At 38.6% G+C, this 128,374-nt stretch overlaps 1 protein-coding gene across 2 annotated transcripts; it reads left to right on the top strand.

Annotated features, from left to right (window-relative positions):
- Nucleotides 1–38,184: 38,184 nt before the first annotated feature.
- gna14.L (guanine nucleotide binding protein (G protein), alpha 14 L homeolog) lies at nt 38,185–109,876 on the top strand. Of its 2 annotated transcripts, XM_041575552.1 has the most exons (8): nt 38,185–38,788; nt 39,012–39,052; nt 79,675–79,859; nt 101,331–101,485; nt 101,732–101,860; nt 103,550–103,679; nt 104,782–104,935; nt 108,222–109,876. In XM_041575552.1, the coding sequence occupies exons 3-8, from the start codon at nt 79,713–79,715 to the stop codon at nt 108,410–108,412; spliced, it is 906 nt and encodes a 301-aa protein (XP_041431486.1). In that variant the 5' UTR covers nt 38,185–38,788; nt 39,012–39,052; nt 79,675–79,712; the 3' UTR covers nt 108,413–109,876.
- Nucleotides 109,877–128,374: the final 18,498 nt, after the last annotated feature.

The following is a 128,374-nucleotide window of genomic DNA, read 5'->3' as shown; positions in this document are numbered from 1 at the left end:
TGGTTTACTTAACTTATTGCATGATCCTGTGCCTGCTGCCATTCACTACTTAGACTGGGCTGGCAGTGCTCCCTTTTAAATGTAATGTGCTAGACCTTCAATCACAAGGGAGAGAAATAAATAAGAATCGTATGCAAATCAGGCTTAAAGAATAAGTAAAGCTTAACTAATGAAGTAGCTAGAATTGTTGCACATTATGTTTTGGGGTTCTGTACCAGCCCAAGGCAACCACAACACTTTAGCAGTGAAGATCTGTCTCCAAAGATGCACCAGTAGTTCCCCATTTTCTTTTCTGCTGATTCACTGCACATGCTCTGTGCTACTGTCACTTAGCTAAGGGACTCACAATATACAGTACACATAGAATATATATATCACAATATCAGGCTGATTAGCAATTAATACAGATAATTATTACATGGCAGCACAGAAACCAGTGCAACTAGCATCAGAATTTAATAATCAGCCCTGTAGCATCAGTTTATATTACAGACCAACCTGATTTTCTGCTTGATAATTTGTTACAATCCCTAAGTTTAGCTTAACAGCTGACCCCTTTGACAAGTTTGAAGTCCTGGATCATTGCTGCTATTGATAAGCTGAAACTTTAGGCTGGTACTATAAATTTAGTAAATAAAATATGGCATTTTTAAAATTTAGTTTTCCTTTAATTGTCCACTATTATTCAGTGCTACACTTTAACCAGCAGAGCATCAATTAAAGGGGTGGTTCACCTTCAAACAACTAGTTGTTTTCAGATAGATCACAAGAAATAATGACTTTTTCCAATGACTTTCTATTTTCTATGTGTGACCCTGGGAGGGGGGGTCGCCGACCCTGCAAACTGTTCTAAATTGATACATTTAGTTGATACATTTCTTATCTTTGTCCCTGCTGAGCAGAATCTCTGGGTTTCATTACAGGCAGCTGTTAGAATTGATACAATAGTTGCTAATACTCAAGAGATGCTGCTGAGAAATGCATCAACTGAATGCTGCAAAATTGTAACAGTTTAGAGTCTGCACCGGAATTACTGAGCTGCCAGACTCAAATACCAGAGACACGAACATTCAACTTTAAACTTTGATTTGGAGAAACTGTGAAAAATAAATTATGGAAAGTAATTGAAAAAAGTCTTTATTTCTGGGGAACAATTTAAAAACAACTGAATTGAAAAATGTGTTTGGAAGGTGAACAACCCCTTTAATGTCTGCTAATGATATGCAATTTTAGCTAAACATATGGACTGATGTGACAAATAATATGGCAGTATAGAATACTGTATCTAAAATGTCAATTTCAATGTTAGAAAAGCTGAATATTCCTAGATATAGAGACTTTAATATGACTAGGCCAAGTGGGGCATCTCATACAAAAAAGATAAATAGCATTGCCTGTAAAGAAGTGCATTAGACTGCTACCATATCCCCAGGCCCAGATTTGGTTTGAGGCCACAAAGGCCCGGGCCTAGGGTGGCAGATTATTAGGGGCTGCAAGCCGCCCAGTCACTCTGTGGGGAGCACTGGGGACACGCAGCTCCCCAGTGCTCCATCGGTTTTGTGCACCCATAAGGGGTTGTGCGGGCTAGCGTTTGGACCGTGGAGCTGGGCGCTAGCACCTCGTGGCCTAGGGGCGCCCACCCAGTATATCCGGCGCTGCATATCCTAACAACTTCCTGGTAAATATACCCATTTCCAGAAAGCTCTGAATTATGGGAAGGCCATCTGCCACAGAGTCTATATGAAGCAAATAATTCACTTTTTTTCATTATTTTCTTGCTCCCTGAAATAATAAAACAGTACCTTGATGGTAACCACTGCATAAATTAATATTGGTGGCAAAACAGTCCTATTGGGTTTCTTTAATATTTAAATGCTTTATGGTTGCCTTAAGGTATGGTGATCCAAATTATCCAGAAACCCCTGAGTCCCAAGAACTCTGGATAACAGATAACATACCTATACTATATATGAATGCATTAGAAGATACAGAATTAAAATATTTTAAAGCTTTGTACTACATACAGTAACATTTTACATGCACCAAAACCTTAAAAAGTCTTATTTACATTTTTAACCATAAACCTCTGAAATACTTTACATTGTTCAACTTTTTTTGTATATATGTTCTTTAAACAATGACCAAAGTATGGGGATTTAAATGCGTTCTGTCCTCTTCTCATCCTATAACTAAGTAAATGTTTCTGTCACTGTAATGTCTTTTAAAGAGTGTTATATTCTTCAACATGACAAAACAGAAACCAGAACTTAAAACTAGCTGATAGGCGCAGGTATAGTATTAGCTAAATGTATTTACTTTGGAAAGATGGGGTTGAATAAAACTGAGAATACCTTAGTATTGCAATCAAAGATGACAACATTTTCTTTTTGCTTTGAATACTTATCTAATATTTACAAGCAGCAGCAGTAGTCCATGGACAAAAATTTAATTTCCCATGTATGCATTGATTTATTTAGTATACAAAGCACTGTTCATTTTCCCACACACACATAATAATCTAAAGTAGGAGAGGAGGGCAAGGAAAAAAATATTGCATATAATTATGAAGAGGTTGGAGATAAGAAAATGTGGGTTATTGTGAAAGTATTGGTGTGGATTACCAATAGTGATGAGTGAATTTATTTGGCAACCATGGATTCGCTGCGAAATTCCTAATTTTGCAATATGTGCGATTTTTTTTCGCAAAACTGAAAATTTTCCGTGAAAAAACGCCCATAAGAAAATATGCCCATTGACTTTAATACATTTAGAGAAAAAAATCGCCATAAGAAAAAATGCTTATTGACTTTAAAGCATTAGGAAAAGAAATGTATTAGGACTTTAATTCATTAGGACAAAAAAAAAATCACCATAAGAAAAAACGCCCTTGACTTTAAAGCATTAGGCATTGCGTGTGTAAAAATTTGTCCTGTGTAAAAACGCCCATTGACTTCAATGCGTTTTACAAATTTGTTTCGAATTTTTGCGCAGTTTTGTGAATTTTCTGGCGAAATGGGATAGATTCGCTCATCACTAATTACAGAATTTGTCCAACTCCAAAATAACATTTTAAACATCCTCTATTACATTAGTCAATGATTATATGAAGAATAATATTTAGCATTTAAGAATCTGGAAGAACATTGTATATTTGAGTTTTAGAGCGGAAAGGAACAAGTTCATCTCTTGGAACTACTTGGAGTCACCACCTTATTCTATTCAAATTAGGTTGTCCTGGTAGCTGAGTAACAACGAGCCACTCTAAGACACAGGTAGATCAAAGGCGAAGATCCCATTGGTGGTTCCCTGCCATGTGGTGCCTGTGTACCTCATAGGTTAACGGCCTGCTCTGCAGTAATATTAAAGGAATATTGCAATCCTTTTTAATTAGGGGCAGAAAGATATGGTTGCCATTTTTCTTTTTGGAACAGTAATACCAAAAACGAAGTGTATCAAAGTTATTAAAATATAATGTGCTGTTGCTATAAAACTGGTGTGTTTGCTTCAGAAAGACTAGAAAAAAAGGAGAACAGGTTACATAGCAGAAAACAGATAAAACACCACTGTATTGGACAGAGCTTATCTGTTACCTGCTGTGTATCCTGTGCCTTTTCTTCTTTTTCCCAGCATGAATGGCTGCTCCCATGGCTACACAGCAGCATGTTTATATAAGCTATACTAGTCTTTCCGAAGCAAACACACAGCTTTTATCAGTGCATGCTTACAGTATATTAATGGGGGTTATTTATGAAAGGTCAAGTTTGTGAAGTTTTTTTATACCATAAATGAATTAACAATATTATGAAAACTCAACTGAAAAAACCTGAATACTCTAATTTATCAAGTTTTCATAAAAAAAAAAACTTGAATCACTCAGGTTTTCGAGTGAAACCCACTGAAAAAAATTTGAACATCATGAAGGCTTTTAACATCTTCAAATGGTTCAAGGGACCTCTGCCACTGACTTCTAAATGACCTTGACAGGTTTTAGCTGAAGTATTTTTGGATTCAAGCCATTTCCAGCTTTGGGGTATAATAAATCTTGAAAAATTTGTGTTTTAAAAATAAAAGAAAATTTTGACTGAAAAAATACCCTTGAAAATGCGATTTTTTTGTTAGAAAACAACTCAACCTTTAATAAATAACTCCCTAAATGTTAATTACTTTGTGTTACTGTTCTTTTAAAGACAGGGACCAGGCAGGTGACATCAGGGACGATGCAGATGATGTCAGGTGTTGGAATCATGATACCACGACTTGCTGAGTACCGTGTCATTCAGATCAGAGTGCTGTCTGGATTTCGACAGACAGAATTTACAGACAGGCAGTTTTGAACTGGACAGCTGTGAAAAAAACAGACAGGTGAAGGGAAATTATCACAAACTTGACACAAACACATTTGCACTGGACCACAGACAAAAAGAAAATCTATGCTAAAAATGACAGCTTCAACAAAAAAAAAAAATAGCATTACTCTATTTAACTATATGTTTCTGTTTTTGTAATATTTTCATATATCTATCTATCTATCTATCTATCTATCTATCTATCTATCTATCTATCTATCTATCTATCTATCTATCTATCTATCTATATATCTATATATATATATATATATATATCTATATATATATATATATATATCTATATATATATATATATATATATATCTATATATATATATATATCTATATATATATATCTATATATATACACAAATACAAAGTCCTCTGCACTCAACCCATTATCAATATATTTAAGACAGCGACATTTTGTGCATACTGCTACTAAAAAATGCCTTACCCTTTTAACAAAACAGGGATTGTTTGTCCATATATTTCAATATATTTAAGCTGGAGCTGGTCACTGCTGGTCACCCCCGCCTAATGGTTTTAAAAATTAGTGGTGAGCACAACTTTCCCTTGTTTGTTATAGTTATACAGGAGCAGTGACCAGCTCCATGTTGTAGCTCCCACCCCTCCCAGCTATAGTCAGGTGATCCCACTGGTGTCTAATAAAAGGGCAGCCAAGTATGGAGGTTTACTTTGAAAGCAGCTAGTAAGTTGCAGGTAAAACTTAGTCCCTTTGTAAAATGTATAATGAAGCAATAGAATTCTTAATGAATCAGATAAAATTGAGCATAGGACTGGCCAGATATGGGATGACTTTGACGTAGTTGGCCAGCTTAAATATATTGCAATATATGGACAAACAATCCCTGTTTTGTTTAAAGGGTAAGGCATTTTTCATTAGCAGTATGCACAAAATGTCTCTGTCTTAAATATATTGGGAGTGCAGAGGACTCTTGTATTTGTCTATATGTATTTTGTGGTCACAGCCTCATTGCACCCCCGCCTAATGGTTTTAAAAAATAATGGTGAGCACAACATTCCCTTGTTTGTTATAAATATATATATATATATATATATATATATATATATATATATATATATATATATATATGTATATATATATATGCATGCACATTGGTAACTGAACATTTAAATCATCCCAATTATACTGGCCCACCTTTGTGAAACTCAGCAGGCTGCTTTACCATATATCTCAACACAAGATCTGTCATAACCAGGCCAGAAATTAAACTCATTCCATTTTCACTTAAATTTCTTCCATGCCAATCACCCTAAAAGAACATTTAGTGGCGCTTGGTCACCTCCATCTCAGTAATGCTCTTTCCACTACTGTTTGGATATTGTCGGATAAGCATGCCCAATCTGAATGATACAAGCCAGCTCCACCTCCTTCAAGGTCAACATGTCTATAACTTAAAATATTTACAGACTTTGAGAACCTGAGCTTGTTTTTTTTGCATTTTTCCAAGTATATCATGCCCCAGTTGGCTGTCCATATCCACCTGGAGACTACTTTGGACCAGATGAACACGACCTCCGGCCACATTACATGTAAGTAAGATAGATCCTCCTAATCATTTTAATAATATCAATTGAAGTACTTGTTCCAATGTCATTACCCCCAAGATGCAAGACAATATTTGGACTACCTCATTCCCAATGCATTTAAGCTATAACTTCCATCACCTTAACCCAAACCATGCCTTGAACTCCCTTTCAGATAATTCTGAAAGAGTCCTCCTCTAAATTGAGTCTATATGGTCTCTCACTTGCTTTCTTCTCTTCTCGAAAGCTAGAAAAGTCTCCTATCTCCTATAATCCAAATGGTCTTCAACTCAGGATCTGTGTGGAAAGAAACTGATTAGACTAATTACTGATTGAAGGTCTGAAATTATGATCGAAATTGGTGAGATTGCCAGCGGGCAAGTTTCTGTATACGGAATTTGAGCTCTAATTACTATCCTGAATTCCTAAAAGGCTAACACATATTGCAAATACACTATTGAACTGAACTCAAGTGACTGGAGTTCAGTTTTGGTGCATGAAAATCTGTGATCCAAGTTCGGGACTTATTTCCATAAAGCTGAGATAATTGCGGACTGGACATAGAAAGGTGTTTTGAATCGGGCCCAACCAGATAATATTACCTCTACCCAGGTTTCGGAACCTCTGTTTGAAAAGGGAAACATCTATATTGTATATATGGCCATTATCCACTGTCTTGTTAGAAGAAACAATCTTGCTGATCCGGAGTGCTCCGAGATATGTAATGGTAAATAGGCATCTGAACAATCTCACTTCAAAATCGCCAAATGCAAACAATTAATCAACTTTTTAAGCAAATTAAGAGTTATGGGTTTTCTTTGATCGACTGTTTGAGTCTTTGTTGCCATACCTTTGAACATCTGTCTTATAAAAATGTGCTTTTTAATATCATCTAGGGCTGGCCCTTTAACTTCAGAAAATGAATGCAGTACCCATAAGTTTTTTTCTTATTAGTGGCTACAGTTTATTTTGCCCTAAATGATTCCCACTACATGTTACCAAGACTTCCACTGACTGTATACCAGCGAAATGCCTAGCATGAAAATCATCCAATTCCCTCCATACGGCACAATAAGACTTTGTTTTAGCAGATACAGAGTCCAAAACCAAATCCATCACATCATTCTTATGATGTCCCAGATGTGTTTAGGACAGGGAGTAGTCAAAGGCTCTGCTTGTGTCTATAACTCCTGGAATAATCTCATCTGGAATCGGGAAAGAGCTGACAGGTAGAGAGAAAAACTCTCCCTGCTGGGATGACATTAGTTTCACAATTTAAGTGGTCAATTAATTCGATCGATTGGAGCTGCCTCAGTTTGAACAAGCGTCTTGAGGTTTTTGAGTTTTTCCTCAGGAAGTCTGGACTCTATTTTTAATGAATTGATTTCAATGACTTAATTATGTTAAAGGAGAAGGAAAGGTTAAAACTAAGTAAGCCTTATCAGAAAGGTCCATCTAAATATACCAGTAAACCCCCAAAGTAGTGCTGCTCTGAGTCCCCTGTCAAAAGAAACACTGCATTTCTTTCCTTCTATTGTGTACTCATGGGCTTCTGTATCAGACTTCCTGCCTTCAGCTTAAACCTCATTGCCCTGGGCAAGAGTATGCTCAGTTTGCTCCTCTCCCCCCACCCCTCCCTTCTCTACTGTAATCTGAGCCCAGAGCAGGGAGAGACTCAGGCAGGAAGTGATGTCACACCACATTAATACTGCAGCTCCTATTCTAAACAAACAGAGAGCTTCTAGAGCTTTTTACTCAGGTATGGTAAAACATTCTATAGAATAAATATAGCATTCTAGCTTGCACTATTGCAGCTAATCTATTGGCAATAAAATGCCTCCGTAGCTTTCCTTCTCCTATAAAGGGAAACTGTTTTCTCTTCTGCTAATGGTATACCGAATTTATTACATACCCAAGTGAAATGTTCTAAATTTGATGCACATACTCTGAAATTGGCTTGGCCAACAAATAAAAAATCATCTAAATAAGGAAGTATCAACCTAGAACCAGATTCTACCATGACCACCCATTCTAAAAATGTTTAGAAAAGTTCAAAATAAAAACAGAAAAGGGAACAGCCCATAGGAAGGCATATTAATAATATTGGCCATCAAAATGAAATCCCAATAGCTTGAAGCAGTTGGGGTGAATAGGTAGTAGTCTAAACACTGGCTGAATGTTGCTTTTTGTTAACAGCGACATGCTAATGACCGGTCAAAAGATGCGTATTTGCACAACATAATTCTAGGTCAATTGCATCATTTATAGACTCTCCTTAGGGTTAGGAAAGGTGATGGATGAGTCTAAATGTACCTTTTTCTTTTTTATGGACTAAACCCAATGGCGACAATTCCTTCTAAAGGAATATTTTGAAATGGGCCTTCTATTCTCAGTAACTGAAGTTTTTTCAGTATTTTAGCTCTCACAGTGCTGGAATAAGAATTGACAGACAAACAGAGCACCTGCAGTAACCCGCAGCTCAGCTCTTGTATGTATCATTTATTTTAATAAAGAAATGACACCCCTGTGTAGCCACCCCCACACTGGGCTCCTGTACTTTATTCATATGCATAATAATGAGCTCCATATATTTCCGGAGATGAGAAGAGACTGGCACATATCTTCTTCCAGGCAGCGCACACAGCAGGCAGCAGGGACACAGTTTCAGAACTATACTTTTTCTGTATTGGAAATCTTACATTAGGTAGGTTAAATGGTTAATCAGTTAATTCATTCATTATATAAATAACAATAATGCTGCTGTACTGTCTATTGGGTAATGTGAACTAAATAGATTTTATGCTGCTGCCAAGATTTTCAAAAGGGGCTTAAAAAGGTGACGCTACCACTGGAGCACAAGGGCAGGCAAACTTGTTGATTATCAAAACAAGGAACTCTTTACATCCATATTAAAGAGGTGTTGCTGAACTTGAACCATACATATACAATTCAATGATTCGTAAATGAATTTGCTATAAAGACATTAACATATGTGGTCTGTGGCTGGTGGATGTAATTTTGTAATGAGCTGTTAGTATTGTGGGACAAACCCTGGGTGTTGATTGGGAGGGTGGCACTTTATGCTGGTTGGCTCTATAAGCCACACTGTTCAGGTATTCAGGAAGGACACGGTGGTTAAGGACATTCAGTTCACTGAAGGAGACTTGTGCATGTACCCTCTTTAGAGATATTTGGGGAAATACATATACACAATAACATAGTAAGTTAGGTTGATAAAAGACACACATCAATCAAGTTCAACCTTTTAACTCTATTTTAACCTGCCTAACTGCTAGTTGAGCCAGAGGAAGGCAAAAAACCCATCTGAAGCCTCTCCAATTTGCCTCAGAGGGGGAGAAAATTCTTTCCTGACTCCAAAATCAGACTAGTCCCTGGATCAACTTGTACTACAAGCTATCTTCCATAACCCTGTATTCCCTCACTTGCCAAAAAGCCATCCAACCCCTACTTAAATCTATTTCTTTCACATCTACCCTTCAAGCTAATTTACAGGTATATGTTATTGTTACCTGTATTTATTGGTATATACATTGGTTATATTTAAAACTGTTGTTTATGTTTTAATACACAATTATTTCCAGTTTATTGTCTGTGTTCTTTTATTGCATAATTGTCTTGATTGGATAAAGATTCACTTACAAAAAATTCAGTGTGGAGGGGGAGGGTGGCACAGTAGCTGGTCTAGGGGGCAAGAAGGGTAAATCCAGCCCTGCAAACACTTTACTTTCTAGTACTGGAGTTCTGTTTTTGGAAAAGGTGGTGCTTTTTTTTGCTGATTCAATGTTTTGTTTGTATTTTTGAGCAAGGCATAGAAAACAACTGCTACTTTCATCTCAATATTTACTTTCTGCAATGTGCCAAAAATATTACACATCTTGCTGTAGGGAGTGACAGAAAGGAAATGCTTCCTTCCTCTACATATACTGAACCTAGAATGTATACTGAAAAATGCAGGATGAAATGTGGGCGATGCAGGAAGTTTTATGAAGCTATTGCCTAAATCTAAACATACACGTACTTATTTGAGCCTAAGCAAACATATATAAAGCTGCTGGAAGCCGTCACAACATGTCAATAGTAAAGGTACCTGGGTGCAAAAAGCAAACAAATAGATAACAGTCCGAAAGATGGCCATGCACTCACAGGTCTTATTGAAGAAAAAAGGTGTTTATTCAGCAAAAAAGTGACTGATGCGCACTTTGAGAAAGGCTAGAAAGGCTAGATAGCTAGTCAGTCACTTTTTTGCTGAATAAACACCATTTTTTCTTCAATAAGACCTGTGAGTGCATGGCCATCTTTTGAACTATATATATATATATATATATATATATATATATATATATATATATATATATATATATATATAATAACAAAAAACCAGCACCAAGGGTCTTCAAGTGATGAAAATGTTGTATTGTTACATAGTATGCAAAACCGACGTTTCGGTCCCCATCAGGACCTTTATCAAGGACCTTGAAGACCCTTGGTGCTGGTTTTTTGTTCTTTTATCTGCATATAATATACCACCGTGCACAGGGGCAGCTACAAGGTAGCCGTATATACTCGAGTATAAGCCGAGTTTTTCAGCACCCAAAATCTGCTGAAAAAGTCTACCTCGGCTTATACTCGAGTCAGTATAAAAGTTACCTAGCTAGGTACATGGGCGTCCGCATGAGGAGGCCGTGCCGCTTCCCCCTTTCCCGGCCGGATCTTCCACTAGCTGCCCCGTCCTCCCAGTGCGCCACTACCTGGTCCTGGACTGTCAGATATTTCGCGTGTGCGCACTAGCGGTGCGCTTCACACTGAAGCGCATGCAGGGGAAACAGAATGCCAGAGCCCTCCCTTTCCAACTAGCTAGTTCCGGTCTTCTGCCTCCATGGCTCGGTTGCTCCCCGTTCTCCTCACACTGCTTCTTTGCGACTACGTGCGGCCCATCTCTTTTTCGCTGCTGCCCAACAGCCGCAGCAGCCAAGTGCGGCTAAAGGTAAGACAGTAGAGGAAACAGATGGGGCGGGGACGTAATTTGTTTGTCCACAGAACGAGCCGCGAGCCTGTATAGGAAGGAGGCTGCTGATGTAAGTAGCGATGTGAGTGACAGCATGGAAGGTTGCCCACATATGGCCTGGTGTGGCTACTCGTTGAATGGCGTGAGCCTCTGCCAAAGGAGAGACAATGCCCATTATTGCCCTGTGAGTGGTACCCGGGGAAATGGAAGATTTCTTTTTGAGGAACATTGCAAGGGGGTGGATAAATGTCATTGCTGCGTGTGGATGCTGTGACATCGCATTGAACACATTGTTTGTTGTTATAATGTATAAAGGCAGTGTGTTCTCAGAACTGCACTGTTTTTGGATCTGGTTAAAATAAAAACGTCCGACCTAGTTATTTGTCGCTTCATCTGCACAGTTTTATATAGCAAGTATATAGTATAGGTATGCAATGGAACAGGTTGATCTGGCATTTTTCACCCTCGGCTTATACTCGAGTCAATACGTTTTCCCAGTTTTTGTAGGTAAAATTAGGTACCTCGGCTTATACACGGGTCGGCTTATACACGAGTATATACGGTAATTAGGAAAGCTGGTGCTGTCCACAGACCCGTTTGTGTGTGTATATATATATATATATATATATATATATATATATATATGTATATATATATATATATATATATATATCCCTCTTCTGCTACTGCATGAGATCTAGCACGCATTTAGTTGCGTGTGGCGATGCATGCTAGATCTCAGCAGTGCCTCCAAATATAGCCCTCTTCTGCTTCTGCTACTGCATGAGATCTAACACGCATTTAGTTGCGTGTGGCGCTACAGGAGTCCTGTGCCTCCGCTATATGGGAGAGCAGGTTCACTTTAATATGGCGTGCCTCCACCCAAGGTCAGGAAAGGCTGAACTGTAATACCCCTCCATGGGAACTTCTCACATACATAGTGGAACGGTTGATGTGTTTATTTGGCAGGACACTATACCTTTAAATTGCAGTGATTCAGGTAGCCTGCCAATCAGGAGCAACTTCACTCAAATAACACAGCTATTGATCTCTGGACTGCTGAAGGGAATCCCCACTTATGTGTCAGTTGCTTCAAAGTCCTGAGAAGGACTCCCTTTGGCTTTCCATGCCCTGAGAAGAGCACGCTTTGTTCTTCAGAGCCCTGACAACTGACCCCCTTTCCTTCTGCACCCTAAAGAGAGCGCGCTTTTCTGCCACTGGGGTTCCCTATTAAGTTTCACACACAAACTCTGGGAGTATGTACACTGTACTTGTAGTCCCATGAGATTGATTCAGTTACATTAAGTAGGAGAAATAACAGCCTGCCAGAAAGTAGTTTCATCCTAAAGTGCAGGCACAAGTCACACGACTGGGGCAGCTGGGAAACTGATAATATTTCTAGCCCCATGTCAGATTTCAAAATTAAATATAACAAAATCTGTTTGCTCTTTTGAGAAGTGGATTTCAGTGCAGAATTCTGCTGGAGCAGCATTATTAACTGATGCGTTTTGAAAAAAACATGTTTTCCCATGACAGTATCCCTTTAATGTTAGAGTTTGTTTCCGAGGGTTTTGAGTGATTCGAGTTTTTTCCTGCCGAAAACACAACACAGTTTCTGGTAGTTAACCGCAAACTCGTTAATTTGAGGTATAAAAGACTCTAAAATTCGACCTTCGATGAAAAAAACCCTATAATAATCTTTCTATTCAGGCCCTCTCTTATTTATATTCCAGTCTCTAATTGATATCAATGCATTGTTGCTAGGGTTATTTGGGCTGCTGAATAAAAAGCTAAATAATTCAAAAACCACAAATAATAAAAAATGTAAACCAATTGCAAATCATCGTACTAGAAGTTAATTTAAAGGTGAACAACCCCTTTAACTAAATATAATACTTTCTAAATCTTCTCATACAGGTATGGGATCTGTTATCCAGAATGCTCGGGACCTGGGTTATTCCGGATAATAGATCTTTTTGTAATTTGGATCTTCATACCTTAATTCTAAAAATAAGATTTAAACCCGGTAGGATTGTTTTGCAGTCAATAAGGATTAATTAAATCTTAGTTTGGATCAAGTACAAGGCACTATTTTTTAATTACAGAGAAAAAGGAAATACGTTTTAAAAATTTGGATTATTTTGATAAAATGGAGTCTGTGGGAGATGGCCTTTCTGTAATTCAGAGCTTTCTGGATAACTGGTTTCTAGATACTGGATCCCATACCAGCATTTATAAATAATCCACAACAAAAGTTAGTGCCCCTGTCTAATTATAATGGAATATATGTTTTGTGTTTTTGCACAAAGGTTACAAAATTGTGAATGCCCAATTTACAGCCCAAACTGATTTGACCCCTAGTTTCTGTGTACTAGTGTAAATCAGTCTGTTTGATGTGCAGAGCATGGGAGCATGCACAGCTGTTATTGTTTCCCAGCCTTCTTGCCAAAGCATTTCAGTCACCTATGGCCCAGAAAGAAGCTGGCAAGTAATCATCACCAGACTGCTAAAAGTGCTAGACCCTTGATTGAAAAGATATTATACAAAGTATATATTTAGCATAAGTAAAAAATCCCCCTTACATGACTTGATGTATCTTTATTATCCTGGCAATGTATCGGGGTATAAATTTCATTGCTTCATAAAATCCAGTGTGATCTTTGCTGCAGTTGTATTGTGTCTGGCACTCTGGTTAAAGGATTTCTACGTATTTATAATGTATTTGATTTATATTCTGTCTCTATTCACTCAGGCCCGGATTTGTGGCGAGGCCACATAGGCCCGGGCCTAGGGTGGCAAAAAATAGGGACAGCATGCCGCCCATCTGCATTATGGGGACGTGTGCGTCCCCATTCAATTACACCAGCAGCGCTGGCGCTTTTTCGCCAGCACGCTGGGAAGGGGAAGTGTAGGCGGGCGCTAAGATTTCGCGGCCGCCTGGTCGGACCGTGCGGCCTAGGGGGGCCGGCAAACAAATCCGGCGCTGTATTCACTATGCAGTGTCTGTGCACAGATACACAGTCAATATTAAATACATTTGGGGTATTTCTTTTAAATTAATCTGTAAACACAAGCAAATCAATTACCCAAATGCAGCATTTTCAGATAGTGTTAAATGTGTCAGGGTTTCAATTTGCTGTGAAAATCCAGGACTAGAGTGAACTTTATGTTATATTGTTTTTTATATTCCACTGTATTTCAAGTGACTTTTTATATTCCGTTATTAGTTAGGCTAAGGCCACACTAGGCTACTAATCAGTTGCACATAACGCTGACCCTCAAGTCCACGAGCAAATACTGAGTGACAGTGTCAGCTGTGACTCCTAGGGGGTTATTTACTAAACTCTGAATGCCAAAAACCCAAAACATTCTTACTTTTTAGTATCAAATCTGAATTTTTAGTGGAAAAAAAACACAAATTGAAAATGTCCGAATCCGAAGAGCCGTCATCTCAGACCTGCCGAGGTTGCATATAATCAATGGGAGAGGTTCCAAAGATTTTTTGATCTGCGCTGGGTTTTATGCAAGTTTTCAGGTGGAAAATCCGACAAATTCATGTTTTTTCCAGAAAATCAAAGTTTCGGAAAAGTGTATTAATAAACAAGGCCAAGAAAACCTGTGCTGATTTGGTTGGAATTTTTTCAGAAAAAATTGAGATAAGTTCGGACTTTGATAAATACAGTAACCCCCCTACAAGTCCACAAGAGAGTGATATCAACAGCCCATTCTCACAAATATTAGACATATGCCAATTGGTATTGATGATATATAGGCTTGTGTGGGCTAATGGAATTTTAGACTGGAGCCCACTAAGGCCTGGATCCGCCACAAGAAGCACAGATGCATATTCAAAATTAGAGGCTGATTTATCAAAGGTCGAATGTTAGAGTCTTTTTTACCTCGAATGAACTCAAATGACCTCAAAACTTGAATGGTATTTTTAAGAAAAAACTTGAATGGGAAAAACCCGATTCAGTCCTGCAACCAAAAACATAAATTGATCGAGTTTGCAGCAGAAAAAAACTAGAATCAATCGAAATTAGAATTTTTTTACTTTGAATTTTTTCTTCAACTCTTGATTAATCTGCCCCTTAGAGTTTTATCATACCCCTAAGATGCTAAAAATCCAAAAATACGCCATCTCAAACCTGACAAGGTCATGTAGAATACAATGCAGACGTCCCTGAAGTTGTTTCTCAACATCGTGGTTCTGGACCTTTATTTATCTTTATATGTTATAGTCTCTTTTGAATTTCCCCTTGTGTGAATCATGGTAAAATAAATATTGTTATCTATATGTCACCATTATTTGACTTGGGTAAAATCATGGCTGATTGTCAGCTGTCCTATATACTCTATGAAAAGTGCATAGCTATATTCTTCTACTTTGTAGTATTTTGACTCACTTTACTTGTTAAAAAAAAACTTTCATGTTTTTAGAAAAAATGATGAAAAAAAAATAGTGCATAGCCTTGGCTACATGCTGCTAATAGATTACTACCTGAGCATTGACCCTGAGCATTGCATAGAGTTTCTGTTCCCCTTTATTTTACCAAAGATTAACAACATCTTTCAAACAACCCAGAATGACTGTTGAACAAATGTATCTACAGTATCTGGGCATTTCCTTCTGCAGAACTCGGTCAGTGAAATGGTCAGGCAATTTTAGGTCTATTTGATTTTGTTTCCAGCAGAGCGGCATGGGTGGGACTGGATGTTACACAAAGGCTGACTGTCTACAGAAAATTGCGAAAAGCTGAATAAGTCTCCTGCTTTAATTAATTACAGATTTACGACAGAAGGAATTCCTGGACAAGTCCTCCTGTTAAACAAATCAACAGTTACTTCTTCCAAAATCTGTATTTCACCTTAGTCAGTGTTTTATCATTAGAGAAGTAAAATATTTCATGCTAAACTGACTCATCGCTTATGGACAAACTAAGGCTGCCAAATAACAAACTGTTTCAGCTGACTTGGCTTTTTATTTGAAGAAAATTTTCCATTGTCAGTGCCAGAAAGAATGATGCAAAGGTACAGTACATGGGCTACATGATAATATCTGCTCACAGCCATTGATATAACCAGTCCTTCTCTGATAGTACTGCATTAAGCACCATAGTTTTATGTCTATGAAGATTTTCATTCATCCTGGTCATGATTACAGTATCTAGCAGTATCTTAATTATTTGGATTTGAAAATGCTTTATCACCTATCTGAATTTCTTTTTTTTCAGTTCCCGCTGCCTGATAGGGATTCTCCCCAACATTATAAACCATTAGGGCCAGGGCACACACTGCTATTTCAGGAGATTAGTCGCCCAGCAACAAATTGCTTCTTCTTCGGGTGACTAATCTCCCCGAAATGTCTTCCCGCCGGCTAGAAAATCCGAGTAAATGGCCGGTGGGATTGGATTATGCTAATTGTATTTCACTTAAGGGCAGTGACACATGGTAAAATTCAGGGAGATTAGCCGCCCAGCGACAAATCTCCTCTTCTTCGGGTGACTAATCTCCCCGAACTGCCTTCCCGCCGGCTAGAATGTAAAATGCTGCAGGGAAGGCACTCTTATCAATTCGGCTTTCCGATGTCGCCCGAAGTTTCCTCGTAAGGCAACTTCGGGCAACTTCAGAAAACGAAGAGCTCCAAGTGCCATCCCGGCAGCAATTTACATTCTAGCCGGCGGGAAGGCAGTTTGGGGAGATTAGTCGCCCGAAGAAGAGGACATTTTTTTCGCTGGGCAGCTAATCTCCCTGAATGTTAGCATGTGTCACTGCCCTTAAGCAAAGTACAATTAGCATAATCCAATCCCACTGGTTCCATTAAACACATTTTACCTTTTTTACCTGCAGGTTTACCATCCTCTTTGTGCTCCTTTGTAGCTCTATGCCTGCTCACACCACTGCTCAATGGATTTCAGACATGGAAAGTTGCAGTGAGAAGCTGATGGTAAATCGACATCTTAGAATTTACAAAATCACCATGAGTATATTTGCCAGGGGGAGACCTTTATGTGAAACTAATTTAGGTATGAATGTTAATAGTAATAACATGTTTCAGTGTTATTACAATGGTACCTTTGTAATTGGATTATGATTATTGTACTTCCCATAAGGGTTTAAAATGCTGGGGAATTCCCTAATAGTGTTGACCGAAGAACTAGGTCAGCTGAGTGGTAAATTGATTTTAAGATTACAGCAAACTGTGTATTTTTATATATTTTGCTGGAAGGATACTGTTACATAAGACCCTTACAAAGTAAAAAGTCTTCACGGAATAGGGTCTATGCTGATATGCTGCTTCCTATATGCACCTAAATACATAGGTATGGAGTTAGGTATGGGAAACCCATAATCCAGAAAACTCTGAATTACTGGATAGCCATCTCCAATAGACTCCACTTTAATCTATCTATCTATCTATCTATCTATCTATCTATCTATCTATCTATCTATCCATCCATCCCAAACAAATGGGTTATAGAGTTAACATCATGACAAACTTCAAATTACTGTAATTATCGTGTTGCCTAGACACCCTTCAAATCTACAAGACAGACATTCACCTTAATGTGGAATGTGTGATTTTTTTGACAATTTTTACATTTTGCTGTTGATCCAACTAATTTGAGTGAAATGCTTACAATGCAGACTTTTGGTCTGGTCTCCGCAGCAGAAGTGGTCCTGCTGTCAAAATTTTAAACAAATGAAGAAAGATATTTTTGGGATTGTCTGGTAACAGGTGGACCTGGGGTATACCCTTAAACTTAAAGGGGAACTGCGGCTTCCAACCAAAATTTGATAAAGAGGCCCACATAACACAGAAACCCCTAATATATCCATCACAGTTACCTGTTTCTTTAAAAAGTATTCAGTTAATAAATGCCATTTTCTATGCTGCAATCCAGCTGGTTAACAGTTCTTCTCTTTCTGCATGAATTGAAATCCTGGCAGGGAAGGAGGGACTAAAACACTGATGTTACAAGTTGTAGCAACTTCTCCACAGCTTACAGACAGCATGCAGGAACTACATAACCCACAATGCATTGCACTATGATGTTCCGTTCCTTATTGAAATCACATGTGCAGGGAATTGTGGGTTTTGAAGAACGCAGTCTAAGGACAGTTGGCTGTTGATACAAAGTAACAGTAGTCAGCCAGCTCAGCAAAGTAGTCAGACAGATCAGCAGGAGAGCAGGGGGCTAGGCTTAGGGAACTGTTCCAAACCATTAAAAATCATGAAAAGTCTGCATATTTTTAAATTTATGTATATTGCAAAGTTGCTTGAAATTATGTTTACTTTTCAAAAAAGCTCAAATTAGGTTTTGTGGTATTCCCCTTTAATTAACCTGCTTCGTTATGATCTTTGCAACAGAATCTTCACAAGCATTTTTTAACAGAGGTCTGGCATAATAATTAAATAATTTCATAAGGTTAGGGTGATTGCTGTGTTAGATAATACCTTTTCAGAGTCTGACATTTAGTCACATTACAGGTCCCATACCTATATCTGATGGTAATTTGTGTTTAGGTATGAATACTGATCTATGTTTTATGTTAAAGACAGATTAGAAGGAACCTGTATGATGTGGTGTTTCCCAAGAGTCACATAAATACTTAATTCACAAGGACCCTGTCATACCTCCAGTGCATTCCATAGTAGCAGGGATAAGCTTTATTCTGCCTTATGGTGTCCTTGCTTTAAAGGATCCTATTACGCTCTGAAACTGCAGAGAGGTATTCGGGTGGTAATAAGTAAGGTGGGAAGCCTGGGGTATACCCGTAGATGGCAGGACAAACTCTTGAAGCCATTAGGAAACAAAGTTTAATAGAGATCAAACTTACTAAACAGATGCAAACAAAAGTACAGGCAGTGGTGAGAAAATGGCAAGCAGGAATCATAGTTAGAAGCAGGCCATGGTCAGAACCGGGGAATCTGCAGCAGTAGGAATCAAGAATTTGGAACAAGGAACAGGACTCAGGAACTCAGGTCTCGAAAGGATGGCAAGTCATGCAGGGAAGCAAGCAATGGCCAAGCCCTGAGCAAAGGTCAGGGATGGGCTTATAAAGGGTCATAATGACAAGATGGGTAAAACATGATACAAATACAGGCATAATCAGAGAACACATAGGTGAACAGATCAGGACCAGTCCTAAGAACCTCCAGTGGCTTATGAGGTAGATGCAAAAGTCTTGAAACCGTTCCTTGCTCCATTAATGCAGCGATGTATGTCAAATATCTGGGATAGTAACTATTTTTGGAAAAACCATATACATGGCAAGTAAGAAAATGGGATGATCTAGCATTAGGGTCAATAGACTTGTCTATAAGAGGCTATAATAAATGCATGTGGTCATCTCCTAATGAACTATGGAATCTATAAACCTGAACAAGTTTATTGGTTGATTTAAAAATTTTTGTGAAAATTTTTTTTTCTGTTTAAGGATATATATTATTAATGTACTAGTTACCATGATGGGGTCCAATGTTCCACCTTCATATGCAAACTCCCTTATAATCAATAATTCTTTGCACTATATTGAAAATTACTGTACTAAACACCAGAAGTCAGCACCACATTGGATCCCTTTTATGTATGGCGGACTGAGAATTAAAATAGGCCCTGGCATTTCAGGTACACAGAGGCCCAATTAGCCCCCCACCAGCCCACTAAATACTGACTTTCTATGGCACCTTATAGCAGCCCCTCTGGCATTTGCCAGAACTCACAGATTTCCAGTCCGGGCCTGTACAGTATGGGTGCACTTCGCCACTCAGAAACAGAACACACCGGCACAACATGGGTACTACTAGCAGGTATAACCTTGCTTGTTTATTGCGGATGCAACGTTTCGGGGCGTGACCCCTTTCTCAAGCATACCGGATATTAGTGCACATAGAATTTAAAAGCATAGCAATTAAGTTAATTAGTGAAAGAAGTGTTACATTCAATTAATGAAAAAAGGTACAAGTGCATAAATAAAGGCCAATAGAAAAATGAATAGTCCAAACTATAAAAATTCTTGGAAAAAATCCTTAAAAAGTCCTTGAAAAGAATTTTTTGGAAATGTGACAAAAAAATTACAGTGTCTGTTTTGTAAAATTGCATAAAAACGAATAAAAATTTATATCAGTCCATTTTTGCGCTACTTGCGTTTATATTGGTAAAAAACTGTGTCCAACAATAATTAATAACCACAAGTATAAAGTGTCCAGTGCAGTAAAGGTAACAACAGTCAGTACAAAATGTATCAATATAAAGTATCAATATAGTGTTTAACAGGTGTCACAAATTTTTAAAAAATACTTTGTTTCAAATCTGCTACATGCTCATAAGGAAAAACATTTTTTTAAAAGATCCTAAGACAAATTAGACATATTTAATTTAATTTTATTTAATTTTAGTGTAATTTTATTTTATTTTACTTTACTTTAATTTAACCTCTATTAATTAGATTTTATTTTATCTTACCCTAGCAGGAATTTTTGTATGTAATCTTTCCCTGAGGCATATGACCGCAAACTGCTTATCTAAAAGAGAAGAAAAAGTTATAGATTAATACAAGATAAAAGTATTATAAAAAGCAGCTCAAGTTAAATTCTTCATTCAACCCTTTTGGGTGGCGAGATTGCAAACGCCATATCCAAAAACATTCTCTCTGCACTTCGCCACTTACCCCAAAACTGAATTTGTGAACAGCACTCAAAGCAGATTTCTTCATATAATCAAAGTGCCTTTTTATAACATGATTGGCAAAGACACCAGCAGCCATGTTTCAGGTCCACACTGACAAAGGGTTAATGTTTTCTCCAGGGTATAGACCAGTTAATGTGTAGGCCTTATTTTTCCAATAGTTGGTCTGTCACCATCTCCAAACAAAGTTTACAATAAGTTCTTGCTTAACATATACAACTGATGGAAAAAAACATGTCAGTAATCATTACTCTAGAATCTTAAGTATTTTCAAAAATGCCATAGAAGATGAGGCTAGTTAATCCTGTGAAAAAAAAAAATCCCATTGTGACTCCAAAACGAGTCACCAAACAAATCCTTTGTAGTAATTAATTTCAGTAACCCTGTATTTTCTCCTTTGCTAAAAAGACATCCAACCTTTTATTGAGATTATCTAGATAATTTGTTGTTCTATATTCTATATTTGTTGTTCTATATTTTGAACATTATGTATGTATATATATATATATATATATATATATATATATATATATATATATATATATATAGCATAATGTTCATAAGAACCAGCACTCCCCTATATATAATATATCCTTATTTATTTCTGTTGCATCAATGTCCAACATTTCGGTCCTTACTAGGACCTTTCTCCTAGTAAGGACCGAAACGTTGGACATTGATGCAACAGAAATAAATGAGAATATTTTATATATGGGAGTGCTGGTTCTTTTGAACATTATGTTATATATATCCTAACTGTGCACCCCGGCTAGACAAGCCACAACAGTGTGCCTTGGAGTGCGGATACTCACTGAACTGTGATATAGATATGTCTTTTATTAAAAACCCCAAAATACAATGACAAATATTGTGGTTACTCATGGGTAACTTTAAGTGTTTGAACTACTTTTGAAGAGATCATCGTCTTTTTCTGTTCCTTGAGCAAGTAAAGTGTTAATGGACTGGGCACCCATTGACATCAGCGCCAGACACTTCCAATAAAGTCAATATCAGTGTAGGGAAATTTACTGTGCAAGTGCAAAGCAGAATCAATTGATAAAGACTGTTAAAAATTTATGTAAACAACTTCCAAAAGACAAAGAGAAGTTCATCCATGTTATAGAAATATTTTTTATTACATATTTGCATGTGAAGGAAATGGTTCTACTTGTTTTTTATTTTTAGGGCATGTGGTGTATTTGATCAAGCTCCTCCTTAGTATTAAAATTGATGGAGATCACAGTTAATCACCACTCTGAACGAGAACAGGGTCAAGAAATGTGTGCCTAACAAGCTGTCATTCTGAATTTGTCCATTTTCACTCAACAAATTGTTTCTAAAATTAAGCTTACAGGAGATAAAGCAGCACAGGTATCGTATATGCCCAAGTCTTACATTTGTTTGAAATTTGCTTTGGTATATTTATTAGTCAAGCTGTAGAGGCAAATGTCATGAGCTGGTGCTAGAAATAGAAATAACAGAGAAGCAGAGTAATACTAAGACCATTCTTTCTTTTACCATGAGAAACTGGATCACACAGCATTCAATCAACAGAAAATCTTCTGCTTGGCAGACTTTCTTTGGCGTTCTGAAGAACAGTATGAGGAGGATGGAAGAGATGGATCATCCCGGTCATTATAGAGCACAGTGGTCACTATCCAGAGCTGCTGAATATTAAGACTCTAGTAGAATTGACTTGTCTATTGTTAGAAAGCATCAAATTTGTTGTTATAAGGTGCTACACCTGGACCAAACGGCACCTGTTGTTACGAAAAGCCTAATCTAAATGACAGAATGCTTGAAAATGGTTCTTGATGACATTGGCTGCCCACCAATATCCTTCACTGATGTTTACGGAAAACTCATTCTGTGGTGTTTGCTTTACTTTGCATTGATAAACAAAGGACAGAAGTATACACTTTCATTCAAAAATGGCCCTGTTATATACCATATTTCCCTTTAGCTTCCATGGCAGTTTCCAATGGAGCAATAATCTCTACTCAGGAAATCGACATAGTGGGTATGCTGCTGTGCTTTTGTTCTTGGGGAACTTAATGGGCTATAAACTCACAAAATAAATGCAGTCACCTTTGTGTATTAAGTATGCCAGGAAACTAGGAGATTAGAAGAGTCACAAATGCACCTTTGATGGCATTCATTAAAGGGATCCTGTCATCGGAAACCATGTTTTTTTTCAAAACGCATCAGTTAATAGTGCTACTCCAGCAGAATTCTGCACTGAAATCCATTTCTCAAAAGAGCAAACAGCTTTTTTTATATTCAATTTTGAAATCTGACATGGGGCTAGACATTTTGTCAATTTCCCAGCTGCTCCTGGTCATGTGACTTGTGCCTGCACTTTAGGAGAGAAATGCTTTCTGGCAGGCTGCTGTTTTTCCTTCTCAATGCAACTGAAGGTGTCTCAGTGAGACATGGGATTTTACTATTGAGTGCTGTTCTTAGATCTACCAGACAGCTGTTATCTTGTGTTAGGGCGCTGTTATCTGGTTACCTTCCCATTGTTCTTTTGTTTTGCTGCTGGGGAGGAAAAGGGAGGGGGGGTGATATCACTCCAACTTGCAGTACAGCAGTAAAGAGTGATTGAAGTTTATCAGAGCACAAGTCACATGATTCATGCATTCCTATATATATATATATATATATATATATATATATATATATAGATATATACAAAAGGTTAGTAACAGCACTCACGCTTAAGTGAATATGGATGTAGTACTCGTCCTTTGGGATACTCCGGTTAGCTTCCCATAATATGTACAGACGAAAGGATGGACAGCACTCACTATTAATGCTTAAATTCTGTATTGAAAGATAAAAACTTCACATCACCATATATGTGCACATATCATTCGGCGACGTTTCGAGCCATCTTGGCCCTTTCTCAAGCCATGTGTATCAATGGTATAAAGATATAGTCCGTATTCATAATGGAATTTAAAGTCCAGAGAAGGAAGTGACATACAATGTATTTTTCACACATAGTGCAGGGCTTCCACCCCACCCCATAACCTGAATGGAATCAAATATAATTAATACATATTTAATATAATAGCAGCGATTTTCACACATACACATAATTTACAAAAAATATAACAAATTAACTATAAGAATAAATACAAATCATAATCTTTATTAAGACCGTGAGGGTGAAGTGTGTTTAATTTATTGATCCACCACACCTCCTGCTGTTTCAATCTTAGCTCTCGATCCCCCCCTCTTTTCAGTGGAGGTACCACTCAGCACCATGAATCGTAGCTGGTCACTTGTGTGTCCATGCTCCCGAAAATGCCTAGATAGTGGCAATGCTAGATTACCTGATTTGATTGTTGATTTATGTTGGGAAATCCGTGACTTTACTTTCTGCACAATTTCCCCAACATACAATTTATTACACGGGCATATGATCACGTAGACCACATACTGTGACAAACAAGTATGGTAGCTCCTAATTTGAATTGTCTCACCAGTATCAGGATGTACAAAGTCGCCCAATTGTTTCGGGTATTAATTCTATATTTTGCCCGTTGGCGATTTTTTTGGACAGGATCCTTGGACCCTTGGTTACCACTACACAATCCTATGTCCAGACCGAAACGTTGACAAATAAACTTCACTTTGCTTGATCTCATTATGAAGTCCTGGAGTGCGTCATTCCTTGGAACACGACTATCTACACTATATATGACAGCACGCAGGCAGTAAAACTCTGCTGGATTGGAGTGCACCACAGCCTGAACTGTATATATATATATATATATATATATATATATATATATATATATATATATATATATATATATATATATATATATATATATATATATAAGGATGGATAGAATATCCATGGATTCTACTTTATCGAGGACTGCACCCGGGTATTGGTGACCTCAGTATCGTGAGTGCTGGTTTTTCGTACTACTATATATATGTGTATATATATATATATACAGTATATATATATATATATATATATATATATAAATATATATATATATATATATATATATATATATATATATATATATATATATATATATATATAAAGGCCAAAAATCGCACAGATATTTTATCTGTCACAAACTTCTAGATAAAATCCCTGCCATTTTTCAGACAGATGTGCTAATATTTGAAAACAGTAGTGACAGATCTCTGAAATACACACAAATTCACAAGCTCCCTTCTATGTGGAAACATCTACAATAAAAGCATCTTGTTTTTGATATTCATCCCTAGGAATACTCAGGAGACTTGTCTAATTAGCCACATGTGCTGCACTGATGGGGACAAACCCTCTTTTCTTTACCAACAATCACCTCTGAATACAGGGCATCTCCTAATTTCCTGAATAAGACACACACTTCCCGTTTAGCTGGAGGCTACACCTTGTTTTCAGTGATTTGTTTGGCTTGTCCCAAATGAACACATTACAATGCGACCTATATATATGTGTATATGTGTGTATAAATATATAAAATCATATAACTGTACTCACAGGTCTTGTAAAGTGAAAAAAGTTGTAATTTATTTAACCAATGTTTCAGTCTTACAGACCTATCTCACGGTATATATATATACATATATATATATATATATATATATATATATATATATATATATATATATATATATATATATATACACCAAATAAAAAGGAATGAGCTGCATTTTAGTGTGTTTTTTTATTAATTTTGGGGAGATGGCTCTCTCCTCAATGCTTACTCTCCCAACCCCCGCCTAATGATGTCTTTGGAAGAGATCATGCCAAATAAAGAGAAAAGCAGGTTTGGTCTCCCACCCCTCCAAAGATAACATTCTCTTTTTTCACTTAGTTAGGATTGATGCATGGACACTGCCTTGATGGGGCGCGTCAGCTTATGCATCCTTTCTACAAACATTACTAAATGTTACCTTTAAGTTGTGCAAAAATAAGTTTTCCCTGGTGGCTATATATTGGAGTGCTGGGGTTAAGTTGTGCAGTATGTATATATACACTGTTTTTTACCGTGCACCCGGGTAATTGATGAGAAACAGTGTGCCACCCAGATGAACATGTGCCACTCAGTGAAAAAACAGCGTTCAATGGACATTGATTACAGGTAATGCTAAAATGCACATAAAATATAAAACAAGTTAGGGACCGCCATTCGGGGTTTACCTTGACGTGGTATGGTGGCTTATCAATTTTATGATCATAACTTTGTAACAAAATAACCCCTGTTTTGGGTACATATGCAATAGCATTTATTATACTTATATACTTTAAAGCCTTTAGAGTGCTCCCACAACCCCCCTGTTTTGATATTATATATATATATGGATATATATATATATATATATATATATATATAATGAATAGAAGATCAGCACACTCTGTGATATTTTGGTGAAAACAAGTGTTGATTTATTCACACATCTTATCCGACGTTTCCGTCCCACATGGGGACCTTTCTCATCCTATCATCCTTGATGAGATCACCTCTTCTTCGGACGACTAATCTCCCTACAATGCCTTCCCGCCGGCTACAATCTAAATCATCGGCGGGATGGCACTCGGAGCATTTCATTTTCTGAAGTCGTCCAAAGTTTCCTCATGAGGCCACTTCGGGCGACTTCGGAGAACGAATCCCTCCAAGTGCCATCCCACAGTTCGGGTAGATTAGTTGCCCGAAGAAGAGGCGATTTGTCACCGGGTGACTAATCTCCCTGAGTCTCCACGTTTTTCTCTGCCCTAACTGTAAAGTTTTGGAGCAGTGATTGTAGAGATGCTAGGGCAATAAGAAAAATATGGGAAATATGTCTTCTCCTATAGTACTAATGACATCCAAGATAGTAAGTTCTTACCTTTACAATTGACCCTGTCTATCAGGATGGGCACCTCTAGGTATTTTAAGACCCATTGCCATAACAGTGCTGTACACCCTATCCTCAGGCCCTGTAGGCTCACTTTGCATGATTGTTTCAGGTTTCTTTGTGGCTTCGGTATGGCTGGAGCCTTAGGTGAGCAGACAGGTAGGGTAAGTATTATACTGCTGTAAAAAGTAACATCAAAACCATTCCTTCAACTCTCTACACTTATAAGATATAAATTGATGTCTCCAACCCAGCGACTCAAGCCTGAATGAGTCTTCAGAACTTGGTGGGTACATTTTACAGCACTGCTATGCTTCATGCAGGCAGGCCCGGATTTGCGGCAAGGCCGCATAGGCCCGGGCCTAGGGCGGCAAAAAAATAGGGGTGGCATGCCGCCCAGCCGCATTATGGGGACGTGTGCGTCCCCATTCAATTACAGCAGCTGCGCCGGCGTTTTTTCGCTGCCGCGCTGGGAAAGGGAGGTGAGGCTTGGCCTAGGGGCGCCCGTCTTAGAAATCCGGCGCTGCATGCGGGCCTTACATATGAACACGTGACTCAAGCATGGATGGGCCAATTGTAGTTATTCAATGTATTGCCCTGAAAATTGGTTCAATTACTTTAGAAATATCCAACTCATACAGACCGTGGTCAGTAGTTGGTCCCACAAACCACTGATAAGTTGGTTTATCCAAGTATACAATAATATCATCATAGTATAGTTTATATGGGGTTGTATCAAACAAAACAAAATAACTTAATATAACATAATAACTTAATCAGGATTAAGTCTTTAAAGTGATGTCTTTTTGTTTTTAACAGAAACTACTGACTAAAAGTAGTTATACTTTTTAATTTAAGGTTAGGAATTGCATTAAATGCAATAAGTAAGATTTTTGTGGTCTTTCCCCAAAATGAAGTCCTGAAAGCAGTTAATGTACAAGTTACACAGAAAGCAAAGGAGATTATTGTGTGCTTGTGTTACTGGAGTTGTTTAGTATATAAGGCCACAATGGCATACCTTCCAACTGTCCTGTTTTTCACGGGACAGTCCCGATTTTGACAGCTCAACCCACAGTCCCGGATTGTTACTGAAATGTACCGACGTTCTCTTTGATTTTCTGCACTGAATAGCCAGAAAAAGATACAACGTTTCTAACTTAATTGACTTTTGGCAGAGAGATCAGAATATGTTGCAGGTGCACTTAGATACTTGTGTAACAATTTAAGATAAGCAGGTCTCTTGAGGAAACAGCTTAAAGGGCAATTCCCCATTCATTAGCAAAACTGTAATAACATAAAAAAACACAGAAATGTGTTTAAACTTTCATAACCTGCCAAATTTTGTCAAATGGACATGGTAATTAGGGGGTAGGCGTGGTCAAAAAATGTCGGTGCACTCTGTGCGACAAATCTTTTTGTCCCTCTTTCTATTTCCAAAATGTTGGGAGGTATGCAATAGGCCCACTTTTCCAGTGTTCATTAATTCATCGTAATTCTTGAGGGCAGAAGATTGGCATAGCATAGTATTCAGTATGCAACATCTGAGTTACTGCTGTAGCAGTTGTGACTTTACACACAAATCTGAACAAGGGAACACAGGCATTATTATAATGACTTTTGTTCCGTTCATTTTCTGCTTTGCACCTGAGAATATTGTGCTTTTCTTTTCTGAAGCAAAGAATGAGATTGCATACTGAGACATTCACCATATGAAATAGAAAGGCTTTTTTGGAATTTCCCTTACAGATTATCCGTCATCACATAATTGTATTATATATTTTTATAACCCCTTTATGCTTTAAACATTGGCTTAAGTAGCACTGTGGAGAGGTTTTTTCTGGTATGTGCCGGTTTGCATATAGTCACTGTATATGTTTTAAATATTATGGCCTTTGCATTTGTTTACCTTCCTTATCGCCCCTGCTCCTCCGAAGGCCTCTCTGTACTATCGTACTGCAAACAGAATACCTGCATTTTAAAGATGGTAGTTCCAATGCAACAAAAACTCTTTTAGTAATGTTATAAAGTAATGTAATAACAGTAAGAAAGTGTTCCCATGTCTAGTAGCACATACTGTAGCAACTGACCTGATGTCTGCAGACCAGTAAAAGCTAGTAGCTTTTTACAATATGTTTTAATAATTAGATGCCCTCAGAACACAGGGGATACAGCATTTTGTGTTTGTTTCCAACAAATGATGCAAAAATTCAATTGTTTAGAAAATATTCAGATTGATAATGATATCAATCACATTCTCATTTATCTCTTTGTTGTCACATGGAGAGTCCTGGTATACTCAATTTTTAAGCAACCAAGCAGGTCTGATTTTTATTTAAAATGAGATGCATCAGAAGTGCATGAACATAATATACAGAATTACAGTAACATCAAGAGATTGAATAGGTGTCCCTGCAAATGCCCAGCCTGCTCATCTGTCCCTTGCCTTGTTCTTATAGGCACACTCCAACCAAAAACCAGCTGTGTCACAGACCTGGAGGAGACTTGACTCTGATTGTTTCAATAGTCAGAACCACAGAACTAAGCAATAAAAAAATACTGCTTTCTACTGCATAACACGGGGGGCAACGACAGCCTGAACATTTCAAGTCCCTGGCAATTTCTAGCTTACAGGAGGGAGGCAATTCTCCTTACAAATAACTTTAAAAACATTAAATATTTTTCAATAATGTACAGTGGAAAGTTGCTTGGAATTACATTTTATTTTATTATGGCTGGAGCTCGCCTATAAGAGTAAGGCAAGGACCATAATATATATGTTTACTTATAATCTGACCTATATCTTGTTTTGTTTCATTCAAAACCAATAAAACAATGTAAAAAAATGTATTTTCAATTGGTTATTTTAAGATGTTTCTAGTTCCTTAGTCGCCCGTATTTTAACCCCCCACAGTGACATGGTATTATGAATGAGATGGGGCTGCATGCCTTCCAGCAGGGGTCAGACATAAACACATTCACTGAACAGAAATTCCCGTAACAGAGCACCTGCCTAGGTGTAATACTAGCAAATGTGACATATTTACTAGCTGACATTCCTTACTGCAATATACTTATTGGTGAAAACTGAACCATGAAAACAGAAACACCTTAAAGGGAAATATGACCAAACTATTAAATAACATGTTTCATTGGGTAGCCCTTGCCAAACAGGTTCTCCTTCTTTCCTGCCCTCTAATTCTAGTACCACTGTGCATGAGATAGAAACCAACCAGAGCTGGATTGTTTTCACTCTAAAGGGCTGGAAGAGGAGGGGGTAGCTGGGTTGGGCCTCAAGCAAAGGACTGATATTTCTCAGCCTGACAGGCTGTCTTTTCCTGAGGCATTGTAGCACATTGTATTGGGAAAGGGTAATCAATCTTTAAAAAAGCTGCAACTTTTAAGGGACTTTTTAAAAAATCTTAATGGGTTGACTTTACAACACCTTGGGCCAACTATGCATCCAGGACCATTGGTTCACTAGCACAGATTCAGCATTCAAAGTCACACCACAGCCAATATAATTACTCATGAGTCAGTGAGCCTATAAGAAAATGATTCTTTCTCTCTCTGTAAAGTTGTATTAAAAATTGTCCTCTCACTGAAAATACTTCCCAGAAGACCCTACAGTCTTCATCAACTTTGTGTAGCCTGGCACTTCCAGACTTTATATAGTACTTTGTAGTAAATCAGCTCATGTATGGCCGCCAGTGGCTCCATCACAGCATCTAGGCACTCACTATTTCTTCCTATGAAGCATTGGCTAATCAGCTTTGCTCTCCTCCATTTTTATTTTTTTTCAAGAACATACGTGTTTGATTCCATATTCTGGAAGTGAGAAATTGGGCTGATCATGGAATGAAGCTGTTGGCTGACATTATTGCAGTCAGTGATCTTAAAACTTTAAAGAGTAATACAGATGCAGACCCCCCCGATGCTCTTCCATGGAAGCTAAAAGTAACTCTAAATCAATTAGAGTTGAGGAAACTTCCCTGGATCAGTATTTGTTTAAAAAAGGACCTTTAAAATCCACTGTCAGTGTTTATACAATCCTCCTTAAGCTGGCCATAGACACAAAGATTTGATCGTATCGTACGAATCTTCGATTCGTATGATTTTTGGGCCGTGTGTGGAGTGTCCCGACATTTCTCGTGCCATGTCGATCGGTCGTACAGACGATTGGACAGGTTAGAAAATTTCTGTTGGCTACCGATAATATCTATGCATATATTGCCGATCTGATGATATCAGTGGGAGACTGTCACCAGCTTTTGTCGGACATAACTTTCATACGATTGCTGTCAGGGGCAGAACATCGTCTGATCTGTTCTTTTACTACTTTATTTGAACTGAATGGTTAGTGGCAGTTCGGGAGATGGCACTGAACGATCATTCGCCCGATGTGAAGGTAAATCTGCACGTCTATGGCCACCTGAAGGCAGAGGGTTAATACTGCAGAGAGGCCACATAATAAATGGGTAGCTGATATTCCTTCTCTTTATAAGAAAGCCTGAAGAAATGGCTTACACAATCCTAGAGGTGACTATGACGAGAGGAACTGTTTCACACAGGAGATGTTTTTGCACAGGGCATATTTCATTATCCGTTAACAGGGCCGGATTTACATAGTGGGAGCCCCTAGGCCCACTGCTGTTCGTTGCCCCTATCCTCTCCCCTTTTATTATCTGGACTGGAGCAATGGGGATTGGTGCACGGGAAATTTAAAAAAATGATTGTATCTCCAGCGCATCCCCCACTGTTTTTGAACCAATGTGGGTGTGGTTTGGCAGCATGCCGCCCCCCTAAAAACCTGCCGCCCTAGGCCTGGGCCTAGGTGGCCTTTCCACAAATCCGGGCCTGTCCGTTAAGCTAAATCTACGCAGGAGTATTGGATGCTTGCAATAGCTGTGGTGAAAGCGTAAGCAGTTTCTCCGTGTATTTTGGCCTTGTCATGTGGTCCATAGGTTTGGGACAAACTGCTAGCTTGAGTACAGAGAAGACTCTTGCTGCCTAGTGATAACAACTCTTGTCTGTCTGTTGAGTTTTACTGAAGTGCTTTTGCAGATTAATTACTTCTACAGAAGCTGACACATCTTGCTAGTAGAGGATGTCCAAAAAAATGGCAAAATGTGGGGCATTTATGGCAAATCTAGCGAATACACACAGGGGAGCTGACTAAAACTGGCCCTGGCCATAGTCCGGGGATGTCTGTAGAAGATAATTCACCCTGATGGTGAAGGTAATGTCAGGTTTTGAATGGAAGTATTGCTATGTACCATCTATAATGGGTGAAATCGTGCAAAAAGTTGGTCTATTAGGAATCCTGAATAGATTTTAAAAAAAAGTCACTCCCTGGTGAGCTTGTGAGCCCACATTCCGCAAGGCAGAAAGAGTTCATTGTTGTCTTCAAGAAAGTGCTAGATCTCATGGCAAGGCACTCCCAGCTTGCAGTATGAGAAACTATATAAGCTGAACGGTCTTGCCCCATGAAGTCAAATGCCGGTACTGTAATGAAACAGGGATGACTCCAAACAAAAGGCCAGAGAAGGGTGATACATAGTGGTACTTGTGCCCCTGGAGGTACAAATGTCAGAGGAAACTGAGGTGTGCCCTCTAAGTTCTATAGAACCGTTATAATTTAAATTTTCAAAATAATATTTTTGGGGCACATCAGGAAGCTTTTTAGGGTTAAGTGACACTAGACTGCTATTGGGTAATATAATACTCTCCTTCCAAATCGAGTAGCCATCCCAATTGATTAATTGATTGATTATATTTATAAAGTTTCTTATTTCAGCAAGATACAGCTTATATTACATTTTCATTTTCGCTTTTAATCCCCTTCAAAGTGGTCCTTTCCTGATAAATCACCATGTGCCTGCACCATGTGGGTGGTCAAATCAGAAAAAGCATGGAATATTGTACCCCATGAAAACAATGAAAACAGTGACTCCGAGCTACACGCTGTCGGATGATGCTGATAGTTATACTATATACAGGTATAGATCTGTTTGTCAGAATGTTCAGACCAGTGGTTTTGTGGATAAGGGATCTTTCAGTAATTTGGATTACCATACTTTGAGTCTAGTAAAAAATTATTTAAACCTTAAATTGGATTTTTTTTTTGCCTTCAATAAGGATTCATTATATCTTATTTGGGAACAAGTCTGTTTTATAATTACAGAGAAAAAGGAAATATATTTTGAATGATTACAATAAAATGATGCCTATGAGAAATGGTCTTCCTTTAATTTGTCTCTTTCTGGATAATATGTTCCTTGATATTGATATAGATATTGATACTCCCTGCATTGCCACATCCTGTGGCTGCCTTAGGTACAAGTTCTAGCCTACTGTTTTTAAAGCACAAGAAAACTGGCTCCAGGACTTTCGAACTGGAAGACAGACAGACAGCTCTGATGTACAACCACAATAGCAAGGCATGTTAATAAAAGCAATGAGCCACATTTGTGAAAAAAGAAATCCTATTCATACTTTCCATAATAATAACTGTCAAAAATGCACTTAACCAGTTCTTAAATGAATATGTCACCTCAAAATAAATCTGCTTTATTTTAAGATGAATTTAAATCCGCATGAGAATTTGACTTGTAAAACGAGTGGAGGCAGAACATAATAGACTGTCAGGGCCTTGCTTTTGTATTTTCCACTGCGGTCAACAACCATTCACAATAAGCAGCAATAAACCTTGAGTTGCAATGAATGGACAACTGGATTATTACAAAAGGTCAGATGTTCTCTCACTCAACTGCTCTGCTGAAGAAAGCTACGTGTAATGATCAACCCAACGGCTTATAGAATCTGGCCACTAACTGATATATCTACCTGTACAATATGGTCATTGCCAAATAAATAGTATGACTACCATGAGCGGGGCCAGGGCAGCCATCAGGGGGGGACAGGGGAGAGAGTTGTAGCCACACTTACTTGATTAGCCGGGCCCCCCATCTTTCTGAGAGCTGCTGACTTCGGGAAGGCATGGACGTTTAAGGGGCCCTGGCCACCAATTTTCTTATAATGTGGGGGGGGGGGCCTGGCCATCAATTTTGGCCACCAATTTTTTTTTCTCATATGGGGTCCTAGCCACCAATATTTTTTAATGGGGGGTGGCCCTGGCCACAAATGTTTTTTATGGGGGGCCCTGACCACCAATATCTTTTTATTTTTTATTAACATGTGGGAACCCTAGCCACCAATATTTTTTTTGTTTTTTTTACTGTGTGGTGGGGAGGGCAGAGCTGTAGGTGCGGCTTGCGGTGGGCGCAGCCCAGGAAATTTTGTTGTATGGGGCCCTTCGATTTCTGATGGCGGTCCTGTGCTGGGCACCAACAGGAATAGACTAAATAAGCAAACCGGAGATTATTTCCAGATCAGACATGGGTTAGCACTTACAAAAATGGTGGATTGGGACTTACCTCTAAAAACTGATCTGATTAATATGTCCCCATGCACCAGGCTGAACAAACAAGGACTGCCACAGCCCCTACTCCACAATAAATATGCTTTATATAGTATTTATTCTATTCCTGTAATAAAGTAATACATTTTATTTGGCACTTTGGACCCCTCCCAGATCTCCACTGTTTTGCAACCCCTCTAAACTGGTTTAACGATATCAGATCACTTGTTCATTGTTCTCAACCCAGAAGCACATCTCTGCTTATCACTGTATCACCAAGACCACCAAATATATCAGATCAAACACAAAATGTATAGGAAGCAGGCCCGGTAAGTCTTCAAGGACTGCACTATTAACCCTCCATCTCAGGTAGGCAGCTGTAAGTATTTTCAGAAAGTACTGCTGTAAGTGCAAGCCTGCTCATCGCATGTTGTGGGGCAGGTAGAACAAGACTTGTAGCCTCAGGCATCACTGGGAGTGTTCCATGGGCTCAGTAGGGTGGGAGCCAACCATCATTGGCTTCATAAGCTGATTTTGTTCACCATTTTCACAGAGTAAAGATTTCAGACACTGCCTCCAAACTGATCTTACTTACTCAGCTTCAATGACAATTAACTTTTCTTAGACTACACATCCAAACAGCACATAACCTGAAGTACTTAATAACCAGGGGGTGACACTGGAAAACACAAAAGATAGAAAACCTAATATTTACTCAAGATAGACAGCTGTCACCTTGTAGTCTAGTGTTTTGCTGATATGCACCTGGCACCAATACTGCACCGTGCTGTATGGCAACATTCTTTATGCATTATATTAACACCCGTAGAACAAACTCTCCTTACCGTCCTTGTCCATCTTGAAATCCCCAGATATTGCATTTCAGCACTTACTGCTGTGTTTTAAACTGTTCCTAATGCAGGGTCTAGTGAAAGAAGACATTAAAGCTACAATGTACGTTGTCGTTTTAGGCACATTTTTGCTTCCTACATTGTGGCATCTGTTTGGGGAATAATAATAACTGAAGCCTAATGCTCCCCTGAAGAGTTAGCATGTAGCACAGTCTGTTAGTTGGTTAAACATGAAGTTGGTTATTATATTTAATTACATATTAGTGAGAGTTTGTGCCTGAGAAAGAGGGAATTCATTATTGTGAGAAGATCATTATTTCACCTTAAATATGTGTGGCTGTCAAACATAAAGTGCTATTCTTGTGTATCACAAGCAACATGTTGCTCACCAACCCTTTGGATGTTGCTCTTAGTGGCATCAAAGCAGGTGTTTATTTTTGAATTCCTGACTTGGAGGCAAGTTTTGGCTCCATAAAAACCAGGTGGAATGCCAAACAGAGAACCCCATGTAGACTGCCAGTCACATGGGGCTACCAAATAGCCAATTACAGCCCTTATTTGGCATCCTCCTGGAACTATTTTCATGAATGTGTTGCTTCCCAGCTTTTTTTACATGTAAAAGTGGTTCACAAGTAAAAAGGTTGAGGACCTCCAGCTTACACCAATAGGCCTCTCAGAGGCACCTGGAATGTATGATGTATATATAGCTCAGACAAAAAACAATGAGATATGTTAGGCCTCTCAGAGAATTAATAAGGATAATGAGAGAAACACTAATATTCCTATGCCTCACATCGCAGAGGCACCTAACTTGTGGCTGCCATCCCTCAGATATACTATGAGTTTGCAGTAATGTACACCTTTCAAACGTACTTAGGCTTTATGGGAATAGAATTTGTAAAGCAGTTTACTCCACTGCCATCTCTTATTCTTATTATAATTGTATTGGAGTCGTCAGCATGTTTGTCTCTTGATTTTCTAAAGTGGTGCGGAATAAAAACATGATATCAACAAATAGTTTGGGGAACACCATGCCCTGATGCTCCCAGTGAGGTCTTTACAGAATTATTTTGCTGAGATGTAACATATATAATAGAAATCATTTTTGAATCTATTTATTTTATATCTATGATTTGGACACTAGCACATGTGCCTTGCCTTACTATGCTAGTTCTGGAGTGGTGTGAAATTATAGTATTAAATGAGAGTGATGTCCAAGATGATGCCAAAAAGAGGCTGCGCTGCTTTAAAGTTTCATTTTCCATCCTTTCATGTTTCTTTGTAGCAACTCAATAGTTATGCACAGGATGGGAATTTCCAGGATAGACTCTGTTTCCACTCACAGACTCCAATCCACTCACAGACTCCAATCCACTCACAGACTCTGATCCACTCGCAGGCTGAGGTATCTGATGCATTATATTACTTGCCCGTACTTCACAAATGCTTTGTTTTACATTCTTATAGCCAGGCCCTTTTCCCTTCTATGTTTTCCCTTTTATTTATAGCTAAGATCAAATACCAACAAGTAGCATCAGACCTTCGCTTCCCTTTGCTTATGCTGCATAATACTAATGAGTGCATCAGTCAGAGCTGTATTAGGTAAAGGCATGCGCTGAAAGGCACCTAGGTGTCCCCCCTCCTGCTCGGTACCTCAAGTAACCCCTAATGTATCGGTAGTCAGCTCTTCTCCAGCCAAGACTTCAATTCCCCATAATGCCCAGCATCTCCTGGGGTAAACAGACCTGTGAAGAAGAATCAAATGCAGCTCCAGAATATAGAAAGGACTTTCACCCACATCAAGGGATGCAACTTACCAATATGTATTCATTACAAATGTTCATGGTGTTGAAGTTATTGTAATTTCAATTGTATTTGTCTGTCCTTGGTGTGTTATTCTCTGCACTGTTGATTCTGACTATATGTGCCATTAAAACAGTGATGTATTAGTCACCTCCTGGTCCAGACTAGACATCAGTCCCCACATCCCATGCATGCGCTGTGATAAACAGACCAATGGAAAAAGCAGAATAATTGTGTGCATTGTGTGGTAACTGGTGTACTGACTACAAAACTGTTGTAACGGTACATGTAGTTAGAACCGGTAGTGCAGAGACTAGCAAAGGACAGACACATGCTGCTTTCAATATGAACTACATTTAGACATATTTTTCAAAACCATTGATATAGTATAGTCTCCCTGTGTTTACATATTTGGTTTCCTCCCACATCCTAAAAAGATAGGTTGACCCTAATGTGTGTGAATGGGATATAAACCTTAGACTGTAAGTTCCACTGACGCATGGACCTTCGTATATTCTGCATAAACATGTAGTTCCTATATTAACAAAAGATATGACATATATAAGACAGTATCACTTACAATAAGCATCTTAGGGAGCCATTTGGCCCCTAATGCCCCCCTTACATTAACATACCTTCCAATATTTTGGAAATAAAAAGACGGACAAAAAAGTTGGCGCCTGGCTCGATTATTTTTTGACCACGCCCATTTTTATGGCCACACCTCCTAATTACCATGTTCATTTTACAAAATTTGGCAGATTATGAAAGTTTGAACACATTTCTGTTTTTTTTTTCCAGCTATTACAGTTTTGCTAATGAAAGTGAATTGCCCTTTAGGGCTATTCCACACGGGGAGATAGCCTTGCGTTTGCGGTCGCGGCGACAAAGCGCCGCGCCAGTCGCCGCGACCGGCGCAGGCGACAGTTTTGTATGGGCGCCTATGTAAAAACGCCTGTGCTAACCACACGAGGCGATGCGCTTTTCAACAGTCGCCTGAAAATGCCTCGCCAGGCTTTTTCAGGCGACTGTTGAAAAGCGCATCGCCTCGTGTGGTTAGCACAGGCGTTTTTACATAGGCGCCCATACAAAACTGTCGCCTGCGCCGGTCGCGGCGACTGGCGCGGCGCTTTGTCGCCGCGACCGCAAACGCAGGGCTATCTCCCCGTGTGGACTAGCCCTTAAGCTGTGAGTCTAACTTTTCCCAAGCGACCTGTTATCTTATACTGTTACAATGACATTTCCTTATCTTGAAATAGTTACAAAAGTATCTTATAAGCAGCTGTGACTGTTCTGGGCTCTTCAATTAAGTTAGAAACATTGTTTCTTTTTGTGGCTGTTCAGTGAAGAGAAAAACAGGACTTTGTAGAACAAATGAGGGACTGCGGGTCAAAAGATGGACTGTCCCTCTAAAAAAGGGACAGTTGGAAGGTATGTAATTGAGAAGACACGTGACACAGCATTCAGAAGTAAAACTTCAAACCCGAACAGAGGCAAAGTCGGTAGAAGAGAATTTTGGCAATCACGGTTGAAAAAGAGCCCATCCCTCCAACTTGGGGGCGGGTCAATGCGATAAGAACCGCCCTCTCCCCTCCTTTCTTTCACTTCAGGAAAAAGCAATGTTTGAGTGGATGAGAGGTGACTGCTGACTGCCCACCCTCCTCCTCCTCCCCTGCTCTGTGTGTGTGTGTGTGTTTGTGGGCTGCAGTCCATCTGCTTCTTGGAAAGTTAGCGACCTCCTTGCACGTCCCCCCTCCTCCCCTCACTGGCCAGTAACACTGCGAGGGGTCGCACTCAGCAACTGCTATCAATCGTGCCAGCGCTCAGATGCCTTCAGGAGGGGAAGCGCAGTGACACAGGCGACAGCGCAAACTTCCCGGGGGCGCAAGGGAATAACAAGTCTCCTGGCTGTGCGCCCTCTCCTCCTCCTCCCGGGGATCTGTTTGAACTTTGCAGCTTGTCGCAACTCCCAACTTGTCGCCTCTTATTCAAGCCGAACGCTGGGGTAGAGTGAGCAACATTGCCACTGGTTCTTCATTATTAAGTAAAGTCAGGTCCTATCTCCCAGTTGTAATTGCGCTTGGGCATGGCGGGTTGCTGCCTGAGTGCGGAGGAGAAGGAGTCGCAGCGGATAAACGCCGAGATAGAGAAGCAGCTCCGCAGGGATAAGAGGGATGCGCGCCGGGAGCTGAAGTTGTTGCTGCTGGGTAAGTAACAGTCTTCTCTTACATCTCTAACAAGTCTCCTCATAACATTGGCTCCACTCACTGCCTTCTAAATGGGCTCTTTCCTCCCACTCTCCCTGCTCTCTCCCCTATAATCTATTGGTCACAGGAACAGGGGTCTCTTTTTTTCCCCCCAGACTTGCTCTTTTCACCATTTTCAATCATATGTCAAACAGGTGTTTTTGCCATTCTGTCTGCCATCCAGGTCTGGCTCATAGGGACACAAATGACTTTGCAAAGAACTAGGTATGGTCTGTCTTCATTATGTATGGATTCCTTATGTATGTATGTCCAATGCAATGTATGAGACTGTATTCCTGCACTATGTATGCACCTCCTGCACTGTCTATGACTCTCCTGAACATTCTATCACTGCGCACTTTATACTAACGTGTGCCCCTAGTAGTATCCACTGTCTGTTTACCACCTAAAGTAGTTTGGCTCCCCTTCAAATTGACTCACCAGTAGTATGTATATAAGGAATTGGGCATGTTCTGTGTCCCAGTAAAAGTAACATCTACCTGTACTATGTGCTTCATACACAGTATGGTCACCCTACACAGGACAGTAGTCATAATAAAAAGACACAAGGTGCTGGTGTGCCATTGGGTAATAGTCTCCAGCTCCAAAGGCCTTATGGGTTACCCAAATCTTGCTACTGCATTTACTATGTGTGGATCTAAGTTCTTCACTTATTTTGAGTTTTCCAATTTTTGGCAACTCTTAAGATGGCCATAGATGTTGAGATTTTTAAAAGATCCGATCATCATTGTGAGACAACGATTATCTCGGAACGATCGAATGAATTGTACATCAACTAAAAAAGACCAATTTGCCAGGAAAACAAAGGGGAGCTGCCTGCTTGGCCCTGCAAACATAGATAGATTGCACTGGGACCGACAAAGATTTTTTAACCTGGCTGATCAATTTCCTTTCTCGGCAGAAAAATCATAAGATGTTCGATCGTTCGAATCCCACTAACTTAATGATAATTTCAAAGGATTGTTTGGACTTCGCTAAAATCGGTCGTTCAGCAAGAGAAATCTTTGCGTCTACTTGGAGCTTTAGTCGCAGATTTATCAAAGGTCGAGGTGAATTCAAAGGGATTCGGCCGCATACAGACCTATTCGATCAAAAACAGACCTATTCGACCCAAAAAAACCTTCGACTTAATTTTGGTTGGTCTTTTTGAATTCAAATTTCAAAGTTGTTTTCAATTCGAAATTCAACCCTTGATATGCCCCTTGGACTATGGTTTTTTTGTGACAAGATATCAAGATATATTTTTGGTAAAGTTTACGGGGCAGATTTATCAAAGGTTGAGGTGAATTTTTGACTAAAAAATTCAAATTTTGAGCTATTTCTTGTGTACTTTGACTAGGGAATAGTCCACTTGAAAAAAATTTGAATATCAAAATTTATCATGTACAGATGTAAAAATTCGAGTTCGACTATTCGCCAAATAAAACCTGCCAAATTGCTGTTTTAGCCTATGGACGACCTCCTAGAACATATTTGGAGTCAATTGGTGGACTTTGAAAAATCAAAGTTTTTTTTGGGAAAAACTTTGAATCGAATGCGCTATTACTTCGATTTGAACTATTCAAATTTGGCCGAATATGGACCTATTCGATTAAAAACGGACCTATTCGACCAAAAAAACCTTTGACTTAATTTTGGTTGGTCTTTTTGAATTAGAATTTTGAAGTTTTTTCAGTTCAAATCCGACCCTTGATAAATATGCCCCATCATGTATACTTACTCCATAGGAGCAGACATACATGCCATCTTTGTTTATTTAACCAAATGTGTTGCTTATTATTGGGGTTCATCTTCATGCTTGTTAGTATGAGTCATATTCAAGGTGCTCGTAGCTAAGGTGTTTTCTATATCGTCTGTGTGCTCGCCCACCTTGTGAAAGTACATGTCTGGTTAGGCCTCCTTCACACTTGAGACTTTCATCCCATTCATTTTGCCATCTAATAGGAGGAACCATTGCCTCCAGTATGTCAGCTAGAACAAGATGGGTATGTTCCCACTGATGATGAGGTTCTGAGAGTACAGGTTTGGGACCTGTTATCCATAATGCTTGGGACCTGGGCTTTTCTGTATAAAGGATCTTTCTGTAATTTGGATCTACATACCTTAAGTCAGTGATCCCCAACCAGTAGCTTGTGAGCAACTTGTTGCTCTCCAACCCCTTGGATGTTGCTCTTAGCGGCCTCAAAGCAGGTGTTTATTTTTGAATTCCTGACTTGAAAGCAAGTTTTGGTTGTATAAAAACCAGGTGCACTGCCAAACAGAGTCTCCATTTATGCTGTTCCTGGCAGTAACTCCGCCTGAGGCGACGTTCAGGATGCCGCCCATCGCGCTTACCTGAAAATAGCCGACGGGGGTCCGGTGAAGGCCACATCTATGGCGCAGAGAGCGAAATTGCTCTCACTGCGCTAGAAAAGCCAAATTTCCGGTTTAGAAACCGGAAATTCAGCTTTTTAAGTTACCAGGAGCGGCTTTTTGCCGCCCCCGGTAACCTCTGGGGAGCTGGCATCTGAGTCAAGGTGCTCACCTTACCTCATGGCAGAAACGCCCCTGGGGCTACCAAATGGTAAATCACAGCACTTATTTGGCACCCCAAGAACATTTTGTATGCTAGCGTTGCTCCCCAACCCCTTTAACTTCTCGATGTTGCTCATGGGTTCAAAAGGTTGGGGGATCCCTGCCTTAAGTCTACTAGAAAACCATGTAAACATAAATAAACCCAATATGCTGGCTCTGCTTCCAATAAGGATTAATTATATCTTAGTTTGAATGAAGTACAATGTACTGTTTTATAATACACAAAAGCCATGAATATCCTGTAAATTATATCCTTATAAACGGTGAGTTCTGATGTCAACAGTTATAACAGTGAGTTCTGATGTCCTTTCTGTCACGACTCACTTAAATTTGTGTAGTATAATAAAGTACCCCCAGTTGCAAAATATGAGGATATTCGAAGTTACCTCGGAGTTCCATGACCTGTATAAAAACACTCGGCATTCGGCCTCGTGTTTTTATATGGTCATGAAACTCCTTGTTAACTTATAATATCCTTATATTTTACAAGAGGGGATACTTTATTCACTATATTATTAAGGAGAAAAGGAAATCTTTTTATATTTTTTAAAAAATTAGTATTATTTTGGATAAAATAGAGTATATGGGAGATGCCTTTCCGTATTTCGGAGCTTTCTGGATAACGGGTTTCCAGATAACCAATCCCATACCTGTACTGTTATTTGTGTTCAGGTTTTTCGAGGAAACTGAGTGTATACAAAATGTATGGTAGAATAGTATGGTGAGTGTGATTTACTCATTTACAAATACACAAAGCAGCAACCTCACATATTTAACCACTTGATATGATAATAATCCTTTGTGACATACCTGACTCAGTAATGTTTGTCCTGTTAGTGTGTTTGAGTATCTGTCTCTCTATAGATTCAATATGTATATGCACAAAGTTAAAAGTATAAAAACAATTCAGATTAAAAGGATTCATGTGCAAGGGACACTCCAATAGTCTAATTTGCAGTGTGTGTAGCAAATCGAAAAGTAATCTCATGGAAAACATATGCAAAGGATACCTGTAGAGTGTAGACAATGATCCGTGTAAATCAACCCGCACAATATATCAGTTTTCCAGTTATAATAGTATAGAACTGTGCTGGGAAACAGGAGGCTTGTGGGTGAGACAGACATGGCCCCAGTAGAACATCTCTGCCCCCTGACTTTTACTTACCTGTAAGATGTAATATTATTAGTCATATGTTAATGGTAAATATTGAAATTGAATGGGTCTGAACACAAGCCTGTTGCCAGTTTGTATCTGACCATTGAGCCATGGGTTTATAGATTGTCAGCTCCTCAAGACGGAGACCTTGTTCCAAGTGTATAATCCTGCCACCTTTGTGTTTATTGTCTTGTTTACACTTGTGGTGCTTTGTAAATTCTACAGTACAATGCAATGAAATCTACAATTGTGTAAAACAGAAGAAAAGCACTATTCTATAGCTAAAAAACATAAAAACATGATGTTAGTTTATGTATATGTATGTGTGTATATATATATATATATATATATATATATATATATATATATATATATATATATATATATATATATATATATATATATATATATATATATATATATATATATATATATATATATAAACAAGGGAAAGTTGTGCTCACCACTATTTTTAAAACCATTAGGCGGGGGTGCAATGAGGCTGTGACCACAAAATACATATAGTCAAATACAAGATTCCTCTGCACTCAACCCATTATCAATATATTTAAGACAGAGACATTTTGTGCATACTGCTACTAAAAAATGCCTTACCCTTTAAACAAAACAGGGATTGTTTGTCCATATATTGCAATATATTTAAGCTGGCCAACTACATCAAAGTCATCCCATATCTGGCCAGTCCTATGCTTAATTTTATCTGATTCATTAAGAATTCTATTGCTTCATTATACATTTTACAAAGGGACTTGGTTTTACCTGCAACTTAACTTGCTGCTTTCAAAGTAAACCTCCATACTTGGCTGCCCTTTTATTAGACACCAGTGGGATCACCTGACTATAGCTGGGAAGGGTGGGAGCTACAACATGGAGCTGGTCACTGCTCCTGTATAAACTATAACAAACAAGGGAAAGTTGTGCTCACCACTATTTTTAAAACCATTAGGCGGGGGTGCAATGAGGCTGTGACCACAAAATACATATAGTCAAATACAAGAGTCCTCTGCAGTATGCACAAAATGTCGCTGTCTTAAATATATTGATAATGGGTTGAGTGCAGAGGACTCTTGTATTTGACTATATATATATATATATATATATATATATATATATATATATATATATATATATATATATATATATATATATATATATATATAATGTGTCTTAAATATATTGATAATGGGTTGAGTGCAGGACCTCTTGTATTTGTGTGTGTGTGTGTATATATATATATATATATATATATATATATATATATATATATATATATATATATATATATATATATATATATATATATATATATATATATATATATATATATAAAAAATATATACACATGCACTGATACTTTCTATGGAACCCCCACTCTTATGTTAGAAAGTAACTCAGTGACTACAGTGAATTCCTGTTTATCCACATGTTTCAAAGTGACTAGTCAGGTTTTATATCTCAGCAGCAGATAACAGTTGAGATCTAATCTAGGCTGAATGTCAGCTCCTTACGATAGCTTGCTGCTTCTACTCAAACCTGTTTGTACATTGTTTTGTTTTTTGCTTATGTGGTTAAACAATTGGGGAATGGCAGATTTTCGGAGTTGTAACTGAGAGTCGCTAGAGTCGTAATCCTTTCTCCTTACACTTTTACACTGCTCTGTCTTTGCAGAACTGGATAAATCACAACTTAACCTGATGTTTCCCTATTCTTGTCCTTTAAAGTGCAAGGTGCATTATAATACCTTACTAGATAGTGTGCTCCAGTTAAACATCAGCATGTGTCAGGCATTTGGCAGACAAAAAGTGGGAAACTAAAGGCTGAATGGATGACAAAAATGTGTGCTAATAATCCTGGTCAAGGATCTCTCTATAAGTTCTCTTTGGCCAGTTTAAAAGCAAAGTGTCTATTTTAAATGCAAAAGACACCACAAAGTGTACTCAGTAGACTGCAGCTGCTAAATAGTATTGTATTCATCAGTTTACTCACAGAACCTGGCTGTGTTGTTGGTTGGTAGTCTGCTCCCAATAGAATGTACAGTATTGACTGTCAGCTATCTGAAAATACTGAGTGCCTGCCATTATGTTTCTCTTTTTATTCGTTCAGTTGAGAAATGTATTAAACCACTTTGATATTTGAATACAGTAGAACCCCCATTTTACGTTTTTCAGTGGACCAGAAAAAAATTATGTAAAATCTAGGAAAATGTAAAATCAGGGAAATGTATTGTGCATTACATATATAGGTGGTAGACTGCACCTTTCTTTGACTTTTTCAGCACTTTCCTGTAAAAAATCGTTTCATGGTGTGCGATGGCATTAATGCAGTGCAGATTATGGGGCAATGTAGAGCGTTAGATTATGCACCTTATATATTGTAATTCAATGTATTCTTCACAGGGCAGATCTCATGTAGTCCTAAAGCCTTCATTTGAGTCTACAATATAAGGGCAAAGCAGATAGCTTCAAAAGAAAGCTTTTCCCCCTAAATTACATCTGCTTGGTTCCCATTGCTTCTTTGGGTTATAAATTTGTGTTTCCGCAGAATCACCAACAGGCCACCATCATTTTGCTTACTCCCATGCAGTTTCCCTTTATTACTTGTACACTTGTGCTTGTTAAGATCTGCTATAAGTATGTGTGTTCCTTCCATCACAAGTGCACCCTTGACCTCTTTAGTAGCACAGTATACTGGGCATTGCACAGTAGCTGGGACATTTGGCTGCAATTTGTGTAAAAGAATCTAGAAGCCATATGCACTGTAACAAAAATGACAGTTTTCGTCCTATGTATGACCAGATTATCCTACCAATATTAATCAAGCACGTTTGAAACTGCCATCAGACAAAGGCCTGAATTAGCATGGTGATGTGGTCCTCATCTGCTGGGTCTCCATAAACCTCCAATATCGCCCCGTTACTTGCCTGTTGTCTGAACGATTGAATAATCTGGATTTAGCCCAGCATGTTGTTGGCCAGATTGGGTTAAGATCTACTTGTTTGATGATGTCACCAAAGCAGTGGATGTTAACATGTATGCCCGACAGGATTCTAACACAATTCTACCAACTACGTTCTTCACATTATATTGTGCAGCATAGAAACAACCTGGGCTTTCTAAATCTGCCTACATGTTTGTGTAATTCCAATTCTGTAACAAGATATAAGGGTCTAAATACAAGAAATACTGTTTCGCATAATATGTGGGATTTGTATCAGAAATATGTTTTATTATCTTACATCAAGTGTCTAATTACTGCTAAAACTAAAAAAAATGTCTGGAAGGCTTTACTTTTACTTACTAGATAATACATTCACTCATATTGCTAATACTGCCTCATTCATTAAGCTATAACTAGTAAAATAATGCAAGTGTGAGTTAAACACTTTTTACAGATCAAATTGTATAAAATACACTTTTTTTGTTTAATTAGTGTTTTACTTGTTTTGTTAATGAGGCTTTTACACCTTTAGGGTTGGACAGAAACATTTGCCGTGACTATAAGGTACGCGCCGCGGTGCTGACTGCCACGTATATACTAGCGGTATTGTGCCATTGCCTAAACTTAAACCGCTAGTCAGGGATCCCCAACCTTTAGAACCCCTGAGCAACATTCAGAAGTAAAAGGAGTTGGGGAGCAACACAAGCATGAAAAATGTTCTTGGGCTGCCAAATAAGGGCTGTGATTGGCCATTAAGTAGCCCCTATGTGGATTGTCAACCTACATTGAGGCTCTGTTTGGCAGTACACCTGGTTTTTATACAACTAAAACTTGCCTCCAAGCCTGGAATTCAAAAATAAGCTCCTGCTTTGAGGCCACTGGGAGCAACATCCAAGGAGTTGGAGAGCAACATGTTGCTCACAAGCTACTGGTTGGGGACCACTGCGCTAGTGGAAAGAAAATGCGGCGTGAAGCTCACCGAAAACGCTTGGTAAATAAGCATGTGTGTCCGGGCCTAAAATATTAATCCCTATTAAAATGCTAATACTTCCCCAATGGGGCACCTACAAGAGGTGTGAAATGAAGATTGGGTGAACCAATGCAGAGCAAGTTATCATAGAATTGATCACATGGGGAAGAATTACACAGAACTGGAGGAAATGTCTTTCTTGCACCATTTTTAAGTCGTTTGAAAGACAAATTCATAAATGTCTGTAGCTGTCTTTCTTTCAATATAATATAAAAAGTGTCCCCTGCACGTGGGAGTTCACATGTCATATTCAAATGATGACCAGTTGGTATTTGAATCAATTAAGAAAATATCCACGGCACACAGGCTGCTGCAAGCAAGGAACCCCTTGCACGTTTAATGCGGAAGTGAGCAATGTTTCGGGGCGTGACTAACATGTGGTTTTTTAAAATTGGGAAATTTCTTAATTGGCATTTGTATGTATGTGCACACGTCTGTATTGAAAGCTTATCCTGTTATTATCACCTAGAAATCAGCTCTAGCAATAATAGACGTTGTTAGGAGATTAACTCATTCAGGAAAAGTAGCATTCCTCAGCACAAAGGGTGAGTTTCACATAAGCAGACCGAGACAGACCCACATTGTTTTTAATCTAATGACTTGGATCTGTGACGGCGTTCACAAGCCAGTCAGCTACTTTAAAGGGATGCTATCACTTGTAAATTTAAATTCTGTGTTTTTTGTCCAACTTGTTCTTTTATTATTTTAACACCAAATAGTGTATACAGCACATATATTAAAAATATCCCTCTTGGAGAAAAATGTGATAAAGTACCCTTGATCAGCTGTTACCTCTTCCTGTAGAAAAGAATGTGAAATGCTCTGCCTCTGGCTGTAGGCACTGGCAGTTACAGGCATTTATTAGAAAGTATCTTGTCCTTCTGAGTGGCACCCACCTGTTACCTCCAATGTCTCCTGCAGGCAATTTCCACTGCTTTTCCAAAATGTTTGCAATACCCCTCTTTTCTGATTAAAATGTTGCAGTTTCCTTGATTGAAAGGGCATGGGCTTACCTATGCAGTAGTTGGCAGTTAGCAGTTTAAATCTATTTTCTTGCTATAGGCACACACACTGCTATTTCGGGAGATTAATCGCCCATCGACAAATCGCTTCTTCTTCGGGTCATTAATCACACTTCCCATTGGCTAGAATGTAAATCGCCTGCAGGATGGCATTTGGAACGCTTCGTTTTCTGAAGTTGCCTCACAAGGAAACTTCGGGCAACTTCGGAAAGCCGAAGCAATCGGAGTGCCATCCCGCTGGCGATTTACATTCTAGACGACTGGGAGGCAGTTCAGGGATATTAGTTGCCTGAAGAAGAAGCGATTTGTCGCTGGGCGACTAATCTCTCAAAATAGTAGTGTGTCTCTGACCTTAATCTCCTTGAGATCATGCTGTATTTCAGACAGTTACAAAGAACCTGTGAGTTTTTTATGTGGCTCCAATTCACTTGCATTACAAATGCCTGTAGGTCCCGGGATGAGCACTTTCTATCTTGTAAATGGTGACCGAACATTTTCAGACTGAAAAAAATTCATGCTTGTAATTTTACACATTTCCTAAAAAGTCAATGGGAACCATAGGAGGTGATTTTCAGCCTTTTCAGATATGCTGATTGAAAAACATTCCATGTGATTTATAGCCTTAAGCTGGCCACAGACGCAAAGATCCGATCGTACGAATCAATGTACGATCAGACTTTCCCATCTCCCGACCTGCCACTAACCATAAAGATCAAAGTCTTACCGTTCAGATCGAATATAAAGTTGTAAGAACAGATCAGCCGATGTTCTGCCCCTGACAGCAATCGTACGATAGACAAAGCTAGTGACAGTCTCCCACTGAAAATCGTACGATCGGCAATACACGAAGCGATATTACCCCCAGCCGACAGAAATTTTCTAACCTGTCCGATCGACCAAACGACCGATCTCCGCCGGATGAAAAATGTCGGGACTCTCCACACACGGTCCGAATATCGTACGAATCCTCGATTCGTACGATCGGATCTCTGCGTCTATCGCCATCTTAAGAAGTCTACGGAGGCAATCTGCTTCAAGGTAGTGTTGAAGAATTGCTTGACTTAAATGGCAATGCTATATTTTGGATCTTTCTGGATAATAGATTCCATTCCTGGGATGCTTGGTTCAAAACATCTGCCTATTTATCAACTTCAGTTTAGTCAATGGCCGTAATATGTATACTCCCCTATCTGAACCACCATTAGGTTCCCTTCTTCTTTGACATGATAGTGCACCTACACACAGGTGTTCACACTTACCAATGTGTACTTTGTATATTAACATGTAAATTGGAGAGGCAAAATAATGTAATGAGAGTTCAGAAGGTGAGTATAAACAACAGAGGTTACACTGAGCTACGGGGTAAACAAATGTATGAAAAATTTAGCTTTAGGCTTGCTCATTGAGCAGTATGTTCAGTTTAACTAGTCTGTCATTTTTGAAGAAAGAATATTATATTTGCCCATTAAGTGCATTGCTCTGACCACAATTCTTGAATTTGCATAAATTCTGATGGTTTGTCATTGGCCAAGCCTCTCCCATTATTGTCTCCTGCATACAATAATCTTGTTAAACCTGTACTACACAAAGCCTAGACCTTTACCGGTTCTCAGTTTTTTTTATTTATTTCTTTAAATTGTTTTATTATGTTAAATCTGGATAAAGTCAATGATTCCACGAGTGTGGGCAATTCTTATTCTTTATTGTTTTTCTTTTGCCTAACTAACTGGCAGTCAGTGAGACATCTCAGTTCTAGAGTTCTGTAAAAGGGCCATGGAAAGATCAGCTTGTTTGGTGACTAAATTAGGCAGAGCCAATCTGGCAAATGAGATCATAACAGGGGCCTGTGCTGATTTGTCAGGAGAAGAGTTATTCAAAGGTCAATGCAATACTCCTACTATGGGATTTTAAAAGCTGTCCAATATCTGTCGGATCTCCAACATCTCAGCCCATGTGTTTCGACTCTGCAGTCTTTTATAACGATAAATGGTCCGTGTTGGGGGCTTCCTATCAGTTTCAGATTATGCTCCTATTGCACCACAGGTGATGGACCAAAGGAAAAAGTAAACTGACAGTCAGCCCATTTGTTATTCTTTGGCATCCCTGTAATATGCCCGGCCGTATTTGTTCTACTACTTGTGTGGCCATTTCCAGCCCAGTGTTCCATGGGCACAGTAATATGCGTATTCCCTCTTTATTCTCTTTAGGAAAAGAAATGTATTTTTCTGTTTTGAGATCAGGATATGTTTAGACAACACTTGATTAAAAGCAATTGTTCACTTGGCCTTAGCCTTAGTAGTGAAGGAGCTACAGGTCAGTCTGACTTAAATACTACAGAACAATACAATTGTGGGAAGCATGAATCAACTGAAAAGCAACTTTCTTGATGCCGTGCTGCATTTACTCCCCCTTTTGGGCTGCTAGGCAAATTAAAAACCAGTTAAACAGCTTTTCTTACATATGCAAGGAGAATTTTCACTGAAGGATCTTAAGCAGCATTATGGTTGCTGGGTTTGTTGTGACAGGGAAGTTAAACTTGATCTAAAGGCATGTGGGCCATCTCTGTGAGTAATATATCTTGTATTGACACAAAGTGCTTCAGTTGAAAAGCTCCTTGTTCTCGTTTGCCTTACATGTTTGGTAATTTCAAGCCAGCAGTTTATAATGTTCCATTCCTGGCTGCCTCTACCAAGACCTGATTTCTGTTGTACGCTGCTGTTAAATGCGTGGTGGACTTGTAAATTAAAGATCACAAGTACTTTAGCACAAGCATTATCACTATTCATGTAGAATATATATGAAACAACAAAGAAATTCCATTTTCTTCAGAACAATTGTGGGCCTTGATCTTTATAAATGCTACAGTCCATCTGCAGATTGAGTAGCAAAAAAATGGGGTTGCAGGTAGGAAAGCATGGATGCTTGTAGGTATACAGGTTCTGAGTCTATCACTTTTTATTCCTGACAGTATGATATCAATTCCACTTTTACTGCTGTTAGCAGGTCACAGCCATGCTGTGGGTGATGTAGTTGTGGATCAGATTAAAATTGCAGGTTGAGGTTGAGTAACTGATCAGCCACAGTTGTATCTCAGAAGTTCTTACTGGTGAAAATACACAGGGGCACCTCCATAGTCCATAAGTGTATGAGTGAGTAGCTACTGAAATAAAAAAAAATTCTGTAGTTCTAAAATCATTCATTTACATGCCTTCTTAACCTTGTGGATTAACATGGGCTTGCTGCTTTCTGCTGTTTGTTTTTTTACTTTGGACTGGTCCACATGGTAGTGTTCTACAAGTGGCCAGGGTCTGGTGTAGTTATACACTTCCACTATGGTTAATAGAGTCTGTTCTGTTTTGGATAGAGTAGCTTCTGTTTAGCACGGACATTTTTGGCAGGACTCTCTCTATCACCTGTCACAAATCCTACTTGCTGTTTGAATAAGGAAACCTACTCGTTTTATTAGACTAACATTGTTGACGCAGTTAAAAGGGAAAAAAATGCTTATTAAAAGGTGCTATTTGCCTGTGTAAATATCCTGTGTTTAAAAAATGCTTGAAGCAGGTATAGCAACACCCACCAGCTCTTTGGATGTTCTCGGAATGCCAAATTATTGTTGAAAGAGTAATGCAGAGATGTTTGTTGTAACCCTTTACTAGATATATTAAAATGGTAATTAAATACAAATTGTCACTACAGATAGTACGCATTCAGATTTTTCTGAATACGCATGCTTTGTAGTTTGTGTTTGTAGCCGATGAGATCAGGCATTTTGTGGCTTGTGTTAAAAAAAAATTATTTGTAATTTTGTAATTACAAATGAAGGACTGGTTACAGAATAATGTAAATTAAACTTGGTTTGTGTATAATAGCAGAACTGGCTATGTGCTATTTCTACTCTGTTCCATTACAAAGTGTGCTTTTGGCTTAGCCACATAAGAAAATGCACACGAGATCTGTATCATTATTATCTTCCATTATTAACTGTATCTAGCTTACCCCCCAATGAACTTTTGGGACCCCTGTAACATTCAAATAACACAAACACGGCGGCCACTTTGTTCATTAAATCTGTATGGAATTGTACCATTCTTCTTTTCTTTGGTCTAGCTAATCTTGTACTCACAACAAGAATTCCTATATTTTTAATTGCATGGTGATGAAAAACGGAATGTGAATGATCCTCTCTAACACCAAATACACTCATTCAAGCAGATCTAGTGTGGTGTAAGTTTTGCTTCTTTTAGTCTTTTTTGGGGACAAGAAATTACACTTGGAAGACTACTCTCCATGGGGCCCTAAGATAAAGTTTTGAAGTCTCAGAGCTCTGTGGGCTTAGCAGAATGCAAGCTAAATGGAACAGTTGAACATTGTTGGAAACCTCTTTTTAGGCCTTTGCACAAAAAAACTGATTTATTGCACATTCCAAAGAAGTTGATGGATATTTAGATATATATCTGTTGCCTTAAACATTCAGTAGAACCTGCTCAATGTTTAGAAATATGGCATTGTCTTTTGAAGTTTTTAGATGCTCCAGCTGAGATATACAGGTATGGGATCAATTATCCAGAAACCCTTTATCCTGAAAGATCTGAATTAAGGGAAAACCATCTCCCATAGATTCCATATTAATCAAATAATTCAAATGTTTAAATTCCTTTTTCTCTATAATAATAAAACAGTACCGTATACCTGATCCAAACTAAGATATAATTAATACTTATTGGGATCAAAACCAGCATATTGGGTTTATTTAATGGTTACATGATTTTTTAGTGGACTTAAATATGGTGATCTTAATGAAAGGAAATTCCCTTATCCAGAAAACACATGGTTCAGAGCTTTCTGGACAACAGGTCCCATACATGTATCATAAAACTCGATGCCACTGTCAGTTCCCTGACTATGAGGAAATATAACTCGTTCAGAGGGATGAAAACAACGTTTAAAGTCATGTTTATGCAAATAATTCTATTGGCTGCATTTTGTTGGATATCACAATGTTTTCATTTTTCAGTGATCTGGTTTACATAGTGAATCTGATTATGCTGTTGGATACTGTGATAATTGGTGCAACAAAGTTGGACAGGAATCTGAATTCAATTAGCCTTATGGTATCATACACATGCAGGAAATAGTTTATTACATTTCTTTTATTCTTTCACATGGTCTCCAACAAAATCAAACATCAAAATGTTAACAAAAATAACATTGTATGAGTTTGGTCTCGAAAGGTTACATACAATATTATATGGAAAATAAATGCATTAAATGAGGGGAGTTTTAATATATAAATATAATAAACATAGTATACTATGTATCAATTTATGGCAGGTTATTCAACTCCTGATATGTTGTGTGAATGTAATTCGAGCTTAGGATATAAGTCCCACTGGGGCAGAGATTCATAGAAATGGTGAATAATTTTCATATAGTGGAGATTGAGACAGTTGATGGGACTAATGAAAAAAAGAAAAGTGGGGATTGAGTGTGATTCAAAAATTAGTGTTAGAATCAAACTTTTCTTTTATTCACTATTATCAAAGTCAGGGTTGACACATTCACTATAATCATCATCATGTTCATCATCATATGGTTCCAGCAAGTCTCAGATGTGAGTGCTATGGCACAGAGCTATTTTTCTGTCTCAGCCATTATTTCATGCTAAAAGGGGCACTAAAAGGCGGAGTGGTTTGCCACGCAGGAAAGATGAGGCTAATGTACACATCTCCATTGCTCTCAGATTCCAAACATTTTTGATTGTTTGTATTTAGACTATATCATCTATGATATTATATGACGCTTTCCAACACTGATGGAATTTATAGTATATAAATGTGCACCTTCTTAGGTAATCTTTCTAAAGCACAACAGAAAAGGGGCGACTGAGTGCTTTTATACATTAAATTTTTGGCTAACTAACTATTTAGCCAGTTTTTATTTTCATACTGAACAATTCCTTTAAGACCTTTTATAATGTAGCCAATAGGTGTGAGCCTTCCATCACACCCCATATGCTTGACCCTTGCAGTTTAGTGCTGTAAATTGGACTGACCTGAGCAAAAGTATATCAACACTTACCTTTTTATTAAATGTACATTATATGAATTAAATACGTTGCCAAAATATTTTTAAATAGCAGACTCCTATGGCCTATTCCCATGGGTTTTTCACCTCCTGGAAAACTATTCCGTTCTCCTGTTAGGACCTTTTGATAGCGGTCTTGGATTTCGGTCGGCTCCTCGATAGGCCCAGGTGGAAAATTTTGATCGGGCACTTTTGAAGGCACCCGCACATTGCCCATTGTTACTGCTGAATTGTCAGATACAGGTAGAATTCTTTTGTTTCTACCTGTATATCTGACGATTGAGCTCTACACGTGTATTGAAACAAACAATCTTTCTTGGAAAGATCTTTTCCAAGAAAGATCATAATTGTTACGTCTATGGCCACATTTATTCATTATGCTCCCAAGTAACAATGATATAATGAAGTCCCACTGCATCAAGAGTTGTTTGCCTGGAAGTTTGGAAGGTAATGTGTTTTAGTTTACAGTTTACATTTTAAGCTTGTAATGGTATGGCCATGTATATGTGAATATAGATATATACTGTTTGATTTGCTTGTTTTGCAGAAATTAAGCCTGCCCTTACATCTAAAGCAGGGGTTCTCAACCTTTTTTTTTTTTTTATCCGTGAGCCACATTCAAATGCAAAAAGAGTTGGGGAGCAACACAAGCGTAAAAAAAACTCCCTGGGGATACTAAATAAAGGGCTGCCATTTGGTAGCCCCTATGTGGACTGGCAGCCTACAGGAGGCTCTGTTTGGCCATACATCTGGTTATTATGCAACCCCAATTCACCTCCATACTTGGAATTCAAAAATAAGTACCTGCTTTGAGGCCACTGAGAGCAACATTCAAGGGGTTGGTGAGCATCATGTTGCTTGCAAGCTACTGGTTGGGGATCACTGATGTAGAGAATGCAGCAATATGGTCATGTGGTTTTTTTCCAACACTTTGCAGCTAGCTTAGAAACAAAGGAACAACATGTATGCATTCTTGGATATATAGATCCTGTTTGTCTGCTTTTCTGTGCCCTAGCATCTAGATAAACAGGTCAAGCCCCTCGTTCTAGCTGCCTGACCCTGAGGCTTACTGCTTTTATGCTGCGGTTCTTTCCCGGTCTGGCCAGACAGTGATACCAGTAAGGTGAGACATTATTATGGCTATAAGGGTCAGTGCATTTTTTTATGTAAAGGTTGTTAGTATGTATTATTAAGAAATGTAAATAATGCGTTAAAAAAGTTTCTGTGCAGTTTAGTTGTCCTGTGGTGGTTTACACTAGTGATGTCCTGGCTGGCCATTACTCACGGGTTTACTCAGGAGTCGGGCAGGTTCAGGTCAACCTCGCTGCTCCTCTTGCATGTCGCTGATGTGTTTGGGTTGAGCTCTTCTGCCTGCTCTCCCCGCCCACAACCTTTGACTGCCGGCTTCCTGTTTTATATGCTTGCGTCTGCCCCACCCCTTTTGGTAGGCGTGGGTCGGGTCAGGTGCGGGTTGAGTTTTTCTCGACCCACGCATCACTAGTTTACATAACTCCAAGTATAAAACCACTTTATTAACTGTGTGATTTAGCTGCCACTTGGTGGGGAATAAGCTTATCTGTAGGAAGATATGGGCATTCCAGCAGGGACACATACAGAGTGAAAGGCTTCTGCTCTGAAATAACCAAATTGTCAGTGGTTCATGTAACTAGTATACTACTAGTTGGCCTGAAGCTGATAGAACTTACTAATATAACCCAAGACTTGTGTTAGAGACTAGTGTTGGGTCTCAGCATCTTAGATAAAGCATAAACTTGGGAGTTTTGATAAGTTGAATTTAATTGGTTTTATTGGGGCAAAATATTTTCTACTAATTGAGCCTTATCCCTATGTGTTGTATTTTGTGTGACGTGAAATGGGCTTGCCTGTAAGCACAGTAACTGGGTATCTTATCTGTGTTCTACCTTGACTTATGGTCATACTCGCAATGACGACGTCCTTACACCTCCACACTGAGCTAGTAGCTCAGTTGGTTACAGGGCATCCCTTTTAAAATAAAAAAATAACAAAAGTGGTATAAAGGTTATACCTTTATTGGCTAACTAATATAATCATAGCAAGCTTTCAGAACATTTTAGTTCCTTTTTCAAACTGATTACTAAAATGTTCTAAAAGCTTGCTATGATTATATTAGTTAGCCAATAAATGTATCACCTTTATACCACTTTTGTTATTTTTTTATTTCAAAAGGGTTGCCCTGCAACATTTTTACTGGCTAACGCGGTACAGCAACTTTACCTAGCTCAAATGGAATTGCATTTCAGCAGCTAGTAAAAACCATGTACTAATTATGTATTATTAAATTCAGAATTGTAAAATTTCACACCACTGTTACATTTAACCTGTAATTATAAATTCTAATTATCGGTATAAACACTGTTAAATGTTTTGGGTAACAGTTCTTTTACCCGTTTTGTTTCGCCAAAAATTCGAAATGTCGCAGACACCCATTAAAGTCTATGGGCATCAAAAAAATGTTGTGGCGCACAACGCCATATAAGTCTATGGGCGTCATTTTTGCGGCGAAACAAGGCGAACAAATTCACCCATCCCTAGTTCTTAGTTTATAAAAGTGATAAGCGACATCCTTTAATTGAAAATACTCAACACTTATTACTGATCTCTAACTGGGGCGTAACTATAGAGGAAGCAGTCCCGAGGCTGCAGGGGGTCTATGAGGTAAAGGGGGCACTGTGAGGCTTAAAGAACAATTTTAAAACATGTCGGTAAAGCAGCTGAACCTCTGGATATGTTTGGGGCCCTAAAATGAATTTGCTGTTGGGCCCAGTAACTTCTAGTTACGCCACTGATCTCTAAATCCTGTCTGGGAGAAAAATAATACCAGGGGCCAGTTAGCCAATTCAAACAGGCAAGAATTTTGCAGACTCCCAAAATGACTGATACTCCCTAGCTCTGCGTATTAGACTCTTCTTGGAATAATAGTTCATTGTTACACAGTGGTTTATTTATATACCTATAATAACAGTGCTCTTAGAGTTTTACATCTTTGTATATGTTCGTACTACACTTTTGTTATACCTATTCCTCCTTACTGGGTAACTCAATTTTTATTCTTACTTCATTACCTCATATGACTTGTATTATGTTTTTAAGCTCAGATTAAAATGCACTATAATAAGAGACAACCATCCAGACATTTTCAGTTCAAGCTCTCTGTGAAGTCCCAACCTTTGCCTATGACTCTCCTTGAAAATTTAACCTTTGGGGCCCTGTATAGCTCATTGTAAAAGTTCATCAGACATTCAGTCATAGCTTTAAAGGAAAACTATACCCTCGAACAATATAGGTGTCAATAAAAATTAGGGATGCACCAAATCCACTATTTTGGATTCAGCCAAACACCCAAATCCTTTGTGAAAGATTCTTCCGAATAGTGAACGGAATCCTAATTTGCATATGCAAATTAGGGGTGGGAAGGGGAAAACATTTTTTACTTCCTTGTTATATGTTAGGTCACATGAGCCGATTAATGGACAAACTTCTGTCTTCAACTACCCACACTTCTTCCTGTTATAGTTAGAGCTGCATTATTTCTGGTCAGGTGATCTCTGAGGCAGCACAGAGAATATCATAAAATGGTGGTTTCAGGTAAAAGACGTAAAAGGGCAATATTTACTATATATATATATATATATATATATATATATATATATATATATATATATATATATATATATATATATATATCAGTTTGGTAATATTCTTTAATTGGACACTTAATATTATATATTATATAAACTATCTGTTGGTTAAGAATTCATTCTAGGGGTATAGTTTTCCTTTAAGAATAAAAAGGAAAGCAAACGTATATTCACCTCAGATTGCACCCTAACTGGCCTTTAAAGTGGTGGTTCATCTTTAAGTTAACTTTTAGTATGTTGTAGAATGGCCAATTCTAAGCAATTTTTCAATTGGTCTTTGTTTTATCTTTTTTATAGTTTTTGAATTATTTACCTTCATCTTCTGACTCTGTCTAGCTTTCAAATGGGGGTCACTGACCTCATTATTATTAATTTCATGATGGAGGCTGAGGGCCCTTGTAAATTTGAAAAAGGGCCGCAATTGGCCCCCGGGCCGCACTTTGGACATGCCTGGTCTACACCATGCTAAAAGTTCATTTAACGGTGAACAACCTCTTTAAGCTTAGCTGTCAGATGTATCTAGGAGAGCAAATGGCCGTTCTCCCCAATTGTAACCCTAACTGGCCTTCAAGATGAGTTGTCCCTGCTTCAGGATAGACTAAAGCTGGCCAAACATACAAAAATGAGCGGATCTCTCCCTGATATGCCCACCTTGAGGTGGGCGATATCAGGCTGATCTGATCGTGGGCCCTAGCAATATAACCTAACAATAAAAGCATCTGAAATCCCTGTGTAAAGTCACCCCCCACCCATGGCATCGTTTTGTTTCCCATCTTTTTGACCTTCGACATGTGTCATCGTTCCCCATCTTATGCAGACACGTCTTTCCTGTGCTGGCAGTGCTATCAGTCTTGTATGAGTAAACTTTAGCTTCTCCGGCCAGTTAAAATAAACAAACTGTTATAGTGAGACAAAGAGGCTGTAAAACTCCATGGGGCGATGCTTTTGTATCAAGGCCATATGTTGAATGTGCCCATAATCACTAATTATGTTAGAAGGCAGCAAATACTGTATAGAATGGGCAACCTGGTTTTTGTTCATCATTTTTGATAACACAAATATAACTAGTGACATACATTTTTGGGCCATTACTTTATGTATTCTCTTAATTTCACTTGAAAGTAGACATAGATAGATGTTCCCTTGCTATGTACTGTTGCCACTTAAATGATGATATGGAACAAAGAATTGACGTCAAGGTGCTTAATAACCAGGATGATACAGATTCCTTCCTTTGTCAATGAATAAAAAGAATCTCTTGTGAAGGCTTCTCACATGGCTCCACGTCCGTTATAGAATTGCATGTAACTTTGCATAGTCTCTTTCAGTATTCTTGTAGTCTGTTCACAAGGGTTCTACATTTCAGCCTTTTTGTGTGTTCATATTTGACTACTTTCATTTGCCTGTCTTAATTATTGCCTTGTGGTGTATAATGTATGCCAGTGGTTGAAGTAGTTAAAAAAAAAAAAAATGAAATAATGCTATGTGGCTTGCTGTGAGTGGTGAACCAGTTTTTGTAACCACAGCCACAAATTGTAGACACGCCCACTCATCAGACAATGTGAACATTTTGGGGTGTTTCACGTGGTGCTAGATCATGTCCAATAGAGACCACTCCCACTGTTGAATCCTAATTTACAAGGTTTTTTTTGTCCTCTAAAAGGTTGTCACCGTGCAGAGGATGGTATACAGGCAGTGCCGAACTGTGTGTGTGTGTGTAAGGTGGCCATACACAACCAGATTTGGTTGGTGTAGTTTAACATGTTTTTGACCAAACTCCCGCTGGGCATGTACCGCATGTTGACGTTTTGCTTTGGTTTCCAGAGATGATCCTGCAGTCTTTATCTGATTGCTAAAAAATGAATCCATTGATTCAGGTGAATGATCAATAGATATGAATGTGAATGATCAATAGAGAGATTAGCGGATACCCCTCATGGAACATTCCTATTTGGTCCTGCATCTCTCTGGATATCTGGATCACATATCTATGACCACCCTTTCTGACTGTCGTTAAAGAATGTGTTTTATCGCAGGGAAATGACTCGAGAGGTTTGTTGATCGGTTACTAATTAGTCTGTCCTGTTGCTGCAGGTCACCCATTCAATGCTAATGTTGGATTCTTATCAATATGAATGGTAGGGTGCTTTATATGTATAGTCATTACAGGATTGCCGTGACCTGTGGACTTGTACAAAAGTGCAGGAGTTAATGAATACATTCTTACCTGAATAGCTACTGCAATGGGATAATATCCATTAAAATAATTAGATTTTTTTTAAACAAAAAAAAATCAGTTAGACTATATGGCATGTCAGAATATATAAAGTTTCATTTTTCACCATCTAAACCAGCTCTTGGAAGGGGGGGGTCGCCGACTCTTTAACCGTTTAAATTGATACATTTAGTCGATACATCTGTTATGTTTGTACCTGCTGAGCAGAATCCCAGAGTTTCATTTAAGGGAGCTGTTGTCATTGATACAATAGTTGCTAATATTCCACAGATGCTGCTGAGGAATGTATCAACTAAATGTAGCAAATTGTAACAATTCAGAATTTGCTCCTGGATCACTAAGCTGCCAGACTGAGACAACAGAGACAGGAACATTAAACTTCAATTTTGCGAAAACAATAAAAAAATAAAAGATGGAAATGACCAAAAATTTCTTCATTTAACAATCATCTCAAGCCTTACGCATTTCGTGTATGTCAGACACTTAAGCTCTCCATAGACGCGACAATTCTTCTTGCCGAACGACCGATTTTTAGGGAAGTCGACCAATACTTCGAAATTATCGTGCGGTTAGTGGTATTCGAACAATCATACATCTTACGATTTTTCAGCCGACATCTGTCGGGAAATTGATTGGCCAGATCAAAAAATCTTTGTCGGTCCCAGTGCAATCTATCTATGTTTGCAGGGCCAAGCAGGCAGCTCCCCTTTGTTTTCCTGGCAAATTGGTCTTTTTAGTTGATGGTAAATTCATACGATCGTTCTGAGAAGATCGTGGTCTCATGATCAGGATCTGATCTTTTAAAAATCTCAACATCTATGGCCAGCTTTACTCATGGCCTATGATTAGGTGTCAGACAGACACGAATGCGTAGGGCTTGAGATGATTGTTTAATTTTTTTCATTTAAAAATTTTTTTTGGTCTGATCTGTGTGTGGTTTCCAGTGTACCCTAAACCTTCTATTTGTTTTTGCATAGACTCCCCAACACTAGAGAATGCAGCTTCTCCAGCAGGAGTTGTAGTGGACCCCCAGGGAGGACCCTACAGGACATTTTTAAGGGTTTCTTCTAACTGCTGAATGCAGCAATGAAACATGTTTTTATTTGCCAAATACAACTATACAACATTTTTCAGTGCATTTTAAATACATTCCATCACATGTAAGTTAAATACCTCTCTTTAGTCATATGTAACCACAACATTTAAGTAAAGGTTTAGTATCAGTGGAAATTCTGGATGTGCAACATTATTTTCAAACTAGCTACTTTCTCAAAATCCATGCTAAAGAACATAATGGTATGCTGAGATATTAGTGATACCATCTAGAAATGTAGACAATCCACAACTAGTCAGGTCACCTCATAAAAAAGTAACAGTAGGCAAAAAACTACTCAGAATTATTTGGGGGCCAACAACCTTGCAAAACAAGTGGATCTAATCCGATATGGCCACCTCAAGGCTATTGAAATGCTAAGTGTTTCTATTCCAGTGGGGTCAAAATCCACCTGTACAATCAGTGATGAGTGGTTGCTGTTAAAGCAAATGGTAGGTGGCACCAACAGTTTTGGATCACTTTTGTGCCAAAACTCTGACATTATTGCCTGTAACCTTTAGGGCAAGGGGATATGGAGTAATTCTGGCTATTTGCCTTCCAAGGATAAATCGCTCTGTAGCTCTGCCTGGAATCTCTTACTGATATTAATGAAAATCACCAGGACCCCAAAGTGCCACTCATGAGTCAAATGTTGCTCAGAAACATTTCCATGTTGTTTAACTGGATATGATTACACCAGGGTAAAGTTATTTAAACCACTTGTTCAGGGGCCCAACATCAACCAATGGTTATAAAAAATTTTTTTCATTTGTATTAGATTTTCATTGCAGTGGCACACTGAGCTGGTAGATGGCTGCAACTTTCCTCCCAAAATAAATCAACATAGAGAATGTTTTTGTTTCTGTAAGAGATGAACCAATCAGGACAGAAGCTGTCCATAAAATAAAACTGGTGTGAAATGGGGAACAAAAATATAGTCAACTATAGTGCAAAGAGTTCATATGAATGTTTGTGCCCGTTTGTCAGAATATAAAATGAGTAGAATCAGAACGTACCTTGTGGAAAGGAAAGCTGGAATTTGTATGGATTGAGTCACTGTGCAAGCAGTGTTATCTTCACTCACCCACACAAAGCCTACCTTTCTGTTGCACCACATTATGCCGCGGATAATCTTTTTATGGAGCAAGTGAAAATGACTTGTCTGAGATATGGGGATATCTATAGAAGTGTGACGTATAAGATTCTAACTTCCTGATGCATCTTCAATCCGTAAAGCCATGTGACTGTTACCGCACATGCAACGTGGTCATGTGTGATCCCTTGGCAGGCAGTTGTATATACTGCACTGGATGACAGTTGGTCTGTCTGGACTATTGGCATGCCTATGCCTCCCATTGCACATGTATATGCAGAAAATAAATCACTGAAGTGATCTATGTAGTACTGTCACAATATGCTGGCTTTGCTATGTAGATTACCTTGTATTTGTGGTACTGTATTTGCGTGTAGATGAGTGTGCATATAAAAATGCATTTGTTTAAAAGAACAAAGAATATTTGCAGAGCAGTTAAACGACCAGATACACCATCATTACCAGCAGGTTTTGCTTATGGCAATAGATAAAATACAAATGTATGCAAATGATGCGCACGGTAAACCAAGAATATACATACTGTAATAAATGTACGCACTCCATGCTTTAAAGCTGCCACTAATTTGGAAAGAAACTTTGAATACACTGTACAGGGGTATATGTTCAGATGAAGTCTGCAGCAGAAAATGTTTTATCACTGAGTGCCGGAAGTCTAAAATATCACTTTTATTACGAAAATTAAAAAACGTTTTGTGCCATCTTGCTGCTTCCTCAGAAGCGAACATAATTCCATATAATCAATGTGCAAATTTGAATACACTGCAGCACCACACCCCAATTAAAATCATTAACCTTAAAAGGTTTGGAAAACATTAATCCCCATGTATGAACCAAGTAATCGTTTAATACATAGGGGCACATTTACTAAGGGTCGAAGTGAATTTTCAAATTTCAAAAACGCTGAATTTCGAAGTAATTTTTGGATACTTCGACCATCGAACAGGCCAAATTCGACTTCGATTCAAAGTGAAAAACTTCGAAAATCGAAGAACTGTCTCTTTAAAAAAGTTCGACTTCGACACTTCACCATCTTAAACCTGCCGAATTGCTGTTTAGCCTATGGGTAGGGATGTAGCGAACGTCGGAAAAAAAGTTCGCGAACATATTCGCGAACTTGCGCAAAAATGCGAGCGGTTCGCGAACGGTTCGCGAACCCCATAGACTTCAATGGGAAGGCGAACTTTAACATCTAGAAAAGACATTTCTGGCCAGAAAAATGATTTTAAAGTTGTTTAAAGGGTGCAACGACCTGGACAGTGGCATGCCAGAGGGGGATCAAGGGCAAAAATGTATCTGAAAAATCTGCCTGTGTGTGCTTGGAAGAGATAGTGTAGGGGGAGAGCTGTTAGTGATTTCAGGGACAGATGATAGTAAGTTTGCTGGCTAGTAATCTGCTTGATACTGCTCTGTATTGGAGGGACAGAAGTCTGCAGGGATTTGAGGGACATTTTAGCTTAGGTAGCTTTGCTGGCTAGTAATCTACTGTTCTCTTTAAACAACTGCCATACGTTGACCTTGTAGGCATTGTTTGCCCAGTTTTTTTGGACGCAGCCACTGAAGCACAGTTGCCAGAAAAAATATGCCATATAAATGCTGAAAATAGTCATTTTTCGCCATACGTTGACCTTGTAGACATTGTTTGCCCAGTTTTTTTGGACGCAGCCACTGAAGCACAGTTGCCAGAAAAAATATGCCATATAAATGCTGAAAATAGTAATTTTTCGCCATACGTTGACCTTGTAGACATTGTTTGCCCAGTTTTTTTGGTTGCAGCCACTGAAGCACAGTTGCCAGAAAAAATATGCCACATAAATGCTGAAAATAGTCATTTTTTGCCATATACGTTGAGTCAACGTATGGCAAAAAATGACTATTTTCAGCATTTATATGGCATATTTTTTCTGGCCTCTGTGCTTCAGTGGCTGTGGCCAAAAAAACTGGGCAAACAATGTCTACAAGGTCAACGTATACACTACTACAGCGGTGGATACGGATTACGTAAAATATATGAATGCTGCTTGAAAAAAGTGACTCCGGTGTTTTTTCTGGAGACGGTAATATTATGGATATTTAGACAGAATGTGAACAAGGTCACACAGCTCGATGGCGGGTTGAAGAAAACAGTGTGCAAATAATGCCTACAAGGCCAACGTATACACTACTACAGCGGTGGATACGGATTACGTAAAATATATGAATGCTGCTTGAAAAAAGTGACTCCGGTGTTTTTTCTGGAGACGGTAATATTATGGATATTTAGACAGAATGGGAACAAGGTCACACAGCTCGATGGCGGGTTGAAGAAAACAGTGTGCAAATAATGCCTACAAGGCCAACGTATACACTACTACAGCGGTGGATACGGATTACGTAAAATATATGAATGCTGCTTGAAAAAAGTGACTCCGGTGTTTTTTCTGGAGACGGTAATATTATGGATATTTAGACAGAATGGGAACAAGGTCACACAGCTCGATGGCGGGTTGAAGAAAACAGTGTGCAAATAATGCCTACAAGGCCAACGTATACACTACTACAGCGGTGGATACGGATTACGTAAAATATATGAATGCTGCTTGAAAAAAGTGACTCCGGTGTTTTTTCTGGAGACGGTAATATTATGGATATTTAGACAGAATGGGAACAAGGTCACACAGCTCGATGGCGGGTTGAAGAAAACAGTGTGCAAATAATGCCTACAAGGCCAACGTATACACTACTACAGCGGTGGATACGGATTACGTAAAATATATGAATGCTGCTTGAAAAAAGTGACTCCGGTGTTTTTTCTGGAGACGGTAATATTATGGATATTTAGACAGAATGGGAACAAGGTCACACAGCTCGATGGCGGGTTGAAGAAAACAGTGTGCAAATAATGCCTACAGGGCAAATAATGCCTAAAAGGTCAACTTATACACTACTACAGCGGTAGTAAAATAAAAAAAGTAAAATAAAAAAAAATGAATATTAAAAAAAAAAAATTAAAGTTGGTGCTGCTGAACTACTAGGAGCAGCAGATTAGCACACCAGTCCCACTCCCCAACACTGCTAGACTAATAGCACTGGGCTCTTATAGTAGTAGTAGTAGTAGTAGTAGTAAAACAACAAAAAAATAAATAAAAGCAGTCCTTACAAGGACTACTGTTATTGCAGCAGTCAGCAGATGAGATCAGAAGCAGGACAGCTGCCCACTGCAGCTACATACAGAGCACTGCAGTAGAAGGTAGATTACTAGCCAGCAAAGCTACCTAAGCTAAAATGTCCCTCAAACCCCTGCAGACTTCTGTCCCTCCAATAACAGAGCAGTATCAAAACGATTACTAGCCAGCAAACTTTCAACTGTCCCTGAAATCACTAACAGGCAGCAGCTCTCTCCCTACACTATCTCTTCAGCACACACAGGCAGAGTGAAAAAAACGCTGCAGGGCTTCGGTTTTTATAGGGAAGGGGAGTGGTCCAGGGGAGAGCTTCCTGATTGGCTGCCATGTACCTGCTGGTCTGGGGTGAGAGGGCAAAAAAAAGCGCCAACAATGGCGAACCCAAAATGGCGAACGTCGCGCGACGTTCGCGAACTTCCGGCGAGCGCGAACACCCGATGTTCGCGCGAACAAGTTCGCCGGCGAACAGTTCGCGACATCTCTACCTATGGGGGACCTCCTATAACCTATCTTGAGTGTTTGGGCAAGTTTTGAGAAATCGAAGGATTTTTGGTACGTCTGATTCGAAGGATTTTATCGTACGATTTTAAAAATCCTTCGAACTCGAATGTCGAACTACCCTATTTGATGGTCGAATTTCGAAGTTTTTTTGCATATCGAAATTCGACCCTTGATAAATATGCCCCATAGTGTACCGTATTAAAAAATAGTAATCTTTCTTAGGATGGTAAATACTGTAAGCATATTATTATTATTAACGTGTAATTTTAGAACACCAACATATTGTGCAGCAATGTAAGCATAATGGATAATCCTTTCAATACATGAGCCAGAAGCTATTAATAGTACAATTAGCAATAGCAGAACACTTCCCACTCTCTATTCAATCCCCCATACAATTATATTGTTTTCAAATGATATATCCAATAAACCTGATGATTTCTTATCTAGATCACCTTTCCTTACTGTCCTTTGGGGTTTCAAAAATCTGGTGCCGGCCCTTCGTGTGGTTTTGCCCACGTATTGGGCCCCACACTCACAGGTGGCCAAATAAATAATTCCTCCTGATTGATATTATAAGAATGGCCAGTAAAAAATGCTGGTAAAATGTTTTGGCACATTTACATCTGGTTCGGCCACACTTATAAGTCCCTTCATAGTGTATACAGGCGGATTCATCCCCTTTATCTGCAGATGTATACAAACGTCTCAAGACCCAAGAAGCCAAATTCCCAGCTCTACGGAAGACAAAGACAGGTTTTTTATCTCCAAAATTGCATCTTGTTACAGGAGAGGACCCCCCAATATTTACAAACACTTCTCTGTATTTCATATGCTTATGGCCATATATAGTACAAAACCTCAAAGTAGAGCCAGATTCCTTCTATTGTTTCCTACATTTGGCCCCATCACCCAAAAGGCCCTGTCTATAAACTAAAGCAGTTGGTATTCTAGTGATTTAACATGCCCAGAGAGCTGTGGCCATGAGGCATCTCTAGTAAGAGGAAGGTGCAGATGAACTGGGAAAAGTTCACAATATTACATTATGCAGCCGAATTATTTTCTATTTGGCTGTAGCAGCTGTAGATCAGGTCAGTTTATAAATTAGACTTCACACTTACGGTATCATCTGAATATACATTACAGTGTATCCATTTGGTGTCATCTTCGGCAAAAATCAATTTCTGTTCATTTTTTAAATCTTTATTGTACTCTAATCTTAAAATAGCTGGGGTTTCTCAGTTTCTGAATAATACAGCATTTAGTATGTATTTTGCTTGTGGTCTATATAATAATAAACATGCATAAATATGCAGACTGGAATGGCATCAGTTATCCATGATGCTTGAAACCTGACCTAAATAAGGATAAGAATTGCTATTGTAAAAATTAAACTAAACTGCAATGAATGTTTAAAGAAGAACTAATGCTTCCCAGGTGAATTTTTAGCTACTATGCCAACTGTTACCTGCCAAACCATACTGAAAGGACTTCAGAAAAAAGTCCTTGCTTCAGTTCCAGTCTCTGGCTAGTGCTTACCGCCAACCAGGAGAAGGGGAAGTAGAAGGTTATCTCATCCTGGCCAATCAATGTTACCAACAGCACTTAGCCCATCTCATGGCTTCTTAAACCCCTGTGTTCCTGCCTGTACCTCAACCACATCAAACCTAAATACCCCTAGGGTGCCGCCCTACCTTTCCCTAAATTCAAAGCTCTGCTGCAGTTTGGTGGCCGCCATGTTTGCAATGACTATGCCCATTGGAAGCATTTGAGGAGCAGGCAGGAGGATGGGGGTGTAAATTCATTTGAAATAGTTTCAGTATGTGGAATAGGGAAAGTTTATTGCTGGACTGAAATAAAGAAAAGGCAGACTTGGAGCTCTGAGTAGGACTGTTTATATTAAACTTGTGTATTAGCTCCACAAAGTGTTTATTTTATAAAATTCCCTCCCTTGGTAGTTTAAAAATCCTGTATCATTGTTTCCTAATGTTATACAGAGCTGCATACATTACAGATAGCCCAGGCGTATTTTTTTTGTTCCATGGGATCTTCTTCTGCATTTCATATAATGGTTTGCTCTACCAAACAACTAATGCCACAGCACCCATATGATTTGTCTTTTATTTCATTAGATGTGCCATATGGAGTAATCTTTTATAAACCATGGCTACTGTATAAAGGTTAAAAATATTCAATGCTGTGAATATTAAATATGTTGCTTTTTCCACTGTCCCATGTGGACCATTAGCATTTTCTTTTTAAAAAAAGGAAATTGTTTATTTTGGGTTTTTTTTATGTGTGTATTTAATGTCCTGCAGTAATTGCCTATGAGTCAGTTTCCTTCTCTGCATTCACTATTAATCAACATTCATAAAGTGTTTTACGTGCCTACAAATGATCATAGAGAAATGGTTAATATTCATTTTTGCTGTGTGCCAGATGGTCCGCAAACAGGGCGGAATCTAAACACAGCAAAGATCTTTGTGTGCGTAGTGTTAACATCCGGTACAATGTGCACTTATTTTTAATAGCCCTTGATTGGTCAGCTAAGTAATTTGCCGGCCCACTGAAAGACACACGTGCATCTGTCCACAATGTTGTACAGGTATGGGATCCATTATACGGAAACCTGTTATCAAGAAAGCTCTGAATTATGGAGAGGCCAGATCCCATAGATTCCATTTTATCCAAATAGTCCAATTTTCTTTTTCTCTGAAATAATAAAGCATTACATTGTACTATTCCTTATTGGAAGCAAAGCCAGCCTATTGGGTTTATTTAATGTGTACATGATTTTCTACTTCATACTTAAGGTATGGAGATCCAAATCTCAGAAAGATCTGTTATCCAGAAAAACACAGGCCCCCAGCATTTTGGATAACCGGTATGGGATCTGTTATCCAAAATGCTGGGGGCCTGGGGTTTACTGGATAACAGATCTTTCTGAAATTTGGATCTTGTAGTAGACCAGCCTTATTGATTGACAGAAAACTGATACTGCATTGGACCAAGCTGATCCTTCTGGACAAATTACTGGACTCTTGCCATTTGGTCCACCCATGTCCAAGGGAAATGTAACTTTTACCATTAGAGAAGATGATCTGTTGTATAAAAATAACCAATTATATTTAAAATTTAAATCATGGGGCATAGCTAGGTATTGGCAGTTTTCTGAAGCTCAACGTGTCCTTCCTCTTCCAAGTTCCAAGCACTGTTCAATAACTAAAAGAGAAGGTCCAAAAAAGTGACGGTTAACTACAGTGGGCAAAGCAGAGACTTCCTGGACTCTTACTTTGCTGTATCAGCTGCAAAAAAGCAGAGGAGCATGGAGGAGCCTTGGTTGCCATCTTTTTCTAAACAGTGCAAGACAACCAAGCTGACAAAAGATGAAAATCAAAACTCTTGATAAATGGCATTGCTTGTATAGGGAAAAGACTGTGCACAATGAATTGATAATACCCCAGAGGCTATATTCTCAATACACAATACAGGTATGGGATCCATTATCTGGAAAACAATTATCCAGAAAGCTCTGAATTATGGAAAAATAGTCTCCCATAGACTCCATTCTATCCAAATAATCCAAATGTTTTGTATTGAAAATGTATTTTCAAAATATGGATCTACATTAAAAGTTACCTATTGGTCATGCTAATCATTTTACACTGATAGGGCTGCTTTTGTAAGTAATTGTTACTTGAAGTTCATAAACCTGACTGTCCCTTCTCAACTCGTCAGAGTTTCTAACTGTCTACTGCTGCACAAATATGGCAGCCCTCACCTAGAGGAACAATGGGGATCAGATAGATAATGTAAAAGCATCAGGCAAATACTTTTGTGGCAAACTTATAAATAGCATTCAAAGGCAATATTATTATAGATATAAAAAACAATTATTTTCTTGTGTCAGTATCTTTTTAAGGTATGAAGAGCCAAATTACAGAAAGATACATTATCTGGAAAACCCCAGGTACTGAGCATTCTGGATAACGGGTCCCATACCTGTACGAGAATTCATAACTGCTCAGATAAGAGTGTTTCAGAATCAAAAATAGAGAAAACAGAAACAAGTATACCAGAATCAGAGACGCGTGTCTGAAGCAATAAGGGGCAGTTGATCTTTTAGACATAATTTTGGCAAATGCTAGGGACCTGCCAATTGAACGTGAGTGATGGACAATGAGAAGACCGAGACGTGTTCTGTTTGACAGTTAAATAATTAAAGAGCAGCACAGAAGCAAAGAGTGCAATGTAGGTGGTGCATCTTTAAAAATATTCCAAATTTTTTACTTATACAGCACAGGTTAATTAGACCCCTTACCCAGCAATTACGTGCCAAATATAGCACTTTTTTAAAATTACTTCTTGAGAAACACAATAAAAGCAATTATAAAGAGAATATGTGACGTAAAAAGACACCTGAATATAAAACAGTATAGTAATTAAATGCCCGAGACTATGGGATTGGGCTATGGGACCTGTGACATCATTTCCATCAGATTGATGGAAGCAGCCGCATCCTGTAAAGAAACTAGGTTAATCAGAGTCTTTACACATATAATAATGCATATCGTCATTTGTTTGTAGGCATGTGGAGGGGGTGGGGAAGGAAAAGGAGAGGAAACAGGAAAAAAAATGAAAAATGATGCTTGGCAGCAGTGACAAGAATAGTACTTTGTATAAAGCCAATTAAGGCAGGTCTAGATTCCCAGAAATCAGCCTGAGGGGAAATCTGCTGCATACAACATCAAGCTGAGGGTCATAATGAATCCAGAAACTTTTTAGTTAGTCCAATCCAGCTTACCCTTTATGTGGAAAAACTGACCATTTCATGTACTTGGAGTAAATGTGCCTAAGTAATTGACAGACACATTCTCTCCATCATGCCAAACAAATGCCAAAAATGGAGACCTAAACTCCTAAATGCTCTTGGTTTGCCTTTTATCACCTGCAAAGCTTGCCATGTAGAGTACCATGTTTCAATGAAATACAGATTATTCATGAAGTTATGAAGGGAACAAAATGAGCAGAATTGTATGGTTAATAGTCACAAGATCCAAGCATAAAGGAAGGCTAGGAATACCTGACCTAAAGTAAAGCTTAAAACAGATTATAAATAATTGGGTTAAATTAGAATATGATGGAAGTAATTGAAAGCTTCAGGAACATCGTTTAACGCATTCCAACCATGATGCATGGACTGGAGTCCCAAAAGGTGCCACAATAATGTTGCTTTCAGGGCTACAGAAGGACACTAAAAGGATTAAAGGGGACTCATGCTTCTTACTACACTAATCCTGAGATGCTGGAAGATAGTTGTGCCACCTTCTGTTGAGGACTGGATGAAAGACATGGTTTCATGAAGCTAGAAGGACAAAAAGAAACACAAGAGAAATGTGAAGTTTTGGTCTGCTTGAATGTTTTCTTTAGAATCAGACAAGTACAAACAAAAATGATGTAGGAATGAATGAAATTAGAGGTTAAATAAACATGCTGTAGCAGTTTTGGAATACGTGACCAAAACACTGTAAAGCAGAAAAGGATGGAATGCAGAAAACCATTCTCTTTACAAAGTCTTCGATACTAGTATCAAAGGCAAAAGTGGGAATGGATGCAAACCTAAAACATGCCATATGCCATTGATGGAAAGTGATGGAAAGGGTTCTGTCATATCTGCAGCAAGGCTTCATGGATTGGTAGGTGCTGCAGGCCAACCCGTGGTGGCTGTTATAGTCAAATCACTGTAGCTTTTCAATCACCAGTATTTCACATGAAGACTTTCTTTTAATAGTTTTAAGAATACTTACTGTGCTTTCTCTCAGTCAGTCATTTTCTGTGGCAGCGTCCTAACAATGCAGGTGTAGACGTATATTGCTGTAAAAGTAGATTACACATTGGTAAAATCAGAACTCCCCACATTTAATTTATCATATACCCATGTAACATAGGTATTGTAGATCTAGTTTTTGGGATACAAACATTTCAGTTTGTTTTCACTTTTTTCTATAGTTTTTCAATTATTATCCTCCTTTTTCTGCATCTTTTCAGATTTCAAATGGGGTTCTCCAGGACTGGACTGGTATTGGAAACAGGCCCTGGCATCTCAAGTACACAAAGTCCCAAACCAACCCATTAAATATTGAAGGTCTATGGCACCTTCCAGCAGCCCCAACAGTGGCATAACTAGAAATAACTGTGCCCCATAGCAAATTATTTTTCAGGCCCCCAAAATGTCTATAGGTTGATCTGTTTTACCAATATTTATTGAAATTTTATATGAATTAGGGTCTCTTCGGGCCCCTATATCTCTTGGGCCCCCTGCATCTGCAGAGTCTGCTTCTTCTGTAGTTATGCCCATGAGCCCCAGAGTGCCAGTCCGGGCCAGAAGTTCACTGATCTTGGCAGCAAAAAAACTTTTGCTCTGTGGGGCTACATTGTTGTTACTTTTTATTTCTGTTAAAGCCTGTCCTACTTATCTTCCAGTATCTTAATCATACTACTGCCTGGTTGCTAAAAGTCTTTGTAACTATGATTTTAAAATACATGGCAAGGAACATGGGTAACAATCAGTTAGCGAAGAGATGGAATTTTATTATCTGTGAAGCAATTATTACATGCATTTGAGCAAGAATGAGCTTTTTGTTACCCTTGACTACAGGCCTGAGAGCGAGGGATATGGGCCTTGTGAAACATTGTTTCTTGACTTACTCTTGAGGCTAATTTGGGTTTGTCAACGAATGCAACCTTTATCTCTGTCATACAAAATCCAGCATGACTTCTATAACATTCTAACATTCTGAATCACTAATTAACCTTTTAGTTAATGAGAGAAAAACAGCATGTACCATATTTCGGGGATAATGAAATGTGTTTGTATTGCACTTCATTCTAAAGGGCTTTTTTCTAGACCATATATGGCAAATAAAGCCCAAAGAAAATATTGCTTCATTTTATTGGTATCAAGGCATAATGCATCTGTGCTGCTCACTGTGGATAGCAACTCTTTGTTTTAGCTTCATCATTCTGAAATAAACTTTCTAAATACATTCAATAAAAAAAATCAGATGGGGAAATAATCAAGTTCATCTTCACGATCCCTCCCTTAGCATCAGTTTCTCTTCATTCTCTCTTCATGCAGGAGTTGGGTGTCTGATTTTCATTGACAGTTAGATCCAATATATATTATAGGGGACAGGGGTCCTTTTCCTAGCAGATGTATTAGAGCTCACTCAAATAACTAACTCCAACACAAGCAAAATCTAACAAAATAAGAAGTGAATTTGGCACAAACCCTGCATTTAGGGAAACAATATTTCTGTTGATTTTAAAAATGTGAACTCATACTTCTAGGCAAAAGTAGACTCACTAAAAGATTGTCACGGTTGGCACCCTAATTCAGAACCAAAGCTAAGCACCCTGTTCGCGGCTCTTGCTTCTGCCTTTGACAGCTGCCTTTCACCTCAGGAGGAGCCCTCGGCTAATCGGATGCTGCCAGGTCTTATTAAGAGAGGTGCAAAGCGAGGGGTTCTGAACGAGCACAGGGGCACAACTGTAAATGCAAAGTCTTTGGGCAGAAGGTCGCGGTACAAGGCTTAGGCAAAAGCGTAGTCAGAACAGGCCGGGTCGGGGCAGGCAGAGTGCAAACGGAGTCAGGCAGGCAAGGGTCAAACCAGGAGATCAATCAGAGGGGATATAGAAGAAGCAAAGTCAGATATCCGGCAGGGTTCAGAATACAGAGGTCAGAATCGTCAAACAGCCAGGCAGGGTCCCAAGAGGAAATCAGAATCAGGATCAGATACACAGAAAAAAAGCTCAGAAGCTCCAGGAACTAATCCTATAACGGGCAAAGACCTGTAGCCCTAATGAGCCTTTCATACTATTTTCAAATTATTCAATTCAATTTTCACCCCATTGCGCTCTGGTGTCATCACGCCAGTGTGGCTGCACCTTTAAATTTCGCAGAGGCGCGCCGCACGCGCCCTAAGGAACCAGCACCTGAGGGGAAACAACGGCATGGTGGGCGTCCCCGCCACGCCGCTAGACCACCAGGGAGGTGAGTTGCCGTTACATAGATATATTGGATTTAACTGTCATTCAGAATAAGACTCCCAATTCATGCATGAAGACAGAATGAAGAATAACAGATGTTGAGACAAAGAGAGTGAAGAGTAACTTGATTATTTCAGAAACGGGACAGAATTTTTAATTGATTATATTTTTGGTGGTCTTCCCCCAAATCTGGGTCTGACCAGATAACCGTGTCCTCGGATTCTTTGCTAATTAGATTAGTGATAAAATATATGATTTGCATCTGATTTTGCAATGACTCACAATATAAGGTAACATTTTTTTATTGATTATAAAAACAAACATTCAGCCAAGACCATTACAGTTCAGGGTCTATAATAGGTGGAATCGGCAGTGAGTGATACATCAGTAGCATATAAACAATATTCCAATACAGTAAGAAGTAATCTACAAAATTAGAGTGAATTTTAGTTTAGGTCCGCCTCACACCATGGTGTGCAGATTTTTTCATATTTGGACTTCGTCCCTCTGGCTTCATATGTCAGTTTAATTATGGGGGATAGTGTTGTGAACCAACTGTTTCCAGGTCTGGATCGTTGGGGGTTGGGGAACCATCCACTGCATGGCTATGTTTTTCCTTGCGTAGCATTTTTGACCATCTGCAAATGAAAAACTTAAAAATATAAATTTTTTTAGTTTTTCTTTTGCAGACTGTCAAAAATTATGAAATATACCATGAATATAAATTCATGATATACACAATTTATACAATTTCACAAGAATTTAGTTTCTTGTGGGTCAAGTCAGGCTGGTTGAATGCCTATAAGACAGCGTAGCACCTGTTTTTTCTTGTAAATCTCTGATTGTGTTTTCCAAACTGATCTGAATAGAGAGTAGAACATCTAGTGACTTTGTTTCACAAAGAGTGACGTTTGAAGAGCATGCTAGTGAAAAGAGCTCATTGCTTGACTCCTACAGTATGTAATGCCATTGTCTGTCCAGGGTTTGTACCTTGCTGCAATGCGTGGGAACTGCTTTGCAGTTAGTCTCTAGAAACCTGTTCATCAAGTTTCATGGTGCTGAGGATGTTTTCGATGGTTTTGCTGATGTCGGTTTAAAATGTTTTTAATACTGGACAAATGCATTGTAAAATAGCTAAAGACAACTGTTTAAGTGCAAGTCCATCAAGTTCAACCCTTCTATATATCCTTCAGCAATAATGATGCACATTAGGGAAAAAGAAAACTGCCTGTGTAGTTCTTTCAATGCTTTTCAGTAGCAGCTGGTATGGAGGATTAGGGTGAAAATCCTGACAGCTAGTGTGGGTGACAGAGGGGTAAATCATGTTTACTTCCATAAAAAGTAGGAGGCGTTGACATGTATGCATTACAAGAGATTGCACCTGCCTTAATGGAAAAGTATGTTTTTCTCTAAATCTCTAAAATTACTCTAAATAGTGCCTAGAATATCATACCATTCTCCCCGTTCTTGTCTCTCACGGTCAAAGAGGTGCCTAGTGCGCATGCCTGATTGATTTCCATTGGAGCAGATGCAGTGAGCACGCCTAGTTGGGCACCTCTTTGACCATCTTCAGAGTCAAAGAAAGGAGATCTCTGAAAAGAGAAAGGGAATGGAACTTCACATTAGCAAGTAGCTAAAAGAGCTGCAGCTGAGCTACTTGTGATTTAGAAACAAATTGACTAAATTCACGGGTTGTATGCAGGCAGCATAGAGCCTGCTTCACTTTAAGGTGGCCATACACGGGTAGATTAAAGCTGCCAATATGGGTCCTTTAGACCGATTTGGCAGCTTATCTGCTCCCGACAGGTCCAACTGATCAATATCAGGCCAAAAATCGCCCAGATATCGATCGGTCAAGTTTGATTTTTTTTGTACGCATCGGCTAGTTGATGCGGTCCTGCGACTCATCTGAGCCCATTCGTAGTATCGTAATCCGATCATTCAGCCTTATCCGATATCGCCCAGCCAATAGTGGGCATATCAGGTCAAGATCCACTCGTTTGACGGCCTTGCCAAATGAGCGGATCTTATCGTGTATGGCCACCTTTAGCCTTTACTTGCCCTTTCATTTTGCCTCCTCAGGCCCCAGACATTAGTAAACACTAGTAAACACCTATGTGTGTGAATTAAAAAGCCATATATAGTCCACTCTTCCTTTTTATAGCAATAAACAATATGTATTCCCTTCTAAAAACCTTATATAATATCAGTGATGTAAAAAAAAAGGTAGCAATCGTGCACAGGGAAATCATTCTCAAGCTGCTTAGGAATCTTGTAAGAATTGTATTTCTGAGAAAGTGAGGTCTGACATTGACTTGGACACTGACAATCTCTTATCTCACAGATGCACTTGAAGATTTACAAATTGACTTTTCCTGCACTACAGCCTTAAGGTGGCCATACACGGGCCGATAAATGCTGCCGACAGACCGAGTCGGCAGCTTATTGGCCCGTGTATGGGGCTCTCCAAAGGGCTTCCCCAATCGTTATCTGGCTGAAAGTCAGCCAGATCTCGATCGGATGGGACTAAAAATCCCGTTGGATCAAGCCCGCAAATACAAACAAGCGGATCTCTACGTGTATGGCGACCTTCAAGCTGGCCATAGATGTAACGATTTTCAAAAGATCTTTTTGTTAATGTTAGACCAAGCTTATCTTGAAACGAACGTTTAAATGTACGATTTGTCCAAGGACTTTGCCTTGTGTTGTGTTTTTATATCCATAAGGGAATGGGATACTAAAATGTATATAAGATATCCTAAAAGTGTTGTATAATGTAGGACTTTTTTCAGTTTCAAGTATGGTTTCCAACCTTGTAACCCAGTGATCTGATCTGTTTAACTTTAATTTCAGCACTTGGTTCTTTGTCCACCACTAGAGTCTTATTCAAATCGGATACCAAGTTTCACTGGTTCTCAACCATAATGCATATCCATACATATGCTTTGTTGACGATTTCTTCATGCTCATACATATAATGCGAGAGTGGAATGAGGAGTGTTTGGGTTATTGCTGAACTAGCAGAAGGCAACAGAATGTGACAAATTACATAACGATAAAGCTGAACGGAAACCGGACATAGGATGTCTGCCTCTGGCTTTGAAAAAAATGATTTTTCCTCTTTGGAAATAACCTGCAACAGACTGTGCTTGCAGTTGCTTTTTTGTTTCTTGTCCAAAAGACTTAGGGTACTTCCAAACAAGTGATTATGGTTGAGCTATAGGACAATGGCTCTATTCTTCTCTATGGGTGACATAATGGTGGCTTAGCAGGCACATAAGGTTACAGATGGCAGATTGACTCTAGAGCCGGAGGGTGATGGCTAGTAGTGACCAGGAAGCTGCCAGAAAGCACATGTGTAGAGGGCGTTGTGTTCCTCCTAAATCTCACATAAGGAAGTCATTTCTCACGTCTCCTGGGTCAACATAAGGGTACCATATTAAAGTGCCACAAAAGCTTCGTATCTGTCTATTGTAGGTGTTTATTAATGAATATTTTCGAAAGGCCTGTTAGCAAGAAGATCTATTTTGAAGTAATGTGCTTTCACATCCAAACAAAATCAGGCTCATGGCTACCAATTGTAAGGCTGCTGTAAACTCTTAACTCGGCAAACAAAATAGCCCATATATTTACAATATCCTGTATATGCCACACAATGTAAGCCAATATTTCCAAATATTCCAATTAAAAAAAAATCAATAATTAAATTAAAAGGTGATTATGGCTAAGAATCAAATGGTTACTATTAGGTTATTACAGTTGCTGTTTATACCCTGTTTTTTTTATCAAGCCAATACGAGAACAATATAAAATAAGCGCTTCCTTCTGGGCCTTTCCATACTACTTTTACAGCTGCTTGTAAACCAGCCTATGCACACGAAAAAACTTTGGTCACAATTTGGAAGCATATTTGCTACAGGGAATACCTGTACTGTTATCCTAGGACTTTGGAAAAGAGACTTTAGGGGTCTATTTATCATGCTGTGTAAAAAGTGGAGTGAAACATTTCCAGTGATGTTGCTCATAGCAACCAATCAGATTTGCTTTTGTTTTCTAACTGTAAATCTAAATGCTGATTGGTTGCATGTATCATTACACGGTTCTGAAAAGGAGCAAGCTAAACTTTAATATCAATTAATGTTACAATAGATTTTTCAGCTATTGGCATCAGTTTAGGTCTAGTCTTCAGTTACTATATCTTGTCTTCATCAGATAGTATGTCATTTATGATGGTAGTTGTCACAAGCAGGGCCAGAACTAGGGCTATGTAGTAGAGCAGGGGTCCCCAACCTTTTTTACTCGTGAGCCACATTTAAATGTAAAAAGACTTGGAGAGCAACACAAGCACGAAAAAGTTCATGGGAGTGCCAAAAAAGGGCTGTGATTGGCTGTTTGGTAGCCTCTATATGGACTGGCAACCTACAGGAGACTCTGTTTGGCAGTACACATGGTTTTTATACAACCAAAACTTGCCTCCAATTCCGGAATTCAAATATAAGCACCTGCTTTGAGGCCACTGGGAGCAACATCCAAGGGGTTGGTGAGCAACATGTTGCTCGCGAGCTACTGGTTGGGGATCACTGTAGTAGAGGAACCTGCCTATGGCGCAACAACAGGCAGGCCAGGCACGTACCTGTCAAAGCATCTTCTGCCTATCTCTAGCCCCAATTTGTTGCTCTTTATCACACTCTCCACCCTACCCTCTGTGACCTCTCTCTGTCAGTCTCCCCTCCCATCAGCCGCTCTCCCCTCCCTCCCTTCCAATCAGCAGCTCTCCCCTCCCTCACCTCCCATCAGCCACTCTTACTTCCCCCCCCCCTACCATCAGCCACTCTTACTTCCCTCCCCCTACCATCAGCTACTCTCCTCTCGCTTTCTTACCATCAGCTACTCTCCCCTCCGTCCTCTCCCATCAGCCACTCTCCCCTCCCTCCTCCCATCAGCCGATCTCCCTTCCCTCGGCTCCCTCCCATCCCTCCCATCAGCCACTCTCCCTCCCATCAGCCACTCCCCCTCCCCTCCCATCAACCACTTTACCATCCCTCTCCTCGCATCAGCCACTCTCCCCTCCCATTAGCCACCCTTCCCTTCATCCCCTCCCATCAACAGCTCTCCCTTCCCTCACTTCCAATCAGCAACCTCACTCCCCTCGCATCAGCCACTCTCCCTCCCCTCGCATCAGCCACTCTCCCTCCCCTCGCATCAGCCACTCTCCCTCCCCTCGCATCAGCCACTCTCCCTCCCCTCGCATCAGCCACTCTCCCTCCCCTCGCATCAGCCACTCTCCCTCTCCTCCCATCAGCCACTCTCCCCTCCCATCAACCGCTCTCCCTCCCCTCCCATCAGCCTGGTGATGTTTAAAAGGCCTTTACAGTATAAAGTATATATGAGTAGCATTATCGGTTTTGTCTTGTATGGGCACATAATACCTGGGATATGAATGTGTATTTTTAGTTGTCTCACAGTGTACAAGAATATATGTACGAATTAAATTAAACGAAATAAATTCAGTTTTTCAACTAAAGAGTCACTAAACTCTGAGGCTGAGGTCTTGCATTGAAACTAGTAGCTGCTACTTTGGATGCCTACAAATTGATTTTCCTGGGGATATAAATTCTGTCCATTGCCACATACTAGGCAGAGTTTTTTTTATTCAGGGCTTTCGGTAACTAGTTTGTTTTAATTTACAAAATGCAGCTGTGATGTTACTGCAAATACATTTGTCCTCCCTGTCATTGATTTCCCTGCTATTGCAGGACCCATTCCCAGAAATGTAAATGGTATCCCAAATACTAACAGGTGATAGCCAAACACATGGAGACAATTAGTAAGAAGAAGTCAACTGACCATTCATGTTAAGATATCAGTCAATAGAAAGTCATTTCCTGGCACAATCCTACAATGCTTAGTATGATACAATTGTGCAGATATAATGCTTTGTTTAAGCCGAAACTGAAATGTTCTAACCTGACCTTCTTTTTCCAAGGTCCTGGGTACTTAATTATATATAGTATGTTTCTTGTATTTTCTCTGTTACTTTGTCTTGCATAAAAGTCTACAGAATGATGTATTAGAAACAGAAAAATGACAAGGATTAAGAATTATTCTATGTAAAATGAATGGAATGTAGGGACTCAGCTGATCATAGTTCTTTTTTTCTTCCAGGTACCGGAGAGAGTGGGAAAAGCACCTTTATAAAGCAGATGAGAATCATTCATGGATCCGGCTACACAGATGAAGATAGGAAAGGGTTTACAAAACTTGTGTACCAAAACATATTTACTTCAATGCAGTCCATGATCAGGGCTATGGATACACTACGGATACAGTACACTTCTGAACAGAACATGGTAAGATTATATTTTTCTCACTGTAGGGAAATCTTAACCGGTGCTCAGTGATATAACAAAGTCAGCCGGTGGTATAAAAGCTTTTTTGAGTAGGCAGGGCTGCATGCCCAGGGAAAGGGGTGAGTAATGGTGGTTTGACACTGTGATATATACCAAAAGCCACAGGGTTCCCATATCATGGAGTGTCTTGCCTGAGCCAAGTATTAAAGTGATGTGGTCATTGCAGTATCATGTAATAATGTTCTTACTAGCTGCAATGCATGGGATGTTTTCTTGGGGATACATTTTTACTAAATTAAAGGCACTCAGAGTTGTGGGGTTGTGGAAAAAAAGGTTAATGTTCAATGACTATTATATGCTTTTCCAGGTATAAATAGCCAGTTAAAGGCTTCTCCCATATTTCTAATATGACACACGACTCACCAATACAGCATGCTTGTGAATGCTAGTACAGGTATGTGATCTGTTATCCAGAAAACTTGGGACCTTGATTTTTCCCTAATTTGGATTTTTCACACTTTAACCTTACTAGAAAATCACGTAAACATTAAATAAACCCATAGACTGTTTTTGCTTTTTGCAAGTACCAAGGTACTGTATTTTTATTACAGAGAAAAGGAAAAAAAATTGTAGTCTTTGAGAAATGGTCTTTCTTTAATTTGGAACTTTCTGGATAATAGGTTTCCGGATAACAGATACCTGTATGCATTAAAGAAGAACTGTCATTGTTTTCACCAAATGAGGAGGCACCATCATTATTTCATTTTTCTCTGGGGATTTTCTCTGCTTTTGCTTGAAAACGGGTTGTTCACCTTTAAATTAACTTTCAGTATGATGTAGAGAGACAATTAGCAATTGGTTTTTATTTGTTATTAGTTGTGTTTTTTAAGTTATTTAGCTTTTTATTCAGCAGCTCTCCAGTTTGCAATATTAGCAATATGGTTGCCAGTGTCCAAATAACCCTAGCAACCATGCAGTCATTTGAATGAGAGACTGGAATATGAATAGGAGAGAGGGCCTGAATAGAAAGATGAATAATTAAAAATAGCAATAACTATAAATGTGTAGCCTTACAGAGCTTTTGTTTTTAGATGGGGTTGGTGACCACCCCCATTTATAGGCTGGAAAGAGTCAGAAGAAGAGAGGAAATCAGTACAAAAAAAGGAAGAAAAAAAGAAGACCAATTGAAAAGTTGCTTAGAATTAGCCATTTTATAACATACTAAAAAGGTGGACCAATCACGCCCCTTAAGGACTTCAAATGGTGTATAGTTGTCGTGCTTCTGTCCCTGGGCATTAAATGTCTAAATTAGATTGTAAGCTCTATCCCAAAAAGGACTCTGTCTTCCTGTGATGACTGTAATATAGAGGATAATGTTTCTTTCCCTTGCCATAACTGACATTGCTATTACTCTGTGACCATAATAATTTGGCCAAATACTACCTGGCTGCAGCAGGATTTACATTCAAATATCTTCCCAAGAATGTGGTTGTTGTTGTTTCCCAGGTCGGTCACTATAAACAGTGATTTTGCCAGTGAGTAATATTCAGTGTCGGACTGGCCCACTGGGATAGCAGGAAAAGTTCCGGTGGGCCCTCATGCTGCTAAACATTTGCCTATTTCATGGCCATTCCCTATTTCTATGAGAACAAAGAGGCTAAATAATAATGGAATAATAGATTATAGTATGTAAAGAAAATAGACTAGAGGAATAGAGGTTGAGTGATGAGAGGAAGAATAATAGTACTGAATGTGGGCCCCTGGTCTAAGATTTTTTGGTGGGCCCCTAGTCAAAGGTTTTTGGGTGGGCCCCTGGTGTCCCAGTCCGACACTGGTAATATCTCTAGTGTATCTACTGTGCTCTTGCATGACAGCATAATTCTGATTTCAGTTCTGCTTTGTGTTTGCTTAGTAGAGAGGTAACAGGCAGCTCTTGTGAATAATCTTGTGACAGTCACCACCTGTCATCTCTCCTCTCCGGCTCATTCTGTGCTGTGCTTAGTTACTGCACATGTTGATAATTGCAAGTGGACTCTTATTATGGCAGGCAGAGTTGCAGATATGGATACTTCTCCTTCTAAGGTCCAGAGCCACGTGGGAGGCTCTCATCCAGGGCCGGAACTAGGGGTAGGCAGAGTAGGTACTTGCCTAAGGCGCAAAGCTAGGGGGGCGCCAGGCACGCGTCTTCTCTGCTTCTCCTACCCCCTAGTCCAGTCCCCACTCGCAGATGTACCGGCGTGTGTGTTCCTTTAAGCACATGCATGCTGTTCCTTTGCATCTTATTTTCTCTCGTTCTTTCTTTTGAGCATGCGGGCATTTGGTTTTTTCACACATGCGCACATTTGATTTTTTTTCGCGCATGCACACCTGTGGGAGTTATGTTCGGCCAGGCTGCCTAGGGCGCCTGCGCGGGTTGGCCCAACACTCTCATCGCTGATTCTTGACTGATACTTGTCTTTTGTATACTCTCTAGATCAGTGCTGTCCAGTTTGTAGACCTCCTACTGTTGTACACAGTTGTCGCAGTTGTACACAGTTGTCTGTGTTGTTGATTTCAGTAACAATTAACATTGCACTGTCCTACTTCTACTATCACTTTTTCAACTCAATGTCTACCTCAGTGCTTTCCAACTTCTGCGGTAACAAGGGCCAGAACTTTTCAGAAAACCAGTGTTGGTAGCACACCCAAAAACCAAATGGCTGGTGCTCACTGCAAGGATATCACTCATTACTCATATGTGAAAAATGTAAGTCATTTTAAAACATACCCTTAAGTCCATATGCCACCTCATCTCCTTTGGATAGCACAGCACCCCCAGCACATGAGTAAACATCTTTTGGGGCCCATAACAACAAATGCTAAAAACCTCCAGAACAAACCCTACCAGGCTCACATCCTACAGGTAACATAGGGCAGGCAGAGTATGGCACACACAGGGAGCATAGGGAAGAAAGATTATGGCACACACAGGTAGCGTAGGACATGCAGAGTATGACACACACAGGGAGCATATGGCAGACAGAGTGGCTCACACAGGGAGCATAGGGCAGAGAGTAAGACAGACACAGGGAGCATAGGGCAGGTAGAGTATGACACACAGGGAGCACAAAGCAGGCAGAGTATGACACACACAGGGAGCATAGGGCAGGCAGTGTATGGCACACACAGAGCATAGGGCAGGCTGAGTATGGCACATAGTATTGGCTGCTATGGGCTACGAAACCTGGTGCAAACTTTGTGACTTTGATTACATAACTTCTTGTGTATTCTAAGTAGCTCCTGTTTGGAGATGTGGATTCTGCACCCCTACTGCAGCTTAATTGGCAGTCCCCATGGCGAATTCATAATATTTTAGAAACTATAATAGTTCCTGCAACAGATACAAAGTTTTTCCAGTGCCAGCTAATGTTGACAGGTAAGGGATTACAGGTATGGGATCTGTTATGCAGAAACCCATTATGCAGAAAGGTTTGCATTGTGGGAAGGTCAGATTACTTACCCATCAATACCACCAATGCCACAAAACACCAGTTCACTCCCTACACTGGCTTCCATTTAAATGCAGAATTGTCTTCAAAAGTAGCCTTCTTCCCTTTAAATCCCTAAATAATCAAAGCCCGTTTATCTGGAAGAGCTTCTGATTCCTTATGTATCTGGCCGAAACCATCGTTCTTCAGTTTCAGGTGCCCTGAGTAGCAATAAATCATATGGATCTCGTGCTTCCTGCCATACAGCACCCACAGTATGGAACTGTTTGCCAATAATAGTCTGAGAGGCAACTTCTCTTTAAGAAACATCCTCTTGATCCGTATTGTTTAAAGTGCTTTGAGTCCCACAGGAGAAAAGCGCACAAAAAAGTTTATTATTATCTCCCATAGACACCATTTTATCCGAATAATACAGATTTTCGTAAACTATTTCCTTTTTTTCTGCAATAATAAAACAGTACCTTGTACTTGATCCAAACTAAGATATAATTCATTCTCATTGGAAGCAAAACCAGCCTATTGGGTTTATTTAATGTTTACGTGATTTTCTAGTAGACAATGTATGAAGATCCAAATTACTGAAAGATTCTGTTATCTGGAAACTCCAGGTCCTGATCTTTCTGGGTAACGGGTCTCATACTGTACCTGTATAAATGCATACCTCCCTGACGAAGGGAGGTGTAGACCCCTCTAACGTTGTTGATTCTGGTAAAACTGGAACAGTAAGACAGTAATTTCATTCTGGCTGGGTGTTTGCATGGATTTCTCGTGGAAACTTTGGTTTCCTCTCACACTCTAAGGGTAAGGCCACACTGGGTGATTTGGGGAGATTTAGTCGCCTGGCGACTAATCGGCTCGTCTCTGCGGCGACCAATCTCCCTGAATGCCTTACCTCTGTCTTGCGCCGGCTAAATTAAAAATTTGGCTGCGGCATGGCACACACCTCGCTTCGTATTACGAAGTTTCCTCACGAGGCGACTTCGGAATACGAAGCATCACATGTGCCATGCCGCAGGCGATTTTTCATTTTAGCCGGCGCAAGACAGAGGTAAGGCATTCGGGGAGATTGGTCGCCGCAAAGACGAGGCGATTAGTCTCCCCAAATCACCCAGTGTGACCTTAACCTAACAGACAGGATAATGGGTACTAGAAAAAAGTGAACATAGTGTGTCTGAATGTGTTAAGGTCCTCAGACTGTAAGCTCTACTGGAGCAGGACTGATATGAATGATGAACAAGCTCTATAAAGCATGGCGTAAATGTGCTGGCACAAAAGGATAAAGAATGACAATATTCTTTTCCTCCTGAAAGTTTCTAATGGACTTTTCGTTACCACAGTCTAAACATGCTCCACTGACTTGTGTCCTCTTTCCTAAGCACTTTTCTAGAGTCCATGCAAATCTGCAGCATCAGGGAAACCAAAGGTTGTTTTTCTCTGCTGTATTTGTTATGGGCTGGGACTGAATGGAGGCATATTATAAAAGTGAAACTAAACATTGCAGGACTCAGGATCAAACATTTGGAACAGAGTTTTCTTCCACTGTCCTCTAAATCCCAGCTACTTAATTACATAAATTGGAATCCTGGGAAATAACTTTCACAGATAACTAGTGAGGCAAAGTGACACAAGTACCACATTAACAGTGTTCTGATTTCCCTTTAAATGAACAGTTCAGTCTAAAAATAAATGGTGAATAGATAGGCTGTTGAAAATAAAAAATGTTTCCAATAGTTAGCCAAAAATGTAATGTATAAAGGCTGGAGTAACTGTCAATTAGGGTCTCTAAATCCATTCATGCCCCTCAGCCTGTCAGAGATTCCCTTAAATATAATGTAAGTTAAAAAGTTTGCACCAGATAAATCCAGTGCAGACAATCAGAAGCACAAACTTCTGATGTTAAATTTGAAGGCTGATTTCCAAAAGCATCACATTTACATTATATAATTGTTGCAGTGGATATGTTCTCTGACAACTTGTGAGGCAGTAGTAGAAGTAGTTTTAGAGCTTTTGAGCTAAACGTCTGTGTGCGGCAGCCCTACGGTTATGAACGAGGCAGACTCAATAGAAAATCAGTTAAATGGATTAAAACTACCGCTACATACATTGCTCTAATATTTTCCCTTGATGCCTGTCAGGATTAAGGCTTGTGGCATCATGCACATGTCTTCCATCCTTTGTATACAATTGGGGTTATAGTTCTGTAACTGTAAGGCCTCGAGCCATATATAGCACTGTTTACATTTTAAAGTGGCCAAAAAGAAGGTGAGCTGCTTTAAATCAAACAGTATAAAGACAGATCAGTTTAGTGGTATTTAAATGCCACAGGGGCCTCAGTGGGATCAAGGGATTGGTATGAGACAATCTTTGTTAAAGAGATATTCTACTATAGCAAAAAAAAAAAAACATTTCACCATATTTTTCTTACCTTACCAGCTTGCTTTCCTTGTTGTTCATGCGGTCAAATATATTTTTAAATCTACTTCCTTTCAAAAAGCTGAAAAAAATTCAAAATTCAAAGTGTGAATGGGTCACAGAATATTTATCATTGTTTTGATGGGGCTCAATACTTTTTCAATGCGACGCCAATTTCCAATATGTAGTGACGCAGAACTTTTTGTCCCTCTTTCTGATTTTCTAATGTTGTGAGGTATGAATTATCCAGTGCTAATTTGGTATTACACTTGGCAAGGCAAATTGTTGTTGCTATTGCTGTCCTTGTAGAAATTACTCCCCCTGGCATAACCTAGTCATTGTGAAGCATCTTATCATAAGCCTTGTAAAGTAAATCTTCTTATACATATAGAGATCTCTCCCTGATATGGCCACCTTGAGGTAAATATGGGCGGTTGGATTGAGCACTGCATCAACAAACCAAATTCAGTCCTCCATCTGACGAGATTTTTAAACCTGCCTGATCAACATCTTGCCGACTTTCGGTCAGATATCGATCGGCGAACCCGTTGGAGGGCCCATACACTGCTCAATAAGCTGCTGACTTAATCTGTCTGCATCTTATATCGGCCTATGTATGGCCATACATGAAGAGATCCGCTCATCTGGCGACATCGCCAAACGAGCAGATCTTTCACCAATATGCCCACCAATGGCAGGGCTATATCGGGATAATCCGAACATTCGACCCTAGGGCCGAACGATTGGATAACAACGAGGAGCAATGGGCTCTGTCAGGAAGACCCGTCGGAAGTCCCCATACACGGGCAGATAAATTGCCAAATTGGTCTAAAGGACCGATATCAGCAGCTTTATCTGCCCTTGTATGGCCACCTTAGGGGGGTCTTCTGACACATGTCACATTGTGTTCATTCTTAAGGTGGCCATACACAGAGAGATCCGCTGATTTGGCGATCTGATCGTTAGCCCTAGGGCCCAACAATCGGATCCTAACAAATGGTAGCGGGCGGTCAGATCGTGGGACCGCATCAATGAACAGATGCGGCCGCGATCGGGGAAGCCTGTCGGGGGGGCCCCATACACGGGCCAATAAGCTCCCGACTCTGTCGGCAGCTTTTATCGGCCCGTGTATGGCCACCTTTACATGGCGATTTTAGTCACCTGGTATGACATCTGGCTAGGCTTCTGGCAGGCCTGATAGCTCTGCTGGCACTTAAGTATATAATTCTATGGGGGTTTATTTTCACTTTCTGTGAAACTTTTTACCCTGTCAAGTTGCTCATTCAGAGAGCTAACCGAAAATTATGCAGCATTGACTTACTTAATCTACTGTGTGATTTGTTTACCAGGTTTTTGAAAGCTGCTGCTTGCTTTTGTGATAAACATGTGAATGAACAGCAGGTTCTGACTGTGCAAAGGCTCTTTATACCATGCATTTAACATTAAAGGGGCAAATAAAGAAAATAAGGGTAGATAGATGGAGATCTGTTACATAAAATCGATTTTGCTGACTTGCACTTCCATCATTTTTTTTCTTTCTCTAGGATGACCGTGTAAACTCTTTAAGGCAGAATAAATAGGATGTATAAGGAAATTGGTTATTTTCATACTGTCCCCATATTAGGCCCCAATCTCCTTAACTCATTTATCACGTAGCTCTCCAGATTGGTAGTTTGTATTTGTGTAAATGTTGTCGGATTTTAAAGCTGATGATGGCAGTATGATTCCCGACCGCCCAGTTATGGCTGAAAGTGCCATTATACCATCTTTTAAAAAATACTTAAAGGAAAACTATACCCCCCAAACAATGTAGGTCTCTATAAAAAGATATTGCATAAAACAGCTCATATGTAAAATCCTGCTTCATGTAAATAAACCATTTTCATAATAATATACTTTTCTAGCAGTATGTGTCATTGGGTAATCATAAATGGAAAATTGCCATTTTAAAAAATATGGGCCCCCCCCTGGGAACGTAGGATTCACTGTACTCACAAACATACCAACAAACCATACATGTTAGGTCACATGAGCCAATTAACAGACAGAGTTGTGTCTTTTGCTTCCACACTTCTTCCTGTTACAGTTAGAGTTGTAGTATCTCTGGTCAGGTGATCTCTGAGACAGCACAGAGACCACGAAATGGTGGTTCAAGGCAAGAGATGTAAAAGGGCAATATCTACTTAAATATATATTCCAGTTTGGTAAGATTCTTTAATATGCCACTTAATATGATATGAACTATCTGTTGCTTAAGTGTTCATTTTGGGGGTATAGTTTTCCTTTAAGTCTAATACATCTTGTCGTGCTGCTATAAATCCCTGATGGAAAGGGGTATGGCATTACGGGGTTTGGAACTGAGCAAAACGGCTAGTAATAGAAGACTTCTGATGAAGGTCTGTGTGGTGGTGGTTCACATGACTGTTATTGATATGTTTATATTGGCGTTAATTGTATGTTATGCTTATCTATATTTTGTATTTTTTCCTTGCCTTTTAAGATGTCACTTTATGATGTTTATTTGTTTTTATGTCCTTAATTTTTCTTTCTTTATTTATGAACAATTTTTTTTTTTTGTATGATACCTTTGCCTGTAGCAGAAATAAGCATGTAATCATGACGGGCAGCCGTGAAGCTTAACTGACACTTGAGTGGATTATTTTCAATCAGCAATGTTCAGCTTCCAAATCTATATGAACATTTATGAATAAACACCAGCTCTGTGTGCAGATCAGTAACTTCCCTAATGTCATGTCCAGGCATCTCCTGTAGAGAAGAGGAAAAGCTGTTCTGTAAACAGTTGAAGAAGATTTATTAGTTTGTGAAGACTGAGCAATTAATCTCTGGCCACATCGCCTACCATCTGCATAGTCTCAAACTGCTCTCTTGATTTACATTTGGGCTCCAGTATGTAATCCAGCTGTTGTCATAGTGCCTGGCGGCATTCAATTGAAATATCACTATTTCTGCAGTTTTATAGTTCATCAGAGAAGCTGCCTGTGCTCAGGAGGTTGATGAGCTTGGAGTTGTTAAATGTTAAAAAATCTAGTGTAGGACTTTATAACCAGTTCCACTCTTAACAACCGTTTCTCCCCATATGTAATATAAGGCACAAAGTTTACCCAGGAGCAGTAACCAATGGCAACCAATAAGATGCTTGCATTTAAATAGGTGACTAGTAAATTTTACCTGCTGATTGGTTGCTATGAGTTACTGCCCCTGGGCAAATGTAGTGCCTTTTATTTTATAACCCCATAGTGTGTATGGAGGTCTGGCAGATGGCTTGAAAATCAATTGCTAATTAGATTTATTTACTAAGAAAAAACTCACAAGTCAAGTGAGTGCAATTTAGAGAATGAATCCAAATGTGTGGGTTACTGCAGTGGTGCTTGTCTACGGCTGATTTATGAATATAGGTAGTAAAGCACACAAGTACCATTGCCAGAAGAACCAATCAGAAATAAGTTTTGAGCAGCCGAATCAATATACAAGCACATTTTGTTGCAGTCTCAAGTACACATGACTTTAAAGCTCCTCACTTCCTGTTGTTCAGAGCAGGAAGTTGTGACTGGCCTGCTGATATACAAACATAGCAGAGGGTTCATTAGAGACATACGCAACATTTCCATTAGTCCTGTAACCCGTATCAACCAATCAACCGTTATCTTTCACCAGCCTCATGTTGATAGCGTAATGAAAATGACTCGATCCGTTGCCATATAACTCCCCTAGGAAATAGCTTTTTGGCTTATTTAGTAACCGTGATAAGTTGGATCTGTCCGGCAACTGCTTGCCAGCAGTTAGAATCAGGAACTATGCTCTAGGATACTGGGCTTTGGTAGGCAGTGAGCGTTTCAGACATCTCCAGTGCTGCTGCCTTTTTAAATGAGACCCGCTTGTCTCCCAGGGTGGGTTTTCCCTTCACTATGATGGTGCCTCCTCAGGCTCGTTCCTGTACAACTAGCAGCTACTGTAAACACTAGCTTCTCTCTCCCTGCCAGATCATTTCATACAGGAAATTGCCTTTAAAGCGCCTGTGGAAGGCAAGATGGAATGAATGCTTGATTGCCTTGCTGCTTTTACAACAAGGTGAAAGCTTTTATAAAACCAATCGGTGCCTGCAACATGTTAGCTTGTTTCCACCTTTTACCCCCTACATGCAAAATGGCATGAAAATCTTTTCCCCTGCATTATCTACTACTTTCTATGAGGATAAAAAACCTTGCTCTATGGCTTATAATGGTATCGCTGCTGCTGCTGCTCCTCCAAGTAAATTTCACTGTTCAAAGCCCTGAGATCTGAATCCATGCCAATTTCAACAAGCCTAATTACCATCTGAGACAATCGTATGAAACAAGCGGAGGAAAGGGAGGAGGACTAGGGGTGTTTTGCAGAATAAAATGTGTTTCAGCAATATTGAAACATGCGTAGATTCATACATCCCTCTGTAGCAGAGCACAGTTCCTTTATAACTGTTCAATAGTGATGGGTGAATAAATTCAGCAGGCGCGAATTTGCGGCAAATTTCTGCTTTTCGTCGCCACCTAATACATTTGCGAAACTGCTGTGAAAATTCACCAGCATCAAAAAAATTTGAGTGTCAGAAAGGTCGCTCCAGTCAAAATTGGCGCTCATCAATTATTATTCGGACCCCCATTGACTTTAATGCGGGCGTCAGCATTTTTGAATATTTCGCAAATTTTGCTGGAAATGTGCGAATTTTATGGTGAATTGAAATGGGACAAATTCGTCCATCACTGCTGTTCAAAGCTTTATTTAACTGAGCGTGTGACTGTATATTGGAATTTAAAATTCAGCTTATATTGTAGAGTACACTAGTTAGTACGGTAGATAGTTGGTACACTAACCCACAGCAATAACTTAGCAGTTAACCGAGACCTGTTTAGTAGAGCTGCAAACATATGATTGGTTGAGTGACTGGTTCAAGGCAATTGGACTGGTAATTCCTGGACTGGCACAACTTTTCTTCAAAAAAGGCACCAGCACCAGTATGCCACCAACTTCTTCTGGTCTTCTAGGTATCCCAGTCAGGAATATAGAGCGAATTCCAAAATGTCTGTACTGTGAAGGTGTCTCACAAAAAGTTGCACAGGGAACGCCTGGGAGGAAGAAAGAAAATGGGGGTGCGGTAATTAAGGGAACCGTACCCTCGGGCTGCGAAGGTGAAATATAAGAAGTTGCACAGGGAACACCTGGGAGGAAGAAAGAAAATGATGGCATGGTATTCATCGAATAGTACCCTCGGGCTGGTGTGGGGATTTTTTTTGATGATTTTACAGTTTCTTCTCCTTCCTCCTTGGCTAATGTATTCACCCTCGATCATTTAATCCTCCCTTTCTTAAGGCCTCTAGCACACAGTAAGATAACATTAATATTGCCGGTGAACCAGCTTAAATGCTAGAAATTGCCTCCCTTCGCATTTCCCTTCGATTCAGCCAGATGGTCGCAAGTAATAGGTTTTACATGCAGCAATCTTAATGTTATACTATTGCAATTGATTTTTGTGACATTTGATGCCTGCTGTACGCTGTTTCAACAGTGGCCAACAAATCCCCATTACCATGTACCATCGGCCTAAGGTGTAATGCTGGGCTTCATTTTTTGTATATTCATTACAACTAGATTATGAATCTAGTGACTGATGACTATTCCTCCTGGTTAAAGAGGATGTAAACCAAAATGTACAAATTAGCATTATTGAGAGCATGTTAATTCTAAGCAACTTTCTAGTGCACAACTTTTTAGTACATTGTAAATTTAATTACTTTTGAAAGCAGAATGTGTTTTTCCATTCTTTTCACTGTTGCTCTGACTACATGGACCATTGAAACACTGTTGCAATAGTCATGGAGCCCAGGAAGTGCTTAATAACTTTACTAAACATTTGCATTGTTGTTGCCAGTAGAAGTTAAAGAAAAAGTAAATGTACATGAGCACTCACTATATAGTGAAAGAGAGTGTATCGGGCATCTTAGCTGCCACTGATGTCCCCTTTCTCTGGTGGTGTGTCCAGTAAGATGCTTGTCCATAGTTGTCAATGATCTGGTTTGAGAGCAAAGTGGGGATATTCATATCCTCCTATTTTGTTGCTGGGCCGGCCCGCAGACAGGCTCCATGCATGGCTCATTAAGATGCGGCCTCTGTCCAGAAGGACCGAGTTGGCAGCTTTTATCGGCCCATGTACAGCCACATCAACACGCGTCAACGAAACTCGACATTACACACTTTTCTTTCTTACCAGCAGTTAGGCTTCATTAATTTTTTCAACAACTTCTTATTTGAGAGTTCCTTTAAGGCTTCAAAACTGGGCTGCCTGTGCTTTCCAGGGGTGGGAAAGAGAAAGAAATTACTTTTATTTTAACAAATGGCTGGAATAGCATAGCACAGTGGGCAGGACATTGGGTGTGTAAATAAACTAGCAATGCTGCTGTGAACAGTAGAAATGTGTGATTATTCATATACAAACACTCAAGTGTTTGGAGAGGGCAGTGACTGTTGGAAGAAGAAAATCCAGTCTTTCAAGTTTTAGCGAGCGACTGACTTTGCTCAACAATTGTTTTTTTTTTTGTGTCTCTTCTTAAATAAATTCTTTACCTCTGCTCCTGTGTATAGTAGAGGTCATATTTCTTTTTTCCATTGCTTCTTGGTGAGTCAGCTGTGTAAGTCCACTGGTTTCAGTTCATAGTAGTTTCTCCTTGTAATCTGAGGCCAAGTCTGCTGTGTCATGTGGAAAGATAAAAGCTGCTGTGGGATACTGTCATTTTACAGCCTTTTAGGTTGTCATGGGAAACAAAAGACCTAGGATTATGGATTTGCTTCCAAGACGTAAGGCCTGTTGAGCAGTAGATATAAAGGGGTGCCCCCATATTGAAGGTAATCATTCAAGCATGAAGGTCAAAGTTGACATGTGTTGTAGATAATCATACAGACCTCAATGTGGCTTCATAGAAAATAAAGACAAAAAAGGTCTCCTGTGAGAGAACGTGTGTCATTGACCTATACTATAGGTATCATAAATTCCCATTAACAGGCATTATGTTTGTGAAATTGGCACCACGTGCTGCTGGTCTGATGTCAGCAAGTGCAACCTGGCCTTAAGAGTGTTTTACATAAAGCTTCTACAGGTATGGGACCTGTTATCCAGAATGCTCGGGACCTGGGATTTTCCAGATTACGGATCTTTCTGTAATTTGGATCTTCATACCTTAAGAAAATCATTTAAACATTAAATAAACCCAATAGGCTGGGTTTGCTTCCAATATGGATGAATTGTATCTTAATTGGGATCAAGTACAAGCTACTGTTTTATTATTATAGAAAAAAAAGAAAATTGTTTCTAAAAATTTGGATTATTTGGATAAAAAATGGGAGACTATCTTTATGGTCTTTCTGGATAACTGGTTTCCAGATAATGAATCCCATACCTGTATTAGTGCTAGGCATGACCTTGCTTTAGAAGATGGGCCATTCACTCCCCTCAAGCAGATTTTATTTGTGTTGTGTTCTTTTCGAAGCAGAACCTGTAATCCATCATGGATTAATAAGTGATATTAATATCTATGCACGAGTACTAGTCAAGTGAGGGATAGTAATATCCTTGCATGAGTACAAAACCAGTGAGAGATATTAATACTAATGCATGAGTACTAGTCTAGTGAGGGATAGTAATGTCCTTGCACGAGAACTAGGTCAGTAAGTAATATTAATACCTATGCATGAGTACTAGTGAAGTGAGGGATAGTAATGTCCTTGCACGAGAACTAGGTCAGTAAGTGATATTAATACCTATGCATGAGTACTAGTGAAGTGAGGTATAGTAATGTTCTTGCACGAGTACTAGGCCAGTGAGTGAAGCAGGCTGTTTTAAAGGAATAGTTCAGCGTGAAAATAAAAACTGTGGAAATAGGCCGTGCAAAAGAAAAAATGTTTCTAATATAGTTAGTCAAAACTGTAATGTATAAAGGCTGGAGTGACTGGATATGTAACATAATAGCCACAACACTACTTCCTGCTTTTCAGCTCTATAACTCTGAGTTAGTCAGCGACTTGAATGGGGGCCACATGGGACATACCTGTTCAGTGAGTTTGCAATTCATCCTCAGCATTCAGCTCAGATTCAAAAGCAACAGTTTTGACCCATGTGGCCCCCCTTCAAGTCCCTGATTGGTTACTGCCTGGTCACCAGGGTAACCAGTCAGTGGAAACCAAGAGAGCTGAAAAGCAGGAAGTAGTGTTCTGGCTATTGTGTTAGACATCCAGTCACTCCAGCCTTTATACATTACATTTTTGGCTAACTAAATATATTAGAAACATTTTTTATTTGGCACAGCCTATTTACCGAGTTTTTATTTTTACACTGAACAATTCCTTTAACAAAATTCAAACATGGTATTAAGCCATGCATTTTCAGTTAGAAAAAATATGTTGTATTCTGACTCTAAGTAGATTTGTGTTTTTGTTAAATGCTCCAAACTTCTGCTTAAATTCCATGTTTCATTGATAAAATTACCAACTGCTAATTATCACAGCTCAGCACCCCCAAAACAATACAATGAATGAATCATAAGGAGTGTGCTGTTAAAGAACATGTTGTTCCCTGGTTCCTGGAGAAGACTGTTGCTTTGCATTCTGCTCAGAGGCTATATTAATGAAATGCATGTGTTCTTCAGTCTTGGATATCATATCCCCACAGGCTGCCAAAAGTACTACTCTGATTGCTGAAAATCAAGTTTGTGTCTTTTATGCCGAAATGTAGCTTATAATGATATGCTTGTATATTGGGCGTCTTCTGAGCATTCAGAGGCTTTGATAGAATCATATGCATGACATGGTTTCACATGATATTTATTACTTAAACTATTACATTTTTGCAATTTAGGAATGTCATCCTGTAGTATAGGTATAGGACCTGTTATCCAGAATGTTTAGGACCTGGGTTTTTCCGGATAAAGGATCTTTCTGTATTTTGGCTTGTCTACTATAAAATCATTTAAACCTTAAATAAACCCAACTGATTATATATTGGATCAAGTACAAGGCACTGTTTTACTGTATTATTACAGAGAAAAAGTAAATCATTTTTAAAATGTGGATTATTTGGATACAACAGAGAAGGGCTTTCCGTAATTTGGAGATTTTCTGGATAACCAGTTTCTGGATAACTGATCTCATAACCTGTACTATTCATTTTCAGAAAATGATAATGAGTTTGAAGGGTTATAACTTGACACTATGCACAACACTTCTTACATCCTTAGTAGATATGGTGATATAGTTGCACCCGTGATCTATCAGTATAGGGATCAAGCAACCCGACCATCAGCCTATTTCCCTGTTGTAAACCCCAAGGAGGCCTATGGCAGGGCTTATCTGAAATATGTACTCTGGCTGCTCCGTACTGTGGCTTATCTGGATGAACCCGCCGACTTTCTCTTTGCCTACAGCAGTTCCCGGTGATAGAAGTTGCTGCATAAAAGCCGTCAAGCTTTCCGGATTAATTGAAGTTGGTCATGTTTTTCCTGGTTCACGTGAAGGTCCTGATAAATGTGTCTACATATCCTGTGTTGTTCACATATATCTGTCCCATGTAACGCTGTTGGGCAGCGCTATCTGCAAAACACTGCTGCTGCAAGTCTGCTGAGAAAGCAGTTTTAGTAGAACCAATCTCTTCTGCTTTAGAAATTCTGGGTTGAGTTCTTGTTGTTATCCAATTACAGCCAGAGCTTCAACGTACCCCGGTAAGCCAACATCTATGTGGCCCTTAAATGATATCAATTAACAAATAGAAATTTAGTTCTGCAAAAAAAAAAAAAAAAAATCCTATGTGTGTGTAAATAGCCACTATGCAAAGTTGCAGCGATTGCATATATTTACATGTATTCATGCAGCTGATGGGTAAATATGGCGGTGGCCAATATATTCTAATGTGCCTCAAAATCAGATAATAAATAGGATAGAAGCTTTATGGATAATAGGTTTCTGGATAACAGATCCTATACCTGTTATGCAGAAACCCATTATCTAGAAAGCTCCAAATTATGGAAAGGCTTTCTCCCATAGATTCCGCTATTATCAAATAATTAAAATTTTTAAAAATGATTTCCCTTTTCTCTGTAATAATAAAACAGTAGCTTGTACTTGATCCAAACTAAGATACAATTAATCCTTATTGGAAGCAAAACCAGCCTATTGGGTTTATTTCATGTTTACATGATTTTTAGTAGACTTAGGAAGATCCAAATTACAGAGAGATCCCTTATCTGGAAAACCCCAGGTCCCAAGCATTCTGGATAACAGGTCCCATACCTATTCTCAGATTGTTATGGTATGGTAAACATGGATTCATCTTTTTTTTTTTTGTCACCTCTCAAGTTATCAAGATCTATTATACGTATGAAGAGAATAATACCCATCTAGGGAAGCCTTGCCGACGCAAAAAGAGGCCAACTTCTATATATACATATATATACTTATAGGTATTCCAGTGTATGGGAAAGAGCTGGAGCATTAAAGGGCCTGTGCAGAAATACTTGTGTAGGAGGGATACCTATTTTAAATACCATCGTTTACGTAACCTAACGGCTTAGCATTGTTTCTAATGGCATTGTTTGCTGTAAATCAAATTCCGTTGGAAGAAGAAGAGAAATGCTGTACTTGGCAGTTACATGGGGAGTATTCACCTGTCATCCTTTTGTAACTGTTAGAAGAGAAATAATACTGAAGATTTCTCTCTCTTAGATTAGAGAGAGAAACCAAATCACATCCCACCTTTGCTTTATTATATTCAATTGTGGGTGATATTTTTTTTGACAACCCAACCTTGAAATTAGAGAAGGAGATTTTAAATTTATTACATCTTTTTACGAATGCTACAAATAAACTTATATCTCTTTACTGGATACAGAAGGAGGTCCCTACTTTAAAGGAAGGTCTTTTTTTAAGTCAGTTATGCTTGCAAAAAGCTTTTAGATATGATTTTGAGAAAGAAAATTCTTCTTATTCTTTTTATTGTTTATGGTCCAGATATTAAGATTTTTTTGACAAACCCAAGAAAGAATTGCTAAATAAATTGGGATTCATGAGATCTTCTGAAAAAAATTTTTTTCTAATTATATTCCACACACTGTTCTAAGTGCTTTATTGCCTTTATTTATTTTTCTTTGTTCTAATGTAATTTTATTTTGTTCAGTTTTACTTTTATGATCTTTATTGCTCTTGGTTTGTCCTTGAAGAGAATCATTTGCTATTGTATCTTTGTGCTTTTACATTCAATTTTTGGAATTTCGTTTATGCACTGATTCCGTTTTGACTTGTTTATGAATAATAATAAACACATTGTAAAATGAAATGAGAAATAATATTGTTCTTCCCATGAAGAATTCAAGCAATGCATTGTCATTCACACTCATAAAGTCTGTTTTTATCACAGGAGTGTGTCCTGCACTTCTAGGTTGGCTGAAGATCCTTTTGAAACACCTTGATAATTTGAAACCTTGATAATTGTTCATATCTTTAGGGTGTTTCATTGTTCATATTGTTCCATCTCATGGCCCTCTAACTGCTGCTGCATTACCACTTCCATTGCCTACCCCCCTAATAAGTGACCTTATTTAAATATAAAAAGTGTTTTATGCCACTAAGTTCTATGTGCAGGAAATCCACATTGTAAAAGCTGGGATTGTGCAATTGTTTTCATCCTTTCCTGATAATTTTAAGAGAAATGCTGTCATATAATCGGTATGTATAGTGGCTTTCATAGTAATGTCTGATTAGTACTGTTGACTGTTCACCATGAAAATATCTTGTGAATATTTATGTATAAACGTGTGGTGTTCTGATAAAAGAAGCACTTATCTGGTAAATGTTACATTGTATTGTTTGAGTTTGTACATAATATATATTCTATTAAACTTGTTAGTATTACTGGGGAGAGTCGCAGTTCATCTAGAACACGTATGCAGTGAAATTCTCCCTTCAGTTACTGCTGTGGATAGGAATTGTCAGACGGTCCCTAACTGCTGGGCAGAGAAACAATCATACTTATGAACAGAAGGGGGAGCTTTGCTTATTTCCCTGCAGAGCAGTCGGCGACTGTGTAGAGATTTGTATTGGATTTTATTTTTGGCTTTACAACCCCTTTACTGCATCCAACTCCAGCTGCAGGGACAAAGATCATGGAGCCAGATGTAAACAGATAAACTGGGATTCTATTTGGAGGATTATTTTGCTGCAGCCACTGATTCTGCAGAGTTGGATAAAGTTTCACATACAAAGACTATAAAATCCACATTAGATTACATGACAACACAGGACCTCATGCAGTCTGTATATTCTGATTATTAATCAGTCTTGCTGTATTGGCTTCTGGCAGCTATTATTTGACTTGTGCTCTTTTGATAATTTAGGATGATCCCTAAGCAGCCCAGACCACACTGAGCATGTGCACAGTCTTGGTCTTGCAAATATGTTTAACAAAGTTACAAGATGGTGACCCCCTGTGGCCAACTTTGAAAGCATAAATCATTTATTTGATTAGGCTTGTAGTGCAGTAAGTTCATGTTTATGTTTAGTATACAAAATACAGCATTTCTAGCCTTATTCTATTTTAGACTTTACTTCCCCTTAAATTTGTAAGTTGAAACATATACATTTACTTATTAAATGCAACTTAGACAGATGTCTGTCTTAACATAATATATATTTTTTTAACTTTCTGTGCTCTGCAGTAGACAACACACACCAGAGGGGATTGGGGCAGGTGGTTTATTAAAGCTAAATGCTAATAAAGCTCAATTAAACCACAATACATTACTGGAATAGCCTCTGTATGAGTTGTATGCAATTTGGGTGTCTGTAACTGGAGGACTCGATGTGTTTATACTACTATATGTCATTGCTACTGCAGGTTCAGGCAGTTATACGGTACAAAAGCCTGTGCCAATAGCACAACATAATCCTTTGCCTGCTTGGTTAGTTGGCACCACAAGTCAGGAAGGTTCTGTGGCAAAAACTGGGTGAAGATGAGAGCTGGCATCATGTGAGGGATGAGTAATCAGCAGTGGTGCATATGTATAAACCCAGGCCTTGATCCCTGTATCACTGAAAATAGAAGGGGCCACAACACCCAACCCATTGTCACACCACCACCTTTAAATAGATAGATAAGTGGATAGAATTAGCTTGATTTTCCTGTTTCTCAGTATTTTCTTCATAAATGTTCACAGCTGTTACTGTAGCAGAAAAAAGAAAATAAACTTGGTACAGATTGTCCATTCCTGTGTGGCCAAATGCTCATCAGATATGTGTGGCTTTATTTACAGTGCTTTTATAGGCAATCTATTTGCAGAAAATGTGGTGCCTTATAAATATTTGGCAATAAGGGGCAGTTGTTGTTCATGGCGGGTGCAAGTCTGCCAGTAAATACAAGGTAGGCTGGTGAGAGCTGAGGAAATGGGTGTAGTTCGTAGAACACGGGTCCATAACCCCAGAGAATATCTGCTGACTGCTTGCTGTTTGTCCCTTCATTACATACTTCTCAATACTTACCAACTGCTGGGTTATACTTTTATTTTGGGGCAGAAAGCATAAACTGTCATTTAAAGTGTTTAACCTTGTCGGTTTTTGGCACAAACAGGCCACTGGCCAATAACCGAGGGGAATGGTCCACATTACAAGGAAAAGACATGAATTGATTCTTAACGAACACATGTAGTGTTACAACTGCATTGATTTTGGAGAAAAATATACTTTTATTAAGCAGGGTTTCCAGGGATGGTACACCTTTAAGTTAACTTTTAGTATGTTATAAAATGGCTAATTATAAGCAACTTTTCAGTCGCTCTTCATTGTTTTTTTTTATAGATTTTTTTTAATTTAAATTCTGACTCATTCCAGCTTTCAAATAGTGGGTCACTGACCCCCATCAAAAACACAAATGCACTGTAAGGCTACACATGTAGTTATTGCTAGTTTTTATTACTTGTCTCTTATTCAAATCAGTGCAAGGTTGCTAGGGTAATTGTCCCTAGCAACCAGATTGCTGAGATTACAAACTGGAGAGCTGCTGAATATGAAGACACACAACTCAAAAATCCACAAATAATAAAAACCAAATATCATTCTCTCCATCACCAGTTTAACATCACATTCATTTGGCTGTTGGTGTCCTTACTAAACACACACACATACTTCAGGTGATTCTGCACAGTGCCTTAAAGGGCTTGTTCACCTTCAAACACTTTTTTTCAGTTTAGTTGGTTTCAGATAGTTCACCAGAAATAAAGACCTTTTATCACTTTCTATTTTCATAACCTTCTAAAGCAGCTCTGGGAGGAGGGGGGTCGCCGACCCTGTAACTGTTCTAAATGGATACATTTAGTTGATACATTTGTTATCTTTGTCCCTGCTGAGCAGAATCTCTGGGTTTCATTACAGGCAGCTGTTGGAATTGATATACTAGTTGCTAAAACTCTAGAGATGCTGCTGAGAAATGTATCAACTCAATGTTGCAAAATTGTAACAGTTCAGAATCTGCACCTGAATTACTGAGCTGTCAGAGTCAAACACCGGAGAAAGGGACATTCAACTTTAAAGCGAGATTTTGGGAAAAAAAAACAAAAAATGGTAAAAAGCAATTGAAAAAAGTCTTCTGGTAAACAAGAAATGAAAAAAGTGTTGGAAGGTGAATAACCCCTTAAAAAGCTCAAATTGTGTCAGTACTAATATAGCTACCAACATTCCTGATTAATTAGGTGAGCCCTGACTTGTACACTGCAATGTTGTGTTGCTTTTATTACAAACTATTGTGCTAAATCATGCCATTCACTGACACTTACTGAGAGGTTTTTTTTAGGATTTGCTGGAGAAATTACCTAAAATTGCTCACTTGAGGCTCTTCTGAGAAAGAGCTGCCACCTAGAGGAATATTCCAGTTAGTTAAGGGGATATTTCCCATTTATGACGCAGTAATATATCAACATCAACTAACATAAAACAATGGTTTGTGCCAATGCGGGAGACTCCACGCTAGCTCTCATGCTAGTCACAACTTCTTTGTACCATAGACTATATGGGTCCTTAAATAATATTATAATGAAATGAGAGTAAATTTACTTTCATTTTACAAAGCCCACTGTACTATTTATGGATGGGGGAGTCTCTAAACCTTGCAATAATAATCTTTTGTCTGGGGTAGGCTCAAAAATCCAAATTATGGAAAGATATATTCTCTGTGCTGTACATTCAAACAATACAATAAGAGAACAAAACCATATATATGCAATTCCATTCAAGATAAATGGCTGAGTATTAAAAAAAAACAAGGAGAAGGAGGCCCTTAAAAGCTTACAGTCTAATTGTGAAAGTGCTGTTGCCCATGGCAACTAACCATCAGTTTTAATTTAACATTTTTGCTGCGAGCAAATCTTTGGATTTACTTTCTGATTGGCGGATAGGGGTGACTGTACTTATGTTAATAAATCTGCGACCCTGTCTACGTTGTGTAAGAAATTAGTGCCCGTTTATTAATTATTATTGGCCTTATTTTTTATAGGAAAATGCATTGGTGATTAGAGAAGTTGAGGTGGACAAAGTATCCAGTCTTGAAAGGAAACACGTAGAAGCAATAAAGAAGCTCTGGGAAGATGAGGGAATCCAAGAATGCTATGACCGAAGGAGAGAATACCAGCTGTCAGATTCCACAAAGTAGTAAGTATCCCCCAAAATTTTTTAGGGTTTAGCGTTGCCTTTGTCTACACTACAAAAAATGGAATGCGGAAACAGACTGTACATTTCTACCAGTTAGGATGATGTAGAGAGTAATATTCTGAGACAGTTTGCAATTGGTCTTTATGTTCAGCAGTTTTCCAGCATGATATACTTTTTTTTTTGAGATAGAATGACTTCATCAAACCATACTTTTCTTATCCAGATTGTATTGTCCTATCTTTTCAGCTACCTTAGTGACATTGATCGCATTTCAAACCCTGGCTTCATTCCCACCCAGCAAGATGTGCTGAGGGTCAGAGTTCCCACCACTGGAATCATTGAGTACCCCTTTGATTTAGAAAACATTATTTTTCGGTAAGTTCCCTGATTGAAGCCTCCAGATGCTTTTTAGTTAACAAATATATACAGAATACATACACCTGCCAATTAGCCCTTGTAAAATTCAGGCACATCTAGGGTTCCACCTTCTGTGGAGACAGACCGAGCAGGGGATGGGTCCGGTGACATCAGAGGCTGGCTGATGATGTCACGGGGTGGGGCAGATAGTGGTCTAAGGGTGTGCCTGTTATGTTGGGTGTGGGGTTATGACATGGTGATCGCCAATTGACTGATCACCGCGCCGTTAGTTAAGGCCCTGCCCAGATTTTCTAAATTGGAAATGCGGACAGATAGCCCTTCTGAAAACCGGGCTGTCTGGGTAAAAACCAGATAGGTGACAACCATAGGTACATCGTTACATAACAATGATGATAATATTGCCAAGCCACCCTATCACGTCAGGGTAACCCCACTTAAAGGAGAAGGAAAGTTACCCAAGCAGTTTATTGCCAATAGATTAGCCACAATAGTGCAAACTATAACACTATATTTATTCTGCAGAATGCTTTACCATACTGGAGTAAACCGCTCTAAAAAGCTCTCTGTTTGTTTAGGATAGTAGCTGCCATATTAGCCTGGTGTGAAATCTCTTCCTGCCTGAGTCTCTCCCTGCTCAGTCAGAGGCTCAGATTACAGCAGGGAGGAAAGGAGGGAAGGAGGAGCAAACTGAGCATGCTCAAGCCCTAGCTCCGGAGGTTTAAGTCTGATACAGAAACCCATGTGTACACAATAGAAGGAAAGAAATATGGTGTTTCTTTTGACAGAGGACTCAGAGCAGCATTACTTTGAGTGTTTACTGGTGTAATTATATAGACCTTTCTGATAAAGATTACTTGGTTTTAACCTTCCCTTCTCCTTTAAGAGGGACAGCTCATTTTATGACAGAATGGAGTATTTTACAGGGTTGCATTAAATTATCAGACAATATCTAAGCAAGAAAGTAAGCAGTTCATCTAAAATCACACTCTAACTGGGCTTTAGGCTGGATACTACTTCCTTAGTTTGTTGGTTGTTACAAGACGATAGAAATTTTTCTGGAGTCATGCACGTCCCAATTACAATCTTTGCTGCGACCATTCGTTTGGTTTCACTACAAACGTTAAGAACTAAATCATCAGACATACACTTCAAATGATTCAGCAGTACCCCTATGCCGATGTTGGCGCACAAAATCAAAATTTTACATCTTGGAACAACCTACAGTATATCCAAGTCATTGGCAGATATCAGTCGTCTCGTGTCCCTCCATAAATGCATCTGTGAGTATATAGCCATCTAAACTGCCAACGTTTCCCAGTGTGGTCAGTCTACATGAATTTACAGGTCATCTGCATATTATGGTATGAAGACTGGGATTCGCCTGATTTTCCCCCTTCCCCTCACCAAGCAAGCAGATCTTTCTATGTATTTCTAAGTATTAGAATGCTGGATTATGAATACATTGGATTGTCTTTCTTCCTTAATGGGCATCCTGTCCCCAATCAATCTGTTGTTCTGTTAGAAGAAGATACTAGTAGAACAGATAACATTGCAGTAAAGGCTTTGTGCTTGTGTCTATCTGTGCTTTTCAATCTATACACGTTTCTGCTAGTTTGCATTAAAAGAAAATATTTCACATGGGCTTTATACATTTTCTTTTTTTTTTTTTAAAAAAAAAAACAATAGGATGGTGGATGTTGGGGGACAGAGATCTGAAAGACGGAAGTGGATTCACTGCTTTGAGAACGTTACCTCCATTATTTTCTTAGTTGCATTAAGTGAATATGATCAGGTCCTTGCGGAATGTGACAATGAGGTGAGATTGTAATAAACGTTACGTTATGTTGCTGCAAGCATGCAGAATATAGAGACTTTTTATGGACACCCTAACGGCAATTTCATTAATGACCACTCCTGAAAAGCCATTTAACTGATGTATAAACTCAAGTTTTATCTAGCCCCCCTCTCACTTCCTTAATAATGATTTTGTATCAATAAAGCAATATATAGTACTTTATATGAAGGATAAACTATTTAAGTGCATTGTCCAGAAATGATGGCTATTATCATAGTGACAAGACAAATGGAAGCCCAGTTACATGGCATTATGGCAACATTTTAAATCAATTTCCTTAAATCTGCAGTTCATTTTATATAGGGAATAATGTACCCCATATTACAAAATATAAAGAGATTAGGAGTCGCTGAGGATTTCCATGATCCTATATATATTTATACAAGTGATGGAACGCTGAGATCGTAGTAAGTGACATCACTATGCACTGACAGTACCTGATGACATCACTCATAAGGGTCAGGCCACACTGGGCGTTTTGGGGAGATTTGGTCGCCAGGCGAACAATCGCCTCGTTTCTCCCCAAACGCCTTGCCTCATTCTGCGCTGGCTAAAATGGAAAAACGCTGGCGCTAATCACATGCGGCAATTTGTTTTCCGAAGTCGCCTCACAAGGAAACTTCGGGCAACTTCGAAAAATGAAGAAAGCCAACACTTTAGGATGGAACTGCTTTCTGGCAGGTTGTTGTTTCTCCTACTCAATGTAACTGAAGGAGTTTGCAGTGGGACATGGATTTTACTATTGAGTGCTCTTCTTAGATCTACTAGGGAGCTGTTATCTGGTTACCTTCCCACTGTTCTGCCGAGGAAAGGGAGGGGTGTGATATCACTCAGACTTGTAGTACAGCAGTAAAGAGTGACTGAAGTTTATCAGAGCACAAATCACATGACTGGGGGCTACTGGGAAACTGACAATATGTCTAGCCCCCATGTCATATTTCAGAAAAAAAAATCTGTTTGCTCTTCTGAAAAAAGGTATTTCAGTACCGAATTCTACTGAAGCAGCACTAGTTACTGATGTGTTTGTTTTTGGCATGACACTAAAGTAACTGTTGTTTCATAGAACCGAATGGAGGAAAGCAAGGCGCTGTTCAAAACCATCATAACTTACCCCTGGTTTCAGAATTCCTCGGTTATTCTCTTTTTGAACAAAAAGGATCTTCTGCAAGAAAAAATTATGTACTCCCACCTCATTGACTACTTCCCAGAATTCACAGGTAAGAGCTTTCTATGCAATAAATCTACCCAGCTGGGAATCCTTCATATTCTATTAGCGGCATAACAAACCCTCTTATTCTGTACTTTAATCTGTTATATTCAGATCCCAATATGTAATGAAAAGAAAGTCACACGACTGCTGAATAATATAAATCACCCTGAAACACCTGATTTATCAACTGTCCAACTGTTGTTTTTTTCTTTTGCGCTAAAACTTCCAAACTCCAATTATAACTTTAAATCAAGTATATTTTGAGATAAAAAAGACTTGGAAAAACTTGTATGTAAAACGTTGGCATCTAAAAGCTTGCAAGGTCATGTAGAAGCCAATGGGCGCTGTCCTAGGCAAAATGTAAACTATTTATTCAAGTTTTTTAAAAAACTATTTTTCAGCTTGGCAACTCATAGGCAAGTTTTTTTCCCCACAATTTGATTCAATCAAGTTTTTTATAGTCAGATTTCTTTAATACATAAACATTCAAGACACTTTTTTTGTGTTTATTCGAAGCATAGACACTTCCTTTTATCATAAATAAGCCACATAGGGGGGAATTCACAAAAGTGTTGGGAACGAAAAAATGTCTTTAAAATGTCGTAGAAAGTGTCGTAGCAACAGCCGACAAATTCACAGAGCATTTCTCCGCCAATTTTCCGACATGTGCGACACTTTTGAATTAGTGTCGTTAAAAGTGGGCGTGTTTTTTTCGGCGCCACTTTTCCCGCCATTTTTATGAATTACTCGTAAACTCATTTTTTTTACCGACAATTTTTCAGACATTTTAGGCTCTCCAAAATGAAAATGTCAGACAAATTGTCGTTTAAAAAGTCTTGGTAAATGTCGTTTGTATGATGAAAAGATATACGACATTTTAGAAAATTGTCAGACTTACGAGACATTCAGAGATGGTAACATCTGCCTTTGTGAATTTGCCGTTCATACGACATTTTATAAATTTGTCGACCGCCACTTCTGGGTTACTTTTTTTACCGACACTTTTGTGAATTCCCCCCATAGTGTGGACTAGTTGTTCACCTTAAAGGGATGTTAGAGGAAATGTAACAATACCAGATAATATTAAAGGGATAGTAAAAATGGAAAGATTTTCAAAAGTGCCCATTCTCCAGCTCTACTCCATGGGGCAGATTCACTAAAGGGCGAATTGTCGCCAGTGACCGCTTCTTACGCATCACACTAATTCGCTAGGCGCAAATTAGCTACCTCTATGCTATTTCATTAATATGCGAAGTTGCGCCCTGGGTGCTGTACATTGGAGACTTTTCGCTATCGTTACTTCGGCAGTGCGAGCGTTTCATATAGAAGATACGTTAGCGTTTGTTTGTGCCTAGCGAAAATTCGCTAGTGATCTTGCACTTAGGTCCATTTGCATACGGTGGGTAATTTAAAGTTGTATGGAGATCTTTATTATAAATGTTGGTGCAAATGCTTGAAGTTACCACTTTTTCATATACATGTCCAGGGAACCTTAAAGGGCATGTAAAGGCAAAAAAAATAAAATACAATTTTTTACTTTCTTTAATGAAAAAGAAACCTATCTCCAATATACTTTAATTAAAAAATGTGTACCATTTTTATAAGTAACCTGACTGTATGCAGTGAAATTCTCCCTTCATTTACTGCTGTGGATAGGAATTGTCAGATGGTCCCTAACTGCTGAGCAGGGAAACAATCATACTTATGAACAGCAGGGGGAGCCCCCACCTTACTTACCAGCCATGCTGAACGCAAGCAGCTTTGTTTATGACGATCCCTAAGCAGCCCAGACCACACTGAGCATGTGCACAGTCTTGTCTTGACCCCCTGTAGCCAACTTTGAAAGCATAAATTGTTTGATTAGGCTTGTGGTGCAGTAAGTTTATGTTTATATTTAGTATACAAAATACAGCATTTTTAGCCTTTTTCTATTTTAGACTTTACATGTCCTTTAATAAAGACAAGAGAGTTAATATAATGCCCTACACAAGAGGCCACTGTAAAATGAATGTTCCAAATGTTAGGAAATGTCTGGAGAAAACCGGTTCCCCAAAAAAAATTTGTTAGGACTTGTGCAGGCAACCCCACAAAAAGGAAAAGATGCCAGCATTTTTTGAACTTTAAAGGACTAGTAACAATTGTTATTATATTATAGAACGAAAAAACCCACAAAGACAAATTAAACTTTTAAATCGCTAAGTCTTAAGAAATAACTTACTGAAACTCTGCTTGCACTCATCTTCAGAAAAGGCGATCCATCGTGCGGCACTCGATTTCTCCTCCCTGCCTTCCTTATAGGATATAGCCAGGGAGGAGAAATCGAGCGCCACATGATGGATCGTCACTGTGTCACCTTTTCTGAAGAGGAGCGCAAGTGGAAAAGTTATTTCTTAATAAATACTTCGCGATTTAAACATTTTTTTTGTCTTTGTGTTTTTTTTGTTCTATACGAACAAATTTTTTAAAAACAAAAATTGATGTTACTGGTCCTTTAATGCATTTTCGGACCACAGGATATGATGTAAGTGACAGAAGAATGGAGAAGGTGTAGCTTCTTTTTAGCACTTCGCCTGGTCTGAGGTGGCGGTCAACTCTGAAGAAAGAAGAACGTTCAGTAAAATCCGCACTTTACTGAATTTGCGGAGTAACGACCTTTCGACGGAGTGAACTCACCTGGCAATAGAGTGCGAACAAACGCTATCGACGGTCTCTTTCGCTAGCTTATTGTCGCCTGTTAGTAAATTGCCAATGTCCCTGCAGGTGGCAACTCTGGTGAAAATTCGCTAGTGTTAGACACTTCATCCTTTAGTAAATCTACCCCCAAGTTTGGTCTTTGCCAATAAATACTTGGGGAGGATTTATTTATATTTTTATTTATATTTTCATTTATATTTTTTCAGCGATGACATAACTTTATTTCAATTGCAAATTGAATTTTAAATTGAGCTTGAAAGTAAAACTACTGTACATGTACATCAAATCTCCAATATAACGGGTACTGGAAAGTTGCTTAGAATTACAATTTTAATGTTATGTTTGTGCACAATTCTATTAAATGACAGATAACGATACAGGGCCACTTACACAGGGGGAGTTGGGGTTACTGGGGAATGGGCACTTTTATGAATTCTTTGACTTTTACTATCCCTTTACTATAACCTGATATTACATTGGTTACATTAATCAAGGTATGAGTTAATGAACATTTTTACGTTTTAAAAAAGGCTTCTTATATATCAAGCTGTCAGGGGGGGATATATAATAAGACTTTTCCTTTTTTTTTTTTTGGCCAGGTCCTAAACAAGATTCCCAAGCTGCCCGGGACTTCATTCTCAAACTGTACCAGGATCAGAATCCGGACAAAGAGAAAGTGATCTACTCGCACTTCACCTGTGCAACGGATACAGAGAATATACGATTTGTTTTTGCTGCTGTGAAAGACACTATCCTCCAGTTAAACCTGAGAGAATTCAATTTGGTATAGAGGAGGGGTCAGGGACAATGGGTGGATTTATCAGGTGCCGTACTGGGAGATATCCAAGTCCCCGGAATCACTCTCGCTACAGGTTTGATTTCGCTCAGTACAGCCAATCACAAGCTCCGATACATTGTACCGTGTTCTGAGCGCCTGTAACATTCTCTTTCTTTTCTTTTTCCAATAGTTTTTATTGGTATTTATAGCAATAAATACCAGATTCTGTAATATTGTAATCTGGTAAAACTTGTAATCAGGAAAAGTGAAGGTAATTTTTATATCCGTTTACTGCATTTTTTTTTTTTTTTTAAAGAAAAAGGAAGTATGAAATGTACGTGCTGTTTTTATAATTCTTCTTAAGGTGTTTAGTAGTTGTTTTTATGAAATGTTTGTGACAAAAGAAAAGAATATTTAAGAGAATATTCCATAGAACTTTATAAGATAAGGCGATTCTAGTTTTTTTTTTTTATTGCTAATTCCTGTATTCTGGGAGGGGGGGAGGGATAGTTATTACCAGAGTTGCCTTTTTTAACGTAAAAGACTGTTAGGGTCACGGATGGCCGTTGCCATTAATGAGAAAAAAATATTTTATGACTTTTTTTTTTTTTTTAATAGATTTGGGGTGTTGAAATGTTAGAATGTGCTTTGTCTTTCCTCGGATGTGATTTCTAAACAGAAGAACTAGGTCTTCAGATGACGATAACCGTAACATGGCATATTTTCTGTTTGCTTTATTTAATCGAACTCTACAAATATCTCCTCAATTCGGAGCAACTGAAATTGAATTGCACCCGGAACACAATATAATACCAAAGGCTCTCAGAAAACGAAGGCGGCAGTGTAATGATACATGTAAATAAATGTACTTCTTTATAAATATAATAATGTGTGTATATATATGTATAAGGAAAAATACATATATCCTCTCATTCCATAGGGCTCATCCGAAGTTGCATTAAACTACACTACAGAATATCCTTTGTCTCCCTATACTTTTGTTGCATGTCATGGCGGAGAACTGCTTCAGTAGGACTAAATTATTACATCCACATGGGAAAAAAGGGCACCATTTTTTTTTAAAAACAAAAAACAAAACCCTTTTCTATACAACGCGATAAAATTGTAGGCTGTGAGCAGTCTGGGGAGGTGTTGGCAAATGTTTATTTTTGACGTTTTTTAAACTCTAAATGCAGAATTGCTGAACCGGTTTATTTTTGTGCTGCAGCCACAGCGGTTGATACGGTTATGTTGTTGTCACCAAGACGTACTGATGTCAATCATTTATTTTCGACCTTTTTGTAAAGCAGATATTTTATCCTTTATAAGTTGCACTATGACTTGCGGACGAAATCATTGATATGAATTGTTTCTTGATGCGTTTAAATAATGTTAAAGACCCTGCTCTTTTTAAAATTGATTCCTTTTTCATGGCATCACACCAGTTATTGATAATAAATCTATTTTAGAGAAAAATGGTCATTGACTCTGTTTTCTAAATCAACTATAAGATATAATTTAAAATATATTTAAAGATGATTGATCCATAGTTAGCCCTGTGGTTTTTTTTTTGGCATCTTAAACATTTAAAAACATACATTTTCAACAGATAAAAACAAAAGGGTGATCGCAAAACACAGCAGAGATGATTGCAAGCACTGTGATGGAAATGAGGACTTGTGCTTCAGAGAAGAGATTTTTACATGTAAGGGCAGTGACACGCTCAGATTTGGGAGATTAGTCGTCCAACGATAAATTGCCTTTTCTTCAGGGCAACTAATCTCCCCAAACTGCACAGTAAATTACTGGCAGGATAGCAATCGGTGCGCTTCGTTTTCTGAAGTCTCCCAAAGTTGCCTTACGAGGAAACTTTGGGTGACTTCAGAAAACGAAGTGATCTGAGTGGGAGTCAGTTTGGCCGAAGAAAAGGCAATTTATCTCTGGACGACAAATCTCCTCGAATCTGAGCATGTGTCACTGCCCTAAAAGGTAAGAATAAATATGTGAGGAATAATGAATGATTTTAATTGTTGGGGTTATCTGTACTTTAATTACTTGTACTGTATTTATATTCTGTCTCCATATACCTTAACATTTTACAGTTTAATATTCAAAACAGTGTGTAGTTGTTAGGGTAAGTGGGACCCTAACAACAAGACACAAGAAGTGGTGGAGAAGAGAAAAATTTAAAAACTAAAACAAAACACACACAAAAAAAATCCCCCTCGCCACAAAAAACCCCCACCAGCTGCAAACTGTCTTGGAATATTAGGATTTACATGATATGATAAACACCCTCTTTGACTTTTTGGATTAGAAAGTTATTTATCCATAGTAAATTGTTTATTTACCCCCTTATGAAAACTATGGATGCACCGAATACACCCCGAATCCTTTGCAAAAGGTTTGCCCGAATACCGAACTGAATCCTAATTTGCATATGCAAATTAGGGGTGGGAAGGGGAAACATTTTTTACTCCCTTGTTTTGTGACAAAAAGTCATGCGATTTCCCTCCCGCCCCTCCCTGCATATGCAAATTTGAACTCGGGTTGGCCAGGTAGAAGGATTCGGCCAAATCTGAATCCTGCTGGAAAAAGGCAGAATCCTGGATTCAATGCATACCTTATGAAAACTGCCCAAGCATTGTACATCATTCGTCAGCAGTTAATAAGTATTCTCCCTTTGCTCTGCTGTGATAGCTTTAATATACTTTTCCTGTATGTAGGAAATTCTAGGACTGGTCTCCTGTTTATGTGGCACTAATGGCAGTTGCTCTGTTTTATAGTTAATTACCTTTTATTGTAATTTATCAATGCTTGTAGCCATAAAGGGTCCTTCTACATGGTTGTTTGTTTCTGACCCCCCCTCCTGCGGGTTCATCATGTATTTTGGGGACCACAAGGACAAACGCAGGACATGATTCACATGTAAGCACAGAACATAAGTAAAATGTAACTTGATGCGCTTACATGCACCTTAAAGGGGTGCCTCACATTTAAGTTAGCTTTCAGAATGTTATAGATTGGCTGATTCTAAGCAACTTTTCCATTGGCCTTCATTTTTTCTTTTTTTAAATTATTCACTTTATTCTTTCCAGCTTTCATAATGGGTGGCTATTGACTCCATCTTAAAAAAACAAATGCTCTGTAAGGCTACACCTGTATTGTTATTGCTACTTGTTATTACTAATCTTTCTAAACAGGCCTCTCCTATTCATATTCCAGTCTCTTCTTTATATCAGTGCATGGATGCTAGGGTAATTTGGACCATAGCAACCAGATTGCTGAAATTGCAAACCGAAGAGCTGCTGAATAAAAAGCTAAATACCGTATATACTAGCAGACCCAAGTATAATCCGAGGTACCTAATTTTACCTACAAAAACTTGTAAAACCTATTGACTTGAGTATAAGCCTAGGGGTGAGAAATGCATTTTAGGACATGCTCAGCAGAAGACACGTTCCTGTGTGCGCTCGGCTAGGGAAGAACTCGTCACTTACTGATCCGAAGAGGCTGCAGTCACACACTTGCTGTTGTAAGGGTATACATAAATATATACATAAATACATTACATACACATACATACATACATACATTAGGGTCAGGCAAGTGCTGCACCATACGCAGCCAGGTAAGGCAATGACACATTCACAAGCTCACTCCCTCACAGGCTTAGCCCACTCCACATGCGAACGGAGGGATAAACCTGCCTCTGCGTTGGAGCATCTGGATCTCCAGAAGCCTGTCCCCTGGCCCAGAACACCAGCCACTTACTTGGCCACAGCCCGCCTCTAGCGCGAGTCCCCGCAGGCCTGCAGAGGTGGGGAGGCAGCAGTAGGAGGAACTATGCCCGTTGACGTTAAGTGATGAAGGTGGGAGGTGCCGGGGAAATGCGGGCCGGGTAGGAAGTGAATGGTGCGCATGCAGGAGTGTGTGTTATGCTGAAGCGCAGCCATTCACGTCATTGACTCGAGAATAAACTTTTCCAGCACATTTTGGGTGCTGAAAAACTCTGCTTATACTCGAGTATATATGGTAACTCAAAACCACAAATAATAAACCAACTGCACATTGTCTCAGAATTTCACTTTCTACATCTTACTAAAAGTTAATTTAATGGTGAACAACCCTTTTTAAAGAGTATAGTATTATTTGCAATGAGATCAGGCCTAAGCTTCAATATGGCTTGTGCCAGGGCCCCACAATCAATCCAGATGAATTTGGCCCTTTGTGTGTAGCCCACAGATCTCATCTGCTGCTTTGTTTCCTGCATTGATGACTTTTCAAAAATCACAATTCTTCAATACCTGCTGCGTTGGTATGATACTATGTCATTATACCCATCGTTTCAGTTGCAACACTAGCTGCATACAGTCTCAGTGAAAGGCTGGAGGAGGCAATTTGGCATTTTCAGTTTATTCATAGTTCTGTTGAGTACAATTGTGTTGCTCATTACAAACATTTATTTCCATTTGTGGTGGATAATGAGAAATGTGAGCATGTATCATAGGTGAAAAGTAAAAGTGAATGGTAACATTGTAGAGTGTCCTCATGGTGCTAAAGTATGTATACATGGCGGTGAACCACCGTATTTTGTTATGTGTACTTAAATGCTTACAAAATGCAGTTGAATGAGACAACAATAACATTGGGTTAGTGCAAAAATATTGTAGCACCAAAATACAATCCTTCAAGAAATACATAGTAAATAGAATTCTTCAAGAAATACATAGTACCTCTACTGTTTCAAATAGAAGGTAAGACAATAATGTAAATATGTCTGCTGTTTGGTAATTAAATCCCAAAGAACTGAACTGTCATTGCTTAAATTGAAACTGTTTGTGGGTTCAGTGTTCTGATGAGTGAACTGCTAATTAGAAGTGTAAAACAAACTGCACTTCTCCGGATCTGAAACAAATGGTGCTATTGGTGAGCAGGGTTAAACTTTTATGTAAGTAAAGCCAATCAATCAATATTCTTTCTAATGCATAATATGTAAGTCCATTGAAAGAGATGGGATGTCCTTTGAACACAAACTACAGTATTCAAGTAAAAATAAATATCCCCTTTAATATATATCCCTACTAGACACTATCCCTACTAGACAAATATCCACAAAACAAAGTTAAGGCTTTTTCGACTTTTTGTGTTTAAAAAAAGACCATAGCCCATGTCTACTAACTGCTTAGAAATTAGGGATGCACCGAATCCACTATTTTGGATTCGGCCGAACCCCAGAATCCTTCGCGAAAGATTCAGCCGAATACCGAACTGAATCCGAACCCTAATTTGCATATGTAAATTAGAGATGGGAAGGGGAAAATATTTTTTGTTTTCCTTGTTTTGTGACAAAAAGTCACGCGATTTCCCTCCCTGTCCCTAATTTGCAGAAGGATTTGCCCGGATCCGAATCCTGCTGAAAAAGGCAGAATCCGGTGCATCCCTATTATAAATATCCCACATGGATTTATTTTCTTGTAATATAATCCTCTACAGCATAGGTGATGCTTGCTTCTTATTAGCAGTCAGAAAGATTTTACCCATAAAGCATATTTATATATATATATATATATATATTATAAAACCATGTATTTGTTAAGTGAGTGACATTTACATTCCTGATGCCACATGTACTTCTATAAATAATGCAGAATAAATATATTATATGCATTGAGATACTGTACTCCCCGGATCTTAGAAAGTGTCACAAGACTGTTTTGTGAATATTAACACTGGTGCATGGGTTATTTATAATTGTTATTTATAATTGTATGTAACAAAGATTTAATCTCATACAAATCACTGAATGATACTCCTCCAAAAGGCTTTATATATTAAGTGTATATCTCCTTAGCAAATATGAAAAGGCTCTACACAAATATGATTAATAGTTGCATATGGATTTATAAAAATGATGTATTTGCTTAGGAGAGTGGCATTGGCAGCTGGATAAAAGTAGTGCCAGGCTTTAGGACACACGGATTTTACGGCACGTTCTATGGTTTTCATGCAAAGCACAAACAGCTTTACCCAGCAGCCACTGCGTGATTTAGACCTTCTCCTCTAGAGAAATATTCTTTAGAACCACAAAATTAGGCTTTAATGAAACCTTTCCAATATTTAATTGATCCAGTCTTCAAATAAAAAATCCCCCTTTCTGACAAGACTCATTCAATTCAGTCTATGTAGAAAAGGTGCATAATCACGTTCTGAATTTAAATCAATACATTTAGGGGATTATTTATTAAAGTAAAAATACCTAAGCGCAGGACTACATGGCCGATTCCGCCGGGATTCGTCGAGCTGCGCAAAATCGCAGGCGTCATGTCGGAAATAAGGTAATTAAATTGTCGGAACGTGTTGCAGCGTTGATGCGACGCGACTGTCTGATGCAGACGCTGCACAATGCGACACTGGCATTACTTACCTTATTTACGTCGCATCCAACATGACACCTGAGATTTTGCGCATCGCGTTGGAATCGGCCGCGTAGTCCTGCCCTAAAACTTACTACAAAATCAGAATTTTTAATGGAAATAAAAAAAAAAACCTAGAATTTTTCAGGATTTATTATACCCAGAGGTTAGAAAAAGTCTGAATCGGAAAATCCAGCATCTCAGACCTGCCGAGTTTGTATATAAGTCAAGTCCCAAAGATATCCTGACCTGCGCTGGGTTTCTTGCAATAATCCGAAGATGGATTCTAGTTCCTCTGCTTTCTGTAGTGGGTGGTGCACCAATTCTCTGGAAAGCAGAGGCACTTTGAGTCCCAAAATCCAGCACTTCACAATGGAACAAGGTTCATGACTGTGCCGAGTCAAGGATAGACTAAACAAAAATATATAGATTTATTTCTGGAAGTTCAGAAAGTGTTTATGTAACTTTTCTATGTAAGTCTAAGTCCAAAAATAGGGGTATTTTTCTCTTTAACACTGCAGGGAGATTATCTAGAAAAGGAACGTAAATGTATGCCCCCTTCTCATTTAGAACTAGGCTAGCAGTTTCACCAAACTATGGCGTATATAAATTCCTTACTCTGGCTTAGATTTGGTTATAATACACAAAAGTAACCTGTATCCTGCTTGGTGATGAAGTGTGTGTCGTGTGATTTAGCAAAAGGTGTGTATTATAACAATTAACATACCCCCTATTGTATAACATGAGGAACGTAGAAGTCATCTCATGACCTATATATGATCTTGGTAACATCTAATATCATTACATTTTACAATAGGGGGTACATTCATTTTTATATGCTTTATAACTCCCCAGACCCCTGTGTTCTTTGACAGCTTCCCTGCTATATTTAGGAGTGTAATTTTGGCTTCTGATTGGCTTACAGTAGAGCAGCAAATCCTCGTTAAGATCTCAGCCGGTATCATGTGCTAGAAACCAAGTCAGGAGATTTAGGAGATCGTAGGAGTGTTTGAAGAAATGCAGATTAATATACTGACCGGTGTTCACAACCTGGAACACATTTTACAGCATGAAGGGGGCACTCATTTCATTTCCATTAGTATCTCTTTAAAGCAAACCATACAGATAGAATATCCATGCTATACAAATTCAAAAACATATAGTACAATATCTAACAGAAATATTACAAATGATTGACACTGCAGTGCACAGAGGTGCTGGACATTCTTTTGCAACATTCAGGTTTTTGTTTCGACGTCTTTAACTTCTTCCAGCTTAGACAGAATCCACTGTAAATACAAACAATACATAGAAACTCAAATCAAACACATGTACAGAATCACAGTTGATGAATGCATTTAGTTGCCACAATTATTGACTCAGCTGCCATACAATATGAATGGAGTTGGAAAGGAAGCCCTAGGCAACATTTTCAGCTCTCTAACTCTGAGTTAGTTAGTGACTGTAAGGGGAAGCCACATGGGACATACCTGTTCAGTGAGTTTGCAATTGATTCTCAGAATTTAGCTCAGATTCAAAAGCAACAGATATGACCCATGTGCCCCCCCTCAAGTCTCTGATTGGTTACTGCCTGGTAACCAATCAGTGGAAAGCAAGAGCTGCAAAGCAGGTAGTAGTGTTCTGGCTATTATGTTAGACATCCAGTCACTCCAGCATTTATACATTACATTTTTGCCTAACTATATTAGAAACATTATTTATTTTACACAGCCTATTTACCCAGTTTTTATTTTTACACTGAACAATTCCTTTAAACGTACAATAAAACATTTTCCTTGAGTGCCAGTTATTTTCTCCCATATCTTTACTGGGGCCTGACAGACACACTGCCATTCAGGGCTATTTGTTCACTTGACATTTACCTGGAAGCGATTGGGTTACTAATAATTATCTGTTAATAAAACGCTAAGTCACTCTTTAGAAAACGTATGGTTCTATTTACCTTGGCGTCTTCTGGGGTCCTGAAATTTATTATTTTTCCAAACTCTTTGGCATGAAAAACGGATTTTACTCGTTCCTGGAGAATAAACAATTTCAAATGTAAGAAACAGACTCATCATTTTAATAGCTGCTATGTCTTAGGCTGAAGTGCCAGCAAATATCAGAGCCAAAGCTGTCCGTTAAGGAGCAGTGTTTGCATTTATTTCTGGAATTTGCAGCCACTCTAAGCCTGTGATGTTCAAAGAACAGGTTGTACAGTAAACAGGCAGAGCCTTTCATTGGGAAATGCTACTTACAATAGATCATCCTTTGGAACGCTTGCCAAAAAACCTGCTAAGCAATTTCCTTCTCTGTTAAACCCAACAACTTTCTGCTGTGAATGCAAGCACTGTTTATTCATTTTACCACTGATTCAGCTAATCACAAAAGGAGCTTCATTCCATTATAATTATGCAGCAGATGACAAGCTCTGAGTATTTAGAAATTAAAGAACAAGCATGTTGGTAATAATGTAACAAAACTCAACATGCTGGTCTGCAAAAATACCCTGGTGCAGTTTACTTGCTTACTGGAGCACAGGCCTGGGTATCAGGTAAGTAATTAGAATTACTGGGAGGTGCCTAACATTTGGCACCCCTTGGTGATGATCGCTTTCCTTCTTATGCTAGGTTTAGTAATCCATAGCAAGCAATAAAAAAGTAGCATCTGTGGGTCACCTGTTTAAGAGAAAACATCTGAAATGCTATGGGTAACTAGACCCAAAATTACATGTTTGTTACATCACCCTTGTTTTCTTCAGGAGCACATTTAACAGTTAATTGTTGATGTTAATATTGCAGTTTGCAAATATATCTGACACCATTCGAATCCTGAATCTCACTTTGAGATGGAGTTGATTTGATTGGATACAGATCGGTCAAGCCCTGAGAAAGATCCAATGATCGCAAAGGGTATAGGTTAGTTTTAGGCACTTCCACATCAATACCTGTCTGAAGGTGGCCATAGACGCACAGATAATATCGTACAAAACAAATTTTCATACAATATTCGGCGTATGTATGGTGGGAAAGAGCCCGATATCGGCAGACTTGGATATCGTTGATCGGGCAGGACAGAAAATTTTGATCGTGCACCTTTGAAGGCACCCAAACATCAGCCATTGTTAGTGCTGAATCGTCACATACAGGTAGAATTCTATTGGTTTTACCCGTATATCTGATGATTCAGCTCTACACTTTCTTTTCCAAGAAAGATTGTAATTGTTACGTCTATGGCCCACCTTTACTGTTTCCACTGTTCTACACCAGGCACAAGCACTAGCTCTAACTGATGGGAGCTGTAGTTAAAGGAACAGTAACACCAAAAAAATCAAAGTGTTTTAAAGTAATTAAAATATAATGCAGTGTTGCCCTGCAGTGGTGAAACTGTTGTGTTTGTTGCAGAAACACTACTATTGTTTATATAAATAAGCTGCTGTGTAGCAATGGAGGCAGCCATTCAAAGGAGAAACTGCCCAGGTTACACAGCAGATAAGCTCTGTAGAATATAATGGTGTTATTTGTTATCCACTATTTATCCTGTGTCATATAGACTTTTTTCAATTTCTGCCATTGCTGCACAGCAGCGTGTTTATATGAACTATAGTAGTGTTTCTAAAGCAAACACAGCAGTTTTACCAGTGCAGGGCAACACTACATGATATTTTCATTACTTTAAAACACAGATTTTTTGGTGCTACTGTTCCTTCAAGCTTTTTTAAGGAAAAATACTTTATTTCAGGTTCTTCTACACGGGTGGAATATACCTGGTATGCCACAGCCCTAACTCCAGTTTGAACCTGCCTGTCAAGGGGTTCATTAAACTTTGCCTTCCTACTAGTTTTCTTTTGCAAATACAGTGAAAACAAATATCTCTGTTAAAACAAAAACATGAGGTGAAACTTTTCATAAGCTGTAAATCTGCAAGTCCCCAGAGAAGGTTACTGTAAATGATAAGTGCAAGAGGGACAGTTTCAGAGGCATGGACATAATTTCTTTACTAACGTGTGTTTACCCCTTATTGCACATAGGAGAAACCTAATGACAAATGACTGTACTGAAAGGCACAGTGCATACACTTTATATAACAGCTTTACTAAATCAGACATTTTAGTTGACCATTATACAACAATTGCAAGTTGACATCACACTGGCAATTGATTTTGCACATTACTTGTCTTTAAAATTATTTATAGAAAACTAAATGATCTGTTATAGTGGCAGAATATTTTATGGATTTTACCTTGAGGATTAGCATAAAAACTTCTCATTGGGTGATACAGAGAAATTAAACTGTAACTACACAAAGATACACACAGTGAATAAGTTCCTTTAAACATCTTTAATATTTGTACTTGAGAGTCTTGTGGCTATGTTTGCTTATAAAAACATACCATACCTTTGCTTCAATCCGTAGTCTTCGGCCACTTACAAGAAATGGCTCTTTGGTGAATTCATCAAAACTGTATTGCCATTCACAAGTGAGCTGGCCAAAGGTTCCTCTCGTAACAAACAGAACTCCACTAGGGAAAGAGCATATTTGCTGTTACACACATAGGATCACACAGCTCAATGCATTGGCAAATTAAATAAAGCTTCTTTCTATGTTCGTAACTTGATTTTTCATTATTACATTAAAAATCATATTTTAAGCGACCCAAGATCGAGAACATTCCTTAAACCTTCAAACTGTAAAAACATAACAGCTCCTATTCATTTCTAAAGTATTTCAAACACTTCTTTGATTTTTCACCGTACTGTAGATGTGCAAAGAGCCAATACTCTTTTTCATGGCCTTTATTTTATTTGTAAATAAACTATATGTATCTATTTCATGCATTGCTTCAATTAAAGGAGAAGGAAAGCTACCAAGGCAGTTTATTGCCAACAAATGAGCCACAACAATGCAAGCTAGAATGCCATTTTTATTCTTTAGAATGCTTTTCCATAACTGAGTAAACAGCTCTAGACACTGTCTCAGTTTGTTTAGGATAGCAGCTGCCATATTGGCTTCCTGTGACATCACTTCCTGCCTGAGTCTCTTCCTGCTCGCTCATAGTTCTGGGCTCAGATTACAGCAGGGAGAGAAGGAGGGAGAGGAGCAAACTGAGCATGCTCAAACTGAAAACAGGAAGTCTGATACAGAAGCCCATGTGGACACAATAGAAGGAAAGAAATGAAGTGTTTCTTTTGACAGAGAACTCAGAGCAGCATTACTTTGAGGGTTTACTAGTTTATTCATATAGACCTTTCTGATAAAGCTTGCTTAGTTTTAACCTTTCCTTCTCCTTTAAGCAGTAAATGCATATCTGGCCTATGCACACATCCATACTATACAACAGTCCCAACTAAGATATGTTTTATCCTTATTAGAGGCAAAACAGTTCTATTGGCTTTATTTATTGTTTAGATTATTTTTGGTTGATTTAAAGAATTGCAATCCAAATTACAGAATGACCCCTTATCCAGAGCATTCTGTATAACACGCCCCTTACCTGTACTTGACTTCTTTGTCAAGCTTTGTAATGTCAAAATGCCTGAAGATGCACATAATTAAGTAATGATACAAAAAGCTCTGCAGGTATATGCTGTCTGCAAGGGGCTAATTCAGCATTATAAAACTGAAAAGTGTGTTAACATACCTTTTCATCACCATTAGTAAGTCTGTATTATTGACCATTGCATGTGCAAAATATTTACATTTGGCAAATCTTCCATTTTCAATTTTCTAGAAAGAATGAAAAAAAAAAAACAAAAAAACAATTGGCCTACACACCAGATTTTTTATAATAATAAAAGACACCTTATGAATTCATGGTACAACAAGAACGGTTTTTCCGTAAGATGAAAGGGATGGAGAGAAAGTGACATTCAATGCAAATTCCTTTAGTTGCTTGCACTATATAACATGATAATTGTTATCTATACTTACAAACCATACAGCACAGGCTTTCCTTTGCTATTTTAAATGAAATTTTAAATGAAATTGTAAAACAAAAAGTTATTTTGTCCAGTTTGCCCTGTCTGGCATTGCCTTCACACATCCATCAGAGAATTTTTACATATATGAATTATTCTTTTGCAATATTTTGATTGAACAGCAAGTTGTCAGCTGCGTTTACAGTTTACGCAATCTTGCGATTTCACCTTTGAATTAACTTTTAGTAGAAATATGAGTAATAAAGAGTAGCAATAACAATACATTTGTAGCCTTAAAGAGCATTTGCATACATTTGAGATGCTCTATAAATACGTACATACACAATTAAATCTGGCAGAGACGAAATTTCACTGCATTAAAGGGATGGTTCACCTTCAAACAACTAGTTGATTTCAGATAGATCACCAGAAATAACCACTTTTTGCAATTACTTTCTATTTTCTATGTTTTTTTTTTTAATACTGAAGTGTAAAGCGTAATTTTTCACCTTCTAAAGCAGCTCTGGGGGGGGGGGGGTCGCTGACCCTGTAAACTGTTCTAAATTGATACATTTAGTTGATACATTTGTTATCTTTGTCCCTGCTGAGCAGAATCTCTGGGTTTCATTACAGGCAGCTGTTAGAATTGATACAATAGTTGCTAATATTTCAGAGATGCTGCTGAGAAATGTATCAACTAAATGTTGCAAAATTGTAATCGTTTAGAGTCTGTACCTGAATTTCTGAGCTGCCAGACTGAAAGGCCAGAGACAGGAACATTCAACTTTAAATTTAGATTTTGGAAAAACAGTAAAAAATAGATAATGGAAAGTAATTGAAAAAAGTCTATTTCTGGGAACAATCTGAAAACAAATGAACTGAAAAAAAGTGTTTGGAAGGTGAACAACCCCTTTAAAGGAAGATACTCGTTCTAAACCAGTTTCTTTCTGGGGACTTTGTGGCTGCTTAGAACCATATGCCTGCCAGCATTCCCTAGCTGTGTGCACAAATGATGTACAAGTTAGGAGGGCGGGTATTAGGAGGGCTGGTATTTATAGGTCTGTATTTATATGGAAAGCCCATGGGCAGATTGCAAAGTGCATATAAAAAAACAAAACTTTGCACCTTGCCCCATTGTTAGCTCTTTAGTGTTGTTTCTAAAACGCTATGCATCTTTCAACATTATTCTAAAAATACACTCCCTAAGCCTTCCGATCAGTTTTTATAGCAATCATGTATTTGCTCAGGTACAACAAAAAGAAAAACAATGGACTGAGTTGAAGGATCACAGTCATTCCTTGAGTACTAGAAACTTCTGTGAACTTATTGCATTTTTGTAATTCTATACCTTTCTATTTCAATTTTCTATGACTGTTTCAATATTTGTACAAGTGTTTGTTCACAGCTTGTCTGAGAGAATGTGAAGTATGCAAGGATATGAAGAATTTTACATGGAAAGCTTGTCCCAGTTATGTAACCCACAACAAGCAAGTAGCACATAGGTTTGACCAGACTAGTGCAGTTACAATAACCAGCGGACTAGCTGCTCTGTAGCATCGAAAACCTTCCCAGCATCAATAAAAAAAAACCCCAAAAATGATAATGACTCTCATAGTATCAGGGTTATACATCATGAATGCATTTATGAGTTTAAAGAGGTGATCTCTGAAGATAAACAGGTTACAATCTAATAAGCTTTTAATATTCTTGCATAAAAATATGGAGAAATGAGTGAACAAGTACAAGTTCCAAATGTTTTGTCACCGTCCCATAGAGGGGGTATTTATTTTCTACCCTAGACTTTCACGTGTCTAAAGCAGGGAGGTTGATACGTCAATTTTTTTTATTATTCCTTATTAAGGGCCTGTACCAATGAATGAATGTGGACATCATAATCACGTTGTATAACCACATGTGTTATATCACTGATTTATGGAGATGGACCATTGTGCTGCTGCTGATCTTTGGGAAAGACAAGATAGCTCAGAAAACAGACACAAAGTCCAGCAATTAATGTCACCTTCCTTTCTACTAACTTGTAAACAATGATTAATCCATACCAGTCTTTCCAAAACCACAACAGAAAGACACTTATTATTACATGGTAATGCTATTTTAGACCATTAAAAGGCTGTATCCAAATAATGAATTGAACAATAACAAATAAAACAAATACACACTGCAGATTAGTGACCATAAAACTACCGACAGAGAAGAAATAATCAGTTTCAATACACAAAAACAATTGCAGTTGGCTTGAACCTTTTTATTATATAGATTTATTATATAGATTCTCTTAGAAACAAGAACAAAAATTCTGCAACTATGTGTGCTTATACAACAGACCACATACACATACAATAAGAACAACTATAAAAAGCCACCTAAAAACAACAATCCCACATGTGACATAGAAATAGGCAATATGTTGGGTACATTGGTTAAGTTAAAATAGTAATAGTAAATACAAAACAGACCTCTACGAATATAGAACTAAACTTGTTTTCTGTAAAAATATATTCCGTTATACATGTTGTAAGATAACTTGTGCTATAACCTTCCTTTAAAAAAAAAAATAAAAAAAAAATACCGGAAATATATTTAAAATATGGATACATATTATGGAAAAAATAGCTCTGTACCGTTAAATGGAGACTGTCACGAATATAAACAAATCTACTAAACTGCATGTTTAATAAATGTTTTAAAGCCATTCTCTATTATGTTTTTTTTCAGGGTGCTCCTCATTGTTTTTTCCATTTGCATGTTTATTATTTGTTCCAAAGCTATCGAGCTGTTTATAAAATGCCAATATAATGAACTTTGTAAAAACATTGCCACCTGCTGGTCAGCTCTTTTGCTTGTACAGGCAAGGAAAAATACTCAAAGGAAATAGGAGAACTGTTCTGATGTTGCTGTACTCAGGAAAGACATGACAAACGTCCTCTGCGGTTTCTGCTGTCTTACCTGTGCAGAGCAACATGAGAAGAGTTCTCGGTTTGCCTTCACATGTCCAGCTTAATAGCTTTGAAATGAATAAAAAAATGATTACTGTAAACTGCAGAAATGATTAGAGGAGCACACAGAGCAATAGTTTACATGTCCTTTAAAGAAAGAAACTATTATTATTTCAAAAACCAAGCATTCAGTGTGGTGCATGTTTATATCAGTAAAAGTTACATTTATTTAAATTTTTATATATATATATATATATAATTCAGTAAGCAGGACCCGCACTCGTTCAAATTCGAATTTGAACGAGTGCGGGTCCTGCTTACTGAATTGTATTACACTTTGACCAACGCACCAACATCGATTGAAACAAATCCGGAAGGAGTGCGTCCACTGAACCGACAGTATATATATATATATATATATATATATATATATATATATATATATATATATATATATATATATATATATATCTCGTTAAGCTACAATCAATATATCACACTACCTGGTACAGCAGAGCCACTATGACTAAGTTTCTCATTCACATATTAAACACAAACAAGAAAGGCAGCATCAAGTTAAAATCAATATATTACCCTGTATACCACAGCTGCCCTAAGTCAATTTCCCTTTCACATATTTAAATATGTTTTTTGATTTTGCAGAATTAAATAAAGATTTCTTTTTTTTTCTGACTTACCACTTTAACCAGCCTGAGTTTAGTTTTTTCTAAAAATATGGAACACATTGACTATATTTATAAGGTGCTTCAGACTAGTGTCTGTCAGCATTAAATACTTCAGCTGCCAGGCAGGCAGTGAACTTACAGAAGGGAGGTCTTACCTAGGGATGCACGTAATCGATTATGTTGGATTCAGCAGAACCCCAGACTCCTTTGTGGAAGATATGGCCGAATACCGAACCAAATCCGAATTTGGATTTGCCAATTAGAAACGGGAAGGGATAAAGAGAACCACGCAAACGTTTTTACTTCCTTGTTTTGTGGCAAAAAGTCACGTGATTTTAAAGATTTGGTTCAGCCAGGTACAAGGATTTGGCTGAATCCTGCTGACAATGGGGAAATACTAAAACTAATCGTGGATTCGGTTAATCTCTAGTCTTACCTGAGGCACCAGTCATTGAACTACAGCTCTTTGTATCACTTCACAGCATTTTGAGCTGAAGAAATGCTGGAGGAAGTTAAAAACATTGCATGAGGTAATTTGGTGCTCAGATACAAACCTGGTGGGATAAAACCTGGTGGGATAAAATAGACCAGAAAAGTGTACCAATAAAATCATTTGGCCAGCACACAAATCTAACAACATCAGCAACTTAAATTCCAGTAGAGTGAAAGATGGTAATGTAAAAAAAAAAAAAAAGAGAGTAGAATTTGGCAACATGACTACAGAATGAAGATGATTATTCTGTTATTAAAGGAATTTCAGTTCTCAAACACAAATCCCAGCTTTATGCAAATGGTATATAAACGAAACCCCATGAGGGTTTAACTTCTATGTCACACACACACACACACAGATTTTGTGTAATGGACATGGGCAGTGTTAAAACATTAATGCTTACAGTGAAAGTGGCGAGTATCTGTGGTAACAAAGTACCTTTGGGAAAACGGTAACTCTAACCTAAGGCTAATAAACACTTCAGTGCCAGTTAAAACAGTGTAACTGTTAAAGGACATATTTAAATAGTTATGAATTAACAAACACAAATGTCCTTTCTAGGAGATGGATAATGGGTGATGACTATAACCGTGCTGCCTTCACCTGTAGCATCTGGCTTCCTGTACCCTCTCTCATTCTGTATGGCCGGATAACTCCATCTTCGTGAATAAATCGTGGGGGGCGCAGACTTTCAACATCATCAGAAGAGTCTGCAGCTCTGTGACAAAATAGTGGAGAGTGAATTTACTCAAAAGGAGTGATCTGTGGACTTCTGAAACTTACCTTTGCCATGGTGAAATGATTACAAGCATAAATGATACATACCAACAATCACTAAGAAAGCTGAAATCTAATAGCCTGAGGACATTACAAATTGTATGATTATTTTATAATTATTATTTACAGTAGTATTTATTTATATTTAAAAATATATGGTAGATTTGCTTACTTTTTAATGCCCTGGAATGTACTGCTGGCCATGTCAATAATTCCACCAGTTGGTCTTGTGACAGCTCCAACTAATCCTTTGCCAACACCCTTAAAGAATCCAGCTGCACCTTCCTTTTGGGCACCTGACATGTATTACATGGTAAGAATCACTGGCACATAGAACTACAAACTATCATTTTCACTTTTAAAATCTGAAGCACCCTACCTTTAATTGGTTTTGTAACAATTCCTGTTATACCAGAGACAAAACCCTAGGGAGAAAAAGAACCTGTAAGATCTAAAGGACAAATATATAATAAAAGGAATACCAACATCATAATGTATTAAAATTCAATACAATAACCAAAATACAAATATATGTGACAGTTGGCTTAATACTTTATGCAAATATTATTATAGGAGATTAACTTCACAAAGCAGGTTAATGCTTTATATTGCATATATAGTTGAGCACAGCCAATAAAGCACAATAACAGGATAAAATGAAGTAAACATGCGCCGAAAGTCACAACATTTCAGAACTAATTTTTCGTGACTTTTAGCGCATGCACAGTGGATCAGGACCGGAAATTTACTCCAACTGCGCAGTGCATGGAGGGGTGAGTAAAAAAGTAGGGGCATTCTCCTTTAAGGTACCCCTGTATAAAATATTAGGATGTTAGAAGTGGGAATATACTGAAATGTAATTAGGATGTCCAATTGTGTCAAAGGCATCCCTGGTCTGGCCAGTTCTACCCTCAAATGCCATAAATTCCTTTAGGTTGGAACACTCATGCCTTAATACCCTGCCTGCAATAATTAAGCAACAACTGCAAACTAACAGCTAGAGGACATCACTTCTTCTATCTCTATACTGAACATACATGGGTTTGGACCCATGTGCATTCATAGAATGAAAGTCGCCTAGCCATTATAGGAAAGAAAAAAATGCAAAATTTGTTGAAGGTTACCAGGAGGGGCAAGCCATGCATGCACATTTAGACATGGTCTGGCTGATTACAGGCCAAAATGGCCACCACTGTTGGAAGAATGTGTTTTTTCAGAGCAGCATTCATTATCAATAAAATGTCTTTTGGTATGACAGATGTGCTTCAGTAAAGGCAAGTGTGCCATTTAAATTGGCAAGGTTTAGTTTCTGAGGCTTTCCATGTTCTCTAGGAATTCTAAAATTGAATTATATACTTTCATGTGGACTCGGTTTTACCTGCAACTTGCTTTCCAAGGTTTAAACTCCCTAATGATTGCCCTATTTATTGGCCACTGCTGGGATCATTAACCCTGTCAGATGAGCACACATTTCCCTTTTAATAATTTAAACAGTAGCAGGGGCCAGCTCCACAAGCTTCCTACATTCCTATCTTCTGTTCATCCTTCTGGTATCCATTAAAAAGGGCAACCTCCAAGAGCAAGTTGCTGGTAAAATGTTTTTCCTGTGAAAAATGTACAATAAAACAGTACAATTCTTAATGAAAAGACGAAAGTGAGTGTAGGACTGGCCAGAGCTGCTTTGTGTAAAGGTGGAAATTCAGTAGCTTTATTTATTATATTTATTTACAAAATGTAATATGCCCCTTAATATATTGATATGAATCTATTTATTGTCCTTGTATGAATTTTTTGGGCACAGCCTCATTGCACCCCGACAAATAAAGTTAAATTGTTTAGTAACAAATCACAACCCGCCAAAACCCTTACTGAGACCAAGCCTTTTCCTCCTCGTGTGATGCCTTCTCTAATACCACTTGGTTGTTTGTTCATTTCTTGTCTTCTTTTTTGTTGGTACTCCTCGTCCATGGTTATAGCAGCTACACCTTTTGCCACAGCACCTGTGATTCGGGATGCTGCACCAGCCAGACCCCCTAACATAAAATACAGCAACATGTAATATCCCAGAATAACAAGATACATAAAGATTTTATAAATCTTAGAGCTTGCAAAATACATTTTTGAGCGACAATATTGTTTCTGATGCAAATCTTAATTTATCCTGATGCATACCACAGTTTCAGACTTTCAAAGCCTGTACATGTTTTAGAAAACGCTAGTTTCCTCTAAGTCTCTAAGATATGCTCGTTCCCAGCCATTTATAACAGCAGCATAATTCTGATTGCCCCCTCTTATCTTTGGTTTAACCTTTTATTGAGCCTCAGGCCTATTTTCTTTTGTTGCGGTTTCATAAAAATTACGTCACAGCCATTTTTCTAAATAAAGTTTTAAATAGATTATAATACAGGTATGGGATCCATTATCCAGAAAGCTCCAAAATACAGAAAGGCCGTGACCCATAGACTCCATTATAATCAATTTTTTTCATTTTTAAAAATTTCCTTTTTCTAGGTTATAATAAAACAGTACCTTGTTCTTGATCCCAACTAACATAAAATTAATCCTTATTGTAAGCAAAATCAGCTTATTCTGTTGATTTAATGTTAACACGATTTTCTAGTAGATGTAAGTTATGAAGACGCCAATTACGAAAAGATCCATTATCGCGAAACCCCCAGGTCTCGAGTATTCTGGATAAGAGGTCCCATACCTTTACAAACAGTACTA

This window comes from Xenopus laevis, chromosome 1L, assembly GCF_017654675.1.
Source record: "Xenopus laevis strain J_2021 chromosome 1L, Xenopus_laevis_v10.1, whole genome shotgun sequence".
Taxonomy (NCBI): Eukaryota; Metazoa; Chordata; class Amphibia; order Anura; family Pipidae; genus Xenopus; species Xenopus laevis.
Note: the sequence above shows the minus strand (reverse complement) of the source record. Positions and strands in the feature narration are given on the sequence as shown.

Bases quoted from the DNA above. Each gene is read 5' to 3' on its own strand.
- gna14.L (XM_041575552.1), top strand. From the start codon at position 79,713: ATGAGAATCATTCATGGATCCGGCTACACAGATGAAGATAGGAAAGGG. The intron at 79,860-101,330 runs GTAAGATTATAT...TATTTTTTATAG, and splicing joins ACACTTCTGAACAGAACATG to GAAAATGCATTGGTGATTAG. The intron at 103,680-104,781 runs GTGAGATTGTAA...GTTGTTTCATAG, and splicing joins TTGCGGAATGTGACAATGAG to AACCGAATGGAGGAAAGCAA.